The sequence below is a fragment of the Amblyomma mixtum genome, chromosome 3, assembly GCF_055824585.1.
Source record: "Amblyomma mixtum isolate Tamu chromosome 3, ASM5582458v1, whole genome shotgun sequence".
Classification (NCBI taxonomy): domain Eukaryota; kingdom Metazoa; phylum Arthropoda; class Arachnida; order Ixodida; family Ixodidae; genus Amblyomma; species Amblyomma mixtum.
Genome location: NC_143014.1, coordinates 145,275,434 through 145,419,612, shown reverse-complemented (window position 1 = coordinate 145,419,612; position 144,179 = coordinate 145,275,434). Strand labels below are relative to the sequence as shown.

The window sequence follows — 144,179 nt, the reverse complement described above, 5'->3', positions numbered from 1 at the left end:
GGAGTATAAATGGTGGCGGCCACCCTTTTTACTCCATTTGTGAAAACATTTACTCCATGAGTGTGGAGTAAAAAGGTGGACTGTCCTCCATTTTACTCCCATGAGGGAATAATCGAGTAAAAATAGGATTTACCTGCATTTACTCCAGTCTAGAAAGGGAGTTAATTGTGCCAAATACTCCACCAGTGCCGAAATGGAGTAAAAAAACACCATTTTGTGCAATCCGCCCGCCACCTAACGTCTCGTCTGCTTTTGGTCAGTCGTCTGATAATGGCGATGAGTGAAGTCCGCTTGGTTACCATCGTCGTTGGATCTCTGCTCACTTCTGCTCCTTCACGGGAGCCTGCCGCGGTACAAGATATCGGCTTGTCGCCGTTTTCCGCTACACTCTAACCATACATGACTTTCCTTTGTTAGTCTCGCCACCCCGTTACAGCCCCCGCTTAGGCCTAATTCTCACAGGCTTTTTTCAGTGTGTCTCTCGCACTGTGTTGCAGCAGATTATGTATTGCATGAACATGGAACTGTGATAGGACATAGTGTCAACGCTGAGCTCTTGGTTGAGCTCATGAGGCTACATTTTTTCTCAGTCATATTGAAAAGCTAAGCCTTCATGAAGTGAATATGAAAGCAAACACTGTCATTCCAAACTACCATCAGGGATGTTTTCAACTTTTCTGATCTGGTTTTTAGTCAAATATAACGTGGTGCATGACCGTGAAAACTACCCAGCGACTCATTTTCAGTTTTCAATTATAGATTATAATGTTACATGCCTTTATCTGCGATTACGGCCAACCAAACGAGCTCGTACAACAAAAGAAGACGACAAGCAAACGACATATGCCGCCTACACCACCGCTGGGCTTGCAGACGGCGAACAGAATGCGTGACGCGGAGTTACATTAGGGCAGCGCAGTTTCCCGAGTTGGGTCGCCGGCGGCCGGCAGAGCTACTGCCCGTTTCCGCCGCTGTCACTGCTGTAAGAATGAGCTTGAATCAGGATAAATAAACATGACGCCATTTTTAGCCTCCATTTCTGTGGGTAGTAAAAAATTTACTCTTATACTCCAAGATAACTCCCTTATATAAGGGAGTAAATAAAGAACACCATACATATGGAGTAAAAAAACCTCCTTTTGGGTGTGCGTTAGAGGACAAGCCATTTACTCCCTTTTGGGTGTTTTTTGTTTGCTAACAGTGTAGCACCCAGAAATGTGCACGATACGGCAGAGCGGCCCGCGAATACTACGTACCGTCTTTTCCAAAAGTAATGTGCAACATTCAAGGACAATTTTGAATATTGTAGTATGGTAAGCTACTATTATGGAAATATTAAAGGCAATGATCCAATGATCTTTTAAACTTTTTCCGTCGCTCGCACAAAGCAATTAAGACTGCCATAGAAATCCAATGTGGAGCGTTTTTGACGATAGAAAAAACGGTAATAGCAAAAAAAAATGCACTCCTGCTCATGGGAGATCTGCAGATATATTGATTCTTACCGTGAAATCTTACAGTGTATGAAAAAATTCCGTTCATAAACTTTTTCTTGTTGAAAAATGCTTTTGTCCAGAATTGTCGGGTATGAACAAGGCAGCGGAGTTTGCTTCACAGCCGTGTAGTGGAGCCCTTACTGCAGCCCTAAAGGCTAAAAGGTGTCGAAAGGTGAGGAAAAGCGTTCTCCATACTTTACACTGAATTAGAGTTAAGAGGAGTAATATGTGCTCCACTTCACGGCTGCGAAACAACCCCTGTTGTCTGGTTAGTTTTTGGCAAAGACGGTACCAAACGTTTTCAACAACCTCCCAGATGATGTTTTTCACTAGGATACTTAATCAGGTTTCTAAAGGGCTCTCAAAAGTTTAACTGTGCTTTAAATATAAATTCACTGTCCTTCCTGCTTCATGTCTGTATGTTTCGAATTGTGAAGCGTTCCCTTTTCAGTCTTGTGAGATTTATTCCTTTTTCCATGAACGATCACTTGTGTTCACAACAGTACCTTGCCCAAAAGACCTTGTGCGACTTCGGCAGATTCGGCCCTTACTTTGTACGTAAATTGATTGACTGACTGACTGACTGATTGATTGTTGATTGATTGATTGATTGATTGATTGATTGATTGATTGATTGATTGATTGATTGAGTGAGTGAGTGAGTGAGTGAGTGAGTGAGTGAGTGAGTGAGTGAGTGAGTGAGTGATTTGGGTGGTTTGGCTGTTTAATTTGGTGGTTGGTTTGGTTGATTTGGTCGGTCGGTCGGCCGGTTGGTCGGTTGACTGGCTGACTAACTGACTGGCTGACTGAAAGCAGTTTGTTAGTCTGGAAGATAAATTTTTTATTATTCTAGCAGCGTTGAAAAGAAGGCGATTGGCGAAGGGTAGCGCTGGTATAAACTTCAGCGACATCATTTACATCCCACTGGGGCTATCGCCTGCTTGGTTTTCTAGCCGTTGTTTTTGTTTCGTATAACCAAGGGTGGCTATTTCTCTGAACGCTGTCCGTTTTTTTTTCTGTCTCTCTTTTCTCGGCCAGCCCAAATCTGAAGCTGCGCTTGTAGTGAGGCACGCTTCGTGCGTCGGACTCGCCATTCTTGTTTCGTCGAAACGCTGTCCGCCGTTTCGTCCGCCTATTGCAAATTTTCCCCGCCAAGGGAAACCGTGGCCTCCGTTCCTTTTCATGCGGCGCCTTTCCCGTCCGAGGCTTTGCTCTTTTGTCGCCTACTTTCGACTGGGCTGCCCGCTGATACGGCATCACGATTCAACATCAACTCAAACGAGCCCTTTGCTCGAGGTTCCACCGCACACTGCGAAGATTAAAAATAAAATCGGGTGAAACTTTTTTACACTTCACCCGAGGTTTTCTCCTGGGCGCCAAACTTTTGCGCTTATAATCTTTCACCTTCACAGCACTCGGACGTGCCATTTTTTTCCTTCTTCTCTCTGGCTTCTCCCATTTCTCGCCGCTTCGTTCAGCTCGATAAAGGAAGAGGCTTAAAGGAAGCGCTCGCACAAAGCTCGGAGGGGAGCAGTCAAGAACGCGCCGTCGACACCGTCGGGTTCACGTCTAATCTCGGATTGTCACGTAAATTCACGCGCGAACGCGTCCCTGAACTCATGGCAGGCCGCATCACGCACAAGCGGACGTCAAACGGAGCTTGGACCCGCCGGAGCGGAAACGAAGAGCGCGCGCGCGCGCCCCAAAGGCCGGAATCGCTGCGACCGCCGCGCCACTGCCGCTGCGCCAGGCTGCACCCGAAGGAAAAGTAGAGGCAACAACAACAACACGAAAAAAACCCGCTCTTCTTGGAAAACGGGCGAAACGTGTGACGGCGTAATAAAATGTCGAAAGCCGTTTAAAAGCAAGGGTATACAAAGGTGCTCCTTCACAGATTCCTGGCTGGGCCCCGTGGGCGACCGGGCCACGCAGGAGATCTGTGCAGGCGAAAAGGACGTGGCTAATCAAGAGTCACTGCTGCAGAACTATAAAAGGGAAAAGGGAAACGAAGCAGGGAGCACAGAAGAGTTTTAAGGAAAGTACAGGAGGTGACGCCCACGATGAGAAGAAGCTATAGTCGAAGAGGCTAACTATGAACCTATACAGGAGGAAAGGCGAAAATCAGGAATGAATCGCTTTATGATAATTCAAAAGGCAGTGCCCTATTTACTGAAGCTAGCTCAGGGTCCCTTAGAAAGCGCTGATACAAGAAGAAATATATACAGGAGGATTATTGATCTAGAGTGTGCACGATAAGTATGAATAGACAATTGCACGTATTTCGCTGGAATGTCGTAGTATTCAACCCGGTGTCGATGCCCGCCAGATCAGTACCTCTGAGGCACTAGGGTCTAGAGATAACGCCACGTGAAAAAAAAAAAAAAAAAACATGCCGTGGGGGCAGGTCGCACGCAAGCACATTGGTGGCCAATTATGAATAAGAACACGCAGAAAAGATTCTTATATACAGTACACTAATCATGCGAAATTATGAAGAAACTGCTACGAAACACATTAGGGTCGAACAAAATACATTTTACGTGTCACGTAAAATAACGGGAACAGCAAATGAATGAGCATACCGACTGCAATAGTTAGAGGTTATAAAAACTTGTTTACAAATTACAATTTGAAATCATGTCCCGGGAGGTTACACACGCTAAGTCGGCTGGAGTCCTACCTGTTAAAAACATCAGATATAAAGAAATAACGTGAACGTTTACGTTTACCGTGATTTGTTCTAGTGCGTGGAAGTGGCCATTTCTCAGTGGATCGGTTTGTCACGCTTTTCCTTCGGCTTTAACAGTGCAATATTACGCAAGAAATTACGAATCAGTGGCGAAGGAAATGTTTGGTAGTATACAGAGAAGCACGGTAATGGACAAGGGGGTCAGGAGTGTGGACGGGGGTGAGGATTGGGGTCTGGGCCGACTGAGGCATCAACGCGTAGGCTGCCCGGTTGATGCATTCGCGGGCAAACTGATGTGCCTGCTGGTTGCCGGTCACCAGATCGTGTCCCAGTGCTCTTGGTACTCGCTCCTCTCCGTCCTCTGGGTTTGCTTCTCTGCGATTGGATTGGATTGGAGAAACTTTATTGATCTAAAAGACCAATGGGGTGGTATGAATGGCCCCCTAACGGAGGGCGACCTTTCCCACCCAATCCGCAAGCTTGGCTTGCGTGTTCTTGTCAGGCTCCCTCAGGAGCCTAAGTTAGGCCTCCCGGGAAGGAGCCGGTAGAAGGTCTTTTTGAGGTGGATTTTCCTTACAGTCCCATAGGATGTGTTCGTCTGTTGCTATGTTACCGCAATGTAAGCAGTGGGGATCGATGGGTTGTGTGGTGATTTTAGACAGAAGAATGGGGGTCATGACTGTCCCAGTTTGGGCCCTACGTAGGTTTCTGGCCTGTTGTCTGGTAAGGTCCGGGTGAGGTGCAGGGTAAAGTTTCCGCGCCTCAAGGAACTGATTGGTCATTTCTCGGTGAGTGAAAGTTTCGTTGATGTGAGGCTCCGAGACACTCCCCGATCCCTCCCGGTTTGCTAGAGCTCGGGCATATCGGTTCGCCTTCTCGTTCCCGCATTTCCCTCGTGTGCAGGGACCCAAATAATTTCTACGCGGCTTATTCTTTGGCTGTGTTTGATTAGTCCTGCGCCTGCAGAGCAAATCAGGCATTTGTTGTAATTTTGGATTGCTATCTTAGAGTAGCTAATTATTGTGCCTACGCTCTCGTCCCTGAGAACTAAGGCAATGGCTACTTCTTCGGCCTCTGTTGCTGAAGTTACTGTCGCTGCAGCAAATAACCTGGGCTGGTCTTCTGTCGCTCGCACCATGGTGGCGAAGTATTTGTCTTCCGTTGCTCGAACCGCGTCCACACAGACTGCAGCTGGGTCGCTACTGTATTGGTCTTCGATTCCTTGAGCACGGTTCCCTCTCCTAGCTGCATGCCTTTCCATTTTAGTGTGCTGTCTGATTTTGATCGGCAGCATGTCCCTGCAGCTACAGTCGTACACCGGCTCTATCCCTAGCTTGTATAGTACCATACGGCCTGCAGTAGAGGCTGAGAGCCTCAATATTTGTGCTTCCTTATGCGCCTTTATCAGCTCTTCCAGTGTGTTGTATATGCCTAGTTCGAGTAGCTTTTCAGTCTTGGTGCATCCGGGAAGCCCTAGAACTGCTTTGTAGACCGTTCGAATGGTCGCATTAACCGATTCTACCTCTCTTGTCTTCAGATTGCAGTAGGGTAGAGAGTATGTAATGCGGCTGATCATGAAGGCTTGCACTATGCGGAAGAGATCTTGCTCCTTCATCCCTCTGTTTATTAGCTCTCTTATGAGCAGTCCTAGTACTTGTTTACTTGTGGCCCGAATGGCCTTTAGGGAATCTTGACCTCCCCCATCTTTGTGGAAGGTGAGGCCAAGGATCCTGAGGCTATCCACTTCGGCGATATTGTTTCCTGCCAATTTGATGATCAAGAGGTTCCTCGCATTAAGGTTTTTGCAGTGATCGCATCCAGCGCATTATCTGATCTCCACTGCAAGCACTTTGGACTTTGTTGGGGAGTACTTTAGCCCGATGTCGGTGGCATACGAGCTGACTGTGTCTGCCGCTTTCTGTAGTGCCTCTTCTACCTGTTGCTTGGTACCGGTATTGGACCAAATAGTAATATCATCGGCATACAGCGCGTGTTTGACGTGTGGTATTTTGCGCAGGAGCTTCGGGAGGGATCTCATGGCTACGTTAAAGAGGAAGGGGGAGAGGACTGCCCCTTGTGGCGTGTCATTAGTACCCATTTGAATCACCGACCCTTGGAGCTCCCCAAATTTAATTGAGGCTGTTCTGTTACTAAGGAAATTTCTGGTGTAATTATATGTCCAGGCCCCTACGTTCATCTCGGAGAGATCCTTAAGAATCGATTCGTGGGATAAGTTATCGAAAGCCTTGCATAGGTCTAAGCTGAGGCAGTCGTTTCTCCCTTATTGTCTGAGGATAAACATCGTTCTAAATCATCCAGGGTATGTCCTGAATCGAGAGGCCAGGCCTGAAGCCAATTTGGTTACTAGAAAAGAGTTTTTCCCTCTCTGCATAAGCGTTGAGTCTGTTGAGAACAACGTGCTCTATAGGACCTTGCTTAGGCAGGAAGTTAGTGAGATAAGTCTAAGATTCTGAAGATCTAGTTTCTTGCCCGCTTTGGGAATGAATATGATCTTAGCATGTTTCCAGGAGGCTGGGATAGAACCGTTGTTCCATCACTCATTGAAGTATTTGGTAATGGCTGTGATTGACGCATCATCCAGGTTACGGGGGGTCTTATTAGTGATCCTGTCTTCTCCCGCCGCCAAGGCGGTTTTGATGGTACTTAGCACAAGCCGGACCTCCTGTTCTGTGATTTTCTCGTCTAGGCCTGGGTTATCCGCTCCGAGATAGTCCTCAGAGGGGGAAGCGCTTTTCTCCGAGTTAATGTATGTGCATTGGAGCTCTTGTAGAAGCTCATCATTGCTGCCTGGGTAGGCTTGGGCTATGTGGAGGAGATTTTTCTGCGCCGCTGATTTGGTAATAATTGGATCTATAAGGTGTCTGAATAAATGCCAGATGTTTTTGCTTCCTAACTGCCCATTCCAGAGGTCGCACGTGTTATTCCATTGTTTTCTGCTTAGTTGAGCTGAATATTTCTCTGTTTCGCGGTTAATTTTCGCAATTTTAAATTTTAATTGCCTGTTGTGCTTCTGCTTAAGCCATCTCTTGAGGATACCTTTATGCACTCCCCAGAAGTCTAACAGGTGGGAGTCCGGCTTGGACTTGTCCTCCTCTTGCTCCACCTCCTTCGTAGCGCGGTTTGAGGCCGCGCATAGCTCCTTGGACAATTCCTCAATGTTTGCAATTTCGCTAACTTTTTCCTGTTCCGTATATATCTGAAGGCTTCCCAGTTGGTAATCTGGAACTTGCGGTATCCAGCTTTGTGTTTGCCACTGATAAATGTTGGAGCAAGAACATAGTGGTCGCTGCCAAAGCAGATCTCTGTGTTCTCCCACTGCGGATTTGTTACCCCTTTAACGAACTTGAGGTCTGGTGACGTGTTTCTGCAGACGCTGTTGCCGATTCGGCTGGGTCTGTCCGGATCGAGCATTAGGGTCAGTCCTAGCGACTGGGCTGCTTCCCAGATTTGTGCCCCTTTCCTATTATGTGGCCTGTTGACACAGCCCCATGCCTCATGGGGTGCGTTGAAGACACCCACTATAGCTAGGGGTTGTTTTCCTGCCTGTTTTGCTGCTGCTTTAATAATTTTGACTGTGTCAGTAGTAGTATCCCTAGACGGGCTGCAAACGTTTAGGATGTAAGTGCATTTATCGCCGTGAGTGCGCGGTAATATTTGGATTAGGGTACATGAGATATTGATGTCGCCAATTGTCAATTCAATTTTGGTTTGCTGTCATATTTCTCTGTACCATGATGGCGTTGAGCGGTTTGCCTTTTGTGAATTCATTGAAAGTTGTGTAGCCTGATAATTTGTACTCAGCTTGTGTCTCCTGCAGACAGATTACGTCGGGTTTTGATTCCAGATCTAGTATTTTCATCTCCAAAGCCCTGCGCTTGGCGGTGAAACTTCTACAGTTCCAGTGCCAAAAAGTGATCTTCTCTTGGTCTTTGGACATTGTAAGGTGCAAGTCTTGAGGTACCAGTGATGGCCTGGGTTATCTTTTGGGCCCCTGCACTAAGGGTAGATGTGATAGGGGTTTGTAATGTAAGTACTAATGTGATCTGAGTGAAGACTGTAGTTATAATCTGGATTTGTGCCGCGAGGGTGTCAGTTTTGGCATTCATGCCAGCTATGCATATGCCGTGCTCTTCTAAAACTTGTTCCATCCTGGCAAATCTCTGGTTACAGTGCGTCAGTGCGAGTAGGCGCGGTTCTAATTTTTCAAGTATAGAATCAAGATTGCTCTCACTGTTATCGGCTTTTCGCTTTGCGCGAGGGGGTGTGTCGGTCTCCATTTGAACGGTGGATTAATCCGGTGTAGCAATTTGAGATTTTGTAGTTTCCTTTCCCGTGAGTTTGTGCTAGCCATTTTTCTCAGCCTCAAGTCGCTGGTTTTTAGTGTTAGCTGCAATTAGTTGTTCTCCGAGTGATTTGACTTGGGTCTGTAAGGACTTAATGACCGCAACCAGCTCCCTCATCTGAGGATCTTGTGTCGCCGTGTTCTCTTCCTTCCGCGCTGCGTAGTTATCCTAACTAACAAAGGAGGGCACCTGCGTTGCGGCGACACTAGCGCCAGCGACACTAGCACCAGTGACGGCGTGGCTACTGGAGCCGGGGGGGGGGGGGGGGGGGGGGCAGCCCTCTCCATCTTCGGCCTGGGAAACTCGACGAGCGAGGATGGTCCGGCGCGGAATCGGCTCTCCGCAATGGGGCGAAGCCTCGTGAAACATAAAGGGACACTGGGGACAACTCTATCAAATATTATTTGGTTGTTAGAAAAATCCGATAGTTAGACAATTCGTGGCTTTGCTGTCGCTTGTACGGTGGCGAACGATGCATTTCTTGCTAATAGATTTGGTTTCGAAGTTGAAAAAAGTGGGAGGGCTTTAACATAGTTAAACCGAGTACACTTGCCAAAGCATGTGTTTAGCCTGACTGGCTCATAGTTTTGCTTTGCTAGGTCGTCGGCACATCTGGCGACAGCTCGTGTAGATAGGCTCTGAACTGAGCTGATTTTATCTGTTTGCACCACAGATGGAAGTTTATGCAGACGATGATGTGTAATACACAGCGCGAGAGTGTGCTGCAGTTTAGCACGAGGCGTGATCGGCTGCGGCGAAAGCGCAGTGCTCTCGAGCAGTGGCCAGCGAAGCTGATCTGCTCGTGCCACCACTGGTTCGAATCCAGTCGCGGCAATATTTATTTATTTGTTCAAGGTCAAGGCTCCAGCGGTACATCGGCTCTTGCAGCTTTGTGCGTGAAGGAGAGCTTTCGATCTAACACTTTCTCCCGCGGCTCTGAATCATGCTCAGGACTCTGTGATGCCTAAATAGCCGAACAGTGACGTAAACTGACAAAACCGTGGACTCCGTGATTACTAGCAAAGCGGTGCAGCCTAGCAGCAGCCTAACTGTAAACTACCGCCGGCCAGACGTCGAAGGCCGCTATCAGCCCTGGCTACCGTCGCTTCGTTTGCGTTTTCACCAGCGTTACGATGGATCCTGTTCCTGATCCCGACAACGAAGTTCTCGCTAAGAACTGCGGCCGGTATTTCAGCGACCACAATCCCGCGCAGCGTGCGATTCTTTTAGGGCTGAGGCGACAAGTCTGGCAGGGTAGTCCGATCTCCGAGGGCTCGGCAGCGTCGGCAGCAAGCCAAGCTACTAATGCGGGCAGTTGCAACCGCCGAGCCGCCATCACGGCTGATGAGTAGAGATTGGTACCCACGGACATATTCAAATACTGTAATAAGTCCTCGTAGCGCTAATTATGCAGCCCAGCGTCTTGGTACGTTGACGAAGCGAACACGCCGAGCAGCGCGTTTGCTAACGTAGAGACTAGTGAAAAATTAGGCAGCCAAAGATGTTTTCCTCGTCGCAAGTGCGTGCAGCGGCATAAACTTCGTCCGAGGAGCACTTAAAGGGGCAGTTGGAGTTCATCTGCTGCTCCGCAATTGTAAAACGAGGCCCGTCAAAAACGAAACCACGCGGGCACGCAAAGCGCGTAACCGCGAAGCACCAAAAGTACCGAAACTCAGCTGGCCGCCGTTGAGCCGCCAAGTATAGGTACTCTTTGGCTTCCAACATTCAGCTTGTATTTTTTCCGTCTTCCTCGTGTGATAAAACTGCACTAGCGGTTTCAAAACAAAGCTTATACACTTCAGTATAGAAATGCGCAACCTTCATGCACGTCTGTCAGCCTCAGAGATACGTCTCCGCGCTTGTACTTGCGAGATTGGCCTGTGGGGGCGATACCTGTATTTTAGCTCCTGCTGTTTTCTATTTTGCAGCAGCTTTGCTTTCAGTGAGGGTGATGTTTTTGTGGTTATGAGCTGGTATTCTATCGATACAAGACAACTTCAGTCGACGTGCGCTATAGTTATAGCTCACGATCACGAGGTGCGGTTGGCGGTTTGGACGGTCAGCCGCGGTTACGCGGGAAAAACGAATTTATCTCCGTATTTTAGACCCCACACTGCCTACAGAAGGTCCACTTGGGTATTGGGGCTTAGGTGACGGTGGAGAATATGGAGGATGCGCTTTCCGACGCGACCCTTCTGGAAGCGGCGAAGGGCTGTTTGAAAGTCCGTGATTTTGATTCCAATGACTGGATTATCACTAGATTCTAAGAGTAGGCAAGCATAGTGAGGGGAAGCAGAAAGTTAGGTGGGCTGTTGAGCTTGTATACGGTCTGCTCGCGGGCAGGTCAAATCTCGCGCCGCTCACCGCGGGTAGCCTCGGACCCCTTCTTCCCGAGTGGTGGGGCGGGGGGAGCGAGGCTAGGAGAAAGCTCAACAAGGGGAAGCTTTGGGCCAGTTGGTCAGACATGTTGGGGAGGAGGAATAACCGCAAACTTGACAGGACTGAAGATCGAGAAGAGGACAGGACGAGCGGTAACTAACAACTGAAGTTTATTGAAAAAAGACATGTTGCAGCAAAGGTTGCATCTGCGCATAGCGTACGGGAACTAAGATAGTGACACGTGGAACACACAAGATAATTAATGATATACATCGAAACGAACAAGAAACGAACAAAAAACAACAAAGAAATGCCCGTCATAGGTTTAACAGAAACCGGGTCTCTTTATCTAAAAGCGCCACGGAAGGCTCACTCACACACATATCAAGCCCAAGTTTGCGCATGTGTGCCGCCTCTAAAATCTCTCTTTCGAGCCTCGACCTGCCCCTTCCGATGATGGTGGCTTTGTTGAACTGTGGGTAGCAGCCATCGCATTCCCTGCAGTGTCTCGGCAGATTTGCGCCATTATCAGGTTTCAAGGAGCGGAAGTGCTGTCGCAGCCTATCGTTTAGACATTGACCCGTCTGGCCAACGTATACTCTGCCGCATCGCAACGGGAACTGGTATACCACATCAGTGGCACAGTTGACATATCTGTGCTCATGCTTCGTCGTGCACATGCTTGCACATGCTTGTACAAGCATGAGCACATGCTGTGCTCATGCTTGTGTGTTCCACGTGTCACTATCTTAGTTCCCGTACGCTATGCGCAGATGCAACCTTTGCTGCAACATGTCTTTTTTCAATAAACTTCAGTTGTTAGTTACCGCTCGTCCTGTCCTCTTCTCGATCTTCAGTCCTGTCAAGTTTGCGGTTATTCCTCCTCCCCAACTAGGAGAAAGCCTTCATAAGGCACGACCGGGAAGGCCCGCGCCCTCTCGCTCTCTCGGACCAGCTCTCCCGACACCTGACCCCGCTGCCCCAACGACGACCGACCTGCCATGTGAGAATAAACCGTTTTGTACAAAGACCTGCCTCGAGTGACTGCCTGTGCGGCCCCGCGCAGAGGAATCGCCCACAAATAATGGCGCCCAGCGTGCGGCTTTAATTAACACCTTGTGGACGATTTCTCTGCCGATTTTGGGACGTGCAGCCAGACTCGTGGCAGGCCCTCTTTGTTCGGGGCCATGCTGGACCGATAGGGTTAAGGAGCGGGTCAGGCGGAATGTTCGCGGGGTAGCGACTTGTGTAGTGTTGTAAATTTGTTAGGGGTTTTGTGTTATTTATGTAGTTTTCGGGCGTTTTCTGTTGTGTACACGGACACACAATACACGGATACCTTTTCCGGGTACACGGACGCGAAATCAGTCCACGAGTTTTTACAACAACTCGAGGACTACCAGACGGCTATGGGCGCCCCAGATGACGTAATGCTAGGGCAGGTCCTGCCTGTAGCACTCGTCGAGAGCGCGGCGCGATGGAGGCGCTGCCAGCCGACTTTCCAGTCGATGGCGGACTTCAAAGACCGTTTCCGCGCCGAGTTCTTGCCGCCTGATTATGAGCGCCGGATGCTGGAGGAGCTCGCGTTGCGCACCCAACACCCAGAGGAAAGCCTCCTCGAGTACGTACGCGCAATGCAAGAGCTGTACAAGAGGGCAGATCCGACGGCAACCGACCGAGATCAGGTTGCGCGTGTGATCAGGCAGTGCCATCCACGCTTCGAGCCGTATCTGCGGGGCCGCAGTTTTACAAACCTCGAGGCCCTAGCACAGGAGGCCAAGACCGTGCAGGCGGATTTACTGGCCGAACTGCGCTACCAGCCGCCCCCCAGGCCGGCCGAATCGCTGGAACCGGGATGCGCATGGGATGGAGGCCGAGAATGCGCGATGAGGGCTCGGCGCGCTGAGGTAATGACCGTGGAAAGGCAGGCGGAACCCCCTGTTGTCCCTCGCGCGCTGGACCCGTACGCATTCGAGCAGCGGCGTCGTGCCGGCCTCACAGGCCGCGCGCCGAGCGAGCGTCAGGAAGGCGCGGAGAAAGGGGAGAGTCGTCCCCAACCGCTTCGTGGAACGAGGGGTCCTCCGTCCACGCGGCGGGTGAACGACCGGCTTTGCTGGAATTGCAACCAGCCCGGCCACATGGCACGCGAGTGCCAAGCTAAGCGTATGCAGGGAAACGCCAGGCGCTGGCGGTGATGTCTGGTGGCACCGGCCTTTCACCGTCAGCGGGAGAATTTCATGGTTGTCAAGGCGCTAGTCAGGAAAAGAACTCCCGCGCCGGCGACGGGGAGGCCTTTGTCCCGCTCACCTGTAGAGCTCAGGGAGTCGTTCCGCGCTCAAGCCCTTTTATGCTAGTGCAGTTAGCGGGTCGATGCTACTCTGCACTCGTAGACACGGGCTCAACGCTGTCACTGGTCGGTGACGAGGTGTACGAGGCCTGCCGGATAGGTAACATCCGTGTCAGACCGGCCGAAACCCCGTTAAGCTTAGCAGCTGGGGTGGCCAAGGCAAAGGGAGCAGTGCGTCTTACGATGCGCTTTGACGGCAGAAAGCGGAGACATCGCTTCGTCTATCTGCCTGGCTTGTCGATACCAGTAATTCTGGGAAGGGATTTTCTCTCGAGCGAAGGCATTGTGCTCGACATGGGGGAGAATGGCTATCGTTACAGCCAGCTCGCCCCCCTCATTCCCTTCGAAAGCGCATCCTTGCCCGGCTGTCCTGCACAAAAGGTGGGTGTCCACACCTGTGCGACAGAAAGGCAGGGGAGCTCCCTCGAGATGCTGAGAGACGGTGGCCCGTTAGAAGCGATTATTGCGTCTTTCTCAGGACCCAGTAGTCAGCGCCGAAGGCTCGCGGAAACTTTACTCCTGTTTTCGGATTGCTTCACGGAGAAACCGGGCAGAACCGACCTGCTTCAGCACGAGATTCAGACGGGTGATACGCGCCCTTTCAGGTGTAACCCGAGGCCGTTAAGTGCGCATAAGAGGCAGCTTCTCGACTGTGCCCTTGACGAGATGATTGACACCGGTGCGGTGAGACCCTCACAAAGTCCCTGGGCGTCACCAGTGGTTCTAGCGCCGAAGAAAGATGGATCGGTCAGGCTGTGCGTTGATTATCGTAAGCTCAACTCACTGACGCCTACGGTTGCGTACCCTTTTCAGTCGATCGAGGCTGTGATGTATGCGTTAGGGAACGCGAGGTTCTTCACAGTCCTAGATGCAAGCAGAGGGTACCTGCAGATTGAGGTGGCCGAAGGTGACATTGAGAAAACCGCATTCACCTGCCACCGCGGGCTCTTCGAATTTACTCGACTCCCGTTTGGTTTGTCTAACGCCCCGAGCACGTTCATGCGACTGATGGACATCGTGCTGGGCGATGCAAGGTTCAACTACGCCATGGCGTACCTCGACGACGTTGTGATATTCTCACAGTCGTTCGAGGAGCACCTCATTCACCTGAATTCCGTTCTCGATAGAATGAGACGTGCCGGTCTAACCATCAATCCAAAGAAAGTGCAGTTGGCATCGAAGAGAGTGAACCTCTTGGGCTTTGTCGTGGATGATGGCACACTGTGACCGAATGATGACAAACTGCAGGCAATTCTGAACTACCCCTGCCCCATGGATGTGAAAAGCTTGCAGAGGTTTTTGGGGATGGTTGCGTTCTACAGGCAATTCATCCCGCGCTGTTCGGAGCTTGCAAGGCCGCTGAACCTGCTGTTGCGTAAAGGCTCGAAGTGGGTCTGGGGCAAGGAACAGAGTGACGCATTTGTTGCCTTGGCTCGCGCGATAGCGAATACCGCTAGTCTGCGCCTCCCCGACCTGAACAAGCAGTTTGTCTTGCAGACAGACGCTAGTGACTACGGTGTTGGAGCTGTTTTGTTACAGGAACACGAGGGTAAACTGCGCCCTGTCGCGTTCGCTAGTCGCACGCTCACATCGGCGGAGCGGAATTACTCCGTGACCGAAAAGGAATGCCTGGCGATCATGTTCGCATTGTCGAAGTTCGACATGTACCTAGACGGAGCGGTCTTCACCGTGCAGACAGATCATCAGGCATTGTCTTGTTAAAGAGGCTCAAGAACCCCGCAGGCAGACTCGCGAGATGGGCGCTGACGTTGCAACGTTACGCGTACGCCATCGAGTACCGCCGGGGCAGCTTGAACAAGGTGGCCGATGCTTTATCGCGCGCACCGTGGAATGCTGGCGGAAGCGCTTCAGAGGCGCAGCCCAGCTTTGTAAAAAGCGGCGTCATCGCTGTTGGAGAGGAGGAGAGGGCGGACGGGAGTGTCGCGCCCGGTTTGGAGAGAGAGGAGACGGACAAAGGTCCCGCACGGTGCTGTGACGGAAGGGAAACACAGCAGCTCGTGGCAGCGACCGCTCGCCTGCCTAGGAGCGAGGCAGAAAGAAATCTGTCTTGGGGAGTAGCGGTCAGTAGAGAAGAGCTGATCGAGGCCCAGAAAGCAGACGGTCTTGGCCAGCGGGTGCTGAAGGAGCTTGCGAGCAGCGCAGCTTGCACCGGGAACGCTGAGGGCAAGTACGACGCGTATCTGCTGGGCGATGATGGCTTGCTGCTCCGCTATATTCCCCAACTTGACGAGGAAGAGGCGATAGCATCCCCTTTCCGAGTCGTGGTCCCGAGAAGGTTGCGGAAACGGTTCCTGCAGTACTTCCATGACTCAGCGCTGGCAGGCCATGGCAGCGGCAGTAAGACTTACGACATGTTATGCCGTGTCGCGACCTGGCCAGGCATGAGAAAGGATGTGCTGGGATACGCCCGTACCTGCCCGGTATGCCAGGTAGCCAAGCCTCGGGCGGGCAAGCCCGCTGGCATGATGAAGGCGGTAGTTAGCAACTACCCGTGGCAAGTGGTCGCGTGCGATATCATGGGACCCCTCCCTCGGTCCGCGCGCGGAAACCAATTCATCCTGGTAATAACGGACCACTATTCCAAGTGGGTTGAGGTTTTCCCCCTTAGGAAGCTTGTGTCGGAACGAATTTGGGAAAAACTATTGGAGACTTTCACTCGTTTCGGTTTCCCTTCCGACCTGATTACAGACAATGCTTCTTATTTCACAAGCAAAGTCTTTGTAGACTCTTGTCGGGCGCTTCAAATCCGCCACAGGAGAACGAGTCCCTACCACGCTCAGAGCAACATAACCGAGCGGGTGAATCGAAATCTGAAGAGCATGCTGGTCGCGACGACCGAGCAGCACAGAGATTGGGACGCGCGGCTGTCCGAACTGGCGTTCGCTACAAGGACAACCGTGAACAGGTCAGTGGGTATTACACCCGCTTACTTGAATTTTGGGAGAGAGATCGCTTTTCCGCTAGAGAATGCCCTACTCGACGCGGCGGGGCGCTTTCGCAGTACGCGGCAAGGCTCCGGGAGCGCCTGGAGGCAGCGCAGCGCGCAGCCCGCGAAAACCTCGATGTCGCGCGCATGGAGCAGGCGGATCAGTACAACAAAGGTCGCCGTCACGTCGTTTTCAACACGGGCGACTTAGTACTCAAGAGAACGCACCCACTTAGTAACGCAGCGCGCGGTTTCGCCGCGTCGCTAGCGCACAAGTGGGCTGGACCGTACGAAGTTACGGCACGGACTACGCCGCTCACCTACCAGCTGCGGTTGTTGACGAACGGCGAAACCGCCGGTCCGGTGCATGTCGCTGATTTGAAGGCTTTCTACCTTCGCAAGGACGATGACTGCGAAGAGGTGGAAAATCAGCGCGATGCGGCGATCTCACCCCCGGGAGGACGAGCAGGTAGCGGTGCGGTTCGCAACCGACGCTACAACCTGAGGACCAGGTAGCACCCGTGTCTCTCGATTAATAATCACTCGCCAAGCTCTCGCCCTCTCAGTATGTCTTCTAGGAAGCTCCAGTTGACCGACGCCCGTGGCTCGGACTCCAGAAGTCAAGGCAGACCACCGTCGAACGGTGGACGCCATCAAGGCGCGCCACCCGGCTGGCGGCAGGAGCCGCGCGAGTGGCGCAGGTTCCATGGCCGCGGTGGCCCCCACCGCCAGCCAAACCACGTGCCTAACCACTGGAGAGCACCTCCCAGTGGTGCAGGCCAACGCAAGGGCGCCAGGGATCATCAAGCGCAGGGCACCCCTCAGCACCCAGCCGGCGCTTCGGCCGCCGAGCAGCCGCAACCCAGGCGGTCCAGGAGCCATCGGCCGCTTGTACAAAGACGAGGAGCGGGCCGGCCTGTGTTCCCTCTGCGGCACACTTGTTGTGCACCGGCCCCGCCACGAGGCCGGTGCGCTGCATAGAGCGCGCAGGGAGGCGGCGGAAAAGCGCTTGGCGGCTGCAGCACCTTCCCCCGCTGCGCCACTGCAGAGGGGCAGCCCGGAGGAGGCGGCCCTCCGCATCCTCCAGTCCAGCCGCCCAGACCTGCTGTCCCCGGCGGCCGAGGAGCTTTGGAGGGCGCTGCCGGCAGGGCCCCCAGTGGAGCCAGGCGCCTCGCTCCCCCAGGCGGCTCGTGAGGAGCCCATCCAGCTAGCGGTGAGCGGCCCCCCGGCGAGCACCCCTCCCCCCTGCGACGACTCTATGGACCCGGACCCGGAGGTCATCGAACGCCTACTGGCGGACCCCGGGACGGACGTTTGAGGGGGGGGGGGGGGGAGATGTAGGGTCTGCTCGCGGGCAGGTCAAATCTCGCGCCGCTCACCGCGGGTAGCCTCGGACCCCTTCTTCCCGAGTGGTGGGGCGGGGGGAGCGAGGCTAGGAGAAAGCCTTCATAAGGCACGACCGGGAAGGCCCGCGCCCTCTCGCTCTGTCGGACCAGCTCTCCCGACACCTGACCCCGCTGCCCCAACGACGACCGACCTGCCATGTGAGAATAAACCGTTTTGTACAAAGACCTGCCTCGAGTGACTGCCTGTGCGGCCCCGCGCAGAGGAATCGCCCACAAGCTTAAGAATTTTGCGTGGATAGGGTGGCCGTAGCTGGCACAGGAGCGTGTTTCCGAACCGTCAGCGGTACAGCGCACCTACACAGCTACGCCACCTAGCGGAATATAGAATGTTTCAGAGAACGGGCTATTGCACAACTAATACCGCAGGTCACCGTTGCTTCTGTGGCGCAATATACTAGAGCACCTCTTTAGAACGCGTGAGACAGCAGTTGGGATCCCATTTTGCTTGAGTACCTTTAATGGTTTCTTCTTTATTTTTTCAGTAGTCACAATTCACAAACCATTCATCATTTTCCCCTTGGGGCGTGTTGCCTTGTCGCACTCTGAGATGCAAGTGAAAATCGCTCTTAGCCACTCAATACAAACCAATTTTACTCGTCTTTTTCTTTATTTGAACAAGCAGTTACCGCACCCCGCAAATAATTTACTATTTCCCGTCGCGGTGTGTGTTACCCTTGTATAGAGGTTGCATTATGAGGAACTTTCAGCGAGAATCGACGTTTAAAAGGATTTCAGACCAGCCAGGAGACAAGACCACGGCTTAATGCGCCGTATCGTTGACGGAACGGAAATACGCGGCACAGGACAGGGTTAATTGGAAAGATATGGGAGATGCATTTACCCTGTAGTGGGCGTAGTCAGGTCGATGATGATGATGGTGGAATTTTGAGCGCGGGAGAGGAGAGAGGAATGGCAGTGGTTATGGCGCTGTCCTCATCACCAGCGATGCCAGGAAAGCAGTAAAGACATGCAAGCCTGTGGGTGCATAACGGACACTGAAGTTATATGTCGATTTTGATATGAAGCAGCATTGCAGTGGCAGACTGAATCATTGTTTGCATCATGTTTCTGGATAACGAGCACGAGCTTCCCTACCTCCAGAATGGAGAGAAGGGTTCATATTGCAGCGAAAGGGATCAATTTGAATTTAGGGGCGGTATAGGAGACCTGCGTCACTTCCTCCACTGTGAACAGGGCATACAGGTCCAAGTTGGGGCGGCCATGTTAATCGATGTACGTCTCGATATGTGCCGGGCCAATGAAGCACCCTTGGAGATCGCGAAGAAGGTCCGCCTCAAATCCCGGATAGGTAGCCTGAAGGTGCGTGAGTGCCCGATTGGTGTGTGCTTTAGTGGTAGTGGGGTCCAGAAGAGCACGAAGAATATTCCAAGGAGGTGCCCAGAGTGCCCTGAAGTTGGTTACAGAAGGTGTGCCAGTTGGAGGAAGCCAAAGGTGTGGCATAGGTTTCGGCTTCACTTGTGAGCTTGGCTATGCGGCGTCTGAGCTTTCGATTATGCTTATGTCCCGCGTTTGATGAGGCCACGGTGCGCCTCCCATATCTGGAGAAGGTGAGAGTCAGCAGGTGTAATCGTGAGCTCCCGCGTGTGTTCCTCCAGGTCTTGCAGAAGTTGTAGCGAAGTCGAGTAATCATAATTTTTTAATCCTCTACCGAAAATTGGTATCGGTGCTTGCGGAAGGCTGTCCAATCCGTGAGTTGCTGCTTGTTAAAAGTGGGGGGAGGACGTGGTACACTTTCGTTTGGAGAATGCAGTGATTGCTGCCGATAGGGTCTCAGTCAAGTTGGTCCACGTGGCATGCGGATTGTGCTTCACCAGTGCCAGATGGGGGCGGGTGTCACAAGTAACGCTATTGTCGAGACGAGTGTGGGTCTTTTAGGATGGTACGCCCCACTCGTAGCAGTGTCTTCCACAACGATGGCCCTTAGATTTGACATAGATACCTGTTGGGCCGCAGGTAGCGTGGTCGGTCCGGAGAAGGGATGAGGAAGATCGGAGACGTTGATACGAGGAAGACATTGAAACCTTTATACGACTATTTACATTGTGTGCAGCCGCGAGTAAAAAAAAAAAATCATCACAATGACGTCACTGGAGGGACGAAAATCACACTGCGCGGCTGGCACGGCGCTGTGCTTTGCGAACACACCTGGCATATGTTGTTATCGACGTGTTCCTAACTGCAGCGCCGAGCGCTGCTATCTCCTGCTGCGGTGGCACGTCAGTAGTGCTCTTTTTTACTCGCGACTGTACACGTAAGGAGCAACTGAGAGTGTCTCTCAGCAAAAGGGAACGTCTTAGCAGAAGATTTATGGTTTATGGGGGTTTATTTTCCCAAAGCAACTCGGGCTATGAGGGACGCCGTAATGAAGAGCTCCGGCAATTTCGACCACCTGGGGTTCTTTAGCGTGCACTGACATCGCACAGCACACGGGCTTTTATAATTTCGCCTCCATCGAAATTCGACCGCGGCACTGAACTGTGCAACACTTAGGTTACGTAAAAAGCAAGCGTCTCCAAGCTGCATAATTACGGCCAGAAAATAAGGAATACAACAATGAAGGCGCTAAGGCATAAAAGCTCAAAACTTTGTTTGCCTTTTTCTGCAGGATTAAATGAAAAAAAAAATACTAAACGCAAACAGTAAACACAAGAAGCACTTGGAATCCGCCTCGAAACTACGTTGCGATTCAAGAATATACTGGTTCCTATTCTTCAGCCGCGCTCTGCGCGGTCTTGCGGCCTCTCTGCCATTCATTCATTCATTCATTCATTCATTCATTCATTCATTCATTCATTCATTCATTCATATTTTATTTTCCACAAAGAAGTGACAGGCGTTCAAAAACAAAAGAAGAAAAAAGGCAATATATGTGCATCAGACAATACACTGAGTGCAAATAACAAGATCAACAAAACTGTTTTGAAATGTATATAAATTATTCTTTTAACCGCTTGCAAGAAAAAAAAACCAAAGATGACGTACTCCACAGCTTGTATTTGAAATTGAGCAGGAAGAGAAATGTTTATGATTATTCACAGAGGGGAGATTACGCATATAGATCAATATACGAATATATCAATGCTTTCCTTTTCTAGCGCATGCAATAATCGTGGAACAGTATTACGGAGCGTGTGTTGTTCATAGGTTGTGCGGCATTTGGGGACTTTCCACCGTTCTCGAATTTGAGTGCTGTAAATAAGATTATTGAACGGCACTGCCGGCATAATTCGTACTCGTATAAATTATTTTCAGCACATTAAGCGACGAAAAAACATGAGAAGTAGGTGCTGTGCGTTCTACATTTTCAGTTACCGCTAATATTTCTTTCTGTAGGTTTTGGATTTTGAGTCTATAGGCTTCCCTTTGGTGTAGTTCCCCCGGACTAAATGGGAGTAGGTAGGAGGCAAACAGACCACTGTACACCATCAGTTTAACTCTTTTCGGGAAAGCATAGCGGTTGCGATTTAAAATTCCGTTATGGTTTGGTTTATTTGGTTTATGGGGTTTAACGTCCCAAAACGACTGAGGCTATGAGAGACGCCGTAGTGAAGGGCTCCGGAAATTTCGACCACCTGGGGTTCTTTAACCTGCACTGACATCGCACAGTACACGGGCCTCTAGAATTTCTCCTCCAAAGAAATTCCAGCCGCCGCGGCCGGGATCGAATCCGCGTCTTTCGGGTCAGCAGCCGAGCGCCGTAACCACTGAGCCACCGCGGCGGTCAAATTTCCGTTATGGAACTCAATTTATTTATTAGACTGTTTATATGATCATACTATTGAAACGTTGAAGTAAATTGTACCTCTGGTATCTTAACACTGTCCACCACATAAATCGGTGCAGATATAAATATTATTTTCGCCTGTAATGAAAGTTGTTTTTTCCTTTTGGTCGAAAAACAACCACTTTTGTTTTCTTCATATACATTTTTAGTCGATTGTTGCAAGTCCACGAGTATGATTTAAGCAAAAAACTGTTTGCTTTAAGAATTCCTTCAGCTTCAGAACATGATGACACCAGGGCATTCGTATCATTGACTTAGTAATTAACTTGGTGTCCGAAAAAATGTGTACAATAACATTAATACATAAATTAAATAAGACAGGACCTAAAATCCTACCCTGTGGAACCCCTGAGACTATTTGTTTTCAGCGAGAAGTGAATCCATTGATTTCAACGTATTGAAACCTATTTGGTAGGTAGCTCTTCAACAGGGACACATGTCCCCATATGCATAATAATTCAGTTTTGTCAAATAAGATGGTATGACTAATGTAATCGAAAGCCAGAGTGAAATCAATAAAAATAGCAATAACAATGTATTTGTCTTCAAAAATTTTGCATAATATATTCCTTCCGGTCCAACAGCGAAAACTCTGCAAACTTGTCCTTTCTAAACCCGTACTATGAGGTATTCTTAATATGATGTTTGCTGCAAATGAGCAATATTCTGTTTAAGATCATTTTATCGAGACCTTTAGAAAAAGCGCGAAGAATTGACAAAGGCCTGTAGGTAGAAACGACTCTCTTATCAGCTTTTTTTAATAAAGCCGTCACGCGGGCATCTTGCATTTTTGACGGAAAAACAGCTGTAGAAATACAAAGATTAAAGATGTATGCCAAAATAGGGCTGATTATACGTACGACATACTTCACAGGTATTATCTGTATACTGTCAGCATCAACGCTATGAGAATTCTTTTAACTGAGGAAAACAGGACACACCTCATTGCATCTGCTGGCTCGAAAAAGAGTGTGCTAGAATTTTCGTGCCATAAAGACTGATATGATGCTGCCTGGATTGTACTAAAGTCACTGTAAACAAAATAATCATTGAAAATGTTAACTATTCCTTCCCCATTTAGCTTCTTTCCTTCGTGAAGAATTTCTTCAAATATCTCCTTTTCTTCTCACCTCGACCCATGAGCGCATTCAAGTTATTCCACATTAGGTCGGTACGCGTTGCTCTAGTACTGAACATATTTTGATAGTACAAGTCCCTTGCTTTTTTAACTGCTTATTTAAATCATTGAGAAATCTCTTGAATGCGGCGAGATGAGTTTTTGCACGAGATCGGATGAATTTTTAAAAAAAGACATTCGTTCTTTGTAATCTCCTTCAATTGGTCTTTAGTCACCCAAGATTTTCGACACTTCTTGTCTCCCGTACGGCGTTTAAATACAAAATGAGGTTGGTACACTGAAAGAAATGAACTCAAAAAAGTATCGTAGGCTACGTTCACGTCTGTTGCCTAAAGGACGTTGTCCCAACAATCTGCTCCTAACTCCTTGCGGAAAACATCTAAGAATGTTGGTGTAACAGGTTGATAAATAGTAGACACTTCGTGGTGGATGTTTGCCTGAGTACTGGTTCTTATGCTGCAAAATACAGGCAAGTGGTCACTGATTGCATAATTAAGAACACCAGTGGTAACACGCTTCGGATTGTAATTGGTTATTACCAAATCCAGAATTGTTTGCATTGACGATGTTATTCGCGTGGGGTTGGCTATGTGATTCATACAGCCATTAGACAGCAACACATTTTCAAAATCTGTTTTCTTCGTACTATCGTTGCTCATATCAAGGTTAAAATCTCCGTCAAATATCGCGTTATACCTATTTTGGTTGAAAAGTGACAAAAGTTTCCCTATAAACACATGGAATTCGGAGACAGAATCATCCGGAGGGCGGTAGCAAGTGGCAACAACAGCGTCTTTCATTTGCAGGCAAACAACCTCTTAAGCGTCAGTAACACAAGAAAATTTTGATAGCAAAACAGACTGCAGAAGACAGCTTTCTAGCACAGACACACCACCACCCCTACGAGTTGTTCTATTAACAGAAAAAGTTGTCATATTAGGTAAGTCAAATGTATCGCAACTGCTTGTCTGCCATTTAGAAAACGGGAAGCTGGGCTAGTAGCGCCTGTCTTGTCCTCGTCTCTGTTGTCTTCGATGTTTCGGTTATCATCAGCACATCAACACATTTTTCAAGTCTATTAAACAATAATGAAATAAAACAGCGCAAGGGACGGGACGAAACACGAAGGAGCAAAACACAGACACGGGCGCTGACTAACAACTGAAATTTTATTTCGATGCAGGACACATATGTAAGGTACAAAGAGGGGGGGGGGGGGGGGGGGTCCAAGGCGATCCTGCACTTGGCGGCTTGTCTTGCACGCGACGCCTTTAAGATTTTCTGTGCCGCGGCGAAGATGTCGGGCCATTACACTGCTGATTAGCTATCACACTTACATTGTCTTTGGCCCACCTTCGGGAAACTGCGCTTGTTGACTTCCCTGTCCGTCAAAAGTTATCACGGTGCCGTCACGGGTTAAGCTGCCGGCCTTCGCCTAAGCATCAAAAGCTTACCCAGTGATTCTCAGAGGCTCGTCGCGTGCGGAATTTTTCTCGACTAGCAAATACCACATGCGCTTTAGTTTCCGCGCAAGGCGATGGCTTATACCTGACGAATCGTCCGCTCCTGTGGTTTCCTCTGAGCACCAAAGCTCATTTTCCTGCGCTCTGTCTATCGCAGCAGCTTCATCCGCATTTCGGGTTGCAGTACCATTCTGTGTGGCATCACAGTTTTCCGCTAACGCTGCGATCTGGCCTGGCGTTTCAGCGTTGCTATCAGGTGACGCACAGTCACGCTCTGTGCCACATAGTATCGCCTCAACTTCCTGACTGCTAGTGTTCGCCAGCTGCACCAGCCGATGACCTTCTCTGGTTCTGCCATTGCGTTGATGCCAAACCTCACTGTAGTCTTTCTGGTGCTGGACCTCTGCCTTATCTGCCAACGCGCCATCTGTCTCAGGGCTAAAATCAGCCTTTTCCCTCCTTTCCTCATTGCCCCCACTTCCTACCAAACTATCCCTGGTGTCTTTGTTAAGATTGGCGGTGCTGCAACCCTTTTCCTTCGCCTTTAAATTGACAAATTCTGTCCTTGCTCCTACCGAACTGGCAGTTCTTTCTGAGCTTAAACCTGTCCTGTCTCTGCTCTCCTGAGCAACACGTGTGTCCCTAGCTGACCAAGCGGGGTTCCTGGGCTAGTCGCTGAAATTCTGATGGGAGCGCTGTCCGCTGCCATCAGTTCTTCCTTTGGAGTTAGTCTTTACGCGAATGCCGAAGACGTGGAAGAGGGCACTTTTCTTTTATCGTAGTTGTCTGCATCCTCGTAGGACAGCCGCGCTAATACGCCGCTGTCACCTGGGAGGATAGCCACCAACATCATTGACCATTCGCCCTGGTCTAGGCTCCTCTTCCATACAGATGTGCTCAAACATTTTGAGGAAAGTTCTGAAGTTCTCACTTCTGCGGAAACCTCTTAAACGATATTGGGCTCTTCGCGACTGAACTTTACGCGTGAACACTTCTAGCTCTCGTCTGCGTTGTTCCTCTATCTGGGCCTCCAGCAGCGCCCGTCGCTCGCACCTCCTCCCATTTTCTTTCTTTCTCCTCAAGAGCCTCCTCCTTTCCTGCTTCTCAGGAAGTTTTGTCTTCCCTTTCTCCTCACGGAGTATTTGTCCTTCCTGGTCCTCCAGAATTTCTTGCTAATCTTTTTTCCTTACGCTTTCTCTGCTCCAAAATCGTCTCCCACGTCTCCTTTGCCTCCTCGATTGTCACCTCCTCCGCCCGCATAACATCCAAAATCGCCTCTCTCCTTTTAGTGGGTTCTACTGATAGGCCCAGTTCTTCCAAAATTTAAAGGAGGTTCTCTACGTCGAAATTCTCTATCGCGGGTCACACCTTGTGCCGCTGACCCCCGCTAAACACAAGCCTCAGCTGGAAGCGAACAGAACACAAAATTGTCGAAATTTCATTTCCTAGATAAAAGACCCCCACCTAACATCTGCCTGTGCAAGTGCGGTCTGGCGAAATGAGCGGCAAACAATAGGCACTCACCATAACGAAGTACAACTGACGGTGTCAGTCCCGTAGCTGTTGAGATCCGTTGGAGCCGGTGACCTGACATGTCCAACCTTCGGTCTTCAGAAGCGTAACTAATGCCGTCAGTCCCTTAGCTGCCGGGGTACGTTGGAGTCGGTGACTTGACGTGGAAATCCCACAGCTGCCATCCAGTTGTTGGTATTGCGCTTCTATCCCACCGCTGCCACCAGTTAGGATGCAGGGTAGCATGGTCGGGCCGGAGAAGGGACAAGGAAGCTCGGAGACGTGGTTACGAGAACACATCACGAGCTAGTTGGTTTTCCATCACAACGAAAACAGCGCAAACTTCACGAAGGACGCAGAGAGGGGAGGCGAGACACAGGCGCTGTGTCTCGTCTCCCCTCTCTGCGTCCTTCGTGAAGTTTGAGCTGTTTTCATTGTGGTTACGAGGAAGACACTGAAAACTTTATACAACTATTAACATTATGCACACGCGCGTAAGTAGTAACTAAGAGTGTCTCTCAACAAAATGGAACGTCTTAGCAGAAGGGAATCTCGGTGAGAGAGAGCTCCTCGGCCGTACTCGATGCCGAGTTTTATAGGGTCCTTCCCTGAAATCCCTAGATGGAGGCCGGGACTGCCGCGGAAGGGATTTCCTGAAAAGTTCACTTTGGCACTCATCACACACTCTCTCATTAGAGAACACGCCCTCACGAGTTGAGCTTGAGGGTCAGGAGGATGCCATCTATGTCGCGCATATACCAGAAGGTCCGCGAGAGGCGTTCCCACGCCCTGCAGGTGGTCGCACGAGTGTCCTACACTTGTTCTTCAGTGCAAGGCCACAAGGCCCAGAGCCACGCGCAAGGCCACGCGGTGAAGGGAAAATGTTCGCCGGACTGACACCCGGGTACTCTCTTGAAGGTTCATTACGGCTGGCCTTGGCAACTATCTTCATCATGTAGGCGAGGGTGCCCTTGCAGAGCTGCGCTGGCTGCTTTCAGGGGAGGCTTGCTATCGCCGCTTCCGTGGTGACGCCGGGAGTCCGCGTTTTAATCCGTTTAAGCTGGAGGGCATCCCGGACATAGCAAACCCCGTGCGATATGATGGGCGTTAAATTCTCCTAATACAATGAGACATTGCTGAGAGATGCGGAGACCAAGAGAGGACCAAAATCAGAACCAGAACACGGGTCCGTGTTTGGTGAGAGGACAAAGAGACTTGTTCGGTTGCGAGCACCTAAGAAAATTTCCGTGATGAAATGAGGAACAAACTGTTCTGGGGTAACATGATGCAAGGCTGCAAGATAATTAGCTACAAAGGTGCCTAACGCCGGAAAGTGAGGGTCAGCGAGAAGCGTACACGCCGAAAGCGGTCCAGGATAACTTAATTCTTGTATTGCAGTGACTTCGGAAGGGGTGGGTTTGGTGGCAAGGCATTGCTGAAGACCAGCTTGCTTGCACTTAAAGCTTCGAAAGATGCATTGCCATAGGGTGACGGGAGAAGATGATGAGCGTCTGGCCTTGCTAGCCATGATGGACGGTTTGGCAAAGGTGGAGCTGCGGGGTGGGGTGGTGTGGAGGGCAGGTGGGGACGGAACGCGTGTTCCTTCTGTCGAGGGGGAAGGGTGGCTATATGGAGGCTTATTGTGGGAGGCGGTGCGCGAGCGTCGCTGGGACCGTGAGGCCGCGGAGCCCCACAGCGGGTGTGCACCAGGAGAGGAAGGGGCAGTTTGGACGGTGGACGGGAGGGAGGTGGCCTGACGGAACTCTAGTGCGGTCCAACGGGCGTCGATATAGGAGAATTGCGGAGCAAGCCGTTCCATCAGCCTTCTCATGAGGGGCTCGTGAGTGGTCTTCAAGACCCGATGTTCCGCTCGGCTGGTCAAGCTCCTCCGGGAGGGCTTCGTAGTCGTGAAGAGGGAAATGATGAGCGGTGGAGGGACCGTGGGGTGAGGGTCGAGGGTTAGCAGAAGGCTCAGGTTGGGACGGGGTGACGGTGCGGTGGCAAGAAGGAGGAGTGGCAGGAGGTTTCCATGGGGGGCGGTGGAGGGAAGGGGGTACTTGGGACGCGGGGGGCGGCGAGTTGTTTCAGTGAGGGGTCAATCGTTTTGGAAACGCCTTTTCTCGGGCGCTTGCATCTACTGCTCGAGGTCTGATGAGAAGTGTCGGCGGGTCGAGAGGGGCGAGACGATGATCGGGAGTGTGAGCCACTGGACCAGCCTGAAGAGGCGAGAAATGGCTGATAGTCCTGGGGCGCAGCAGCCGTGCTCGCGGCTGACTGGAGCAGGAGGCCGAGCAAGGGCTCTGGTTCAGGATTTTGGAACTGGGTTGGGCCGCTTCGGTTTCCGGTTTGCAGGACTAAAACAGCGGGGGCATGCAGTAAAGGGCTCAGATGTGGGAGATTGGCGAGTTTGTGAAACCGTATTTGGCAGAAACGCGAGTATTGAGGTTGGACAAACATCGATAGCCCACGCACAGGCACGAGGCGCAGATTTGTCGGAGGGCTAAAACGGTCGGCATTTCTGCGTTGTGCATTGATCATGCATGTAACGGGGCAGTTCGTTCCCGTCCTTCAAAGGTCAGGACAGGAGCGCGGAGCCTTACTCCGCCATGAGCCGGGCGTGCAGAATGACGTAGCTGGGCGCACTGATTTTGGCGGATATCTGATCTGGTGTAGAGCCAAGGAAGACGTTTTTGATGACGCCAGGGATTGAGTCATCCGTCTTGGCTGCGTTGGTGGAAGTGTGGTAAACATCTTAGTCCACTGCAAGCGAACGTACCTTTGCTAAGGTGGCAGCTAGGGAGTCTAGGATGTACTTATGACCATTATAATACGACTGAGGTGAAGTTGTAGCGCGATTTCCTTCGGAAAGGTAGCCCGGGAAAGGCCAGTGCTGTGCCTTATTGAGGCTAAAAGTTCGTGCGGCTTGCATACGGACCGATTCAGAACGTTGAGGATCAGCATGAACGGAAGCCGGGGTTCGGAAAGATTCCTGCTGTTGCGCGGAGGCGTGCTGGCTGGCTGTGGCTTGTTCTTTGCGGCGGTGGAACTCCCGGATCCCTCCGCCATCATCTGGGTCTTTCACAGGGGTGGTGCACCTGGGTCGGAGAATCCCTGTCCACCACCATTGAGTCGGAATCGGAACCCGAATCAGAATTCGTCGTCGTCGCCATAGCAGCGCGCGGCACGGCGCGGTTGAGGCTTGGGCGAGGGAATGGGGGCACAAGCGCCGCAGACGTTGCGGGCCGTCGGGCGGCGGGAGCACCCGCGGCAGCGCGTGAATGGCCATACAGACCGTTTTCCAAGAAAACGTGGGGCGGCGGGTCGAGGTGCGGTGCGAGCGGTTTCAGAGCCGGCGAAAACACGACCGCTCAGAGGGGTCTCCCCTCTCTGGGATAACGTATCAGTCACGTTAGAGTCAAGAGGCGTCGGCGCGGCGTCGATTCCCGGCGTAGCACGGCGGCGGCGGCGACGGCGGCGACGGCGGGAAACAAGGGCTCCCCTCTTTTCTGGTGGTGGGAGCCATGCTTTTCCCACGGGTAGCTGCTCATCTTTGAAGGTAGCGAAGTTTCTAGAAATGGAGTTCCAAGTTGAGCCTGGTCAAAGCCCGGCTTTAGGAGGGTCTGCTTGACCACATAGAGAATCTCCGTGACTACCAGAAGTGCTGCGTAACTGTGGCATCATCGCCATCGCTACCGAAAAAGTTGCGAGAACACAGGGCATGCCTCCTGCTGAGGGTGGCTCCGCAAGACTCCACGAGTGACCCTCTGATTGGACAGTCCTTAATGAACAGCATTTCCCCATCAAGCAGCTGTAAGCATTTGTACGGAGTACTTACTTCTTGCCTTTTCTCACGTGCTCTCACTGGCGGATCTTGACTGCATTGTAAGTAAAATGAACAGTACAGTTTTCATCGGCACCCACCGCCTCTCACTCTCAAGCCCCAACTCCAAACTCTCGCTCCGAAGACTTGATGGGGAAAGGAGGGCCGCCCACGCAACGAGGCGGGCGCCTCTTCCTGGCTTCCTCCGCTACCGCTCAGAGGGCGCCGAGAGAGGAAGGGCTGCGGTAGGCCACGAACGAGGGACAAAGTGGATCTCCACACTATAAAGGACTAAAAAGCCGCGGTCGAACAGATAGGACGTCTATTTTTAAAATTTTTATTGAAACACACCACAAATGCAGTACAAAAATCTCTCTAAAGAACACTTCGAAGTAGAACTCTAAAAAAAAACGGAAAAAAGAGAAAAAGAAGAAGAGAAAAATGAAAAGTTTGCAATAATATTACAAGGTGAAGAGGTTACAGAACCACGAAGACGCGGTTATTACAAAAAAGAAAAAATGCAATGAGCGAAGCCGCTCATTATAGGCGGCGCCTCATCTTTTCGTTGGGTGCAGGTTCATCCTGACAGCCCGTGCTGCTATGTTTTCCACCATACCGCCACCCTTCGGCAAAATTTACTCTCTCCTATCTTCTGGTGCTGCTGCTGCTGCCGCTCTGCTGCTGCTGCATGTCACTACCTTCTTGAACTCTCTCTGTTCCAGTCTCTCCACAAAACTTTACACTTCAACCTGTAAGCAGAAAGCGTTGCCACAACGCTCTACAGGCAAAAAAAAAAAAAAAGAACGCTGCTCAGTTCACACATCTCCTTGACCTCGTCCGCCGAGGCGCTCAATGCCGCTCACTTGAGGCCCACATCCGGGGGAGATGGTAGGAGAAGGTGCTGAGCGCAGATGCTCATAATGAATGGCGTCGCATGTTCTGGTTCATGGGCGCAGGTTCATCCTGGCAACCCTTGTTGATGTCCATGTCCAGGTAAACGTCCCCACTTCTGCAACAGTGTGCCCCCTTATCCCTCTCCTCCGCTTCGTCTTGCTGCTTGCAAATGTGTGCCTTGTCATCGGCTGTTCTGATGTCGTATGTCTCTCTCTGCATCCTGTCCCAGTGACGTACAAGGCAAAAAAAAAAAAAAGAATTACATGCGGACAATGTCAGCACAAAATAAGGCGAAGAAGCACCTCACTTTTCGGTCCGTGCCGCTGTCCGAACCACACACACGTACACACACACGTACACACTCGCACCACAAGGCAACTGTCTGTTGTGATAACTATAGTCAGAAAGTTCAGCCGTCACACGCAGTCGCCACAAAAGAAAAAAAAAATGCTGCTCTGATACTTGCATGTGTTGAGAGCGTCCGCCGGGGTGTTTATATAAAGACGCCCTAGCGGTGCCGTGGAAGAGGCCGCAGCTGCCGCCGTGGCAGCAGCAGAACGGCGGAGATGTGTCCTCGCCGCCTTGAAATCGCTTGTTGGACGCGAGTCTGCAGTCCTACCGCAGAGAAGTTGTCGTTCTCGGTTTCCTCACACAGACGTCGCTTGTTCACGGAGCTCCATGTATCGTATCCGGTGGCACAGGGCTTTCAGAGTGGACAAAAGGGCTCTGGAGGCATACCCAAAAACGTCGTCTGGGCACTGCATGTCCACCGCCTTGCCCGATACGCGGAGAATTCGAAGTAGCGTACTTGCTTGGCTTTGCACTTGGGCTGCGAAGCTGGCGGGGATGCTCAGGCATGGCGGAATGAAGTCGACCAGCACTACGATGGTCCTGGACAGATCCTCGCAGCCCTGTGTCGCCGCGTCTGGCTCTGCGACGCCTCTGCTTGCGACGCCGGCGAGCCCAGACGTACGGCTCCGCCATGACGCCGCACCGAACGACGCCTACAGCAGCAGATGAGTACAGACGCTCTACCACCCCGGCTTGGAGTGCCGCGTCAGCTTCCGGGGCTGCGATGGTTCGGCGCCGCGCGTGGCACCCTTCTTCTTCTTCTTCACCATAAGAAAATGGCACATACCCACGCGGGGGGATTGGCCAAGGTGCGGTGGTGAATGCCAAGGAGGTATGAGTGCGGGAAAAAAGCTAAGTAAAATAGTAGAATGTTTGAAATCAGAAAATATGTATGAATTGTTAGAAATGTTAATAATAAGCAAATTAGATACATCAGGAAACAAACTAAAATACGCTTTTGGACATTCAGTGGAATTTTATATGGATTTAACAGGGTAAGCGCCCAGTTGCAATGATGTAATCATGAAGGTAGCCGCAAATAGTGCTTAACGAAAATCCCGTGGCGCTCGCACCAAACGAGAGCAGAACTGGTAAAGACAAAGGGAGTCCTAACCTCGAAAGAGGGTCTTCCAAATACTGTTTTCTCTGAAAAGCGAACCGCCGGCAAGAGAGGAGATAATGGTCAATTGATTCAACTTCTCCGCATGTGTTACAAAGGTTACTCGTAGCGAACCCGCATCTGCATAAGTACAAGTTGAGGTGGGGGATTCTGCATCGCAGAAGCGTCATGGACACCTCACACCGCCTTGTCTTACATGATCGAACATTCCATGGGAACTTTAAATGTTGAAAGTCCACGGTATTCAGCAACGGATCACCCAAGCTGGCTGAGATATGTTGTTCAGCAACTTCGTCGTTTCTTCGCTGCCTCTGACGACGAAAATTGAAAACGGCTCTCATGGGCCTTCTGCGGCACACCTCGTCGATGAGCGCTTTATTATCTATCCTTTTAGCAGATGCTGAAGTTTTTGGGGGAACAGCAGTATTCTGGTGGAGCAGCTAAAATGCCCTTTTTTGAATATATCGTTTCTTCTTCGCATTTTGGAGATAACAGCGCCGCGCAGCGATAAAAATTAGAGCCACACATGTATGCGGTCTGGACTCGTTTGATCTTAATTTTTCGCATGCGGTTTTTGCCTGTGGTCGGTTTCCACGTCTGCGGCACGACGAGTGACATATATGGGCACTCTTAATGCATAGCAATTAACAGTAAGGGTGTCCGAATAGTACTTTTGGTAAACCGAATTGAATACGAATAGTGTAGCTTTGCTATCGAATCGAACACGAATACTTTAGCTGAAAACGGAATCGAATACGGATCTAATATTTTTACAAATATTCGCTGGCTGTGCAAATATTCGATGTACAGTCGTGTGCAAAAAATATTAGCACAGATCTCTGACGATCAGAATTTGGATATCTCACCACGCGGCGCTGCGGTTCGCAGACCTGCCAATCGGGCTGTTTCCATGTTTGCAGCCAAGGGGGGACGGCAGGAAGTAAGCTTTATCAAGCGTGCACCGCCCGAGCGCCGAAGTGCCGACGCTACGTGACTGCGCATGTGGCATTTATTTTGGCTCGGTTATCATGAGCAAAGATGACTTCTTTTATGCGAAGCATACTAGCCGCACAACCGAGCTCTTCCTTGCTGCGCCGCGCGCGGCCGCGTACCACTTGACCTACATCGGCGCACCACGTGATATGACGTCACAACAGCTGTGAAAGCTGGGACTCAGCTCGTGCGCTCGCTTGCGGACGCGCAGCCTCCACCGGCGGCCTAACTCCCGCTCCTTCCGCTAGGGGCGCTGACGTCACAACAGCTGTGAAAGCTGGGCTCACCTCGTGCGCTCGCTTGCGGACGCGCAGCCTCCGCCGGCGGTATGCTTCGCATCCTAGGCTTAACCATAAGCTATTTATTACTGTTTTTTTATGTCCGCGATAATTTGTCAAAAGGAACTCGCGGGAACAATAGATGATAGCGCTGCTTTTAGCCAGTAATTTTGCTGGTCCGTGACAGTCCGCTCAACCCCCCTAATACTGTAGAATGGGAACGGCCCGGCACTCTCGTTATCAGCCTCTTCGCCACCCGCAGCGCCACGCGTTCCCATTCCTGCGCTCCAATGTTCCGTCATGTGTGGTAATCTTTTTTACTCGCGACTGTACAGTCGTGAGAAACAGCGAAGCGCTGCTTTCGTTGTTCTAGCTGTAACGGTTAAAAGACGCAACACTGCTTTCCATTTGGGGGGACGCAATACAAAGTGAGACTGTTAAGTTCATCATTGCCATGTTATCTGCATATGAAGTGTACCTTTTGCTGTTGATAATGGAAGATGATAAACTAGCTCCATATCTCATTGCATGAGACGGCCGAGAGCTATACGTATAAGGCATGCCCTCCAAGGTCAAGCATGAAGGCGGGGTTTGCTTAAACTACCTGGGCGTTGCAGCGTCGTCCAATCTCTGGGGCCGTGTATGAGGATTATGAACACCGCCAATAGAATGGGCGGCACCGCAGCGCTGAACAAATGTTCACTTAAGCTGAATCCTCCAGCCCGGCATACCGATCGCGGCAGCATGATACGCAGCGTGGATATACAGGGTGTGAAAGGGATGTCTAAGTAGTTTTAATAAATACGCTCTCGGAGGTAAAATTGTTTTTCTTGCGCGAAGGGATCAGGGGCCGTAGCGGGCGCTATAAAACTGGTTCCAAGTGCTATTTAGAGGAATAGTTTTATTGTTTATGGGGGTTTAACGTCTCAAAGCGACTGGGGCTTTGAGGAACGTCGTAGTGAAGGGCTCCGGAAATTTCTACCACCTGGGGTTCTTAACAAGCGCTGACATCATTAACTAAAATGTGTTCATTAACTATTTTTTATGCGTTTGTTTGTAATTAGGAAATTGTGGAGGATCATCAGTCAACCCGATATCCGTCGTTACATTTACGAAAATGCCATTGCGTGCAGAGCTATAGCGCGCTGAATCCCCGCTCTCCAGACGCGCGCAACGGACTCCGTGCGGCCTCTGAGCGCCGCAAAGTCACGCCCACGTGTTGACGTCACTCAAAGCTGGAGACGTCACATACACGCCGTGCTTTATCTGCAGCTCGAACGGAAAGTGGCTCGCCGTGGCCGCCGTCTGCGTGCAGCCTTCTCGTCCGCCAAATATGACTTGTCATTACTCGAGCCCAGCGCGCGCCGCCGTGACTTCCGGAAAAGCATTTGTTGGGCGAGTTGGTGTTTTCGATGATCCATAACTACAGCGCAAACGACAGGACAGAGATGAAGAAGGGACTCCACAAAGCGCTGTGTGGTGTCCCTTCTTCATCTCAGTCCTGTCGTTTGCGCTGTAGTTATGGGTGACTTCCGGAAAAATAAAAGTGATAAATGCGTTGTCTAGAAACCGCAATATCAAATTCTTCTGGAGCGTATTAGCATCGCCTGTTTTATCCTTTCCGCTCTCAACGTGGTTGCAGCCGCGTATGGCCAGTTTTCCATGTCTGAGAGAGTCGACGTGGCTATTGCGTATACGTGAACGCGGATGGAAACGACACTTTAGCCGCACGACTGTATGTAGTACACTGCACGACAGCCCGGTCGTCGGGCACCATCACTTCCTTTGTTCAAAACGGTGATCAACAGTTTTCGCACCACCGGAGCAGTGCATCTTCAAAGTGGTAGACGGCACCATGTCCTGAGCGAAGATTTTGATATTGGCGTCTTTGCCTACGTTAACCGGAAGCCAGAGGCGAGCCTGAGAGAAGTCGCTGATGGATGTCAAAGCAATGTCGGTCCAGTTTGGAGAGTGTTGTCTAAACATCAGTGATACCCGTATCACCTACCTCTACATCAGGAACTCTCGGACAGCGACTTCCAGCGGAGCCTGGCCTTCTGCAACTGGTGCATCATCCAGTGTGACCAAGATGAAACTTTTTCTAAATATTGTGCTTTGGACCGACGAGGAGCACTTCGAAAGAGATGCGGGAGTTAACACACACTACTGCATGGTCAGTAGGAAACCCACACTGGCTGCGAGAACACAGGCACCAGTGGCAGTTTTCAATAAATGTGTGGTAGGAAATTTTTCACGGCCGCATCTTTGGGCCATACTTTGTTAAAGGAAATATGACAGGCAAGCGTTACACAGACTGCATTCTAAAGGATGTGATTGCGGACTTCGTATCGGAACTTCCTCTCAGCTTTGTGCGTTCGATGTGGAACGAACACGATGGAGCGCCACCACATGCGTATGCTGTGCGTTTTCTTGACGTGAACTTCCCTTCGCAATGGATTGGCCGTGGCGCACCCATTCCATAGACACCGAGGTCACCAGATTAGACCCCACTGGACTTTTTTCTCTGGGGCCATGTAAAAAGCGAAGTGTATCAAACAGCTCCAACAAGCCTCCAGGATCTCAAGGGTAGGATCACCGCAGCGCTGGCTAACGTCCCAGAGGACATGATTGTGCGTCCTGTGCGTTCAGTAAAAGACCGCGCGCAGTTATGTTTTGCCATGCAAGGCCACCATTTTGAGCATTTGCTCTGAGCCCCTCAGCGTTCCTGCAGAAATAAATGTTTCATTACTGCGGCCGAAGTGTATGTTTGGCTGTGTTTTGCGAAATCGATACCTAAATTCCGGAGCGCAGAAACTGTAAAAATCTTTCCAAAAGCGACCTCGGCGGTATCACAAAGCAAAATTATTTCGCAACGGGCAATGCGTATACGGGATCCCAGGTCGCGGCCGCACTCAGTGCTCGTGATGACAAGTCACATTTGGGAGGGTGAGGAGGCTCCAGCGGATGATGAACACCACGCCGCCAGCCGCTGTTCGGGCCGAAGATCAAGCGTGGCGTGCGTGTGACGTATCCAGCTGTGAGTGACGTCATCATGGGGGCGTGACCTTGCGGCGCTCAGCTGCCGCACGGAGCCTGTTGCACGCGCCTGCACAGCGGAGATTCTGAGCGCTGTAGTTCCGCACCAAATACATTTCCATAAATCTAACGACGGATGATCGTCTACAATTTCCTAATCACAGACACCTAACTCCAATCACTAAAAAGTTAATGAACAATTTTTATGCTATAATTATTCCCCGAAATAGCATTTGGAACCCGTCCCGACAGATTCGGCGCGAACACGGTGATTACCATGGCCGACACTTCCTCCTGGCTATAAAAATCTAATCCACAAAATTTTCCCTGTGGTTATGCCAACTATTTTCGATCACCATAGAAAATCAATGGCATGTACCGAACATTCGAAATTCCCGCGATAGTTTTGAGTGTTTTGGTTTGGTTTTGTGGGGTTTAACGTCCCAAAGCGACTAAGGCTATGAGAGACGCCGTAGTGAAGGGCTCCGGAAATTTCGACCACCTGGAGTTCTTTAACGTGCACTGACATCGCACAGTACACGGGCCTCTAGAATTTCTCCTCCAAAGAAATTCTAGCCGCCGCGGCTGGGATCGAACCCGCGTCTTTTGGGTCAGCAGCCGAGCACCATAGCCACTGAGCCATCGCGGCGGCGGTCATAGTTTTGAGTGTTTAGTTCCCCGCAGCAGGTCGAGGCAGCCGCGCAAACTAGAAGCATTTGTCCTGATTTCCTGGACTTGATTCTAGTTTGCGTATCCACGATACCCCTCCACCGCACACACACGCACGCGCTGGCCGATGTGCGAAGTTTGCGGCCCGATCTGAGCCATCAAGTAGCCAGCGGGTGTAAAGTCAAACAAAAGAGCAAAAACGCGTAAATACTTAGAGCGTTTTCTTGGCGTTATCAAAAACGTTTCCTCCTTCCATAGAAGAGCGACCCCAAAGCGGTGCAGAGCTTGGGGCCGCGCGCACCGCTGCACGCCCGTGTCGAGTGGTCGACGCTGCAGAGGCGGCGAGAGCCCCGCAGTGACAGAACCGCCGCGGGCTGCGAGTAGGCCGCGCTGTCTGATCGCCGTCGCACGCGCCGATCCTTCGATAACAGCCTCTTGATCACGAATGCTTAATTGCGGGCCGACCTCTCCGAGCACGCGCGGGCTGCTTCCACACATGGCCGCCCGTAATAAGTCTCGCTGATCACCAACACTAACACTGTGCTATTAATTTTAAAAGCTATCTACTCTTCCAACTTGGAGCAGTGCGGTTCTGCAGGGCCGCTTGCGTGGGCCTACCGAGCCGAAATTGAATGTACGGCTACAAAGTGACGACGGATGAAAACGATACCGCGGCAGCGCCACGGGTATTCCGCGAACATCGTATTTATTTGCCCCGCGTGCCGCCGCAGTGGCTCAGCGGTTATGGTGCTCGGCTGCTGACCCGAAAGACGCGGGTTCGATCCCGGCCGCGGCGGCTGGAATTTCTTTGGAGGAGAAATTCTAGAGGCCCGTGTACTGTGCGATGTCAGTGCGCGTTAAAGAACCCCAGGTGGTCGAAATTTCCGGAGCCCTTCACTACGGCGTCTCTCATAGCCTCAGTCACTTTGGGACGTTGAACCCCATAAACCAAACCTATTTGTCCCGCGACGCAGCCTCAGCCTGCAAGCATCCCGGCGCCGTCGAGGCGATTCTCCGCGGCTTGCAAGACGTGGCCACTTTCGAAACTTTTAAATGCTGACACAATCGGAGCGTGCCCGCTCCCGTCGTTATGCGGTCTGCACTGATATCTGCAGCGTTGTAGTTATTGCAAGGAATGACATGATTACTTACTTAAGGCAACAGCGGTGACGCGTTTGATTTGTCTAAATGAAGCCCTGTCCCAAGGAAAGGAAGATAAAGTCGGGAGAAGTGTTACGTGGAAAAAAATAGGAGGAAAACATGAAAATAAATGAAATGCATGCTTTGTGACAAGCTTGGACGTCATACGCTAGCAGATCGCTCGTCTGATATACATGGTGTTACAGGGAAGGCTAAGTAATTTTTAAAAATAGGCTTTCGGAAGGAAAATTGTTGTTCTTGCGAGGAGTGATCAGGGGACATAGCGGGCGCTACAAAACAGATTCCAAATGCTATTTGGAGAAAAATTAACTAAAATTTCTAACTTTTTAGTGATTGCAGTTAGGTGTCTGTTTGTAATTAGGAGAATGTAGACGATCATGAGACAACCCGATATCCGTCGTTAGATTTATGAAAATATAATTCCGCGCGGAACTACAGCGCTCAGAATCTCCACTCTCAAGGCGCGCGCCACGGGCTCCGTGCGGCAGCTGAGCGCCGCAGTGTCACGCCCCCGTGTTGACGTCACTCACAGTAGAACACATAGCAGGCACGCCGCGCTTTAAGCCCAGACAGCGGCTAGCGGCGTCGTGTTCATCATCCGCTGGAGCCTCCTCGCCCTCCCAAATGTGACTTGCAATCACGAGCGCCGAGTGCGGCCGCGACCTGGGATCCCGCGAATTCATCCCGCGCGTGCTACCTGTACTTACATATGCTAATAGGTAAATAGATTTATTACAGTGTTCCTCTCCCCCTGTCCTTTCTAACTGCCACCTCACCTCTTTCATTTCATTTCTACACCCTGCCTCCTATCCTTTATTTCCGCTGCCCCAGCTCAGGTGCTTCCCGTAGCGACGGCGGCTGCCGGGGCTAGCGAAAATCTCTTTCCTTCCATTTACCATGTTTATTGAACCACTTACTACTACTACTACTACTTGCCCGTTGCGAAGTAGTTTTTTTTTGTGTGTGTGATACCGCCGAGGTCGCTTTTGAAAAGCTTGTTACGGCTTCTGCGCTTCGGAATGCAGCCAAGCATACACAGCGGTCACAGTCATGAAACATTTATTTCTCTAGTAACCTTCAGGGGCTCAGAGCAAATGCTCAAAATGGTGTCCTTGCATGCCAGTAAATAACCACGTGCGGTCTTTTACTGAAAGAACAGAATGCACAATCATGTCCTGTGGGACGTTGCCCAGTGCTGCGGTGATCCTGCCCTTGAGATCCTGGAGGCTTGTTGGAGCTGTTTGATACACTTTGCTTTTTACATGCCCCCAAAGAAAAAAGTCCAATGGTGTCGTAAGTGGCCAAGGAATGGGCCCGCCGCACCTAATCCATTGCGAAGGAAAGTTCACGTCAAGAAAACGCACAGCACACGAACGTGGTGGCGCTCCATCGTGTTGGTACCACATCGAACGCACAACTCCGAGTGTAAGTTGCGATGCGAAGTCTGCAACCACATCCTCTAGAATGGAGTCTGTGTAATGCTTTGCTGTCATGTTTTCTTCAACAAAGTATGGCCCAAAGATGCGGCCGCGAAAAATTCCACACCAAACATTTACTGAAAACTGCCACTGATGCCTGTGTTCTCGCAGCCAGTGTGGGTTTCCTATTGACCACGCAGTAGTGTGTGTTAACTCCCTCATCTCTTTCGAAGTGCTCCTCTTCGGTCCAAAGCACAATGTTTAGAAAAATTTCATCTTTGTCACACTGGATGATGCACCAGTTGCAGAAGGCCAGGCTCCGCTGGAAGTCGCTGTCCGAGAGTTCCTGATGTAGAGGTAGGTGATACGGGTATCACTGATGTTTAGACAACACTCTCCAAACTGGACCGACATTGCTTTGACATGCATCAGCGACTTCTCTCACGCTCGCCTGTGGCTTCCGGTTAACGTAGGCAAAGACGCCAATATCAAAATCTTCGCTCAGGACATGGTGCCGTCTACCACTTTGAGGATGCACCGCTCCGGTGGTGCGAAAACGGTTGATCACCGTTTTGAACAAAGGAAGTGATGGTGCCCGACGACCGGGGTGTCGTGCAGTGTACTACATACAGTCGTGCGGCTAAAGTTTCGTTTCCATCCGCGTTCACGTATACGCAATAGCCACGTCGACTCTCTCAGACATGGAAAAATGGCCATATGCAGCTGAAACCACGTTGAATGCCGGACAGGATAAAACAGGCGATGCTAATGCGCTCCAGAAGAATTTGATATTGCGGTTTCTAGAATATATGCATTTCTATTTCTCACTTTTATTTTTGTGGAAGTCACGGCCGCGTGCGCTGGGCTGGGTAATGACAAGTCACATTTGGCGGGCGAGAAGGCTGCACGCAGACGGCGGCCACGGGAAGCCACTTTCCGTTCGAGCCGTAGAGAAAGCGTGTCGTTTGCGTGACGTGTCCAGCTGTGAGTGACGTCAATACGGGGGCGTGACTCTGCGGCGCACAGCGGCCGCACAGAGGCCGTTGCGCGCGCGTGGAGAGCGGAGATTCTGAACGCTGTTGTTCCGCGCAATTGCATATTCGTAAATCTAACGACGGATATCGGGTTGACATGATCCAGTACAGTTTCCTAATTACAAACAGCCACCTAACTGCAATAACTGAAGAGTATATAATTAACAAATGTTAGTTAATTATTCCCCTAAATAGCACTTGGAACCCGTTTTATAGCGCCCGCTACGGCCCCTGATCCCTTCACGCAAGAGAAACAATTTTACCATCGAGAGCCCATTTTTTAAAAATTACTTGGCCTTCCCTGTAACACCCCGTATAACCTCGCTGCGTATCACGCTGCCGCGATCGGTATACCGGGCTGTATGATACAGCTAAAGAGGACTTTAGTTCAGCGCCGTGGCGCGGCCCATTCGAGTGGCGGTGTTCATAATCCTCATTCATGGCCCCAGAGATTGGACGACCCGGCAGGGCCAAGACAGGTTCAGCAAACCCCGTCTTTATGCTTGATCTTGGAGGGCATGCCTCATACGTTTAGCTCTCGCCCGTCTCATGCAATGAGATATGGAGCTAGTTTATCATCTTCGATTATCTACAGCAAAATGTACTTTTCATATGTGCGCATAACATGGCAATGATAAACTTAATAGTCTCACTTTGTACTGCGTCGATCCCCCCAAATGGAAATCAGTATTGCGTCTTTTAACCGTTACATCTAGAACAACGAAAGCAGCGCTTCGCTGTTTCTCACGACTGTTCATCGAATATTTGCACAGGCAGCGAATATTTGTAAAATTATTAGATCCGTATTCGATTCGGTTTTGAGCTATAGTATTCGTGTTCGATGCGATGGCAAAGCTACAGTATTCGTATTCGATTCGGTATACAAAAAGTACTATTCGCACACCCTTACTGTTAATTGTTATGTAGCAAGAATGCCCATATATGTCATTCGTCCTGCCACTGCCGTGGAAACCGATTACAGGCGAAAACCGCATGCGAAAAATAAGATTAAACGAGTACAGAGTGTACACATGTTGGCTCCAATTTTTATCGTTGCGCGGCGCTGTTATCTCCCAAATGCGAAGAAGAAATTATATTTTCAGAAAAGGACGTTTTAGGCGCTCCAACAGAATAATGTTGCGCCCGCAAAACTTCAGCACCTACTAAAAGGATAAGAAAGCGCTCATCGACGAGGTGTACCACAGAAGGCCCATCAGAGCCGTTTTCAGGTCTTCTTCGTCAGAGGCAGCGAAGCGACGACGAGGATGCTGAACTAGGATGCCACGCGCGGCGCCGAACCATCGCAGCCCCGGAAGCTGACGCGGCACTCCAAGCCGGGGTGGTACAGCGTCTGCTCTCGTCTGCTGCTGCAGCCGTCGTTCGGTGCGGTGCAATGGCGGAGCCATACGTCTGGGCTCGCCGGCGCCGCAAGCAGAGGCACAGCCAGACGCGGAGACACAGGGCTGTGAGGATCGGTCCAGGACCATCGCGGTGCCGGGCGTCTTCATTCTGGCATGCGTGAGCGTCCCCGCCAGCTTCACAGCCCAAGTGGAACGCCGAGCAAGTACGCTACTTGGAATTCTCCGCGTATTGGGCAAGGCGGCGTACCTGCAGTGCACCGACGACGTTTTCGGGTATGCCTCCAGAGCCCTTTTGTCCACTCTGAAAGCCCTGTGTTACCTGATACGAGGCTAGGATTGATACATGGAGCTCCGTCCACAAGCGACGTCTGTATGGAGAAAACCGAGAACGATGACTTCTCTGCGGTAAGACAGCAGACTCGCGTCCAACAAGCGAATTCAAGGCGACGAGGACACGTCTCCGCCGTTGTGCTGCTGCCACTGCGGCAGTTGCGGCTTCATCCACGGCGCCGCTAGCGCGTCTTTATGTAAACGCCCCGGCGGACGCTTTCAACGCATGCTGGGACCGGAGCAGCATTTTTTTTTCTTTTGTAGCGACTGCGTGTGACGGCGGAACTTTCTGCCTATAGTTATCTCAACAGACAGTTGCCTTGTGGTGTGTGTGTGCGTGTGCGTGTGTGTGTGTGTGTGGTTCGGACTGCGGCATGGACCGAAAACTGAGGTGCTTCCTCGCCTTATTTTGTACTGACATTGTCGGTATTTCTTTTTTTTTTGCCTTGCACGTCACTGGGACAGGATGCAGAGAGAGACATACGACATCAAAAACAGCCGATGACAAGGCACACATTTGCAAGCAGCAAGACGAAGCGGAGGAGAGGGATAAGGGGGCACACTGTTGCACAAGTGGGGACGTTTACCTGGAGATGGACATCAACAAGGGTTGCCAGGATGAACCTGCGCCCATGAACCAGAACAAGCGGTGCCATTCAATATGAGTGTCGGCGCTCAGTACCTTCTCCTATACCATCTCCCCCGCATATGGGCCTCAAGAGAGCGGCATTAAGCGCCTCGGCGGATGAGGTCAAGGAGATGTGTGAACTGAGCAGCGTTTTTCTTTCCTGGAGAGCGTTGTGGCAGCTCTTTCTACCAACAGGTTGAAGAGGAAAGATTTGTGGAGAGAGTGGAACAGAGAGAGTTGAAGAAGGTAGAGACAGGCAGCAGCAGAGCAGCAGCGGCAGCAGCAGCAGAAGATACGAGAGAGCAGATTTTGCCGAAGGGTGGGGGTATGGAGGGAGACATAACACGGGCTGTCAGGATGAACCTGCACCCAACGTAAAGATGAGGCGCCACTTATAACGAGCGTCTTCGCTCATTGCCTTTTTTTTCTTTTTGTGTTAACCGCGTCTTCGTGGTTTTGTAACCTATTTACTTTGTAACATTATTGCAAACTTTTCACTTTTTTCTCTTTTTCTTTTTTTTACTTTTTTACTTTTGTTCTTAGAGTTTCACTTGGATGTGTTCTTTTGAGAGACCTTTGTACTGCATTTGTGTTGTGCTTCATTAAAAATTAAAAAAAAAAACACCCTGCCTCTTCGACCGGAACGGACCCACTTTGCTCCTCTCTCGCCCGAGGCTTCTCACCCTCTCTCGCTCGTGGCCCACCGCGGCCCTTCCCCTCTCGGCGCCCTCTGAGCTGCATCGGAGGAAGCCAGGAAGAGGCGCCTAGCCTCGTCGCGTGGGCGACCCTCCTTTACCCGTCGAATGTTCGGCGTCCGCGCGGGGTCTGCACAGAGAGAGAGCTTGGGGTTTGGTCTTGGGACAGCGATGATGGGCGGAGAGGAAGCGACAACTCCTGCCCCACAGGTGACACTAGCCTACCTCGTGCCCACTGCTGTGGCCTGCTACCTACACACGACCGAGGAAGGCCGTCATATACACAATTGGGATTTACTAATAAACGGTACCCAATAAACCTGCGTTCTATTGCTAGGTGTGTCGTTCTTTGCGGCCACAGCTGTAGTTTAGCTAGCGAAGTGGTGTTGGCTGTGAATACAAGGTCCCAGCCATGCTAGAAACCCCACAGTAGCTACGTCCATTAATGTACGGATGTTTGCGTTTCCCTCTTGAAAGATGTTAGGTCCCTAGCCTGAGAGATACGTCACAGGGGGTAGTTAGAGAATAAGAAACCTCTGTCCGCTCGCTCTCTCTGCATGCGGCACCTAGAGAACAACAGCTGTCTTGCAGCAGAATGTGTTGAGTCCGATGTGACCGCACAAAAGGTGATGTCAAATGGTTCTTTGACATCACTTTATGTAGACCAAAATACATTGCATCGTGGTGGCCTTTGGTCAAGTTGCTTATACGCCATTAAAAATTGATAACCACCAAGCTGCAGTGCAATTTCCTGCGCATTCGCTGTGCAGGAGCACATTCACTGCGGCGTGTTAGCTTCCACTATGCTTAGGTGCATCACAGGCATAGCGCCACGCTGTCGTTTTTTTTTTTTTTATTGACATGGACATGAAACCAGATATGTTTTCTGCGGTGATGTCCAAGATTTTTCTTTTATTTCTGCACCTTCTATGTGCACCGTGCGCTATGCCAGCAGCATTGCAGTCGAGCTCGGATATATCGAACTCGAAGGGGATTCCGAAATAGTTTAGTATATCGACGATTCGGTATATGGAAAGTGAAAATACGTAAGCTTGTCTGCAATCTAGCGTGGCTTTGTGGCAGAGCATCCGCCTCGCATTCGAGAGGATCTAGATTTGATCTCCAGCGCCGCCGGGTTCCCACCGGTTTTCCAATGGGTACAAGATTTCCCCAAGCCTAGTTCTCGGCTTTTTTGGGGTGAGATGATTGGGAAATGGGTCTTCGACCAAACCGTTGCGTTGACGGGCCAGTCAATATATACACGACAGCACTCGCAGCACGAGAACCGCCGAAAGCCAAGTGCGTAACTGGAAAAAAGCACTGTTGTTGTAGTTAGTCATAAGAACAACTGAATGAAACATTTTTAAATAAAACTGAAATGACTTTCCTGGCGTATGTGCCTTTGAGTTCGAACCTGTGATAGACGCTGTTCCTGTCTAGGTATTCTGCAGCGAGAATTTTCACGTAAACCCGAAATGAAACTTATTTTACGAAAAACGAAACCATGGAAAGCAGCTCGTATTTATGTCAACTCATTTGCAGCTAAGTCGTCCCTTTTATCTGATTTACTTCAAGTGTCATCAGAAAAGATGAAAACAGAGAAGTCATTTTCTTCAGATGCTGTTTCGCTTGCCGTCTCACGTGACAATGACCTGTTTCATACCACTCCGTTCTACACGCTCTTCGCGGACTGCTAACGAAATCGTCGAAAATTTTTCTCCATACTTCTTGACGCATTTGAGACGGCTGACAGCCGCGTACGGCGCTCCTGAGTAGATTCGGGTCTAAATTTGCAGGTACATAGCGGTCCACTTGTTCAGGCGACTTTGCATGCAGATGTCGAAAGGCAACTGCTGCATCGAGAGTTCCCTGTACATCTCTGAATCAGCAACGAGAGAAACGCGGTACATCCATGCGCAATCATTTGAAAGAAAGTTATTTGAACACTGGGTGTTCCAGGTGCTCGTTTTTCCGATAGCACTTATAGAGTGGAATAGCTTGCCCACATAGTTTAGCATTAGACAACTTCTTGCCAATATATGACACGACCGGAATGCAAAGCGATGGTATTAAACCATTATTTCTACCCGACTAGCGCTCACTTTTATCTCCGTGCAGGGGTGTAATAATCAGGTGTAGGTTGTTCCTGTTATGCACTATTGTTACTCCACTGACGCACCCTTGATCTCATTTTATACAGCAACCAGAGAACACTGCATGCTCATACATCTGCACTTCCCTAAACACCACCACTTTATTTGCATTGTCGTATTCTGAGACTATATGTGCCATTGCAGCAACAATCCGTATTCTGATTGGCAGTATATTTAAATCAATAAACAACATGAGTAACATGGTCGTTTGAAACTCATTAAGATCTATGGCGGTATGCTGCTGGCCGCCAGTTTAATATCTGGCCGCTGCGATCCCACTTTGATCAGCAAGATAAGAGAGATCTAGGCGAAGTTAAGAACTCAGGGAGGTCGAAATCAGCCCGCAGCCTTCTACTACGGCGTCCCCCATAACCTGCGGTGCTTACTCGGAAAATGAAAGCTATACTTGAAGCAAAGATGAAAGCGGAAAGGCTAGGTAAACAATTTCAGTGGGCTAGCATTTACCGTGGCCGTTCCCCGCCCTTAGCCGTTGTGTGCTTTTCTGCCGTTGTGTGCTTGTCCAACTTGGCGCCTAACTCTACTAGTTTCAAAGTTAATTATTAAAAATTAGTTTAACAGCTTACTACTTAAGACCTCGCCGGTAGAGATACCTGCCCCGGTATCTGTACCGGGGCAGGTTGTGATTACGTCACAAGGTTACGCGACCTTTTCCGCTCACAACACCGCCGAGGACGACAGCGACAACGCTAACGACGCCGGATTTTTAGCAGAACGGGAGTCGTGACTGATATACATGCATGGAACGACGTAATAAACATTGTTTTATGTAACTGCTCACTTAATATATCCCGTGCAAACATACACAACAGCCGTCGCGGTGGCTCAGTTTTTATGGTGCTGGACTACTGACCCGAAAGACGTGAATTTGATCCCGGCAGCGGGAGCTGCATTTTGTTGGAGGAGAAATGCTATAGAGGCCCGTGTACTGTGCGATGTCAGTGCAAGTCAAAGAACCCCAGGTGGCCAAAATAATCCGGAGCCCTCCACTACGGCGTCTCTCATAGCCTTAGTCGCTTTGGGAAGTTAAACCCCATAAAACCAAAACCAAACCAAACACGCACAACATGCAGAATGCTCTTGATGTACCACTTTAATCACACAGCAATTTTATGAATAACGCAACATAGCCACGACAAGCAATGCAGAACAATGGCCACACAGCGTTAGCGCACTTAATTCGCATTTGGCCTAACTACGCAATGACCATAACACAGACGGGGTAGGAGTCTTATAATTCTTATTAAGACATTTTTGCATACTAAGCCCTTATTTCCACTGTCTTTATAAGTAGTTGATTTGGGTGTCACCATTTGCCATCTCTTAATCCAGTGCACAAAAAAGTAACAAAAGGTCGCAGTAATCAGTCACTCCCATTATCCAGCGCACGACGAGCACAAAGCATCCAAGAATTGTATACATCTGTCGAGACAGCTCATTCTATTGCAAATCTGTTACCCCTCGCAATGCATAGTCAGTCAAAGTAATTCAAATTCCGTCTGTAGTGGTGTCTCTTTAAAAGGTCAAGGCGAATACACTTTACTTTCCCCAACTTAGGACTGCAACAGCGTGCCTACTCCGGGCCTGATTAGAGACTTCATCACCATCATCATCATCAGCCTGACTACGCCCACTGCAGGGCAAAGGCCTCTCCCATGTCTCTCCAATTAACCCTGTCATTTGCCAGTTGCCGCCACTGTATCCCCGCAAACTTCTTAATCTCATCCGCCCAGCTAACTTTCTGCCGCCCCCTGCTGCGCTTGCCTTGTCCTGGAATCCACTCCGTTGCCCTTAAGGACCAGCGATAATCTTGCCTTCGCATTAATGCCCTGCCCAAGCCCATTTCTCCCTCTTGATTTCGATTAGGATGTCATTAACTCACGTTTGTCACACCTACGGTGAAGCAAACTAAGGGGAAGCCGCACTCGCTCGAAAAGAACCGTTGTACGACAAGCTGCTCCAGAGATTAAAAAAAGAGAGGATATGTTCTCCCTGCACCCCAAAGCGCGAGGCAAATCCACTGCCATGGGCAGTGGCGAAGCCTCAGTCTGGCTGTCTAGTTGTTCGCTATGCAACAAGGTTGTGCAGGTGAGAGGGAAAGACCAGGCTTTTGCGAAATGCAATAAAAAAATACACTTAAGCCACGGAGCGTTGGCCAAAATAAAGATAACCTAATATAGCACTAAGCACTCAGTTTTTAAAAGTATTTTAGTAAAATACTGAATAAAATGACACTTTACTTTGCAAGGTAATCTACAGGTACAATCCGTTTTCCTGATCAATGAAGAAAGCCTAAAACGAGATTGCAACAAATCAACAGAAGACAAGGAACGTCCGTAGATGTCGCAGTTCACTTTAATGGGCATGCGTATGCGGCATACCAGCGGCCCTATATATGAATCAGCTTGTGCGTAAAGTCAGCTTCCGATTGGCAGGCTTTCATGTGCAATCCAGACATGAATAACATAAAGGTAGGCAAGGCGCCGACCAGTCACGAACCGAGCTCAAGTACGAGTACGACCAACGTAAAAGGGAACGCTTTGTTCGCATTCAAGAACGAAACTTATTTTTACTTCGACATGAATTCGAAAAAGGCGATTAGGGGAGCGTGCTACAGAGGAAAACTACTTTTGCCAAAAAAAGGATAAACTATGCTTCACGCTCCCAATTTTGTTCATACTGCTTCGGTGTTCATGCTACTTCGACCAGTATTTGGCCTAGATTACAGCACGCCTTCATCCCAGTCGCGGTGTGGAATCCGGCAGCGCGACCTAAACGAAGTGTGGTAACGTTGCGCGCAGCATGAATCTCGGAGGCAGCCCTGCGCATGCGCAGTGGTTCCGAGAACACAGTCTGCTCCCTGCCACGACCACTCATTCCCGGTCCGCTAAACCCTCACCAGTTTCCTTTTCGCTGCACTTGTCACTGCAGCTAGCGAAAACACCGCGAAAAAATTGACAGTGATTTAACTCTTCTAAACCTGTTAGACAGAGCGGACGCTCCATTACACTTGGCTACGCTTGGCTAGACGCTTGAAAAGCCTCGCAGGTGTTTCAGGCACACTGTCAGCCGCGTTCTCAACCATGGCGAAACTGCATGCAAGGGCCACGCCGAGTCACGTGCATATTCGCATGACCACATCTGGCGAAGCAGCGGTCAGTCCACCGCTGCGTGGCGTGGCGGCTGCAGCTGCGCGAGTCACGTGGTCTGACGTCACAGCCCCACCCCCGGCGCTCTTTTTTCTGAAGGTCCAACTGCAATACCCGATGACCTTGGCGAAACACGGCGTAGTGGAGCTCTCGCTCCAAAAGGTAACTTCATCCCCAAATACAGTAAAGGCGGATTCACATGATATATGAGGCCGCGGAGGAATCTGTGACGTACCGTCAAGTCAGCGGACCGTCCGCGAGCTGAAAGCTTTCACATAACGGATGAAAACAGCAGATCTCAAAGCTAAAAAGTGTCTGCTTTTTTCCGTCCACGTCGTCCGCAGACACTAGTTGCTCGGCCAGAACCCGTAACGTCATATGCCACGGGATGCGCAGTTCGTTCTTCTGCGATTTCGTCCGTTGTTTGAATCCACGTTAACGAACCCTTATAGGATCCATCTATCGGCGCTGTTCACACACTTGGCTTCAAATTGTGCTAACCTGCTTGCCGAGGTTTTAGTTTGCCGCGAGATATTTGAATTAGAGACACACACACCTTCTAATGTGAACAGATTTAAAACGCTGCCGTGAATGAGACGACAGGGAAATTATTTTTGGAAGGTATAACAAAAATATTCTTTCTTCTTGTTTGTGTGTTTTTCCGCCGTATGCCCAAATGAATGCATACCAATTAGATCAGCATTACCAGTTAACTCTACGTCCACATGCAGGGCAAAGTCCTCTCCCAGAGACTTACTGTTTAATCCGTCAAAATAAGTGTTCGCGCTTAAATGTCACTCTTTAACAGTTTGCTCCTGCTAATACCAGATGCAGAGCACACTCACAAAAAAGGAAAAAGTAATTTTAATCAAATTCCTTTTTTTCTTCCGCGCGGGGGGGGGGGGGGGAGGGAGTTGAAAGAAGCGCTCCTCTCAAAGTCTCCTTGCCAGAAAACGGGAACTTAACGGAGCTTTCTCGTGTGACAGCCTTCGCTTGGGCGACGTGAGCACCTGCGCGTGCATTCTTGAGGAGCGTAGCGCCGCGCAGCCGCACAGTGACCGGCCGCTCTAGCATGCGCAGGCGATCCAGTCAACTGACGTATGTCGAGAAGGCGGGGCTCGATGGCGGTCTAGAACCAAGTGCCAGTGACATCAACTGGGGAGTAAATGTATCACCAAAACTATCGGTTAGGGCGACACAAATAAGAGAAGAAAAAGCGGTTTAGCGGCGGTTTAGCACTGCTAAGCATGAACTATTTTGCGAAAGCACAGTTTGTTGCAGGTGGACAGCACCGCGATGTACCTGAAAGCACGATTGAGGTGTCCACTCACTCAGGGAGCCAGTTATGGGCGTCTTGGACTCTTTCATCGTCAACGCCAATTTATCCAATGTACGCTGGCGGCCTATGCTCCAGTGCCGCGTTTCTGCAGCATTGCTGTCAACGCCAGCGCGTGTTGTTCTATAGTGCCGTTTTCCTGCCACAACGTTGTCAGCGCACATCTCTCTGTCACTACCTCCACATAGCTCAAAGCGCGAATACTAGTTTTATAGTAGCATTAGGTGATGAAGGAGACGATGATCAATGCCCAGCGCGAAGGTGTGTTGCAGTTTAACATGTTCAGCTGCATCGATAGCATAGTGCTCTCTGTTCAGCGAAACTGATCTGTTCGCGCCGCCGCTCTTCGAATCCCAGTTCCGGATATTCATTTGATTTATTTTGATTTATTTCTTTCACTTGGCACTAACCCATAAGCATCGCAAGGTCTTGTGCGGTGTTCACCCATCGGGATATTGCTTTCGCACTAAATAATTTTTTGCATATTTGTGGTCTTTTTACCATTTAAATGGTTACTGGGCTTCAAAATGTTTTAGTTGTGTGCATTTGGTTGGAAAGTACAACGCTTTTTTATTTTAAAAAAAAACAGTACGTTCGCATTCCCTCACAGCAGCGGGTAGTGGTCCTCACCTTGACTGTTCTGCAGCTTGATTGCCGCTAGCTGCCGGCTATTGTCGGCCTTGGCCGGCGTATCTCGTCATCTCGTGACTTCATTGCGCGCGGCTTCTCGCGTTTTATCAGCGTTAATTTCAAGAGCTTGGTTACTTTTTGTCCTCGTGCTACGTTCGAGTATGATACGTGTGCGCTCTTGTTTTTAACGCGCCAGCGTTAAGGAGCTCGTGTCGCAAAAAAAAAAAAAAACAAACGGCGTCGCCGATGTCGTTGGCTGTGAGAGAAAAATCCACGAAAAATCCCCAGAGAAGCCCCCTAGGTCACGTGATCTTGTGACGTCATCACAGTCTGCCCCCCCTGATCCTGAGCAAACTGCCCACCGTGGCAGGCGGCAGTTAAATTAATGATTGATCGCTCGGGAAGGGCAACCTGGGTCGCAAAAGACCCACCGGTGGCAGCACCTGCCATACCAGGGATCTGTTAATATAAATATAGGGAATGACCATTTCTGCGTATGTTGTAAGATAAGATAGTAAGATAAGATAAGAATTTATTGTGTACAAATCGGTTACATAAGTTCAGTATACAGGCAAGGGTCCCAAAGTCAAGCGACTGTCACGGGACCCCCGGTAGATTAATACTAACTTGATTAAAAAAACAAGCAGCATCACAGACAGGTACAATTAGCAGTAATGACAATGGTATTTTAAATAAGTAACATTTATATAATGAGAATGAAATAGATTAGCAGTGCAAAAACAAACAGAGAAGCAAAACAAGAATAACAACCCACTATAATAACATTGTACAAAATACAGCGTTGTGAAAAGACATATAAAGAAACAATTGAGAATACAAGGATACAGTTCTCAAGAAACAAAAAACAAAGTAGAAATTTCTAGCAAATAATTAAGGACAAGACTTTTCTAAAGGGAATACAGTAATCAACACATTACGCTAACGCGCCATGCCGTTAGGGCGGATCTCAAGTGTCCCCTCCGATTTATTGCCATATCAGCCGCAGTTGTAGTCGTAAGGCTTTGACGCTGCTGCCTTCTGAAAGACCGCGTGCTTCGAGACGAATAGCGCACAGCACGCGAAGAACTGGTGCTACGTAGGAAAGCGTCAAAGTGAGAACCGCCCCGCTTGCATCACACTGCAACGGTAGGGTGTCACAATCGCTTTGGTACTGCGTGCCGTTGCCGCTGAGAGTTTATACCAGCCAGAAGGCTGTCTTATAATCTCTGTGTGGGAGATGTCAGATGTGACTTTCGGATGATCGCTTAGTAGTTTGTACGAAAGTTCATTTTCCGTAGTGAATTCTGTTAATTTCCTGGCACCTGCAAAGGGTCTGAATGATTGTGGTTTGTGCTGATTGTTCTGAGTAAAAAAGTGCATGAGAATTATTTTTGTTCGTGGGGAAGAAACGCTACTATCAACGTGCACTTGGCAGTGATTTGAAGGATATATACCTGTATAAATATTTTGGAACGCTTTGACAATGGATAAATCTATCGCCGTATCCTTTTCAAACAGTGAACCACTGCCTTGAATGTTTGTGCTACACACACGTTAGTGCGCACTGAAAATTGCAATTGGTAAGGATTTGTACACACTGAGTTTTGTAGATGTTATGTTGCTGGGACACTGCTCTTTTATATTGCTTTATTATTATAAATTAGAGAATATAGTGTTATATGTAACATATCATGCCCCTTAACAAAACCTCTCGTGTGCTCTTTCTTTCTGAGGGTTAGGTAGAGAGCAGTCTGTAATGAGGTCACTTGTTTTAATTAAATCTTTCTACTCAACGTGTGGTTGCTTGAACATTTCCTGCGACTGCAAGGTCACTATTCGCGTTTGCTTAATTTCCTGTGCCCCCCCCCCCCTTCCTCTCCCATTGTGTGAGCGCTTGTCTCTGCGTTTGACCAGGTCTGCCTGGGTTTTTATAGTATTAATGAAAATTTTTATCCTCCGTATGTTCTAAAAGGCAGCCGTAATTTCACTGGGAAAATGCAGACCTATTTACAGCGCTCTTATGCCATTTATGCACAGCAGGCAGCTAACTTGTTCTCTGCATATGCAACTTGTCTCGTGGGTTACGTCAGCCACTTCTGATTGCGTCACTACTTAGAGTCTGGGTTTGCGTTGTGGCTGTGAACGAATAAACGGACTTTTATTTTTAAAAATGCACTATTGTCTTTTTATATGAGTGAAACTCCATTAACACAATTCTGTCGCAAAGCATTGCCGGCAAACTTGGGCACAGAAGAACAGCTCCCAAACAAGAAGCTATAAATGTACCTAACTGTACCTCTCGGGCATGAAGACAAATAGTTGGCCCTGTTGGTACGTTAAAACGCTGCAATTCAGCGTGACATGCGAGTCGAGGGCGAAGGAGAAAGATAGGAGTCCTGAATACTGGAAAAATGTCCTTTGATGTGACACTTGTCGTGTCTTCTTTCTTCATCCCTGACTCGTGCGTCGCAAAGAACCTCGAGGCGTTCGAAGATTTATGTTTACCGCCAAAAAACACGTGATTATGACGTCACGGAAGTTTTTGTTTTTTAGTTATGACGTCATTGTTCAGTGCGCGCCTCACCCTTCGAAGACGGCGCTGGCTCCACACCATAAGCCGCCATGTTTTGAACGCATGGGCTATATGCAAGCAGCGCTGCCACTTTACATCGATCTTAGGCGATCGCGGTACATGGCTTCGGATCCCCTTATCGCGATGACATTTGAGAGAACTGTAACCGGACAAGGAGCTGAAATGCGGCAGTTGTCTGTGTGTCTCTATGCTCCACCGCACTGCACGTCTTCTTATGATTTGTTTTCACTCTTCCGCTTCTCACAGAGGCTATCCGAAGACGCGTGTCGAAGATTCACCCGTTCATGCAACTTGCGAAACAGAAGCTCGACAGGTTGGTGCCCCCAAAGGGCGATCAACGGCAGTTTATTCCGCCTATTCATGCGGGATAAAACTCGGCGCGTTCAAAAGTTGTGCCGTAAAAGAAGCGTTAACACCTCAAAGAAATAAATGTTACAGTAAAATATCAGAATAAGGCAGATGCGTGCTCAGAACTGAAGGGGAAAAAAAAATGGCGGAACCACTGCGCGAATGTTGGGGCTGCGATAGCGGTGTAAGGTAGTCTCTACGCCTCTACACCTTTTTTTTCTCCCCTGCTTCTGTCTATCCATTTATTCCTCTTTTTTTCCTGCATTCATAGGTTAAGAAAAAGATGGAAGAGGAATGTCGCGCTTAAGAGGCAGTCGCCGAGAAGAGGCCGGATAACAGGGCTCAATACCGGACCGCTCGGCGGGCTTTTCTTCGCTGATACACCTACAGGAAGCAAAAGCGGCCCGCGCACGTAGTACCACACGCTGCACGCTCAAGAACAACCGGGCCTTCTTCGCGATTCCTCGGGGCTCCCACGCGCGTAAAAACTCCGCGAGAAGCGTAAAACACGCACACACCTATATTCTCGGAAAGGACAAATAGGCGCACGGAGCGGGGCCGCACTTTTCAAAGGAGGCGCGTGGGTTTAAGGTGCGCGGTAACCGTGCGTGCCGAGAGAAGAGCACACCGGCGTGCGCGCACGATAAGCCGGGCCGCCGCCGCCGCCACGCACGGCGAGTCACCGCCGTCGGCTCATCATCCATCCGGCGGGGCCGCGGCGGCGTGCTGTCCATCACCGCGCGGCATTCCTCCTCCTCAGCGCGCTGCACATCTCCGACGCGCACTCGACCAGATTGCGGCACTTTGGAGAGGGGCTCTTTTCGCTCCGTCTGCTGTACCGTTGCGAGCCGCCGATGGGCGAGCAGCTCGCCGATCCTTTCCTTTGCGAGGCCGACTGCTGCGATCGACTTCTGCAGGAAGCGACGAATGGAAGTCGCAGATAGCGAGAAAAAAATGCGCGTGTTCCGCCTCCTCCTGCCGCAGCTCAGCTACTGGGCTCCCTACTTTTTTCTTTCTTTCTTTCTTTTCATCCCGCACTGCGGCGCGGGCCGCCTTTCTTTCACGAAGGGGTTTGCGCGGCGCATGCGAGAGCAGATCACCGTCGGGTGATTTGTCTCCGCTGCCGCGGGACCGACCCGTGGCGAGCTTCGCGCCGCGCATTCCGGAACATCAGCCAGGAGGAGAGTAAGGTCGCCGATCGGTTTGTCGATCGTTGGGCCTGCGGCTTCTTGAAGTGGTTCCCCAATCAGAGTGCTCGAGGGCTGATTCGCTGTCGCCTTGTAATGAGCCTCGCTGATCTTGAAACCGAATGCCTCGAAGTGCAGCTCCCCGCCCATTGTGCATGCTGTTAGCACGCCAGTGGTCGCCAAAATACGCGCAGCTCACGTCGTTCTTTTTGCCTCCGGCCGCCACGCGTAGGTATAGGTCTTTAGCAGCTGAGTAGACGCACTTTTCTGTCCGAAGAAACACGTGGCTGGATTTTTGCCTGCATTTCTGGAGGTGGATTTCAGTCCTAAAAAATTTATGGAGAACTTTTCGTCCACAAAACTGCATGCATGGATTTGTCATCGCAAAATATTGTGGATGGATTTTGTGCGGGAGAATTCCTATGGGCTTTTTTACCTGCAAACTTCCGTGCACAGATTTCTATCCGTAGCCTGCTGCGAGGGACAAGTACTTCAAAGCAGCCGCAGCGCCCTGGTGGGTGTTCCGTCCGTGGTCGTGCAGTAATGCATAGCGGCTCTTGAGACAATAGGTGCAATCGAGGCACAGGATGTTGGCACGTCGAAACAGTCGCACATATCCCGCCGTTAAAGGCTGTTGTGGCCAGAGGCTTTTCAACAAAAGCTCGTTGCGCTGGTATACTGTTGAAGCCAGGCGTCGAGCTGATCGGCGCAGTGCAAGCTCACCTAGATGCCCGCGCCTGCCGGCAATTCGTCCGAAGAAGCTCGGACGTGCCCGGGGTCACGGCTCGAACTACCGCGAGGCGGTCTGATAAGCCACCCTTGCGGCGGTACGGCTGATGCAAACATCGGTCATCGTTGTATCAGAGGCCCTGGCCAGAGCCAGGACATGCTGGAATACCACGACGGAGGTCGTGGTATTCTGAACCCGGAGGTCCACGAACCCACGAACCCGGAGGTCGGAGGGAGAGCGAAGAGAGAGACGCGGTGACCCTGTCTTCGTCAGTGTCACTGAGCGAGCCCCGTCTCGAGGAGCGGTAATGCTGTCGACCCCCGTGCTATCTTTCTACAGTTATGTTGTAAATATTATATAAAGGCATTTTCGTCTGCTCTATAGTCACCTTTCTTCGGCCGGATTGCCCCTGCGTGGAAGTAGCACCGTCTGGCAGATACCTCGGCCGCGCTACCGTGATGACCCCTACATCACAACAATGATCACAACGATGGGAAGTGCAGTCACAGCAGTGGTGACAGCGGTGGGATAGCAGCAGACGGTACACTGCCGCTTGCTTCTTACAATGGAGGGGTTAAGAGTGCCGTGCGCACTGTTTGAAGCGAGGCGCAGCTCGGGTCAGCCTTAATTAGTCGCACGGGATACCGTAAGCGGCGTAATTAGATTATTCGTCGAAACCGATATCACAAGCGACATCAAAAACGATCCAACAAGTTCGTGCATCCACTGTATGCTTGAAAGTTAGTGCATTGATCTTGAAAGGTGAAAAAAAAATTCATAACTCCTCTCTTATTCACGCCGTATTGATAAGCTTTTTCCTCTTCTCAAGTTTTTCAGCAGCTCGATGCACGATGCTCCTTGCGTGTATACACCGCAAACGTATCTCTCAACGCACCGATAATCCGCGTTAAGTTTCAAGGCCTAGCTCCCGCACCGCTATTTTTCTCCCCCTTGTGTTATTCCTAACCGAGCATCATCAGCTGTCGCTGTCACGTCCTCGCCGTAAAAGGGAGAGAACATCTGGGATTATATTCTTGGTTGCCTGCGTGTTCCGGAGTGTCTACGGGCAGCTCTACATGTTCGCAGTAATGGGCAAATTTTCTCGCATCAGCGGATTCCACCCTGACAAATACGCGCCACTCGGTGTGTACCCAAGACATGCCCAGAAATTCTGGACAAGCGCATTTTTCAACGTGAAATTGTTTGTCACTATAACAATCAATATAACCGCAGATCTCACCTCGGCAGGCTTGCATTTTTTTGTTATGCATAAGAAGAATGGACCATTACCTTAAATATTTCCATGACAGTACCGTACAATGTTCCACACTTGGCCCAAGTTTAATATTGATGTCCGAGAATCCTGGACTTGCGTCACACGAGGGCTGCTACTGCCTCGTGCGACGCGTTCACCTACAGCGCGTCCGATACCCCGAACACCAGGCAAGAAAAAGAAGAAAGCTTGTTGCAAAATTTCAGTCTTCAAACGTTGTTTTCAAAAGTGCCCGTTGTTGAGGCCCATGAACGACGCGGCTGGAAACGGAGTAACGAGAGCTGGAAGGTGCTGAAGAATACTGTAAAATTTATTAACATGTTTTGCAGTGGTGAAGTTCCGCGCGTTAGAGCACGTGAGAAAAGACGAGGAGTAAGCTCGTACGCTCACTCAGTCCGGCTGCTTAAATACAGTCCAAGATCCCGAGATCCGTAGCCGGGGAACCTCTGCACTTGATCAGTGTCCAGTGAAGGGTAGCTCTTGATGACTTGGGGAGACGCCACTGCAGGAGGCGCTAGCCCTGTCTCAGCTATTCCGGCGGCGGCTTCCGGTGGCGATGTCGATCCTGTCTCCGTCTCCCAGATTTGCCTGTGGTGGCGGAGAGAAATGCAGTGTCATGGATAATCGGCCGTGGGTGCATCGGTTGTTGAACAGGGTTAACTGGAAGTCCCGCGTCCCGCAAGGCCACCAACTTCGAACCTCGGCGCTTCGTGGAGATTGGAGGATAGAGTACTGAGGTTCTTGTAAAATAAATGGGGGAAGGGTGGGAAACATGGGGGGCGGAGTGTTACGCGACCCTACAACTTCCACCGACTTGATGCCGTCGTTAGACACATCAGGGAAGAGGGAGGGTAAGATTCCACCATCTTGCCCGTGGGGCAAGGTCACCGTTCCCCGTGGGGCAGAAGGCTTCTTCCCCCAACGTTAGTTCCGAGTGCTAACGTGACGCAGCGTCCACATCGCCAAGGCTGCTGGTCGGCGAACCCTTTCTTCCGCGGTATTCCCTTGTTTATGCAGCCGCAGTGGCGACGCTGAGGATGTTGGCTCCACGCTGGCGCCTCTTTGAAGCGCATCTGCTGACGGCTCACGGGAGATAGAGCTTGAAAATTTCCCTCCGGCGTGAGGTCGGTGCCCGATTATAACACCTCTGGGGGCTGGATGGAACCACATCCGTCGAAAAACATCATCTTGTAAAGTCCAGACGTGATCGCTCTCGTTTTACGCCCAAAGGCAGTTTCACTTGCGATTATTCACGCGATAAAATACGGCCCAGTTGCATAGTTTTCGCAGCGCCAATCGCAGCAGCTGTTTGGAGCGGCTAGCGATGGCAATCGGTGCGGTGCGAGCAATCTTTCACATGGAAAATAATTTGCCGAATATATATGTATTATGATTACATTTTATTTGTATGACTTTTTAAAATAAAATATCAAACATTTGTGTTTTGGGAAAACAAAACTTTCTGCTCGTTGTCTCCTTCACATGGAACGCGGTCGGAATGCTACTTGTTGACGAATAGGGCGGTTAGCAACGATCGCATCGGCTGTGCGGCAATGCGACAAACTCTGCGTCGCACGCTGCAGGGGTCAATCCACTTCCCCGGCAACTTTCTAAAATAGCCCACCTCCATCATACCTTCTATGCAGATGATCTTACCCTTTGGTGCACCCACGTGGCGCCCGAGAAAGCAAAGGAAATACTTCAGTCAGGCGCAAACACGGTGAACGAATGCCTTGAACGAGCAGGTCTTGAACGAGCACCAAAAAGTCAGAAATCCTCCTCCTCCATCGTACAAAATACCAGAAAGACCACAATCGCCTTATGCACATTGCCGTGGCGGGTGACCCGATTCCTCAAGTCCATTCATGTGAGGTTCTTGGTCAGCACTTGCATGAATCCTCTGCACACGCTAATGTTGGCTCCACAATCCGCACATGCCAAAATGCTCACATACATGTTCGGCTGCATCGTCAAACGCCATGCAGGACTGAGAGCTTACCAAGCAAGACAACTCATACACGCCTGACCTCTGAGAAAAATACTACACACTGTGCACTACGTAATTCTCAACTATAAACAATGGTCGCAGATAGAATCGGCACTTCACACACTATACAAGGCAGTCATAAATCTCCCAATTTTTACATCTAACGCCAGACTGTGCGCCAGCGGCCTCTACCTGACCCTTTCCATCCTCCTTCAGCAGCATTGTGAGCGCCACATGGCTCAACAATCTGTTACCAGACAAGGACACTGGCTCCAGTCCTCAGTCTGGCAGGGCTCGCCCCGATCGATCTCCCCACTTTCTCGGATAACCCACTCCTCGCCTCCAACCTACGCTTTGCCCCCTTCCCTGTATGTAGACGCGACCCGCAATGTGAACCGTCGTCATGCTCAATCATTCCATTACAACCATCTCTCGACACAGACCATTACATACACAGATGCCGCCCGCTCCACCACAGGGGCAACGGCATACGCGATTATCCCCTCCAGTAATACGGGCGCCGGCATTGCACGAACTCTTGGATCTTTCTCTTCTCCTCCTCCAGCATCCACTCTCGAACTCCTTCCTATTCTGGCTAGCATAAAGACCTCGCAGCCATGTCTCTAAACCCTTATTTTTACACACTGTACACAAATTCCGTAGCGGCCATAAGGGCGCTCCAGGATGAGCACAAACTCCTCCGCCCTTAGAGACGACCTGCACACTGCGCTAGAATACCTACGACTTCGCACTGTCATGCTCCGGTGGGTCCCTGCGCCGTGCTGAAATTGCAGGAAACGAGCTGGTCCCTCCGCTCGCGCGCGACATCGCGCACCGGGTACGTGCAGTACCCTGGTATTTCCCACCGATATGGGAAGACAGATGATGACCTTGAGTACAAAACGCAACATAAATTTCGAAGACGACAACGTCAGAGAGGCGCTTCAGACACCGATGTCCCCCTAATCATCGCTACCAACACCATCACTCCGCGTACTACATCGTCTTCGCGCTACCCCAGGCTGCCCTATCTGCCCTGAACCTTACGCAAACCTATAGCATCGTCTCCACGCATACCAATCGCCATACAATCCCCCCACTTTCCTTACCCCCCCACCCTCCTGGAGTGCCCGGCTGTCCTCGGACCAGACTGAGGATCAAGGAAATTGCCGAATAAAGGGCCGTTTCTTTTTCTCTCTGGTGGAAGCCAGTCGCAGTGGGCCTGCGACAAGAGCGATGCACATTTCTATCGCAAACGTCTGAATTTGTAGTCCGCTGCGACAACAATTGCATGATGTGAATCGACTCGTGCAGTACAACGGTCCAGTAAAGCCATGGGTGCCGTGTGGTTTTCGGGGACAGAGGACGCTGCTTCGACAAAGTGGCCGGACTCTCGAAGACTTTGTGGAGGTGGAAGACAGCGTGCACAGCTATTTACGCCGGCCAGTCGGAGGCCGTTCTTAAGCGAGAACGGTTTGGAGCATGCGGTCCCTGATGCGCTATAGCGCCAGGCGTGCACTTCCAGCCGAAGTATATACTTACAAATAAACAGTGTGATGGAAGGCTGACGGTTGGAGCTGAATGAAATGGTATGAACACAGCCGTCTAAAGCAATATGCTTCCGAAGCGCTCCGACCGCTAAAGCGTAATTTATTCGCGCCGCCGCGGTGGCTCAGTGGCTATGGTGCTCGGCTGCTGGCCCGAAAGACGCGAGTTCGATCCCGGCCGCGGCGGCTGAATTTCTTTGGAGGAGAAATTCGAGGCCCGTGTACTGTGCGATGTCAGTGCACGTTAAAGAACCCCAGGTGGTCGAAATTTCCGGAGCCCTCCAGTACGGCGTCTCTCATAGCCTTAGTCTCTTTGGGACGTTAAACCCCATAAAACAAACAAACAAACAAACAATTTATTCGCCAGCCGTGGGTGCGGCAACGGAGAACCGTTACACATTGCGCTGACAGCGACATCTGTGCAAAGATCACTCACGCATGCATAGCAAAGAGACGAAGGGAGTGCAGTCACAGTAGCACGTAGCTGTCATGCAAGATATATTATGTAGATAATGAGGTCGCAGTTCTACGCGGTGAGTAAATCCGGTGAACTATAGCTGTTGTGGTTCACACATACAACAGAGCTCCACAATTGGGGTGGGCACGGTGTAACCTCGACGGGTCAGTCATATTTGGTTAGAAAGGAATCTTCTCAGCACTGAATGGTAAAAAAAAATCACTTCGGTAAGCATCCGTAGTCGAGTGCTACGCCCTCTTCGATCATATCAGCTAAATCATCCATTAGAACGCCCTTCGAGGCAGCACGGCTCTTGGCAATGTGGGTAGGGTGCGCACAGCATTCTGTTTGCGCCATTTCTTTAACGATCGTTATTACTCCGGGCGAAAACGAATCAGTAACCAGCCAAGCGTTGCGCTTAGAAGAAACGTGAAACTAAAAGAATCCGATGCCTAACCTGAATTCTTATCAAGATACGGACCCAGCAGAAGAAAACGAGGCTCAGCGTATACAGCCAAAGCAACAACAACAACACTCACACCTTCCTACTCCAAATCATTATCGGTAGCATCTTTACCATGCTGCGGCCTTGCACAGCTGAGATAATTATTAATTGACTTTGATTCAGGAGGATTTTGCGAGTTTGTGGAAGAGCCATCAGGAAAACTTTCCGTCATGCGAAGGAACAACCGCTAAAAGCCTCTTTCTAGTGGTCCTTGAATCCAGTCTTCCCTAGCTTTGATTCCTATAGCTTCGTGGCCGTCGTTACCAGGAATCCGCGAAAGCGATCTAGCTCACTTGTTTCGCCACCAGGGAAGGGGGGACATTAGAAGAAATTAACAGTTGTATTTTTTTCTTCAACAAAAAAGCGGTAGGGTTTTAGACTATAGTAAAACCAAGTAGACGTGCGAAAGCATGTGTTTAGCCTGGTTGGCTCGTAGTTTTGCCTGGTTGGCTCGTAGTTTTGCCTTCCTGGGTCGTCGGCACGTCTGGCGACGATATTAGACTCAGGCTAAGCTCTGATCGAGGTTAGGCTGATCCGATCTGATCTGTTCGCGCCGCAGATGGAAGTTGATAAAGACGACGATGTGCAATGCACAACGCGAGAGTGAGTTGCAGTTTCAGTCGCCGCCTGTGTCTTGGCCAATCCCCCGCAGTGGGTGCGCGCCATTATTTAGAAGACAACAACAACAACAACAACAACACACAAGAATGTTAGTTAAGTTTGACCACGTGAAGTAGTGGTTTCGCACTAAAACACTCGGCGGCAGCGATGGTTAGATCTCAGAGCTGCTTTATCTGCGTTCAGCCACTCGGCGACGGCGCATGCGTGTGTGAACGCAATAGCCGCTTACAGCCCTGTAACGTAATATGGAGCAATCCGTGTCGTGCAAAGGTCAATTTTGGACAATTTTGCTCTTTGTATAAGCAAACACAGCATTGGACAGTCCTTGTTCTGTTTGAAGCCGCTGAAAAAAAAAAACAGTTAGAGGCGCAGATTCTTCAAAAAGGTGTTTTTGTCTTCCGAGGAGCTCTAAATATTCGTCGTTTCCGTAGGTGCCCACTGTTTAAACTTTGGATAGTTTCGGAACAAATGTTAGGCGAAGAATCGAGACGTCGCTGTCTTTGACGTGCGTCAGAAATCACCAAGGACCGAAATTCTGTGGAAAAACCCAGTCCGTTATCGGTACGATTAGTTATACCATAGTCCTTCAATGCTTGGTGGGACTATGGTTATACTGAAAAACGCGACTTCGCCCATTGAAGCGCCATAGGCTGCGAGGCTTAGCGGCGCCAGCTATAGGAGCTGTCTCAGATTCCAGGCAACGGAGTCTTTTTGTGCCACAGCAAGGCCCGTGGCTATGAGGGACGCGGAGGGCTCCGGATTCATTTAGATCACCCGGGGTTCTTGTACGAGCGCTCAAATCTCCGTACAGGGAAATGGTAGCTAGGTTTTACCGACAACGTGTTACGTTTTCAAAGAGACCATTAAAACTGCATGCACACTGGCCTAATTTCTGCATCAAGTCCAGCTTTCTTGGACATCACTTCTAACTGTGAGTCAGTTGTGCAATATTGTAATATTCTGTTATGAATATATTGATGGGAATGACCTAAATTTGCAATTCGTAGCAAAATGTTTACTTTAAAGTTTGTTCTGTGGTTGCACTGAGTAGCTGTAACACTGCCATAAAAACCAATTTGCTGCGTAGTTGATAACAAATTTGAGGTAGCTGTAGAATATTGCAAGATGGTGTCATAAACATATTGATGGGAATGGTCTAATCTTTGGATGCTTACTATAAGTTTTCTTAAAACAAAAAAAACTCGTCATGCGCTCGCGCCGAGACTGCCGTAGGAAAGTAATGGGGTGCATTTTTGAGAATACGTACCCAACAATTCAGGACAAAAGCATTTTTGAGCGGGAAACTGTTTATGAACGCAATTTTTCTATATAATGTGTAAGATTTCACTATAGCAATCAATATATCTGCAGATCACCCGACGGTGGTTTTGCTTTTTTTATTATTAACGTTTTTGATATCGTCAAAACGGTTTCTCTTCGTTTTCTAAGGCAGTCGTAACTGTTCGATGCGATCGATTGTAAATAAATGGATAATAATAATAACAATAATAATAATAATAATAATAATAATAATAAATGTTTTATTGCACATAATGATACATAGTTCTAGGAGCGGGCCTGTCAAAGCCAGCAGTGGCTTGAGGGACTAGGCCCGGCTAAGTCAGCGGACGAGGGTGCAATAACTCAAATCGGCACACACAAAAAAGTGATGAATGATGGGTAACAGTTGGGACGATTAATATCAACATGTGGTGAACCGCACACATATATACAAAAAAACAACATCAAAACAGATAACGCATATACAGATTACAGAAATGATAACATACATTTTACTTTACAAAGAACCAAGCATGCTTTTTAGTGCATTTTTTGATGTTGCCGAAAATACCTCATCTGGCAAATCATTCAAAATTTTCGGCACATAAGCAAAACCCCTAGCTTCACCGAACCTTGTTGAAGATCGCGGAACAACAAAACGAACACTATTACGAAGGCTTCGGGGGGCAGTGTAACATATTTTAAATTCACTAAACCAGGGATGCCGTAAAACCACAGTTTGTACGAACAGATTCCAGAAGCATGGAAGACCAAGTGCAGAAAAGATGTTAGGATTCGCGATTGTTGGCGAGGCTTACATTCTACAAACTGTGTGCTGAGTCGGTTGCACCCTACTTAAAGATAATTTTTGAAAAATCGCTTGAAGAATCCTGCCTTCCAGATGACTGGAAAATTGCAAGTGTTGTGCCAATCTACAAATCTGGCCCTCGCAACACTGTATCAAATTATAGACCGGTATCTCTAACTTCAGTTGCGTGCAAGACACTCGAACATATTTTGTTCACCAGTATAGCAGCACATATGGACGCCCATTCATTGTTTAATCCTCGTCAGCATGGTTTTCGAAGGGGCCTATCGTGTACTACGCAGCTGACTGAATTTGCGCACGATTTGGCTGAGGCACTGGACAGGCGACTTAGCGTGGACTGCGTGTTTTTGGACTTTAAAAAGGCCTTTGATACCGTGACGCATTCTTTACTAATTCAAAAAATGTCTTTTTACAATATTAGCCCTCAAGTGATATCATGGGTAAAAGATTACCTATGTTTACGGCAGCAGTTTGTGGTTATGAATGGCGCCGAGTCTCAAAGAGTGCAGGTTGTGTCTGGTGTTCCCCAGGGCTCCGTGTTAGGACCACTATTGTTCCTGCTCTACGTGAATGACATTGGTGACGGAATAGTATCTCAAATGCGGTTATTTGCGGATGACTGCGTTCTTTATAGTGTTGTCACTAGTGATCGAGATGCGGAAATGTTCCAAGAAGATTTGAACAGAATCTCAGAGTGGTGCGTTAAATGCAATATGAATTTGAATTTGTCCAAGACTGTCCATATGAAGTTTACAAGAAAGAAAAACCCTGATGTGTATTCATATGTTATTAGGAACACAATGTTAGAACAGGTATTCGAATTTAAATATCTAGGCGTTTATTTTACTCCTGATTTGAGCTGGCGCCGTCACGTCGATTATATCTCTGCTAAAGCATGCAGAAACTTGGGATTTCTTCGCCGAAATGCAAGCACTTTTCCACTGTCATGTCGTGACATTTTATTCAAGACTTATGTCAGGTCGGTTCTGGACTACGCGTGCACTGTCTGGGACCCGCCTACTGCTAGAGATAAAGATAAGTTGGAGAGGGTGCAGAACATTGCCTCTCGTTTCGTGTCTGGCACACGTGGGGCTCGTTACAGTGCATCGCGTACGAAGGATGCACTCAACTGGGAATTGCTTGACACGCGCCGAAAGAAGTTGCGTCTGAAGCTGTTTCATGCTGTTTATTATTCAACTGTTCGGGTTGAACGCGAAAGGTATGTGCAGGAGCCTTTTTATAGATCCAACCGTGTTGACCATGTTTTTAAAGTCCGCGAATTCGCGGCAAAAACTGAATTGTTTAAAATGTCTTTCTTTCCGAAAACCATTAGAGAATGGAACAGACTACCGAGCGATGTTGTGAGTGTGACATCAAATGATGCGTTCTTTCGTTCTTTAATGATGTGATGTGATTGTGATGTGTTATTTTGAAGTGAGATGTACATGGTGAAAGTTTTATGCTTGTAACTCTGCCTGCGAGCGGAGGTGTCATGTGTGCTTCTTTGTTGTACATTGCCCCCCCCCCCCCCCCCCCCCCCACTGTAATGCCACGGCGCTGTGGGTTCCTTACTAAATAAATAAATATATTGTAGGCTATATTTCTTAATATGGTCTTTAACAAAGAATCAACACGGTTTTGCCATCGAGTGGAGCAAAAAGCAAAAACAGTGATCCCATATCTGAGAGTGCTGTAGACTAGAGCATGCGGAATAGTTTTTTTTTATTTGAAACGGAACGATAGATTTAATGTGGAAAAATAACCAAGCAGCGCTCCTAAGCTTATTGCAAATATGTGATAGGTGATTGTGCCGTGACATATCACTATCGAAGAATACTCCCAGGTATTTCACCGAGTTCGTATAGGCGAGCGGCGTGCATCGACAGGGATGACAATTGTGGCTATGTAGAAAAAAACTGGTGCGTTTATTACTGTTAATTTTAAAGGGGATCTGAAGCAAACAAGTTGGGTTTTTGAGGCGTTAACCTTTAAACAGTTATCAGTGAACCAGGTCATTGCCTTGTGGACACTATTCTGCAGATTAAGGATGGGGCCATGTCGTAGGAAAATTTTTTTAGAGCAAAACCGTAATAATAATAATAATAATAATAATAATAATAATAATAATAATAATAATAATAATAATAATAAATAACAACACTTTAAAAGCAAGAACTTCCTACATATATGAATAGACCAGTAACTTCAATATTTCCATAATGGTATTTTACAATTTTCCAATTTTCAGAATTTTTTCCGAGAACGTTGGACATGAAACGGCAGAAATATACAGGCGTCCTGAGGAGGGTTCTGCAAATATATTGATTGTTATGATGCAATCCTACGATGTGCAAAAAAAATTGCGTTCATAAACAACTTCCGCTGAAAAAATGCGCTTGTCCAGAATTGCGTGCTACAAGACAAGGCCTTGAAGTCTCTGGCCCGGTGAAAAGTGAAGGTTTGTTTTGGTGTATAAAGGTTTAACGTCCCGTAGCAACTCAGGCTATGAGGGACGCCGTAGTGAAGGTCTCCGGAAATTTCGACTACCTGGGGTTCTTTAACGTGCACTGACAACGCACAGCACACGGACTTCTAGAATTTCGCCTCCATCGAACCCGCGTCTTTCGGGTCAACAGCCGAGCATCATAACCACTGATCCACCGCGGCGGCTCGTGAAGGAGGAAACAAACGGAAAGCCAAGGTGAAGATAGGTCTACATGTATAAAAAGTCGGCAGAGACTCTTAAGACTGCTTACGTATGAGAAGGCGTAAGTCAGCCCGCTCACTTTGGGAACGCAGTCGCCGCGCACTGCGACGTCCTGTAACCCTATGCCAGGAAGCCGGTAATTCTACCTCTGCATGGCTTTGCGTAGCCGCCGCCGCAACGCCGCCTCACCTCTTCTGGCCTGCGCGCGAATTTCGTGAAGGCAGTCGCCGCCCTACCGCGTCCGTGTCCCACGCTCCGCCTCAAGGGCATGACGCGATAGCTAATGGGTTAATGCCCATATATAGAGAATTTGTCTTTCTCAGCCTAACATTCATATATCCCTGGGAGTCTCCATATCCCTCCTGGCGCAGTGGTGCAGTGGTGCAGCAGTTAAGCGGTAAGCTACTGGCCTGCGATGGCAGCTGGTGTTTCCACCGCACGGACTTGTGCGATCCAGGTGGCGCTGAGAAACCTCGTGGGAGCAATCAATAATTTCACCACCGCCTGCCAGGTTGCATGAGGACGCCATCTTTTATGGGTACGATCGAGTGTTATCCCCCCCCCCCCCCCCCCACACACACACACACTCTGAAACGGGTTTTCGCTCAATGGGACAAGTAAGGCTTACGCCTTATTATAAAAATGAACATCACAGCAGTCCAAAAATTTCTCAGAAAGGCAGTACGACAGAAAACAAGACCTGCTATCACATTTTTCCGCATTTCAGAGAGCTCTACGTCAATGCCGACCATTTCGGTGTCCGAAATCCTACTTTTTCGACATTTTTCCGCTGCCGAACCGACATAGCTTTTGCCTCAAAGCCTTCATCAGCGTATACGTTATTTCGAAGTGCCGAGAATCAGAGCGAACACGTAGCTCTTAAGACCTACATGTTGGTGCTGGTTCGACTGTGCCACCGGTCTCGCTTTTTGCCGCGAGCAGTTTGACGTGGCACTACGTTAAGCAGCTTCTCGGAAGCACGCGTCTTGGTCTGCCCCTTTTTAAGCTTTCTGCACAGTATACGCATACGCGCTGCGCGGAGTCCGTCAGTCCCTCCCAGCGGTCAACCGTCATCTCAAAGCATCTCGCTAAGGTGTTCCAAGTGCTGTGGCCTTCGTTAAGCCACGCTTCCAACAACAAACACGCGCCCCTCTTTGGTGTTTCGCTTCGGAAAAGTGCCGGCGATCGGTCAGCGAGCAGCAGGACCGAGGCGCGCGACACGCTCCCGCAAGCTAGCGCGAACAGACGCCGGTCGGCACGGAGCAGGGCGCCAAGGCGGGCGGCTGCCGACGACGCCGCTGCAAAGCCGCGCATGAAACCTGGCGATAGCCGCCCGCGTGCCTACCGCCGACAACACCGGCCGAGAAAATCCGATCATCAGCTCTTCTACACATACATGCTACGAGGCGTCCTCTCTGAGATGTTTATTCGAACGCAGCGAAAACATCGGACGCGCCTGCCTTTTCGGCGATCCCAAGAAAGATCACCGTGGCAAGCTTCACTGCACTAAGAAAGAAAGCGAACCACCCCCTCCCCACAAACGCGGTGAAGAGGGGGGGGGGGGGGGGGGGGTGTACTCTAGCTCTGGTCGGTTCAGGCCTGGGCGTTTCAACTTATCAAGCTTTCCAGATTTCTGCCGCATTCGGCCGCCGACTTTCTTTGCTCTCGATTCGCCGCTCTCTTCCGTAGGCTCTAAAGGAGCACGCGAGACGCACACTATCGCTGTTTTGCAGTCTCCTGAAGAAACTTGAGCAAACGCGGCTGCAAAGCGCTCGCCCCTTGGACGCGGGCGCGATCGCTGCGTTGGTGATGTTGTTGATCAGCAGAGACTGCGGTGGAGGCCCGAGAGACGCCAGAACTCGGGCAACACGCACGTATTTCAAAGCTGCTCGACTGAAGAAATGCGGGCACGATGCCTGCTTTCAGTTCGTCTCGGGCCAACGGAAACCATATGACCAGTCCTTTCAAAACCTCTCTGCGCGGGTCAACCATTTGTGAGCGAGCGCCTGTTTGATCGCGTGCTTCGCACCGTGCATTGCGAGATACCGGCCTTGTGAAAGAAAAAGATAGAAAAAGGAAAGGCCTGTGGTGATTCGGCCCGATGCGTGCCTACTGCTCCATAGACGAGAATTCGAACTAATGATATCGTATATAAATGGTATGGGGGGTTTAACACCCCAGAGCGACGCGTAGGCTACGAGAGACGCTGTAGTGGCGGACTCCGGGTTAATTTCGACCACCTAGTGTTCTTTGATGTACACAGACGTAGCACAGCACACGGGCGTTTTTAATTTCGCCTTCATCGAAATGCGGCCACCACGTCCTTGGGGTCAGGAGCCATAATTAAAACGAAGGTTGACAGCAAGGGCTATAATGAAATCGTGACCCTTCGTAGCATATCTGTGATAGCGTGAGCGCCTAGCGAGCCGCTGACGTGTCATCCCGTGCTGCTGATAAGCTGCGCACGGCACGCTATCGGCGCACCATAAGAACACCATGCTCTTGGTAATAAACGCTTTTTTCTGCTGGACCTTCGTCGATGCTGGTCGTAGTTATTTCACTGGCGACGAGGATGGGATCCGTCGGGACTGGCCTGCCAAGCGTGTCTGGGCAAGATAGGACGACGCACATCGGAAGCCACTAACGCGGACTGCAAGTGGCTGGCGGCCAGGGGCAAGCAGCTGACAATGGATCCTACGCACCAAGCAAGGCATCTACACGATAAGTAACTGCACCGAAGCGTTGTTACGTTTACGTTTACGTTGTTACGTTTGTGCACCACAGCGTCGTCGTTCCTACCCTTTGCGTTGCGAGAAGCGGTAGAAAAAGAACTGTCTGACCTTGAAAAGAAGGGTGTAATCGAGCGAGTAACGCAGAGTGATTGGACAACTCCCCTCGTAGTGGTTCCAAAGAAGGAAGGTGACAAACTAAGGTTGTGTGGCGACTTCAAAATCACGCTCAATCCGGTCCTAAAAACGGATCACTATCCGTTGCCCCTACCTGAAGATTTGTTCACAGCCGTTTGTGAGGGAAAAGTGTTTTGTGTACTTGACTTATCATCGGCATACCAGCAGGTGATGCTAAGCCCGGAATCCAAAGCAATTGTTACAGTAAGCACGCACCGGGGGCTCTATCAGTACAACAGACTCCCCTATGGTATAGCGAGTGCCCCGGCTTTGTTCCAATCCTTAATGGATAAAGTCTTGATGGGCATTAAGAATGTAGGTTGCTACATTGACGATGTAATTGTAGCTGGCTAGGACATAGATGACTGCGAAAAAACACTTGAGCTAGTTTTGCAGCGATTGAACGAATACAACATTACTGTCAAGGCAGAGAAATGCAAGTTCTTTCTAAGCTCAGTGTGTTACCTCGGGCACAAGATAAGCTCTGAGGGGATACATCCCACCGAAGGCAAAGTGAAAGCAACCGCCCATGCTCCTGAGCCTGCGAATGTCACTGAGCTGAAAGCTTATCTAGGGCTACTGAACTACTATGGCTAATTTTTAAACAACCAAGCGTCTGTAGCAGAGCCACTGTACACGCTACTTCGAAAGGGAGAGCGTTGGGTTTGGACGAAGAAATGTAGCGATGCGTTTGAGGCCACGAAACAGCTCCTTACCAGCAGCCGAGCGCTCACGTACTACGATGCACGCAAACCGCTGGGGTTGCAATGTGAAGCATCAGCGTATAGTGTTGGAGCGGTCATTTTTCATGCGTTTCCCAACGGCGAAGAGCGTCCAATTGCATTTGCTTCGCGTACCTTGACACCTGCAGAAAAGAACTATGCGCAGTGTGAAAGAGAGGCTCAAGCTCTTATTTTTGGTTTGCAGAAATTCCACACGTTCTTGTATGGCAGGAAATTTGACTCGTACACGGACCATCAGCCACTATTGGGAATTTTGGGTCGCAACAAAGCCACGCCATCATTAGCAGCTGCCAGACTACAAAGGTGGTCTTTAATTATGTCTGCTTACCAGTTCACTCTGAAATAGCGCAAGGGAACTGAAATTGAGGTGGCTGATGCTCTGTCAAGATTACCTACTTGTGGTTCTGCTAAAGCAGAAACTGCTGAATGTCTGTCTGTTTTCGAATGCACCCCGCTCACAGCGCGAGACGTGTCAAAGGAGGCTGCACGAGACGGCACCCTTAGCAAAGTACTCGAGTATGTTCGATCGAGTTGACCAGCAAATGTCGTGGACGAATTGCAACCTTATTACGTCCGTCGCCTGGAACTCTCCGTCGAAAAAACTTGTCTCGCATGGGGGATGAGAGTAGTTATACCTGAGAATCTGAGGCCCGCAGTGCTGTCCTTGCTTCATGAAGACCACCCTGGCTCTAGTCGAATGAAAATGTTAGCAAGAAGTTTTGTGTGGTGGCCCAACATGGACAAGGCTATTGAGGAGTACGTAAGGAAGTGCAGAGTGTGTCAACTCGTACTACCGGCAGCTCAGCCTATACCTCTCCAGCTGTGGCCGTACCCATCAAGGTGTTGGCAAAGAGTACATGTTGACTATGCGCAACAAGGTAACCACAACTTTCTTGTCTTGGTGGACGCATACTCCAAATGGGTTGAAGTTTGGTCTACGACGTCAACTACCACCTCTCAGACTATTAGTAAGCTTCGCAGCCTCTTCGCAGCGTATGGTTTTCCAGAGGAGATTGTCAGTGATAACGGCCCACAGTTTGTGTCGCAGGAGTTCGCAGCATTCTTGTCTCGTAACAGTATCAGACATATTAAGACTCCGCGATATCACACAATCTCCAACGGAGCAGCCGAGCGCCTAGCCCAGACAACCAAGAAGCCGCTTTTAAAGCAAGTGTTGTCCCTGGCTGAACATGGAAAGCAACAATCCTTGCAGGAAGAATTACTTTTTTGATGTCGTACAGGAATACCCCTCATTCTCTAACTGGGAAGACTCCAGCCGAGCTGTTTCTGAGGCGACAGCCGCGAGTTAAATTGTCGTTTCTCAAACCGAGTTTTGTGCAAGACATGATTGATAAGCAACGGTGCATTAAGCAGCAAAGAGACAAGGACAGGGGCTGTGAACGTGCTTTCGCCGTGGGGGAAAGGGTGTTTTTGAAGTGCGTGCGTGGTGAGGACACCTCTTGGGACGATGGCACAGTGGTGCAAGTTGAGCCCAGTGACTTATCTCGTGCGCGTGTCGGGTCAAGTTCGATTTGTGCACGCCGATCACCTCCGCCCTTCCTTTGCACGACCAGCCTCGCTATCGCAGCAGGCATACCTACCAAGTGAGCAGCCTCGGGAGTCGTCGGCAGGGCCCACAGTTGAGACCACGTGCCCCGAGCAGACATCGTCGGCCGGCACCAATGCGCCCGCCTCGCCACCTTCTTGGGCAGCCGACTCGACTGTGCCACCCGACGCTTCAGGTGATTCGCGAGAGTCTTCGCTGCCAGCCAACGACGACGCTGTGGTGCCTCCACGCCGTAGCCAGCGTATGCGCCGGCCTCCGGATTGGTTCAGACCATCAGACTTCAAGAAATGACTTAGTGTTGTCTAAGGCGGGAGGAGATGTGATAGCGTGAGCGCCTAGCGAGCCGCTGACGTGTCATCCCGTGCTGCTGATAAGCTGCGCACGGCACGCTATCGGCGCACTATAAGAACACCATGCTCTTGGCAATAAACGCTTTTTTCTGCTGGACCTTCGTCGATGCTGGTCGTAGTTATTTATATATCATCGTTCAGTTTCAAACTGGTAAGTGAAAAAAAAAAGTATACAATTTACCTCTTTTGTGACACGTCCATAGAAGAATTCTGAGGGTACTTAGGTCTGCTTACGTGGAGGATTACGAAAGCAGGTGTTTTGAGGAAGATAAATATTTTTGAGGAAAGGAAAGGGCGCAGTAGCTCTCGGATCTCGACACCTCGGTGGACACTTCAACCGCTCTTTAAAGGGATACGAGGAGAAATTGAAATTTGGCTTGTATCGATAGAATGCCAGCTCCTAAGCACAAAAACACCACTCTTTCTGAAAACAAAGCTCTTGTAAGGTAGACAGAGCAAGAACTAAAATGCAGGTATTGCCGTCACAGGCCAATTTCGCAAGTATAAAAAGCGTGATGATGAAATCGGAGAACAGATACCACGGATCTCTGAGGCTATCAAACGTGCATGAAGGTTACATGTTTGATCGATATTGAAGTATGTAAGTTTTGTTTTGAAACCACCAGTGCACTTTTATCGCACGAGGAAGCCGGAGAAAAGACAACCTGAATGTTGGAAGTCAAAGAAAACCTGCAATTGGCGGCGCAACAGGCGGTCAGCTGAGTTGTATGTTTAGGGGTGCTTCGCCTCTATGCGTTCTGCGTGTCCGCATGGTTTCGTTATGCACCTCGATTTACATAGGCGGAGCATCAGATGATCTCCAAGTGCCTCTCTTAAGTGCACCTCCGACGGAGTTCGTGCAACGGCACGCAGCTGCGACAAGGATATAGAGCTGTGTATAGCCAGAGTTCAACGCGCCTCCACGCTAGCAAACGCACCGCTCGGCGTGTTCTTCGTCAACGTACCAATAACCAGCCCTACGAGGACTATTATGCGAAGCATATTAAAGTAGCTTTCGGGCCTTCGCGCGACGCCCGGCGGTGGCCACCATTGACCTTGAAGTGAGATCACATGATGTGACGTCACGTGATGACGTCACACCGGCTGCAGATGGGGCCTCATATCGCGCCGTCGGACGTCGCCCGGCGGAGGCCTCCACGCTTCGGTTCGCGCGCGCGACGGCGGCGCCACCATCGCTGCATCACGTGATATGTGACGTCACGCCAGGGATGAAGCGGCGCGCGCCCGCCGTCGCGTCAGTCTCTGTGCCCGCAACCGCGCCAGCGTCTCTGCGCCGGGCGTGTATGCGGTCAAAATGCCTCCAACCGCTAAGGACGTTAATAATAGGAATGCAAAACGAATCAGTGGGGAAACAGTTTAGACTTGGTGTTGTGTAGAAATGCTCAAAGACAATACAGAATAAGTGACGTGCAAACCAAGAGTCATGCATTTACGGACCATAAGAGAGTGTTTGTCGGGCTGCAAAGAATAAAGTACGACGATTAACCTAAAACCACGTCTCCGTTACTTAGCCCCATCCACACTGAGGCAGCTGCTTAACATGATTCGCATCCACTGGGCTTAACCTTGATAAGCCTCCAATTTTTGTTACGGAATTCAAGTATGCCCGCAGGTACCAGTCGCTACACATCAGTCGTGACGGCGGCTCGGCGGTGACAGCGACGCTGCCGACTCCTCGGCGGTAGGACTTTCTTGCCAGACCCGCCGCCTCACCCCTCAAAAGCATCGTGCTCTGTGTGGAATTGAAGTCGCTGAATGCAGGCCGCAGTTTTTTGCAAGAACTTCGTTGTCGGAATCGGGAACGGTATCCAACGTAACGTTGGTGCAAACTTAAACGAAGTGACGACGACTGGTAGAGGCCTTCAACGTCCGGCCGGCAGTAGTTTTCATTTCGGCTGCTGCTAGGCGGGAGAGCAGCGCTCGGGGCCAGCAATCACGGAGTCCTTGTTTCGGTTTCCGCCGCTTTACGTCACTGTTCTCCTATTAGGTCATCAGAGAGTACCGAGTTTGAATCGGAGCGGCAGGAAAAAAGTTTTTCAACTTCGAATCCAAATCTCTTAGCAATAAATGTACCTTTCCATGCCGGACAAGCGGCAACAAAGCCACGAAATGCCGAACTATCGGATTTTACTATAACAACAAAAATTTGATAGCGTCGTCCTCACAGAACCCCTGTCTCAAGTTAGCCTCCAACTTGACTAAAACATGTAAGCTATATGCAAAGAGAAATGCTATGACACCACCCGGAATGCTGCACGACGAACAGTTGCTCAAAATTTTGTATGCGAGAATACTGCCGACACATTTAGGTTGACCAGTGATGACATCGCTGGGATTTCCTCCTCATCTGCGATAACTGTTGCTCAAACCAGCGTCGGCGCTTCGGCGGACGCGATTTTGCGCCGCGCGTCTCTTTCCATTATTTCTAGTGTCTGCACGCGGCAGCGATTTTTTAATTTTTTTACTATATACTGCAGATCCTTGTCAGGGTCAAAGCAGGACAGGCATGTATTGATAACAGTATTTCAGAAAGAGGCTGAACACAGTCAAGAGAAATATGCATAAGAAAAAAGTCACAAGAGTTACGAATCTAAAATAACGCCACAACAAGTATGATTCCAATCGGTATTGCCCGCGGAAAAAAAATAATACTTAACGCAGTTAGTTTTCGCGAAATACGGTGTTAGTGAATGAATGTGATGATACCGACTATGTCGGGTGGATAAAGGGAATGAGTACTGAGCAGGGTCCAAAGCTAACTTCTGGTTAAGCAAAGAATAAAGAAAGTCAAGACGGTGTTTTTTTCGCGTTTCAAGTGATTCAATATTATAAGCCGCCATAAGCTGAGTGGCGGAGTCTGTGATTTTAAACTTTGAATAAATAAACCGAACAGCTTTTCTCTGAACCCCCTCTATTTGATAATGTTAAGTTTAGTAAATGAATTCCATACTATAGAAGCATATTCGAGCTTTGGCCTGATGTATGCGTTATATGTCAATAGTTTTACGTTGAGAAAATTTCTAAGTTTATGCCTCAGGAAACATATTTTTCTAACCACGGAAGAACATATGTTATCTATGTGCGAATTCCAGGTAAGATAGTTAGTTATCGTTACATCCTAAATATTTGTAGCTATTGACCTGCTTTAGTGGCGATCCAAGAGTATACACGTGGTTTATAGTGCATTCTTTTTATGTGTTATTTGTAGCGAAACTGTTTTTTTAAGTGTTAACAACCATGGCCAACTCACTGCACCAATTAAGCACATTTGTTATACAAAGATCAAGTTCAGTTTGATCCCCAGTACGCCAATCAAGCAGATTTGTTATACAAAGATTAAGTTCAGTTTGATCCGCAGTACGCGCAATCTGACGAAATACCACACAATCATCAGCATACAAGCGTATATGTTTTCCTGGGGTAACCCCATTAACAATATCATTTGTGTAAAGCTTAAAAAGCGAAGGCCCCAAGGCACTTCCTTGGGGCACACCAGAGCTGACTGGGAGACAACTAGAGCTGCACCCATCGATTGAAACAAACTGCACTCAATTAGTAAGATAGTATACAAACCATGATATTAAAATGTGTGGTAGATTAATGTTTTTTTTTATTCTTTAATGAGTTTTCCGTAATGAACTTTATCAAACGATTTGCTAAAGTAAAAAAAATAACGTCTGTCTGACGATTGATGTCTAAGGCTTTAGCAAAAGTATGTACTGTTGTAACTGACTGAGTCACTGTCGAATAGCCCTTTCTAACTCCATGCTGAAAATCGCGTAATACAGAGGGTTTCTTAAGAAAATTATTAATATGTCTTGGAGTAATGTGTTCCAACATCTTACAGAATGCAGAAGTGAAAGAAATCGGACGGTAATTTTGTATTAGAGAGCAGTCGCCTTTCTTAAAGATGAGAACTCGAACGGTCTTGCACTCGATCGGAAGTTTTGATGACAGCAGTGATTTTCTAAACAACACAAAAAGGAACTTCGAAATGATTTTGGCATAGCACTGCAAAAACACATTCGGTAAATTATCAGGACCAGGAGATGTTTTACGTTTCAATTCTGAAGGGAAAGAAAATAAACCAGGGAGGCTAATAAAGTCTACTTCTGATACTGGAAAGTATGGCGCGCTACGCACACATCGTAAACCTGTTTTGGAGAACACGCTGTGAAAATAAGCATTAAAATTCCGCGCAGTGTCAGTCGGATCCGTAATTTTATCTCCATTCACTGTTATTTTTTCAATATTCTTTCTTCGACCACTGAGCTAATTCCAAAATTTACTCGGGTCATTTTTTAACAAAACTAGGTAACGTAATGGTAGAGTACAGATCCTTTGGTGATCTCCAGCTCGATTGTTTCAACTAGAGCACTGCACGGGCCTCAATTTGAGGCCCAAGCCCGGCCCGGGCCCGAGACATGAAGCCCGAGCCCGGCCCAGGCCCGCGGCTTCAAGCCCGGGCCCGGCCCAGGCCCGCTAAATTATCGCTCTAGCGAGCCCGGCCCGGCCCGTGAATCCCGGAGTGAAGCCCAGCCCGGGCCCGGCCCGGCCCGTTTCACAGTAATGCTTGAGGTATACTGCTCACTCTGAGCAAGTAGACTGTTACTATACCGATAAGGAACTGGCCGGAAAAGGATCTGAAACCACAGTTCGGCTTGCAGAAAGTTGGTTCTTTTTAACCCAGAAGAAAGTGATTAAGAGTAGTGCTCGCCAGGCCCATCTTTTGGACAGTGATCTCGTGTAGGTGCGCAAAAATAAACTCGGAAGTTCCGAGAGCCAAATAAAAAGGGCTGCATACGAGCGTAATAGACTACTTTGCATTCCCCCATGATTTTAATCAGTTATATTTTGGCGCCCGCGAAGTATAAACATTAAAGCTGCCTAGCAAGCAGTAGGATGACATTTTTTTTTAGTGAACGAGATCTCTCAGGTTGAACTCATAGCCGAAACGGTCGCCTTTCAGCAGAAACGAAAAGCTAAAAGACTTGAGTATTTCACGGTGTGTGTTTGAAGACTATAAGCGTCCTAAACTTATATGTTCTCCCCGAATGGATTTCTAATAGTGTATAGGTATGTTTTGGGATGACGAACGATCAATGGCCAATTAAGGCCGGTTGAATTTTACTCTTACTGGTGGAGCAGAAGATAACGCGCTCGAACCATGTGATAACTTACAGGGTAAAACACTTGTCATGACAACCAGGCTGAATAAGCGAGGAGGGATAGATGTGGTTATGAGACGAGATTTACAAACTCTCGCGAGCTTTTGTAGCTATTTCATTTACGAGATGTTCCGGTCAGCTGATCAAAAAGAAAACCTAACGCGCTTTAGTTTGTGAATTTTCTCTCATGGGAAAAATATAGCTATTAAATAAAAGCTATGTTTTTGGGGCTTAAGGGCCCCAGGGGAGTCAGGCTGTGAGAGACACCAAAGCAAAGGATCATTTCGACCGCCTGGGTTTCTTCAATGAGCAATGATACTACAAAGTACATGGCTGTCATGCTTGCCGCCTAAAGAGAAATGCGGCCGCCGAGGCTAGGAGCAAACCCTGGTTCCCCGGCTCAGTAGTCAAGAAACTTTACCACTAAGCCACCGCGGCATGGAAATAGGGCAAATAAATAAGTAATGAAGCTTAGTTTTTTTCTCAGCGCGTACTATAACCCATAGCTCAACCGCGTTGCTGCTCCAATAACGCAGTTGTGTACTTCACTCAGCAATAGCGAATGAATAGTCGGACACCAGCTGTTTCTGTACGGACCCAAGGCCGGCTCGGGTCCGCAGCTTTAAGCCCGAGCCCGGCCCGGGCCCGCAACTTCAGGCCCGGCCCAGGCCCGGCAGAACAAATCATGTCCCGGCCCGGCCCGCGGGCCGGGCCGGGCCCGGGCTTTCGCCGAGCCCGTGCAGTGCACTAGTTTCAACTCGGGTGTTTGGTGTGACGTCATCACTCTAAATTTTGGAAGTCCTCATGTCAAGTGACTTTGGTGTGACGTCATTTGGTGTGACGTGACTCATTTTTTACCAATCATCTTTTCACGTTACCCACTTATTATTTCGCTTAATTAATTGCACTAATCAGCGATGCCGTCATCAGTATTCATTTCGTAGTTTTCAACTTTACCAAATAACCCATTTTTCTGAACTACACTAATTAATTTCTCAACTACACTGATTAATTTCTTAACTACACTGATTAATTTCTTAATTCACTAATTAATTTCTTAATTGATTTGACTAATTAACGTTATGACGCCATCACGCTTCATCACGGCATATTAAACCATTCATTAATTTATTCCTCATTATCATTAAACTTTTACACGTTCATCTTCTAGAGTGACATGCGGACACATTTTGCGGACAATTTTTGCGGACAATTTTTGCGGACAATTTTTGCGGACAAGTTTTGCGGACAAGTTCTGGTTTGGTTTGGTTTATGGGGTTTAATGTCCCAAAGCGACTAAGGCTATGAGAGACGCCGTAGTGGAGGGCTCCGGAAATTTCGACCACCTGGGGTTCTTTAACGTGCACTGACATCGCACAGTACACGGGCCTCTAGAATTTCTCCTCCAAAGAAATTCTAGCCGCCGCGGCCGGGATCGAACCCGCGTCTTTCGGGTCAGCAGCCGAGCACCATAACCGCTGAGCCACCGCGGCGGCGCGGACAAGTTCTGCGGTCAAGATCGAACAATATAATGCTTTCGCATTAATAAATCTCATCAGTTCAACACAGTTGCGCCGCGGATGAAACGCAGTAATCCGGTCATATACAGCCTTTGATGAAAGTAAGGCGCCTGAGGAGTTGGCTTCTAAGTCGCGCAGTAGGACCCTTGTAGCATGCCCGCAACTTCCTAACTTTCTGAGTGTCGAGGAATAGTGTTCCTCTCTCGTTCAATAGATTTAGCACGCTGACGGTGCTTAGAGAACCATGCAGCAGGACCCGGAGGGCAACCTCTTGGGCTCTAAACTTTTGGCAAGAGATGTACGCCTCCCTCGGTGCATTTTCCACCATGGTGAAATATGCAGTTAAACGAAATGGAACGCACGTTATGAAAGGTGGCGCTTCCATCCCATTATATAAATGTACCTGAGTATGGACACCGTGATAGAGTTAAAGGCTTAATGCTCATTCCCTGCTTTACATTCGTAGATAGCTGGGAGTCCTGATATACCCCTCCTGGCGCAGTGGTGCAGCGGTTAAGCGACGTCCCACTGCCCCGGCAGAGGCTGTTTCAAACACAGCCACGGGTGGGGCTTGTGAGACCCAGGCTGCTCTCCCTGAGCAACCTTTCACGACCAGTCATTAACTGCCACCTGCCACGGTGGGCAATTTGTTCACAATCCGGTGGGCAGGTTGTGATGACGTCACAAGGTCACGTGACCTATAGGTGGCCCACCTAGGTTGCTCCTCTAGAGATTTTTCGCTCACGCTGCCGCCGCCGCTGACGCCGGGTTTTCCGCTGATTGGGACACTAAACGCTACAGTGTTAAAACCCATATGTTCATGCGTCACTGCAGAGAGAGAGACAGTTTAATGATTACAGGAGAGGTGTGACTGGCAGTTAACCTGGCATGGTATACTACAGATGAGGTGAAGGAAGAGGGTGGAAAAGACGGAAAAGGAAAGGAAAAGTAGTAGTAGAAGAACGAAGTAGTGGAAAGAAGTAGTGGAAGTGCGGTGACCGAGTGCCGCCGAGATTGTGGTGCGCGTTGAATGTATCCAGACGCCAACTGCTGATGAGGCTGGCGTGACATAGCCAGTACTGTAGAGGTGGCAGTGTACAGAGTAGCATACAGAAATGTGCTCAGGGGCAAAGTATTTAAGTGCTGTTCCGGGGGTGTCGGTTCTGCTGTTAATGCCAAGTATAGTCGTCCTGATTTGCCACGCATCAAGCATTTAGGGTGGTGGGGATAACGTGACAGTGCGCTGGTACTGAGACGGGAGAAGATCGGAGACTTCGGTTATGCAGAACGCTGCACATGGATGGCTAGGTTCACGCGCCACAAACCGCACCTGGGCACAAAGCAGCTCCTAGGTCAGCAGCACGGATAGAGACGTCTGCTCTCTGCTAGAGTAGCCACTGTGGAGGCGTTATTGGGAAGACTTCGGCAGACTCTCAAGGGTTTATCTTGCATGGCTTCGAGGCTTCGAGTATCCGCCTCGCATTCGGGGGGTGCTTGGTTCGATTCCCTGTGCCGCCGTGTGCCCATCGGTTTTATAATCGGTACAAGATTTCTCCTGGCCGGATGCTCAACTCTTCTGGGGCGAAATACTTGGACAAGAACCTTTGGCCACTTCACCCTTCCTCGATGAAAAATCTGTCTAGAAGGGACCGAAATTCGCTATGCGCGATAAAGCCCATTGTGCCCCCCCCCCCTTTTTTGTGGCTCGCTCGTTCGGCATCTGAAGTCGTATTGATTGGTGTGGTTAGAAATGGAATATAATTCCCGTCACTCGATTTAAACTCGGAATGTTGACGGTGACGTCGAGTGCTTCGGAGACCACGTGATCACCATTGGGAGTGAATGCCGACATGGTCTAGCCAATGAGATGCGCAAGTTAAGCAAGAATGTTCGGACGTCATAGCAGTCTCCTCGTGAAAACGACCTGAGTTTTTTTTTTTCTTTTTTTTTTTCTAGCTTATGGAAGGCCTGTTTTCAACCGAAGTAACCTCTTTTCCATTAGAACTAGGTATAGTCGACCGATGTAGGCCAGCTTTTATTGCCCTCATTGCCCCTTTAACTTGCAAAGAAAATTTAGATAAGCTAAATCTTTCCCTGGGCAGACTGGACAGCTGGTAATCTTGCTGCGATAAGCACGCAGCGCATTCCAAGATAACAGTCGTGTGGCAGCCCCGATCTGTGCGGTCCAAGGTACAAAAACACGTGAACACCCCGCAGAAGGCATTGGCAAGCGCTCTGCAGGGCAGACATCAATAAACCTTGACAGGGTTCGGTAGGCGAAGACGGCTGTGTGTAACTATCGATAATCTCACTGGGACACCACACTAAAGGATCGCTGCGGGCGCAGTATGTGCCGTTATCTGATCTCATTTTTACATCAACCTGATCTTACTTACCCTCGTAGGCAGATGTAGATGGGTGCGGCACTGATAATGCTTTAAAGCTGCGTGCTCACCGTAAGGATAGGATGGAAAGATATTCGACCGACCGCACTGCACGTATAGTCATCGTTGCGTAGAGCGCTCGAACAGTGTACATCATGCAGTCAAAATTGAGATTAGAAAGCAGCAAGTTATTTTCGGAAAAAGTGCTCGTGCCCACCTTGCTTGCACGTTTGTGTGGCTTTACGTTAGCGCAAGCGTTGTCTCTAAAAGCTAGAAGCTGCGACGACGTGTCGATTTTTATGCAGGGAAGTGCGCTGTTCCAGAGCTCTATCCTATACAGGGTGTCCAGGCTAACTTTAGCCAAGGTTTAAAAAATGAGATATTTGAGGTAGGCCAGGGAAACCCCTTACATACAGCTACCAGCCCGCTTGCGCAACTAGGCAGTTTTTTGTATTGCTATTAATTAAGTAGTAATTAAGAATTTTTTGAAATGCGTAAATATTGACTTTAGACAGCAGATGTGAATAGCAAAGTTGGAGAGCACCTTCAGAAACCCCCATTCCATTTATTTGCGATAAAGAAAGCCTCACGTGTATCTTTTTTCCGAGCTCCAAAGCAAGCCCGCAAAATACAAAAAAAAAAATCACGTGACTAGCGCAGTCGCGCGCCACGATTGTGCTGCTCTCAATCCTGGCTTGAGTGAACGAAATCGGATGCTAGTATGGCGCGACGACCCCAGTGCTCCGGCAGTCCGATATGTCGACGGTGGTGGTTTCTGGGCCCAGCCTTCGCCACCATTCTACATCCACCTTGACCGAGCTCCAGCAAAATCACGTCTACGTCCAGGTTCCTGACCTCGGATCGCCACCAACCGGTCTACAGGAGCGCTACTTCATCGCCTGTACGCCTGGTCATCAAAATTCCAAGCGTTCTGCGCCGTTTTTTGGCACATCAGCATCTGGCTGGCCGCCCACGCCGGGCGCGCTAAGCCAAGCCTACATCTGCACCGCCGGGGCAACGCCCCCCGCGCTCGCCAGCATGCTCGCAGCCGGAACGGCGGGGAGCTCGCCTAGCCAGTCAGCAGCCCAGGCGCTGAATCACAAGCACTGTGCTCCCGCGGCGCCCCGGCAAGCCACCGCAGCCACGATCGTCATGAAATTTGCGAACCACCTCAACCTCGGCAACACTTTATTCCCTGTGCTCTGTCGGTCCGTCATGGATTCCGCCCGCCTAACCAAGACTGAACGTGACAATACCTACATCAAACTCCGCACCTCGCAAAACATCCTGGCCATCGATACCCACCGCCCAGCCGCTGCTGACAAGCTGCTCCAACTCAAGCAAGTTTCACTGAACAACACACAGTACGAAGTCACCTCGTACGTAGCTAACGACCCCCTTAACGCCCGTGGTGTTATACACGGCATCACCATGGACTTTACCGAAGACGACTTTGCCGCTAACCTTCGTGTTGACGGCACCCGACTCCTAAGCGTCCGCCGTCTCGGACGTACCAACACACTTCTGCTCACCGTCGAAGGGCCCCGTCTACCACGCTACGCCGTCTTCTACAGCGGAGTGTACCGCGTCTACCCGCAAAAGCCGCACAGCAAACAATGCACGCATTGTCACGCCATAGGACACCGTGCCGACGTCTGTCCTAACAAGCCTAGCCTTGTTCGGTGCTCGATTTGCAGCCAACCGTTTCCTCCTGACCAAGACCCAACGACTACCCCACACGAATGTGAACCACACTGCTGGAACTGCAAGGGCGACCACACACCGTCTCATCCTGAATGCCCCGCAAGGAAAGACGCTGACGCTGCAGTCCTAAAGTGGCACCGCGCCCAACGACGCCATCGCGCCCGCGCCGCCCCTCCACCCCCTAAAGCCGACGCGACCAACTGGCCGCCCCTGCCTACCTCGAACCGCTACGAGGTCCTTCAGCTCTCCTGCAGCAGCAGCAGCAACAGCCCGGGGCACGAGACCGCGCAAAGAAGTCAATCTCGAACCAAGCCCTCTGCCAAGCGGCCACCGTCCACCACTTCTGGTGCGGCAACCAGCACCTCCACCTCCTCTACTAAACCGCAAGCTTCCGTGATGCAGTCACAGACTCCACCAAGTCACCAGGTGAGCGGTCCATCTCCCACATCCATCGCACCCCCTCCCCCGTCCTTCCAAAACCGGTTTTACTCACGTCCCTCCACACCTACTCCACTTTCACCCCTCCCTACCGACAACGCTATTGCTCTCATACAGCAATCCCTTGCTCCCGTCCTATTGGCCTTACAACAACTGACGGCTCGCGTCGAGCAACTAGAGCACCATCTCCTCTCCCTCGCGTCCTCTGCCCCACCCTCTCCCGACGCAGACTCCAATGCTCCCCCTCGAAAGCGCGCAAGCGCCCCTCCAGTGCCTAACCTCGACACAATGGAGGAAGACCGGCATGATGAGTGATATCATGCGACACACATCCCCACCCCAAAACCCTCTAATTATTTGGCAGTGGAACTGCCGCGGTTTTCGTCGCAAGAAAAATGCCCTCTTGCAACACATGCGGATTACTGGCGTTAACCCAGACGTCATCACACTGCAGGAAACGCACGGTGCCTTTTCTCTGCCAGGTTACGACCATTTTACTCAGCCAAGTATAGTCATGAAGAGAAAAGGACATCAAACGCCCCCTCCTCCGCCGATTTTGACGGTTACATACATACGGCGCACGATACCCACCATTCAGGAAGATACATCCCACCTCAACTCCGGGACGAAAGAGCATGTCCTGACACACTCCACCTATCAGGGTCACCGTATCACGATTTTAAACTGCTACTGGACTCCCTCCGACTCCAAAACCAGCATCCCACCTTTGCATACGGCCCTTCCTGCCTCTAATGTCCCTACTACTTTCGTCCTTCTTGGTGACTTCAACTGCCCACACCCTGCATGGGGATACGACCGTACTTCAGCCTCCGGACGAAAACTCGACCGCTTCGCTAGTATTCATCACCTCACCCTCCTGAATGACACGTTCATGCCTACACGTCTAGGATGTGGAGCACAATCCGACACAAACCCCGACCTCGCATGGATTCGCAGCGATCTCCGCGCTTCTTGGAGTAATACGGGTGACACGATGGGGAGTGATCACTGTATTCTTCAGATAACGCTCACGTCCCAGCGACCCTCCAGACCACCCGGAACACATCTACCTCCCACTATGCTCGTAGACTGGCCAAAGGCTCGGCCGGCCCTCGACTCCTTATCAGTCTCACTCGAGGACCCCGAAAAATGGTGTAGCGCCATTATGGAGACCGTCTCCCAACACACCAAACATATCCACCGATCTCCCGACTATCCATACATTGACACACACCTACTTGGGCTATGGAAACAACGTCGCCGGGCCATAAAAGCTTGGCGCAACTGTAGATCTAGCCACGCATTGAAAAGAAAAGTTGCTGAACTAACGCAAGCAGCCCAAGAATACGCTGACCAACTAGCCACGAACAACTGGCTTCAGCTCTGTGATGATATGGTCGAGAGACTCCACACTCCAAAAGTCTGGCACATTATGCGCACCCTACTTGGACAGGGTAAACCTCGTAACACACTTCAAAAGCTACAGTTGGCCCTCTCCGTCTCACAAGAAGAGCTGGTTGAGCAAATCCGAAATCAATTTTACCCATCCTCTACTTCTCCTGCCAGCTCCCCGTCATACCCTTACACCGAAGAAGAAGCAGACGAACAAGGAATGAATTCCGACTTTACATTCGCCGAACTTCAGGCTGCTCTACGCTCCCTTAAGCGAAACACAGCACCCGGCCCAGATAAAATTACCTATGGTATACTCCGTAATTTCCCCGATTCAAAACTAGACGAACTTATTCAGATTATTAATACTGTTTGGCGCTCCGGGAAAATTCCCGCTGCATGGAAAGAGGCACACGTAATTATGATTCCGAAACCAGGAAAATCCTCTGCGCTCATCACTAACCTCCGACCTATATCCATGACTTCTTGCCTAGGGAAGCTGATGGAGAAGATGGCCCTTACCCGCCTCGAATGGCACCTGCATACCAATCGCTGTCTTGCTCCCACTATGGTCGGATTCCGCGCCCACGTATGCACACAAGACATTGGACGGCAAATCTATGAGGATTTGTACGCCTTCCCAAGCAGCGCACAGCTTCGAGTTTTGACCGGCGTGGATATCAAAAAGGCTTTTGATAATGTCGCCCACTCCGCAATTCTCACCAACCTGGCAGACACTCGCCCTGGGGTCCGCATGTTCAACTACATCAAAGACTTTCTTACAGACAGGACCCTCCGAATCATTGGCCCCGACGGCACACCTTCCGCCCCCTTTCCCCTCACCGCAGGTACACCACAAGGATCCATTCTTTCACCTATGCTTTTCAACTTGGCAATGAAAGAACTGCCCCGAAAACTCGCTGAAATTCCTGGCCTACGCCACGCTATATATGCGGATGATATCTCTCTCTGGTCTACCACAGGAAACGCCGGGGAACTAGAATCCACTTTGCAGCAAGGCCTCGACGTCGTTCAGGAGCATGCACGCCGCATAGGTGTGAGTTGTTCCGCCGAAAAGTCGGAATACATCGTGGTTTCTAACGCTCCTCAAAAAACCGCTTCTTCCTACCGCGAACTCATTCAACTGTCTATCGCGCAAACCCCTATTCCCCGACGGAGCCACATCAAGATCCTTGGCTTCACTTTTCAACAAGATGGCAAGTGCAACGTGTGGCTTAGCCAACTCCTGCAACAGCTGAACCAAATTCGCCACATGCTGTCCCGTATATCTCGTCAAAAGCATGGACTCAGAGAACACGAACTCCGTCGAGTTATAGAAGCACTCGTTTATTCGAGGGTCATGTACGCCTACCCCTATCAACGCCTCACATCCTCTCAAGTAAGCAAACTGGAAGCCTCTCTGCGTCGCTTCACTCGATTAGCCATGGGAGTTCCCATCTACGCCGCAAATGCTCTGATCGCAGACGCCGCCATTTTCAACTCCCTCGAAGAACGCGCAGCAGCACACCACCGAGCCCAGATACACCGTCTCTCTACCTCCGAGCAAGGCAGAGACCTCCTCAGCCTTTTCGGACACACCATTTCCCAACTACCCCCGCTTCAACCATCTGCTCCCCCGTGGAAAAGCCTCCCGCGTCTTACTGTAAAACCCATTCCACGCCACATGTCTCCAACGATAAATCCCGGGCGGCGTGAAGCACTGGCGAACCATTTACCCGTACTGGGCCACGACACTTACTATACCGATGCCCATATCCTCGAGCACCAAGTAGTTACTGCAGTAGTCGGCCCTCGAAGCACCTCCACACATCTCCACACAGGAGTGCCCTCCTCAACCGACGCAGAAACTCTGGCCATAGCAGAGGCGATTACGCTTCACGACCACCTGTCCTCCACCATCACCATACGTGCAGACTCTCAGGCTGCCATACGCTCATTCGAATCTCAAAAACTCCCTCCCCATATCCTAGACACTTTGCTGCAATACCTAACAGCCCACCCTACGCTCCATGTCCGTCTTGAATGGATTCCTGGTCATCAAGGTATACCGGAGAATGAGCTTGCTCATGCTCTGGCCCGTGAAAAAATACCACCGGGCCCTCCGACTGCCTGGCCAGCCCATTATAATCCCAAGGCAGACCGCGCTACACACCGACAGGACCGCCGCGAACACCTTCGCAATTTGCGGCACATGCGACGAACCCTTCCGTCACCCTCCCATTTCCTTTGCCGTGCTGACGCCACTCTAATTCGACAGGCACAGACTAACTCCCTTCCCTGCGAACTGTATTCCCACTATATCCTTCATAAACCGGGCAAACCCGCCTGTCTCGTGTGCGGAGAGCATCCCTCCAACATTCATACATATTGGTTATGCCCCCGCGCAACTAACTCCCCCACCATACCTTCCTCGCATACCTTGCCTCCCCACTTTCACCTCACGTGGGCCCGATGGACCGCTCCACCAACCTCTCTGCAGCCCACCCTCTGGCCGCTCCTCGCCGCCCACATCCGACGCATCCAAGGGACACGTGGCCCTACTCTGCCACCGCCGATAAATAGCGCCCACCAAACGGGCAACTAAGAAGGCTCGGACTTGAGCTGAAAAATAAAAGTTATCTCTCTCTCTCAACGGTGGTTGCGGCGCAACTTCCGCCGTCACGCTTGCAGACTGGCTCCTGCGGGCGTCGCAACAACCGTCGACATATCGGCCTGACGGAGCAGTGGGGTCGTCGCGCCATACTAGCATCCGATTTCGTTCACTCAAGCCAGGATTGAGAGCAGCACAATCGTGGCGCGCAAATGCGTTATAGTCACGGGATTTTTTTTTTGTATTTCGCGGGCTTTCTTTGGAGTTCGGAAAAAAGATACACGTAAAGCTTTCTTTAACGCAAATAAATACAATGGGGGTTTCTGAAGGTGCTCTCCAACTTTGCTATTCACATTTGCTCTCTAAAGTCAATATTTACACATTTAGAAATATTATCTTCATTGCTAATTAATTAATTCCAAAACAAAATTGCCTATGATGCGCAAGCCGGTGGTAGGTGTATGTAAGTGGTTTCCCTGGCCTACCTGAAATATTTGATCTCTTAACCCTTGGCTAAAGTTAGCCTGGGTACCCTGTATACAATGATGACGCAGGCTGATGCAGCTTCAGGAACGTCGATGAATTGACTGCGTGGCTGGAGGTTCGAGTGGCGAAGCGTCGTAGTCGCGATATCTGGGTGGATGGTTTATTGTTTATGGCTTATTGTGGTTTAACGTCCCAAAGCGACTCAGGCTATGTGGGAGGCCGCAGTGAAAGGCTCCGGCAATTTCGACCACCTGGGGTTCTTTAACGTGCACTGACATCGCACACTACACAGGCCTGCCTCCAGAATTTCGCATCCATCGAAATTCGGCCGCCGCGGCCAGGATCGTACCCGCGTCTTCCGGGTCAGCAGCCGAACACCATAACCACTGAGCCACCGCGGCGGCAAGTGGATTGTCAATAGGGATTTTAGTATTTGAATCACTCCTTCATGGAGCGCCGTTTGAAAGGTTAATACTTGCTTTTCATCGAGGTTCATGCAGGCCAAAGTGCAGGAATTCGCTAGATACTACTCGCTGCCTGTGTTTGCACTTTCTTTTCCGTGGTCCACTGCGTATTTCAAGCAGGGGTGATCCGTTCGGAATACGGGCCGCAGTCAACGTCAAAGTCTACGTATTACAAGAAAAATTTTTCCCGAGTCCGGTTTTTATTAAATCAAAATTTTGTTCTTCAATGGAAGCTAAAGAAACAGGTACGCTAAAATACTAGAATGACTAGTTGTAAACGACTTTTAAAACTCAGGCTAGTGTAAGCTCAACGTGGCTTCCGTATTCTAACTTAAATAACTGAAAAAAAAATGAAATTGAGATGTCAATGTCGTATAGGTCGCACAACGCAAGCTTTGAGCCGCCAACATGCGATTAAAGTGAATGGCGTGGTACATCGTTCATCGCTGTTGCAGCGGCGCCGTGAGAAACACGAGCTAACAGTCTGCAGCGCGCGAAACGTATACGACGCGCCGCGCTGGCTCAAAGGCCCCTGAAGCGAGAATTTTCGCCCCGTAAAGAGACGTTTTTCTAGTTGTATGTCAACAGGGAGCCCGTACAAAACAAGAGATGGCTTCCGTCTGGAATCACTCGAAAAATTCGTCGTTTCTCAAATTTAAACTCGCAAAAGGGCATCCATTATCAAGTGCCGTAAATGACAAAAACATACCACCACTCGCTCAAAGGAGAAGCAGCTCGGCCCCGTATAGTGGTGCGGTTTAGGAGGCTGACTGCTTCCCGTAGAAACCACAGCCAGCGGGCACGCGTTCCAAGCGTGCACTGTGAAGGACGCGGACGCCGATCGCAAGAATTCGCAGCCCCGCGAACGAACGCACGCGAGCGGAGACTTCCCATTTGTTTTAGGTCGTCTGCTTTCACCCTTCTGTCACCGATGAGCGATATCACTGCTGGTAAGAGTTTTGCGAAAACCCTCTTTTTCGACCCTAATCGCGACAGACGATGCGGACTTTTGGATGCATTTCAACCAATCCACGCAAGGACCTCACCAGAACGCCACGTGGAAGAAAAGAGATAGTTTATGCCGCTGAACGTTCACTGTTTGCCCTACTTCGGAAACGCATGCGGCGTGAGCACCCGTGCGAGTCGTGTGCTTTCGTGCCCGCGATATCTGCACAGTGCTTTGGCAAGGTAATCGTGCCTAAAGTTTCAGAACACTTTCGCACAACACCACAATAGGAAAAAGGGGGGGGGGGGGGGGTGCTGTCAAAGACTGCCAAGGGGACTTCTTTCGTATGTATAACGACGAGCCCCTCATTTCCCTTCCTTTGTCTGCTTAAGTGCTTAACCAGGGCCTCGGTTCTGGCAGCCTTGATATGTTATAGGAAGCATATGAGCGTTCTCACACAGCTTCCGCCCTCGCCAAAGCTCAGTTGGTAAAACGTCGGACATGTAATTCGGAGGTCGTGGGTTCGAATCCCACCGGCAGCATGTGGTTGTTTTTCTTCTGCTTTCTAATCAATTATTTCCAAGCAAGAAAATATTCACTAATAATCTCCATTGATCAACACCACACATTAATAAAAAAATTAAAAAATCCCCTATGCTCCTTGGTTTCTGCGGCCGTTGGCTCCTTTCATATGTATAACCAGCCCCTCATTTCCCTTCCCTTTTCTCCAATTAAAGGTGCACTGAAGAGGATTCTGAACTTGTCTTTTTGCCGCGGGAACTCGATCTACACGTTCCTAGCATTCTTAGAAACTGCAACTTATTGCCCTGTATGGCCGATTTCCCTAATTAAATCGAATTAACGTCCGGCTCCCGCCCTTTTTTTTTTAATTCTGCCTCGTACGATGGGCGGAGTCGACCAACGCGTGAAGTTCCTTTCAGCCAGCTCCGTGGAGGCTTTGCTTTCGCTTTATTTTGTTTTTTAGGTTTCCATGAATAAATAGTTTCATTCGCAGATAATGTAGCCGCAAAATAAGCCCGCAGAAATAAAAATACGCGCGGACTATTTGCTACTACGGACTACTACGTATTACTCCGCCGATGGCAGAGCGGCAAGCCGCCACGGGACTGGGTGAAAGGCACTCCACGCGTTGGTCGACTCCGCCCACCGTACGAAGCAGAATTCAAAAAAAAGGGCGGGAGCCGGCCGTTAATTCGATTTAATTTGGGAAATCGGCCATACAGGGCAATAAGTCGCAGTTTCTAAGAATGCTGGGAACGTGTAGATCGAGTTCCCGCGGCAAAAAGACAAGTTCAGATTCCTCTTCAGTGCACCTTTAAGATATCAAGAGGCATTCTAGCCGAAATAAAATTTCGTTCCTGTTGGCCTCCCGGCCACCCGGACGCAGCGGCCCATCTCGAGAGAGGCGAAACGAAAACGCGTCCGTGTGGTGTGCGATGTCAGTGCGTTTTAAAGAGCCCCAGGTGAAAGAAATTAATCCGGAGCCCTCCACTACGGCGTCTCTCAGAGCTCATTTTCACCTTTGGGTCGTTCAACCCCATATACCACATACCAATCCTAAACGTACGCAGACAAGAGAAACGTACGCAGCATTACCGATGTCCTGCATTAACGGCAGGAATTTATCGAGCCAGTTTGTAGTATACTCAGCCGAAAAAGGTTTTTTCTTCAAATTCTTAGATTCTGGGGAAGCTCGTAAAGATTCCCTTCAAACCCAATTTTAGTCCGAAAATTCCATGAAAAAGGGAAAATTTCTCGAATGGAACCTGACTGGTTAATGCTGAGAATTGATTGTTTTGGTACATACTTAAAGATAATGATAGCATGGCCTCCATCACCCTCTCAGACAGTGAGCTGGCATATATGCGCATGCGCAGACGATAGCCCGAATCGTTCACAATAAAAGCTGTTGGAAGTTCAGCGATCACCCTTGTCTACTATCCGTCCATTGTAGCCCCCCCCCCCCCCTTTTTTTTTTGCGCTGCTGTCATGCGGCAATGCCATCTGAACTTCTATGTGAACATGCGGCGATCAACAGCTGTCCGAAATTCACTTCTTTTCGACAGACACTTGAAGAGCCCTTCCTGAATAAAAGCTCCTTGTCTTTATGTAGCCAGTGTCACTAGATGTGCGTTCCGTGCTCGACAGCTTTAGAACCGAACTCCTCCCATACCTGCAATCAGTAAATGTCAGCTGATTGATATTTGTTTGTAGCTGACGGATTTTTACGTGCCGAAACGACACTGCACTGCAGACTGACTATGACGCATGGCGTAGCGGAGGGATCCGGATTAATTTCGACTGCCTGGAGTTCTTTAGTGTTCGTTGCTACAGCGCAGCTCACGGGCGTTTTAACGTTTCACGTCTCTATTGAAAATCAGCCACCTCGGTCGGGATTCGATCCCGTGTCCTTGTCTCAGCAGCCAAACGCCATGACCACCGAGACATTGGAGTAGCATATTTTTTAAAGGGGCACTGAAGACAACGCCATCCAATTTCAGTTCGTAGAAACAGATTCTGCGGCTCTTTCTGACTCCGATGATGTTTGTCCGGCAACAAAAGACTCATTTGTTAGAGAGAAAATTGTACTTAATCATTTTTCCGTCACTCTATTCAAACCCGTGACGTTTACGCCGGTAAAAAAAAGAAATAAGAATCCGTGACCACCATTTTGAAGTGAATGACACTGTAGCCTAGCCTCTGGGATCCGCACCCAAAAACTGTGCCCATGCACCGAAGTTTACTTGCGAAATGGGCCGGTGATGGCAACACATGTATATCAATTTTGGGGCTTTTCAGCTGATGAAAGCACCGTTCTCAGTGAAAGCAGCGTTTTTTCCCTCAGAACGCGGTAATCTATCAGTGCAGGCCGAGTTAAAACTGTCCTCAGAACTCCTTTACGGGACTAACTGCTTGAGTGTCACATGAAGGATACTCTAACGTTTCCCTACAGCTTCATGCCGGCAATACTCGCCCGTTTATAAAAGCTCGCCCTGACTTTGAAGGAAAGACGGCATGCACTGTACAGTGACACTTCCGACATAAAAGCCATTACTCACTCTTTCAGAACCGAGCGTGCAGCCAGCGCGAACACCACTGAGGAACCTAAAAAAGCTCTTATACGTCAGAGGTGCTTTTAAACACGCCGAACCCTTTCCTTTTTGTCGTTACTTCTTGTTCGTTTCTTTGCATTGAAATCGGGAAGATTAAGTGTCCCCTGTGCACCAGAGTCATGCAGTGCAAGTTCTCTGCAAAGGAATATAGTTGCGACTAGCTGGATTTGTAACTGCATCTTAATGCGATATCACTTAGGCTGTCGTCTCACAGAAAATTTCCGGCTTCTCCGTAACGAAATTCTCTGATTGGCCAATGTCTCTGACAACGTCGTCATGGTCACATGACCCCATTGACCAATATCAGAGAACCATGAAATTCCCCACGAAATTCCCTGATTGGTCGAGATAGGTCACTTGACCTTGTGACCTCATCACAACCTGCCCCCCCCCCCCCCCCCCCTAACTATAAGCGAACTTCCCGCCGTTGCTTAATTCAATCCAGTTTCCACTTGCCCATCATGGCGCTGCGCATGAGCCTTACGGAAGCTCGGGAAGAACGACTTGTGTCTCACAAGACCCACCGGCGGCTGTGTTTAAAACCGCCACCTGCTGGGGCAGTACCGCACCGCTTGCCGCTGCACCACTGCGCCAGTAGGGTTATGAGGGCTCCCTGCGATCTATGAATTCGATTGGGAGGGTCGTGACGTCATCAACACCACATGACCACCAATGGACCAATCATAGGGCACCGCCAAAGTTGAAAATGTGAGGACCCCCAAAATTTGGAAGTAGGTCGTCCACGACATGGATTAAGATGGATTAGTGGTTCGGATCAGTATGATCCCATACGATAATCCAGTGCAAGGTGATGACTCGTGTATACCATATAAAAGCAATAGAACCGGTTCTAACCGGATTTTTGGCGCGAAAATAGCAAGAAAAACATTACGCACTCCTCACACACTCAGCAATTACATTAGAAGAACATTAGACACTCATACTAAATGCAATCACATTTTCTTCTTTAAGAATGTGGTTAAGAATGCCCCCAAGTTTGTGCTTCTATCTGTCAAGTATTGTGCTGTGCATAATCCATGCATATATATTTGAGGTCTCCGTCAATTCGTTTTCTGTGAATTTATAACAAGCTTGGAGAAAACGAAAATTATCAGGCAGTGAGTTCTTCGCCGGCTTGATTAATCTCCGCAAAATTCGGCAAACGTAAAAAAAAATAATTGTAGCTCATCTGTTTATTAGCAATCGCGCTTGTAAGTTAATGCGATTCCGGTCGTAATGTACGTTTTATATTTTTGTGAGAACGAAACTCAACAAGAACTGCTGGCGGTCTTGTACACGAAAGTGTAATTTTTTTAGTAACCCATCAATTAATTGAAATTAGGGAAGCTTTTAAGTCGCCAGACTAATTAAAATTTAAATGAGAAAACTGCAACGTGTTACGATGTACGGAAGTTTGAATCTTGCTCCAGTAGGAAAAATGTCCCTGGACGAAATGTCTCCGGAAGATACGTCCCCTGAAAACACGTCCCGCAAAAAAAAAAAAGACCCTTGAGGAAGCACTCCTTAGGAAAAAAATGTTCCCAAGTGAAAAATTACCCAAAGAACGAATTATTTGGAAACCCACTTTGCAAAAAACTGCCCTCCTCTATTGGACTCTTTCTTGACTATGAGAACAGATCTGAGCATGAAGTATGTTATAGTATCAGATAACACTACAGTCATGCAGTGCAGGTCATGCCAAGAAAAGTCACACCACAAAGCCCTTCCTCCAGTGACTTCGTTGAAGCGCCGAACTATCAGGAGACCTACTTGCCCTCGGCCACTCCCTTTCCGCCACTATCATTCTTATGTTTTTTTAATGGACGCCCTGCATGTGTTCGTGGCTTAGTCGCATCCATGCCGATGGGTGGAATCGCTGTATACAATGTTACATGATTGTTAGTCGTGTGTCGTCCATCATGAGTAGCTGAGCGGACTCTGGGAGCAGGGGGAGTTTGGTTTATTGGTTTATTGCGGTTTAAAGTCCCAAAACAACTCAGGCTATGAGGGACGCCGTAGTGGAGGGCTCCGGAAATTTCGACCACCTGGGGTTCTTTAACGTGCACTGACATCGCACAGTATATGGGCCTCTAGAATTTCGCCTCCACCGAAATTCGGCCGCCGCGGCCGGGATCGAACCCGCGTCTTTCGGGTCAGCAGCCGAGCACCATAGCCACTGAGCCACCACGGCGGGTGGGAGCAGGGGGAGTGGAGCAGGACGACAAGTGGGAGGAGTTCACCGGAAAGTTACTCTGTTTTTAGCTCCGTTTACACTCCTGTAGGTGCAGGAAACATGTCATGTATCAGAACAGTGTGTAGTATTACTCTGACAGCTTCTCTCCTCTTCAGGAACTCTCTGCAGGCAGCAGAGCACCAAGCTGGAAGTACCTCTGCAGTCATTACGTTCAGCACAGGACCAGCAGGTGCCAGAGGCAATATCTTGTTGTCTCGATTGCTTTGGCGGTTATGTGCTCGAGCATATATAACCGCAAAGGCACAGTTTTATGCCTCCTTTATTCGACTTAATGGTCTCGGATGCTCAAATCACTGGGGGCTACGGGACGTTTGGTGGCACCCGTTTGCGGACATTTTTTCCTACTTCAAAAATAGGGACGTTTTTTCCGGAACCCGAAAAACTTGGGGGGACGCTGAAGTATCGCCTTTAAGAGTAGAACACGACAGCGTTATCGGGTCCCATTCGCATCACCTACTCAGGTACCTGATTCCCAGTCAGCATAATCATAGTTACTCATGTCTGCATCAGTAGATGTCTGTACGGCAGTTCACAAAGTAAAAGACCACAACTTATCCGCTATACCTAACTTTATTCAGCTTGAACCAAGGAGCTGTCGTGGCCTACGGGTAGCTGCCCGTCTCGCAATACGAAGGTCCTTGGTTTGATTTCCATCTAAATCTATATTAACCCAATTTTCTTTTCAGCTCAATTACTTTATTATGGTTACAGAAACGTTGTTGTCAATATTGGCGTCGATCTGAACATCATATGACATATTCCTGAATTTTATTGGTTTGGTTTATGAGGGTTTAACGTCCAGTAACTACTCCGGCTATGAGTGACGCTCCGAAAATTTCGTCCACCTGAGGTTTCTTTAACGTGCACTGTCATCACAGAGTACACGGGCGTCTAGAATTTCGCCTTCATCGAAATCCAGTCGCCGCGGCCGGGATCGTACCCGCGTCTTTCGAGTCAGCAGCCGAGCGCCATGACCACTGAGCCACCGCGGCGGCTGAATTTTGTTAATTCTTTGCTTCCATCGGGACTTTTCGCTGACGGCCAACGACGCCGCCGGCGACGAATCCGGCTTTTCTGCGACACGGGGCCCTTAACACAGTCAAGTTAAAACATCTGACCATTTCCTGTGCCTTTGGACACACACACACGCACAGTTAGGACACCGATTCCACAACCATCGCATTACGGCAAATAAACGAACGTTGTTAGCCGGATCGTCTCCTTGAGCGTACCTAAGACCTGGTGGCAAAGGAAGCGCGGTGGGCCAAACAAGCAGCAATAATCTCGTGAGTGGCAAGCCTAATCCGGCAGTAGTAAGATTACGTGAGCGAGAAAATAAAATATGTATTATAAGCGTCATCGGGCGGAGCATCGCGACCACCTCGCCGAGTCTACAACGATGTGCAACCTCACCGCGTTAGCAATGTAGAGAGGAGAGGGTAGCGTTGGAAGCGCTGAGGGACAATTTTAAGGCGTCAGCCTTACTTCCCCCATTAAGCAAAAATCCATGTGGGTGTGTGCGTGCGTGCGCGCGCGCGGTGACTCTCGATTGTACCTAAAAAGATGGCGTCCGCATGCAGCCTGGCAGGTGGTGCTTAAATTAATGATTGGTCGCGCGAGGTTGCTCGGGAAGAGCAACCTGGATCGTACAAATTCCACCGGTGGCAGCACCTGGCATCCCAGGGCAGTGACACATATCGCTTAACAGCTGCACCAATGCGCCAAGAGTGGTATGGGAACTCCCAGGGATGCATGAATGGTAAGTCGAGAAATACCAATTCTGCATATATGGGCATTAACCGAATGCCTATCGCATAATAAACTTAAGGCGGAGCGCGGGTCCCGCTAGAGCGGCGACTGCCTTGACGAAGTTAGCGATCAAAACAGGATGCGGGGGCGTAGCGACGGTGGTTAGCCATGCAGAGGTAGAATCGCCAGCTGCGTGGTATCAGGTTACATGACGCCGCAGCGTTTGGCGACTGCGTTCACAAAGTGAGCAGGCAGGCTTGCGCCTTTTCAAGCGTAGAGCCTTAAGTGTCTCTGCCGACTTTTCTGATCAGTAATAACTTTATTTGATGCGGGTCGCCTTCTCAAAATTCCAGCGGTACATGGTTCCACCAGCGGCGGAATCATCTTCATACTCGGCATATTTTGCAGCTTTCGTAATTGGGCTTCAGGGCCCTTTTAACAGAGTGCACGACACCTCGCAGCGTACGAGATTCAGGCTGGTAGCACGGACGCCATCCCAACTCGTAAGGGGCGACGCCAAACACTACATAGTGTATATGGTACGGTATGGTATGGTATGGTATGGTATGGTATGGTATGGTATGGTATGGTATGGTATGGTATGGTATGGTATGGTATGGTATGGTATGGTATGGTATGGTATGGTATGGTATGGTATGGTTGGTCCGTGATTATTATGGTCCGAAGTTGCATCGGGGCCATCACAGACGACGTAATGAAGGGATTCAGATAAATTTCGTTCTCCTGTGTGCGTGTGCGTGTGCGTGCGCGCGTGTGTGTGTGTGTGTGTGTGTGTGTGTGTGTGTGTGTGTGTGTGTGTGTGTGTGTGTGTGTGTGTGTGTGTGTGTGTGTGTGTGTGTGTGTGTGTGTGTGTGTGTGTGTGTGTGTGTGTGTGTGTGTGTGTGTGTGTGTGTGTGTGTGTGTGTGTGTGTGTGTGTGTGTGTGTGTGTGTGTGTGTGTGTGTGTTTTGGTCCGGGACGTTGGCGGCCGTTGATACGAGCGGCACACAGCTGGGTGCAATTTGCTGGCGACGAAGGCTAGCAGACAACTAGGCCTGCTCTCGACCATTCGTTTTGGACGTAGCTAGCACCAAGCTGCACTTGAACTGCCGTAACTGCCATTTCATGCTCGCGGCACTGCCGCAGAACTTTACAGATCTGGTGCAGCGAGTGCAGGCGAATCTAACGCAGCTGTAATCCTGCAGTTTTACGTCGTGGCTGACCCCGGAGAGCGAGCTCAGTGTGGTCCTATGGTGTCACGTGTGGCCTCTCGGGAAGGATTCGTGGTTCAGAACTTCTAGGAATGCTCCTAGGCCTTGGGACGCCCCGGTGTAGGCCAGAAAAAGCTCGGTCTTTGTGAGGTGTGCGGTAAGCGAGCGTACCAGTGTTTTGCATGTGGAAGGAAACAGCATTGCTGCACAGTGGCTGAGGCCCCTAAATTTTGTTAGTACAATAAAATTATGAGAAATAAACGCACATATATCTCGTGGTCTGACCCGCGTTTTCATATTGCAAAATATCCAATAATTCCTTTCGCAATACATGCTATTGCAGTCTGGCGAGTTGGCGCTAACCATGACGGTCACAGAGGTTTATGTGTACTATTATGTAAACGACGCTTATGCAGACCTGAGCAGAATATTTATTTTTGTTTTACACTTGAATTCAGTAATAAACTATTCAACGTGTCGCCTTTGGACTTCGCGATCAAACGAACTGCGTCCTTACACAGTGGCTTTATTCACTGCGGGTCCAAAGCCTGTTCTGCCACGATGTACTTTTCTAGCTGTCGAGCTGATAGCGCAAAACGCCTCCGCGCGTTTGAAAAAAGAACCAAACAGGCGGCCAGGGAAAAGCAGATCGCCGTGGGTTGCGCCAATACGTGGCCCATGAAGAGAGGCGTGAAACGCGCCCGAGTGCGAAGCGTGTTTGCGTTGGCGCGCGAACGCGGGGACATTTTTATCGCGCTACCGCACGCGCCTTCTGCGCCGCAGTAGACGCGAGATCGGACTCGCTGCCTCCATTCACCCCGGCTGATTCTGTCGAAAAACTCGCTCTCGCCGGGCTTCGGTGGCTTTGCCTTGTGAGGCCCAACGCGTTGCTTTTATCTTCTTTATTTTTGTTTCAAGCGCTGTTCGTCGATCTCCGTTCTCCTCTCTTCTTTTCGCGTTGGTGCAAGTCGCGTTAGGCGACCTCGGTAGGCGTCAAGCAGCGAAAACTTTTCTTTTTTTTGTTGTTGTTGGCCAGCCCTATGGTTCAGTAATGTGGTACGAAAAATACTTTCTTTTTCCAGTCATTCGCCGGGGATATATGGAACGTGTTCGTACGAATAATGCATAAAACTAATGTATACGCTCGACTTTTAAGTATCATCCTATCCGTTTCAGCGAATTAAGAAAAAAATGGCTGGGTCTTGGCTCAGATAACCCTGGTTATGCAATTGAAAGTCACGCTTGCATAACCAGCGTGAAGTCACACTGCGGCTTATTGCTGCAGTGCCACGTGCCTGCCACAATGTTGTCAGCGCTAACCCATGCTGCCCACATCTCTCTCTCACCACCGCCACGCACCTCACAGCGCGATTGGGGAGTCAACTGATCCAGGGAGCCAGTTACGCGCCCTTCCTTTCCTCAAAATTATCGGAGCCTAGAACGTTGTCAACGCTGACACCAATGAACACAATGAACGCCGACGGCGTATACAGCTTCAGTGCCGCGTTTCTGCCACAACTTTGTCGATGCCAACGCAAGCAGCGCACATCTGTCACTACAGCCACGTAGCTTAAAGCGCGACTGAGGTGTCCACTGTCCCAGGGGGCCAGTTATGCGCCTTTGCTCTCGAAGCTCCCGCTCTTCATCGGTTTCGCCTGCCCGTTTAGCGCGCTTGCGCTCCCTATCGACTGATAAATCCCTCGCACGGTTCGCAACGTCGACCAGCTGATCATACTCGGCCCGACGTCTGTGAGTACCCACTCTCGAGGACGTCGGCTCCGACTGACTTGCTTCGTCCATATAAACGAAGCATGCCTCTCTAGCGAGACACTGGATAGGCAGCGCGCAGCGGCGTCGGCGGATCGCGCGGCTGCAGCTGCTGCGAGTCACGAGGTACGTCACGTGGTTACTTACGCAGCTCCACTCCTCCTTTTTCCGTTATCCGCACAGACACCACGAATTCGGCGCCGCTATTCGCTTTAAAATAGCTCACGGAAGCTATTGCGCTCCATTCCCACCTTTCCAGCTATAAGCAAGTAGTTATAGAGTACAATGTAAATACTGTTACGACCCAACTTGAGACCCGCGATGATAACGGTGGCGGATTCAACAGCGGAAATTTCGAAAGGTCGTTTGACCCCCAAGATGACCCCACCAAAAAGAATGACTAGCAGGGAAGTGGTCGATGGAGCTCTTCCCACGCTCGGCTCGGTGCCAACGACCTTCCCTTCTAGAAGCGACCGACGATACGACAAGGGAAGAAAGGATTCACCTCGTCTGAGAGGACCCGGAACGATTCCGAGGAAGCCAGCGCAGCTGCGGCCGCGGCGCCATCATGCCACACCTGTGTTCGAAAGGCACGTGCTGTTCGCGGTAGTGTTGCATCGCAGTGCGAAAGAGCTGCAGACTTACGTTTCCTCCTCGCCAGTTCCCACGGGTGGGCCTGCAACAGGTGTCTTCGTTTGCTGTGTTGTGCAGTGCCGATCTTTGTGTCGCGATGAATTGCCCCCTGGTGAAAGGGCGGAGCCTTGGGCTATTTAACCAGCGCCCTAAGGGAGAACGAACGCTCTGGGCCTTGGGTAACAGTCGCTCGACGCATTGAACTCTTAATTTTTGTTTCTTTGTTTTTCTGCCTTTCTTTATGTAAATAAGTGTCTTAAAAAAAGTGCCATTAAACCTGCTTGTTTTCGTATCCCCAACCTTCGAAGCTTCAGACTTTCCTCAGCCCGACGACGCAACACGCTACCAAATGGAGCCCGGGTTCGAGCTTTCCTGGGCGCCACAACAATACCCTTTTGGGCAATGGTGTCCTTGTGTTTCTCTTAGTGAAAGCACGCAAATTGCTCAGCATCTCTGACTTGCGGCAGAGCGAGCGCCGGAACTAAACTCCGGCCGATGACAACAATAAAGAAATCAAGATATTCCCAATAGTATCGCACTTTAGTAAATTCTCAAAAGTAAACGATCCTGATACAAGGTCCCCGCTCCTCATTTTCCTTCTTTCCTCTGCGTTTTTATTTTCGATGAATGCATCTCTCATTGCTTGACCGCACACTATACGTATATAACGAGTCTACCCACTATCTTGTCATGATCTCGTCGACCTGTCAACACCGCGACGAGATCATGACTGCATTATAAACATTGGTGGTTTCGATACGATTCGCGCATGTCAGCGGTTTCACAGCATTATTCCCAGCGCATTTTGTGTGTGGGAGCGCTAGATTTGTCTCGTTCGAACAAAATATCCGGAGTGTTTCATTTTTTTTTTTATTAACGCACTTGACGCGTGAACGATAAAACGCTTCATCTGCACTGGTGGTTTTGCTTCTCATCACTTTCAAATGTACCGGTAGTTGTGTGTGGAAAATTGAGTAAAAAAGAGGTTTGTCATGGGCATTCTGCTGTGAAAAACAGTACGTGTAACCGAACAAAGTGATACGCGCCGACTGCGAGCCAGCGCTCAAACAGATGGATCGGCTTTTGTCTAATATAACAGCGGCAGGGTGACATATTGGCATTCTTCCTTTCCGGCCTTACACGTCATCCTCCGATTCAAGCTGTTTTATATAATAATGTCCTTGGTTGCTTTAAAAAGAAAACGATTTATGCAGTGTGATTTATTCGCTGGGGTATATATTATCTTTCTCGGCTTGTTCTGTGTTCGGCGGTAAAAAGTCAAAGTGTTTATTTAAACAACGCATTTGCAGTTGTATAGGCGGCAGACCAAAAGGCAGATAAATGCCTGAAGAAGAATCTTCCCCCTCATGCTCCCACTCAGGAGCACAAGACATTCAGCGCATAAAAAAAACTAAATGGAAATACAGACTGAGTGGTTTGCATTGTAAAATAGCGTTATATATTGAATATCTATACGCTGTTAACCAAGCACACACACAAAAAATGAACAGAATAATTACGCCTGGAGTGACAACAGGTACATAGCGATGTTCCTTTCGAAAGCTTTCAATTACTTGTTTTCTTGAATGATGTTCGCAGCAGAATGATGATCACTTAAAAAGCTGGAAATTCTGTAAATTAGTTTCTGGGTGCCGTTGTTTGTGCGTATTTTTTATTTTATTTTGTGTGTTGTGTCTTGCAGTTGCGTACCTTCGCAATGTACTAGTGGCAAATTGCGGCAGGATCGCATTGCGTTTTTAGGTAGGTGGCTATCTTTTTGTTTATAACAGTCCACACAGTAAGCAAATGGGGTTTTCTAAACATTGGGTCATTGTATGTTATGTAGGGTGCAGCCTCTATTATTAAGAGTGTAATATCGTTGTTTCTTTAGCCACGTAGGCAAAGGTTCTTTAGTTTCAATACATGGCACGATAGACCAAGAGATATTGGCACGAACTTTATCAGTGTGAGGTGACCAATCTAAACGCTTGTCAAGTAAGACGCGAAGAAATTTACATATGACACGTTCAGATTGCTTCACCACACAGTGTTTCTTGTTTGATGCACTTGTTACGCGCGCGAAATATAATGTAATTAGTTTTTTAGTGTTTAATTCCACTTCATTAATATGAAGCCATGCAGATAAATTTTCCAGCCTTATATTGGCGTCTACTTGGAGTGCATCTGGATCTTGTCTGGAGAGGAACGCATTGGTGTCGTCAGTGTACTATATTATTTCTGGTGTAGATGGCACGTTAATGATATCGTGTGTATAAAACAGAAATAACAGTGGCCTAAGAATAGATCCTTGCGGCCCTCCATATTGTATTTGACCTACACATGACTTCCCTTGGCTAATATCCGTGTACTGGTGAAGATTTGCGAGGTAACTTTTTATTAATGCGACAGACTCCTCTGATAACATATTTATATAAATTATGAAATAAAATGGATGCTTGTTGAAACCTATGGCTTGTTTTAAGTCTAGAAAATCTCTATTGTATACATTTTCTGATCAAACTTTTCTATTATCGTATCCTTGATTTCTATGGCTGCCATTTCTGTAGATTTCTCCCTCTGAAATCAATATTGTTCCAGGCTATGATATTGTTTTGCTGACATAAATGTAGTAGTTCGACGTTTATAACTTGTTCAATTAATTTGGAGAAGACCGGTAGCACCGAAATAGGTCTATAGTTGTTTGGGTCATTTCTGTCGCCTCCCTTGTGTATAACGGATACTTTTGTAATTATCTGGAAACACTACGTTATTCAAGATCAGGGTGTATATGTGTATAAGTGGCGGACTAATCTGATGACTGATCGATTTTATAGGTTGAACTTTAATGTCATCAGCACTACAGGCATTGTTACTTTTTTTTTTTTTTGTTATGGTATTGATTTCCAACTCGACAAAGATGAACACTGAGCTTTCGATGCTGGGTGAAGCATATGTTTTATAATCACATCTACTTGTCTGACATGTACAGTCTTTGTCAAAAGTAACCAGGCTCCATTGTTTGCTTCTCATTCATATAACAGAGCCCTCACGGCTTCCCTAAAGATCAAAAAGTTATTTGAAGGTGAGAACAGGGGTTCTTCTTACCATACATAGATTTAGACCTTGAGGCCTGGCATAACAGCTTCAATATTCGACTGAGAAGAAAAACGTGCAGCCTGGTTACTTTTGACAAAGACTGTACTTGGAGCCCCTGATATGAGAAAGTGCTCATTAAGTTTGTCAGCAAGCAACGTTCCTGTGTAAGGCACATTAATAGTTCAGAGATGCCGTCTCTTTTGTTTTCTTGCATTAGGTTATTTACAGTGTTAGTTACTTTTTAGGGTTGGTGCAAATATCCTCATCAACCCTAACCCTAATATCAGAGCCTAACTTGATACGAATTCGTTTGAATTCAGCTAGTCTATATTTCTCGTTCTGATAAAAGAGGCGAATATTCTGTCAAGTTTTTTTTGTATTATTCTTTTTAGAAGGTCGACACTGATCTATGCCTTTCTGGCTTTTTTATTCTTTTCAAATTCAACTCCAGGGACTGCTTGGTTGTAGAGATCGGTAACTGTTTTTATAAAGAGGTCATGTGCTGCAACGGGGTCAGAAAGTTGGTGAACATCTGTCCAGGTTGTTTCTGCTACTGAGCTTTTAAACATTGCGATCTTGTCTTCATTAATGATTCCGTACTTAATGGGAGCACATGCCATAGAAAGACTGCGTAGTGTGAAGTAGGGTGTAAACAACATGAAATTTGGTAAATGGTCACTAATATCAGCTGCTAGGGCCCCTGCTCGCAAATCGTCCTTTGCCTAATTTGTAAAGCACAAGTCTAGCAAAGCCTGGCACATGTTTGCCACTCTAGTCGGCACCTGTATTGCATTTTCCCAACCGAACGAGAGAAAAATATCAAGCATTCTCTGTCTACTAGTATCAACCAATAATATAGCGATACTAAAATAACAGCAGGCGACTTAAACTGCGTAGAATACTCTAACATACAGAACGCAGACAATGGGAGAGAAACCAAATAGTTATTTGTCGCAAAAATCCCTGCCTTGCTGACAGAGGCGATGAAAGCGACTGCACATCTAGGAAGTACGCGTCGCAGTTTCGAACAACAAACAAATCGCCATCCCTAAACCGCCTCCTTGGAGAAAGAGAAAGTTCATTCGAGTGGCGTAATCCTGGTATGGTGGCCCTTTGCAAGGCCGGATTTATAAGGGAGAAGGGGGAGGGGAGGGGGGTCGGATTCTTCCCCCTCCCCTAAGCGAGAGCATTTTCACATCAAAACCATGTTCAACCTCAATTTTTCTCAGAAAAAAAAAAGCCAAGAACTACATGGTGCAAGTGGGACCGCGCCCTCCAAGAGTGGCCCATAAATCCGCCCCCAAACCTCTGCGGTCCAGCCCAGATCATAAACGACATCTTGTTTTTCGTTCTTTCTTATTCGCCCGAGAGGTCGGGAAATACGATTCATCCTCCTCCCTGTGTGTAGATTCATCCCGTCAATAACGTGTGACCTTGTGAGGTGCCCCTCATGGACCACGTAGACTGCGTACCTTATCTGCATTGCCGGAGAACATCCTTGATGTGGCGTTAAAAAAAAATAAAAAAAGTATCCATGTAGAGATAAAAAGACAGCGGTTTTGATCGGGCGAAATTTCGGCCGGTAACACTTTTGCTCCGCTCGAGGTCGCAGTTCTATTTTCACAGTGCATGGTACTCACGCCGAGCAAGCGCGCAGTTCGAGGCTCTCTCGCATTCAAAGAACAGCGATGCAATGCGCGTTGCGCAGGACAGCAGTGTCCGATGTGGACCACACTAGAAAGCAGGGAATGGGGATAGAAATGCAACGAGTATATCATTGTGCGTTTCCTCCTTGTGTTCACACCCCGCTACGCGCCTCTTCAGTGGTTTCCGGTGCTTCCTCTTTTATCCCTTTTGTTAACACCCCAGCATGCGTTGTCCGTTTCATTGCACACGCCGCTCTGGAAAAGCTGTTTGGGATAGCCGACCAGAACGTGCACCCCTGCATACTTTTCTCGGGAAGCAGTTGACACAATTGCGAACGGCGATATATAAGCGCATGCTGCAAGAGCACCACCGGTTAATTGGTTCATTCACTGAACATGCTGTTGCTGTCGCACTGTGGAAAGCACTGTCAAACAGCCTCCCTTTATCTCTTCGCGGTGCCTTCGCTCTCAGTACAAGGTCAAACAACTTTTTTTCCCACGGGCACGCGACGCCTTGCGTGCGCAGCGTGTCGCTGGTTCCATTCATTGTATCAAGCCCTCAGTTTCGTCGCACATGGGGAAGACTACTGCAGGCGGAAGGCATACCGAGAAAACGTAACGGACGGGAAGCAGGCCCGCGGCGGCGGTCTGCGCCAGCGGGGCGGTTGCGAAAAGAAGCCAGGCTCACCGGTCTCGGCCAGCGGGTCCAAGGGCGTCCGACTGGGTCCTCCGTACGGACCATGGTGCCGCGGCCACCAACTGCGGAAACGGCGCCGCACCGCCGACTGCTGCTGCAGCGCGACCCATCGATGGTCGCGGTGAAAGTGGAGCACCGACGAAGGGGGGATCGCGGAGTAGCGCTCACCTCGAAGGAACGAGGCGGAGGGCGAAAGGCCGTTGGGCAACGATTAGGCTCGTCTCACCTCCAACGCGTCTCCTGTGAAAAGACCAGCCGATGCGTACGCGGTCATACCCGCACGTCGCTCGGACAGAGCTGTATTACAAAATGCGACTAAGCCACGTAGGATCGCCGTGAGAGTGTGTGGTAGGCACAGCGTAACCTGCGCGCCCACCCCCGCATCTTTTAGTGTGCCTAGGGCACAGTGCGAGGTTCTGGAGCCCCAAGAAATTCCTGAACACGCACACGAGCATGCAGTTCCTCATATCAAGGGTGCATTTTTGGCACGTAAAAAGCATCGTGCTGTGGCTCCTATGCAGATATCTCCACGCAGGTCCTTGGTGCCCAACATTACAAAAACAAAATAAAAAATGAAAACATCTGAGCGTCATGCACAGAAACATGCCAAGCGCTTGTTCGTTAACCATACCCGTCCCACGGACAAGCCTGAACCATCGCGAATTTTTGTAAAACCACTGCCATTTTCGCTCTAAGGATGCCGAACGGCCTCTTGAATATAATGTCCATAACTAAAGAAAGAACACGTAAACGTGTGCTTTACACGAGCGAGAAGAAAAAAACATAGTTTTCGTCATCCCTCAGGAAGACAGAATGACAGCCCATCTGGATCACATCGATGGCGCATTCTCGATCCTGACGCGTCAGATGGTCGGCACTGGAGCTTTCAGTTAGCCTAACGACAGCGAAGGTGATGTCGTGCATCTCCCAGAAGAGTCCCGAATACAGCAATTGCTGTGAAAAGCAGAAAAGTTTGGGGGTGCAGGGAGGGGGGGGGGGGGAATATTCGGCATTAAAAGGGTTAACATTTCAAGTTCAGTGACTTCAACAGCGGTAACAATAATAGTAATACTGGCGGCTGTTTTGTGCACACTGAAATAAATGCTTCTAAGTTAGATTCTATTTTGCGATAGGCAAAGTTAGGTGGCACAGTCCGACAACCAGCTAAGCCGCAGAGTTTTCTTGGCAGCTACTGCAGCTGGGAAAAAGAAAATGCGATCAAAGGCATCGGGCACAAAGCCCGAGAAGGATAGGGTGCTGTTAAAAAGTAAGTGCACTGGTCCGAGCTTTACACATACGCAAGAATACGAACGTTCTGTTCATTAAACCTAAATACCGCGGCGCACTTAAATTCTCCTATAAATCAGACAGTAATGAAGAATAGGCGACATGGAAGAGCCCAGCATTAAAACTACAAGTACAACCTCGTATGCAGTAGTGATAAATCAGTAAAGGAGATAAGAGCAAACCCTAAGAACTGCAATAATAGATTCAAAAACTGGCTGAGGCTCAACCCGGCTGAACCTAGTAAACGAGCGAAAGCGAAGCTGGCGGCATTTATAGCGCAGAATGGTGTGACGTCATTGCTACGTCATCGCATGACGTCACATCAGGTGATGCGAATCTCGGTACTAAAGGTCAAGGTGAAAGTTCAAAGGTCAAGTAACTACTGATCATCAGTCACGTGGTTGCTAATCATTAGCTATGACCATTCCATACAGGCATATCATGGTTATGCGCAGCAAGACACACAGTCATACACTGTTGGCCTTGGTGGTGTGTGCTTGGTTTGACCTTGGTCGGGCTTCAGGTCAAACGCGCAAAGTCAGGCGAAACTCCGAGCTGTACCTGGAGTAGTGGAGCTTTCGCTCTAAAATAGAACTAGGCGTGCATCAAGTGCCTAGGACATGCTGCAAGCAGAGGAATGGTGTGACTTAAAGGAAAGAACATGACGCAGTGGTTATATATACACGGCTACTAGTTAGTAAAACTTAAAAATGTACACCGACTAAAAGGAAAAACAACAAACAAAAAACGACGTTCCGGCTGCCGTATACGGCAGGCTTGTCCTCCAAGAGATGACACAGGCAGTGGATCAGAATTAAATACGCTTGGCAAGAGGGCCCACGGGGCGTGCGTAGTCACTGAATAATTTAGCGTATACGGGGGTTGGATTTTCCGCGTTGCGATTGAGGATGTGACTAGTGGTTCGAATGTATAATTATTCGAGGTGAAGGCGACGGAAGAAATTCTTTTCAGTTGCCAGCACGTGCTCCCTATACCCCAGACGATGTCGTGGCCGATTGGTAGTGTTCGGCGACAGCGCTGGAGTCCACTTTTTAATGCGAAAGCATTTCTTGTCTCATGAGTGGCGTGTGCAGGACCCGTCGGCAGAGCGTGTCGGCAGAGTGGGTCATCGGAGCGTGTTCGCACGATAACGACCATTCGAAACAAGAAATTCGACGACAGCGCGGCTCGAACCCAGGCTCTCTGTGCCAGGCGGGCACGCAACGCATACGCCACGAAGGTTTTTTTTTTTAGTCGTGGTATTTATTACACGCGTTTATATGCAGGAAAGAGCTGTATATACATTATTTGCAAAGTGATTAGCCAGTAGCCGAGCAAGTCCTTGGTTCCAGCGTGTTAGAGGGGCACGAAGTGAACGCGTTATGGTGTGTACGACGGTAAAGTTTGTTGGGGGATATGTAATGACGTTAGACAACGATGATTCGGAAAAAAAAGTTGCTGCCGTCATCCAAGGGTCACGTGATAAACTTACGTGACAACGACGACTTGCAAAAAAAAAATTTCCTGACGTTCAAACGCAAATGCTCTCGCATTTCTCCAATGCAGCAGACTGCAGTGCTCTACAATTTTTGGTTTTTACCCTCGTTACAATGTTCTTTTAGGCGCCTTTTAAAATCACCAGCCTCGTCGATGTAGACACTGCAGTGTCACAGCCGGAACACGGGACGCTGTAAACAGCGCCAGGGTACTTTCCATTGGGAAGAACGTCTTTGACGTTAACCAGCGCATGTAGCAGTTTCCTTGTCGGGACATGGGTGACGTGGACTTTTGAATGTGCACAGAATGCGTGCCATGGCCTCGCTTATTCGGCGGGTGTACGCAACAGCGGCACGTTTCAGAGGGGGCGACAGGGGCATTGGGCAAAGATAGCTGCTTTTTTACACATGCCACAAAAGGGTAGCTGTTACGTGAGAGTTCTTGCCGCACAGTATCGAAGTCAGCTGCGAGAGCTTCAGGAGAGCTGTCAATGCGTTTTGCTCGTTTGAATAAGGTTGAGGCAACTGTTTTCTTTTGTGCGGCCGGGTGAACATTTTAAGCTAAGGTATCTTCCGCAGTGGGCAGATTTCCTATAAACGCTGTATGATAGATTTCCACTATCGCGTTTTACCAATACGTTCAGGAAGGGCAACGCACCATTGGCTTATTCTTCAATTGTGAAATGAATCACTCCTTCTATGGAATTCAAATGGGACGGAAAGGCTAGCACAGCATCTTTACGTATGAGGCGAAAGCAGTCGCGTACATATTGTTGGAGACGGATGGGGTCCTGGAGATGACTGACTCGTTCAGCACCGCAGGTCCTGGCTCCGAATGACCGTGTCGGACTGCGTTATCGAGGAAACTGTACAGAGGGTCTATTTTACATATTTACAGACGAGAAGGGAATGCCGCGATCACAAAACAAATCCCGTTAAATAGGGTTCGTGTTCCCCAGATCCCTGACTGGGGAATGCAGTTCGGAGTACGATGACCAATCGAATGGGCAGTTGATGGCGCTGGCGGTACCACCCACGGCAGGGGGCAGTGCTGATGCTCTCTCGCTCTCTCACAGCTCGGGGGATGGGAAGGGGTAGATCAACAAACACTGATGCGTCGCCTTGTCCACTGCGGCAAGTCTTCTGTGCGTTGCCTCCGCGGGAAAGGAGTATCCTGCAGTCTCCCCGCAGTTGAATGAACGTCCTCGAACTTCCCCGCCGGATGTCCGAAGCATGAGACCTCTGTCGAGGACACAGCGTCTTTCAATTAGCAGCCTCGCTCAGCGTGACCTTGCGTAGCATCACCCCGTCCGGTGACCCGAATACCGACTCGGCCAACGTATACCGCTGCTTCCGCCGTGCTTCCTATGCATCTGTGCTTCCGCCGTTGCTGCTGCTGTCACAAGCTCTCGCCACATCTTTGCTTAACGACGACACACGTCTGGTGGTAATTTCTCCCAGGCCCGTGGGACACAGCGTCTTTCGATTAGCAGCCTCAGCTTGACCTGGAGTGGAATCACACCGTCCGTCGTCGGCTATGCTTCTGTCGCCGGCGCCAGGCCTCGTCGTATCCCTTGCTTCGCGATGAGTCACATCCGGCTCCCAGGACCGCGTTCCCCAATCTTGACAATATCTATAGAAAATTCTTGGCGGTGAGGGAAAGGTTTCAAGGGCACGACGTTCGACTGATTATAAAGTATGGTTTGCGACAGCCGCCTTTTTGGTGCTTTTTTTTTACGCCCCGCATCAAGAGGCTAACTTTCTTGTCCTCTGCCATATCGGGGTCTGCACAATGTAAGAGGCGTCTCATTTCTTCGACGTACGCGGTAACTATCTCGTTTGGATGCTGGGCCTGAGCTTGAAGCATAGCTGATCCCCCACGAGGTGCTCGCAAAAATGCCGCAAGACGTTCAAGTAATGGGCATTAGCTGTTCGGTAGCGCCATCTATCGTCCATGTGATTTATTGCCACGTGATTAGGCTACTTTTCCATACCTTACGGCGAGCAGGCGCCTGCAGCCGTGAGGTCGGATATTTTTGATCAATTTTGGCCGAAAAAGTTTTTCGAGTCTTTGGAGGGCAATTTTTTCTTATCTAAAGGCGGTAGGTGCCCGATCCCCATGAGGTATGAAATTGTGACCTGCCGAGTGCTGACGACATGACCGCCATGTTAAGCCTAACCGCAAGTAAATATTAACCTAATTACACAATATTGGTGACTAACACGTCCTACTCATCGAGCCCGTTACGAATATCCATTAATTAGATTATGACATTATCGATTAGATAATTATAGGCAATTAAATATAAGCATAACCATAACTAAATATTAACGTCATCAGTCTACTGTTCTACTAATATAGAGAATTCCAAATCTAATTCGTTTTATGATGCCTAATAAATTGTTCAGTTAGAAGCGATTAAACAGTCATGTGACTAGTTAATTATGACGTCATAAAATCAGTGACGTAACCAATCAATTACCAATTGGGTTGATATATCGATTTACTATGGGGGCCGCCATCTTGAATTAGAAAATTTCACGCTGAAGGGAGGTGGCAGCAGACCCCAAGAAATCGAGAAACGTGATGAATAAGAGCCAACGCTCTTAAAAGTTTTAGGAAGCTCCTTAAATGTGTCCCATTCCCTCAGGGTAGTATCGTGGCCCTCGTATCACGTACGAGCAGCTCCAACTAATGCAAAGATGTTCTGAAGCTTCATAACAATTAGTCTCAGTTGCTGAATGCTCCTACTTGCCCGTACTGACCCGACCTTTCTGCCTCTTTGCCTGGGGTGCTTCAAAATGCAGGATGTATTCTGGGCTAATGTGGGATCACCAGAGATATCGTAGCAACCGAGGCCATTTTTGATGTTGTAGGTCCCTTTTGGAGTCGGCTTATGGTCCGAAAGGAGTCCAAATTCAGGCGCCAGCCCTTACTGGAGGTAGCTCCTTCTAACCGCTCCCTCGCTCTCAGCAGGCTGGGCAGCTTTCTCTTTGTTGAGTGCTGGAAAACGGCTTCTGCTGACGCGGCGACTTGGACGGGGAATCCTTTGCACTCCCCGCACTTCCACCAGATGCCACGTGGCGGTGACCACGCCGAGGACAATAGAACGTGGCGCCGAAACGAACTCTTTATTGGGTTCCCTTGCGCCCACAAAGCAGCTCAGCGGCAGCGATAGCACAAGCTTATGCTCGGTGGTCGTCGACTCGTCGAATAACAGTCACCGTCGAAGGCGGCGGTGAGCTTGACAAAAAAAAAGATTTCCGGGAAAAGACGCGAAAAGCAACCACGTTAATATCGAACAACGTTGAAGCGCTTACTCGTGTGCTCTGACCATTTGAGACAAAGCTGGTCTGGAGCTGTATTCTGTTACGATTCATCATTCCACTTTCCATTTCATCTGATCAAGACGGTAATGTGACGAAAGCAACAGCAGATGGGAAGGCGAATGACTGACAGACGCAGCCGGTCTAGTCGCGGCACCGCGCTAGCCATTAGAGAGTTTTAGTATCGGGTCACCCTATCGCTTTGGGGATAGGGGAATAGCGGGACGCTACTGCGCATGCCCAGAGCGCTAACGCCCATTGGGTGTTTGGGTGAGCGGGCGACGCTAACGCTAAATCAGCATACGTCGGCACCATGAGAGGTGGCTCAATCACACTCACACTCACGGCCACTCGCACTCACATCCACTCACACTCAAGGTCACTCGCGCTCACAACCATTCACTCACGCTCACACTCATGACCACTCGCACTCACAACCACTCACTCATACTCATGTCCATTCGTTCTCACAGAGACTCGCTCGCGTTCGCAACCATTCACTCACCGTCATGTCCACTCACTCTCATTCACGTTCACGCATTCTTTCCTTGTTTACTGACAACGGAGGGGATGAGCGACTGCCCTCGTGGCTCTCCTAGCGTAGCCTGAGTCGCAAAGATGTGGTGGTGAGCCGCCCAGCCTCTGTCGGGTTAGTTGCAAATTTTCGCAGTTTCGAAGAAAGTGGTCTCTCATCCCGCATATTCCATGCACCGAATGCTACACACCTGTGCCCCCGCGCTTGCTGCTGAGACGATGAGTGCCTGTTCCGCGTCAGCTAAGATGCCTAGGCACGTTTTTGAACGGTGTCCATAGGCGTGTGCAGGGTTCTCCATGAGAATGAGCCAAGTTTCAGCGCAGTGCCCCCCCCCCCCCAACCTCCTCTCACTTAGGCCCCTACGGCCAAAACGGAGCGCAAAAATGAGGAATCATTAGAAAACATTTATTTCCATGTGATGGAATTGCAAAATATACAAGATATTATTCAGCAGTAGTTCTTATTTTAATCTGTAACATCGGCAGAGGAATATATGGTATAGAGAGGATGAGCACCTGGTTTTTTGACACTCAAAATGTGAACTAGGGAGGGGAAAGCTTCAGGGGGCTTGCCAGCGTTTCCCCAAGAGGTCTCGGTGAAACGTTCGCAAGCACCCTGAGGCTTTTCCCTCCCTAGTTCACCACGTGAGTGCCGGCAGAGGAAGGCAGACTCTGCGTCGCTGAAGCGTTCATGTAGCATCGCGCTTCCATCGTGATTTCCATTCTCTCTAGACCCCAGGAAATGTGACAAATTTTTTTTTTGGCTACTGTCACTGGAAAAAGAACTTGGAAAGATTGCCTCAAAATGACCCGGCAAGTAAGCAGTTCTTGGAACCCAACATCATGGGTCTTCGGCTGTTCAAAAACCTGCTTGACCACAGCATTGCACTGAAACAATGGCGGAACAGGCCCGACAGAGTAAATGTATGGGGCAGATTTATTTGACGATTCGGGGGCTAAGACAATTTTGGAGGGGGTCGAAGCCTACTCCCTTGTGCGCACTCCTATGACGGTGTCTAAGTAACAATAATGAGTTTGCCTTGACAGTAGTCTAGGATGGGGTCTAAATTAACAATATTTGGTCTTCTTTGACAACGACGTTCGGTGACTGCATGAACACATTGGAGTCAAGTGGCGACTGCGAATACTTTTCTCGGAATGGAAAGTGGAGCATGTTTTTCAAACGATCGAGTGATTTCCTCACGGAAAGAGAAATGGCTGGAATGGGCCGCAAGTAGAAGATTTCCCCGCGTAATAACGATGCTAGGGGCAGTTGCCATTATCAATCCATTTACAAAACCTCCTAAGCTTACTATGTGTGACCGATCTGTGGACATGTATGCGGTGCAGTACATTTTCTGCATTGCACATAATCCCTATCTGAAGGTGGCTTTACAAACCAGCCAGGTACTTTTTAATCCAGTGCGTGTGGAGACCATGCGCGCATCCGCGTGGTAATCAGGGGTGTTTACGTTGCACCAGATTATTCTCCAACGTCCTTCGAGGAAGAATGCGCATGCAGCTAATTTGTGATCCATTTTGTAGCACGTGTCCTTCTGAAACGATAGGACTTTACTGGGAAAAAGCGCTATCCAGAAGTTCTTAGATGAAATTGTAGTATCCGGTTCAAAGGATACCTCCTGCTGTCGAGATATCAGTGCGGGTAGGATTGCTGAAATCGGTGCGTGCAAACAGAAGTTAATCCACTTACTGTACTGAAAACACGAAAAATAAACAAAATCGCACTTCAAAAGCTCACTTCGATTTCACTCGCCCAGTGCCAAATATTAGGCTCCATAAATCAGAACCACGCCTTGCATACATACAGTGGAAGCTTGTATGCAGTTGTTGACTTGCCATAGGGCAGCCCCCAGACACTCAAATTGCCGGCGACAGAGTTCCGCTTACATGACGCTGACAGGAGCCTTTTCATGACCACAAAAAAAAAAATTTTTTTTTTGGACTCCGGGGAGAGCGCGGGGGAACTTAATTTTCAACTCTTTCCAGTTCTACGAGCACAGTCCAGTGTCTAACATGGCGGCACCCTTCGACCTTTTACGAAAAGCTCCTGGCCCCCCTTCCGTCCACCGCAAACAATTTTTTTCTTCTCTTCTGGTCACAATTTTGGCTCTGGCGCCCGTCGGACGTTTTTTTTTCTTCACTTCCTACCCGGTATTGGCAGTTTGAACAGCAGCACTCGCTTGCACGATAATTTTAGGCGAAACGAAAACTGTCGCCCTAACTTGATTCTTATTAGCTTTCATTTTCTTGTATTGTTTTTCTTTTGTAATTTTTTTTCTTGCGCGAAACGGTGACAATACTGAGACATTCTATTTTCTATCCCTTTCCCGAGTACATGAAAATTAAGCTCGAACTATACGTTCCCCCAATCAAAAAGGGTGCGGCCCGTTTGGTTGCCACCTCATATCCACTGCCGAAAATCGCCGCAACGTTTCATCACAGTTGAGTTTTCCTCTCAATCTTTTAGAGGGAAATTGCATTGGTGATGATTATTGAAGGATGCTTGACATCTTGCAGATTCGATATTGCTCAATCACCTTGCTAGAGGACACTTATGTAGAGGTTAACTTTTTATTAAGAGTTAATAAAAGAAAGATACAAGCAAGGAGAAAACTTATTTACATTTGACTGACTCGTAGTTTTACGTGACGAAACCAGCCCTCGGTCCCGCCGAAACAGCTGGCTTTAAACCCTATGCCCCCGCCCTCGGTGGGGACAGTAACCAATCAGGTAACTCTACAAGCATCCATCCAATAAATTATTGGGGAAACGAAAACATCACCAATCAACGATTGGGGAAGGACAACACAGCCAATCAATGATTTTGAAAAGAAGATAGCTAATCTCGACAAACACTGTACAAACTTTCCACCATCAAGATTTCGGAGGATTCTCCCTTCCTCCCGCGAGCTTCGCGAACATTCTCGCTTTCCCACGGTGCAGGTTGTTTCAACCTCTGGTAAACTCAGGTTCCAGAAAAGCCACCTCAAAGCCCATCTGTTCAGTACTGTCACTTCCAAACTGTCTTCATGCCTGGAGCTAGCGTGGCAATATCCTGTTGACCACGCCTCAAGCTGTCAACGCGCGCCGCCACAGACATGAGACAAAAACTACGTGACGCGACGCGGATCCGCCTTGCCGCAAGAACGTGCACAGTTGGATGCGACCTGACGTAAACGTTCCCGGAGGAGGTTTGACCTCTCCCATATTCTCGGAATCCTGCGCTGTCCGGCGCCCTTTATCTCACATTGGGCAGCAAGCCTGACTCATCCCTTTCTCTGCAGTTGTGGGGAGGGCAAAAAAAAAAAAAAACTCAGTGGACATCCCTTTATCGCGAACCCGGATGCAGCGTTTGTACTGTGTTCTACCAGACCTTCACGCGCGTGCGACCTGTATATATTTATATTTATCGTGTTTATATGTAAATAGATTTATTGCCTGTGTACCCTCCCCCTGTCCTTTCTACTATCCCCTCACCTCTTTCTTCTCACTCCTACACGCTGCGTGCTATCCTTTATTTCCGCTGCCCCAGCTCAGGTGCTTCCAGTAGCGGTAGCAGATGCCGGGGTAGCAAAAATTCTTTTTCCTTCCACATTCAGTGCTTAATAAAAAAAAACCTACTACTACAGTGCACAGCACCGTGAACTTCACTATCACTATCGGCACGAAACAATCATTTCTGGCGCAAATTAAAACATAAAATATTGCCATATTGCTACCTCGGGCCCGAGGTAGCAAGGTCTGTTACGGTTCTCCCATCCCGTGAACAAAACCTCATTGTGATTCACACCCCGAACCCGGCGGCGGCTGACCGGCTCCTCGGGGACATCTCCATTAACACCGAGCATGTGGAGATTCCACTTCACGGATACCTTCGACAAGACGGAGGCGATGTCTGCCACGGCGTCACCACCGTCAGCAACTCGGACACAACTGAATCGCTTCGGCAGCAGGTGCAGTGGAGGGCAGGCACCGTCGCCGAGGTTCGGAAATTCGGCTCCTCTAACAAAGCTCGGATCACCTTCGCCGGGAGGGAGAAACCGCGTTTTGTGCACTATGAGAACATGCTTACCCTGTGCAAAACTACTACCGACTATCCCGGCCGGCGGCCTGTGGGGCCGTTGGCCACCGAGTGGACGCTTGTCCCCAACAGGCAGCCGAACACGTGCGGTCTCTGAGCAACAAGCCCCGCTACAGGAGGGGATGCGGGCCCCTCACGAGTGTGTGCCGCTGTGCTCGGATTGTGGCGGTGCACACGCCACAAACTCGCGGGAGTGTGCGGCGAAATTCCGCAAGCACAAGATGGCCGCCCAGAAGGGCGAAAAAAAGAAATTAGCTGCCAAGATGAAGAGCCGTCATCTTGGCCGCCCCGGATAATTATCAAGCCAGGACAACAACACTGAGAAGCCGGCGACACCCAACGGAGGAGCCGGCAAGCCCTGAATGCTGCGAGCAGGGACCCCCTGGTGATTGTGGGCGACTTAAACGCTCATATAGCACACTCTGGGGGTACGTGCGTGAAGAGAAGCGCGGACGCAAGCTAGCGGAACTTGCCTCCACGCTGGGCCTGACCCTTCACACCGACCCTGCACATCCAACGCGGGTGGGTAACTCCGTGACTCGGGACACGTGTCCGGACCTTGCCTTCGCCAAAAACATAAGACACGCAGAATGGACCAACACCGAGGAAACCCTCGGCAGTGACCACTGTATACTCAACACCAGCGTCTGAACCAAACCACTGGCAAGATCCCACGCACAAGCCCGCCTGCCTGACTGACTGGACAAAGTTCCGGCACACCTACACTAATTCAGCCCCTATTCACGAACAAGGCTACCACGCGTGGTCACAAGAATTAGTTACACATCTTCGTTCGGTAGAAACTCAAGTTCAGAGGCCACGCCGGAGGTGGACAACCACCTCCTGCACCTCTGGGAGGCGCGGCATAGCCTCGTCCTCAGATGGCGCCGCCAAAAACATAATCGGAAGCTCAAAATTCGCATCGCCGAGCTCACCCAGCGAGCGGCTGAGTATGCGGCCCAGCTCGCCGACTCGAATTGGGTGGACCGCTGCAACACGGCCGCTAGACAGATGTCTAGCCGGAGCACTTGGCGTCTCTTTCGCGCCTTGACCGATCCGACTAAAACCAGAGACGAGACACAAAAACATCTACAACGGGCTATCCATAACTTCAGCGGAAATACCTCAAGATTAGCATGCAAACTACGCGATCAATACTTCTGCATCCATCAGGGCCGCCGAGGGCCAGCGTACTCGTATGCAGGTTCCGAGAACGCGGAACTGGATCAACCGTTCCGGCTCCACGACCTGAAGGCGGTCTTGAGTAAATTGAAACGAGGAACGGCGCCGGGAAGAGACAAAATAACTGTGAAATTACTTGCCAACCTTCCCGACCCGGCCTACGAGGCGCTCCTCGCATACGTAAAACTCAATCTGGCTACGTGAGGCCCCTCCCAATCGAATGGAAGACCGCCCTGGTCACATTCATTCCTAAAGCCAGCAAAGCCATAAACACGGACAACCTCCGCCCCATCTCCGTCACGTCTTGTGCGGGAAAGCTGATGGAGACAATGGTGCGAGACAGGCTGTCCGAGTTTTTGGAAAACCAGAATGTATTCGCAGATACCGTGTTCGGGTTCCGCCCGCACCGGTCCTCGCAAGATGTCCTGCTTCAATTAGACCGTGAAATTGTGCATCCCGTCGAATACCCCCTTAATGACAAGGTTGTACTCGCCCTTGATTTGAAGGGGGCTTTCGACAATGTAACACACGATATCATTTTGACGCACCTCTCCCAAACCAACTGTGTACTCAACACGTTTCAGTACATTATACATTTTCTCTCCGCCCGGCAATCGTATATCCGGATACAAGATGAAGAACACGGCACCTACCTATTAGGTACGAGAGGTACCCTGCAGGGCGCGGTCCTCTCACCCCTACTATTCAATTTGGCAATGATGAAACTTCCAGCTCAGCTGGAAAGTGTCGAAGGCATACAGCACGCGCTCTGTGCCGACGACATCACCATCTGGGCTAAGCACTGATCGGTAGGAGACATTGAAGCCAACCTGCAGCAAGCGGGGGAGATTGTGGACGCTTACACCCGCCGCTGCTGCCTTGGATGCTCCCCGGCCAAATCGGAATTTGGGCACATTCGACCCTCGCCGAAGTGCACTACCAAACTCGAACTGTGCCCAGAGAGCGACTTTTTCTCCAGCCTGGTCCGAAGTGCGCTCGCAGCAACACGGGGCGCTGAGGTTCGGGCAGGCCAACCCACGCCCGATAACAAGCTTCTCGACCTGCGCGCCAAGCGAGACCAAGCTGAACGACGCGCACGACGGACCGACAGACCAGAAGACTGGACAGTATACAACCGGCTGGATGCGGCGGCACGCTAACAAACTACCGCCGGCAGTGGGCCTCGCTCTGTCAGAGGTTGGAGGAAGACAGCAGCTCGCGGCGGCTTTTTTCCACCTTGCGGCGCATCACACAACAAACCCTCAGCCGCTGGCCGCTCTCGCTATATCGAGCGGCCTCAGCTGCGAACAACTGGCTGAGCGGTTTGCTGACCGGTTCGCGCCGCAACGCCCCGCGAGCGCGGCCAGCGCGGCTGCACTTTCGAGCCGCGGAAGCGATGACAGCGTCCCCCCATACACCTCGGAAGGTCCATGCGATGCACCTTTCACCGCAGCAGAACTCAACCACGCGCTGCAGCGGTGCAAGCGTCGCTCCACCCCTGGACCGGATGGGGTGACCTACCAGTTGCTGCGCAACTTGGACGCGGAGCAACGCCAGGTCCTCCTGCAGCAGGTGAACTTGGTGTAGGAACGCGGAGCCCTCCCTGAGGATTGGCGCACGGCCGTCGTTTGTCCCATCCCAAAGTCAGGTCGCTCACCCACGGAGCTGAGCGGATACCGTCCAGTGGCACTAACATCTTCGGCGGGAAAGCTCATGGAGCATATGGCGTTGCAGCGTCTGAATGAGCGGGCCGCTTAGGCGGATTGGTTTGACAAACGGCAGACGGGTTTCCGTGGGATGCGGTGCACGTCCGACTCCATCTCTGACGTTGTTGCCGCGCTCGAGCACGCCGTCGCGGCGAGGCAGGTAGCTCTGCTGCTGCTGCTCGACGTGCAAGGCGCGTTTGACAAAGTCAGCCGCGCACCCATCCTTGCGACGCTTGAAGGGGCCGGAGTGAGCGGGCGCACTGTGCGTGTGCGAGTAGGGGACGCGCTCTCTGAGCCTCTGTCTTGTCGACAGACGCGTCGGCAGCGATGTCGACAGACGCTGTCGGCAGCCGTGTCCACAGACGCTGTCGGCAGCCGTGTCCACAGACGCGTCGGCAGATTTGTCCGCCTTTCGGCGTCACTGCTTAAAAAGAAACTGCGCCGAGGCTGGGAATCGAACCAGAGCCTTTGGCTCAAGGTTCGAGCATGAATAAAGGCGCATCTAGTGAATGCATAGGTTTCATCAATAAAATAAAAGGAATGAAGTGAAGGAAAGGAAAAATAAAAAATAAAAATAAAAAATAAACAAAAATAAAAACAAAATAAAAAGAAGATATGAAAATAACAGAACAACAAATATCAACAAATAACAAATAAAAAACAACAAAAGTAAGGAAAAGAGCAAGAATAAAAAATAATAAAAAATAAGGAGAATAAAAAAATAAATAAAAACAAACAGTGCGCCAGGAAACGCTTTCGCCTTGCAGCACTTTAGAGAGCCAAAGTGCCCCGTGAATTTTTATATTCAATGTGGCCATGTCGGTGCCGCCGGGCTGCCTTCCCACGGTCGTCCGGCACCGTGTGTAGATGTCCATTTACGCAGATGACATTGCCCTGTGGTGCCTGGGGCCGCCGGGTGAGGCGCTCCGCGTGCGCGGGTGCTAGAGTTAGTGTATATGCTACCTTTGGTAGCATATACAGTAACTCTAGCGGGTGCTAAAGTCACTGGAACTCTGAAAGTACCGCAGCTGTTTTCTCTTCGACGCCGTGCCGCCTATTGGCCAGTTGCAATCACGTGATTGGGCGCCGCCATAGATGGTCCACTCGCTCTAGGAGCCGACGGAGCCACTGATCTCCACTAGGGGAGCTGGATGCCGCATCGGGCACCCAAAAGTGAAGCCACCGAAAGTAAGTGGCCTTGTCCCGGAAGTCAGCCTTTGGCAGTGCATGAAATCGAACCTCAGCACGGTTTTTCAGTTCCAGTTTTGTTTTCCCACTTAGCATTTCGTCTTTTCGTCGTTCTCGTCTTTTTACATGACAATGCCTACCTGTTGCGCCGTCAACTGAGCGAGGAGACCAGCGAAGTCTTCGGAAAAGACGTTTCAAAAATAAGGGCCCATTGCATTGCAATGGGACGACACTAGGAGACGACAGGACGTCGCTACACGCAGCAAGTATGGAGCCTCGTCTACTCGGCTCGGTGTCGTCTCGTTTGCCTAGCTTCGCCAACTCTGCTCTTTACTGTGATGCTTGTTCCCACGCTCAAGCCCAAGTTATGCTACCAATGGGGGATAAATATAAGAAAGAATAGGTTGAAACATTCACCAGGCAGCTTACTTTGCAGCGACCATTTTACCGAATTATGTTTGGACCGAACCAGAGCGAGGGCTAGGCTACTATCTTATGAGGTGTCGACGGTGTTCGGTTGGTTCACATTAGCACCTCCAAAAGGTATGGTACTGCTCTTTCGACGGAGCGTGTCATGTACTGTTTCGTATTGTAGCAAGTTAAGCTTGAATGGGCTTTTATTCGTGGTGCTTGGTGCAGTTGACTTCTAACAGCGCTTCTAACGCGCACTGCAGCATTCGTCTTTCTTGTCAGTCGTTCCTCTCGCGCTGTGCCTTTTCTTTCCTGCACGAAAATTCGGTTTTCAGATGGCCAAGCCTCATCGTCATTCCACTACTTCTCCTTCACGCTCGGAAGGCAAGAACCAGACAAGAACATAGTGTTTAATGCACGTACTCCTTTGCCGCGGCAGGGTGAGACATGCATGACTGTTTTCTTCGGTTTCTCTGAAATTACAGGGTTCTGCACACAATGCTCACATTTCTTGCGTTCAGCTTGCTTGTTCCTTTCATATAACAGCAGACATTACACGAGAACAGCGCAAAAAACTGAGAACTAAAGGGCGAAAGATGCGACTTTTTGCATTGAAATACACAGCAGACACCCGACTTCCGGGACAAGCCGTCCAACTTCCGGTGGCTTCACTCGCGCTCGTCTTGGAAAGCGGGAATGCGGAATCCAGCCACCTAATGGAGATCAGTGGACGGGGCGCAGTGCTTCCGAGGTGGTTGGACGGCGTGTTTTACGAAATAGCACGTTCAGTATCGCGTCTGTGTGTGTGCGTGTGTCTGTGTGCGTGTGCGCGCGCGTGTCTGCACCTCTATCTGAGCGTATGTCTGCGTGCGTGTGCTTGTCTTTGTGCGCGCACGTGTGTGTCTGTGCGCGCATGTGTGTTGTGCGCGTGTGTTTCTGTGTGCGTGCGTGTGTCTGTGTGTATCTGTCAGTGCGTGTGTGTGCGCGCATGTCTGTGCGTGTGCGTGTCTCTATGCGTCGCGTGTCTGTGTTTGTGTGAGTGTGACAACTATAAATGTCTTCGGAGACGTTGCTTTACGAGATTTTTTTTTCCCTGATGGTCATCAATATTGGCTGATGAGGCTCAAATAAACTCCGCGATTTATTACTTTTTAACGTCCGAAGTGACACGTTAGCTATGACGGGTGCCGAAGTGGAGCGCAGTGGGGGGAATTTATGCCACCTGTAGTTATTTAACGCGTACTAACACCGCACTGCGCACGGGAGTTTTTGTATTTCGCCTCCATCGAAATACAGCCACAGCGCGTCCGCATGCTATCTGGCTATTTGGCCGCACAGTTAGAGCGTTGGCCCCCTCGTCGACCTTGGGGTCGCCCAACTACCTCCCACAAGCCTCTGACCAGCGACTGACCACACGGAGGGAAGAACAGGTGGCAGGAAACAGTAAGCGTATAAAAGGAAACGTTGTATACGCATCAGACTTCCAAGTGAACCGATTTAGTAAACGTTTTGCTATATTCCGCTGGTATGTGCGCAGCCTGCCGGCATAATTCTAGCAAAAAGAAACGAAACAGCGCCTTCCAGCCAACAAAACCACACCCAGACAGAGCACCGCTATCTGTACTAAATGTCAACGCTAGAAGCGTCGTGAACAAAATCGATGAACTCGAAAGCCTTCTTGGTTGCGGCCCTGACGTCACGCTTCTCACGGAAACATGGCTCCATGACAGTATCCCTGATACTGATGTTATACCTATCTCGCATGATATAATTCGACAAGACCGTGGCTCAAGGGGAGGTGGCGTCGCGGCCATAATTAGGAAGGGCATTAACTACACATTAATTCCTCACAACACAACTGTCGAGATGGTTTGGATTCACGTACAACTGCACCAAGGCAGCCTTCTTATGGGTGTAGTGTACAGGCCTCCAAATGCTGACATTTCGATTTTAGAATCGTTGTACAACTTTCTTCATGAGCACAGAAAACGTTACCCTTATGTTATCTTATGCGGCGACTTTAATCTACCCATGATAAACTGGGACGAACTATGCGCAAGGCCTTCATGTCTGCACTCTGAACTGCTGCTTGATATTGCTTTTTCTTTTAATCTTAAACAGATAGTGGAAATACCAACACGTGTCACTACGACTTCGAAATCAATTCTCGATCTTGTTTTTATTTCTGCAGAAGTAAGTGATTTAGGATTTACTGTTGAAGTCTTGCCAGGCATATCCGATCACGAATCAGTTCTTTTTAAAAGCAATTTAACAAGAAAGGTGACACGAAGCATCCCCAAGAAATTCTTGGATTTTAGAAATGCTGCCGACGAAAGCGTGATTGACTACTTAGAACAGGATTTTGACTCCTTTCTTGAAAAACACAAGCTGGGAATCTTTAGCGTCAACGATTTATGGAAGCATTTTAAACATTCAGTACAAGAATGCACTAAGAAATTCGTTCCCATGAAGTGTAAGAAAGCACCTCGCCACAGTCCATGGATTACTCGGGACATATACTGCACCTAAAGCGTCGACTAAAACGCTGTTCACGCCTCAATTCTTGCACCACTCGCCCAAGGCTTCAGTCATTGCGCACTGAACTTAAAAATAAAATAAAATGATCTAAATACCACTTTTTTAACATTAAGATGCACCATTTTCTTACAAACGCGCCAAGAAAGTTTTGGATGCATTTAACAAACAAAAAAACTCCGGTGACCAAAGTCAGACTGAACGGTACCGAGACCAGTGATACTCAGTGTATTGCCGAGGCTTTCAACGCGTATTTTTCTTCTGTATTTTTACAAGCTGACAATCTTAGTCCTGAATATGTATGCCCAAAATATGAGCTGCCGAACCTCTTTATTACGGAACAGGGCATTTTTTCGTCACTGTTAAACTTAGACAAAAAAATCTGCCGGACCAGATGAAATATCCAACAACTTTCTATTTAGGTACGCAGAATGGTGCTCGAAATACCTGCTCATAATAGTCAACGAGAGTTTGAATCAAGCTACCATTCCCGATGATTGGAAAATCGCTAAGGTCATCCCTATTCACAAATCTGCAGATAAGGCTACTGTTAATAATTACAGGCCTGTTTCGCTCCTGTGCACCGTTAGCAAGGTAATGGAGCACTTTATTTTTAAGCATATAAGCAGTTTTCTGGAAAATAATTTCTTTTCTGAGGGACAGCACGGTTTTCGACGTGGCCTATCCACGGTTACGCAACTACTACACACTACTAATGATCTCATGGTAGCTTTGGATCGGGGTGGGCAAAATTGATATACTGTTCCTCGACTTCGAAAAGGCGTTTGACCGAGTCTGTCACAAAATGTTATTACTCAAGCTAAAAAGTGTATTGCAAAATGAACAAATTTTGAATTGGCTTGATTGTTACTTATCCAATCGACAACAGTATGTCTGCATTGAAAACTCACTTTCTTCATCTGCCCCTGTATTATCCGGTGTACCACAAGGTTCTGTCCTTGGACCTCCTCTTTTTCTGATCTATTTAAATGACCTGTCTTTGGATTCTTCTGTACAATGCCGGTTCTTCGGCGATGACTGCATCGTGTACCAGGTCATCGAATCTGTGCAAGATCAAATTGTGCTACGTGATTACCTCTCTGCAATTTACCGTTGGTGTCAATCCTGGCGTATGAACCTAAATGTCTCTGAATGTGCCCACATGATGGTCACAAGAAAGAAAAAACCGTTAATATATACTTATAAAATTAACAATGCTGATGTCAAGCGGGTTGACAACTTAAAATATCTTGGTGTTATAATTGACTCCAAATTAACGTGGAACGCACATGTTGAATATGTTGTGTCGGCGTCACTAAAAAAGCTGTGGTTATTAAAGCACCGCATGAGGCACTGCACTAGTGCGACGAAACTTGCAGCATTCACGACACTCGTTAGGCCAATTCTTGATTACGCTGACACTGTTTGGGACCCTCATACTAAGAAAAACATCAATCACATTGAAGGGGTACAAAAGAAAGCACTTTGATTCATTTTAACGCTTACCATAGAAGTATCTCTGTTTCAGACCTGAGAACACGAGCTGGGCTCCCGTCGCTAGAAATGCGCCGTAAACTACACCGCCTACAAATGATGTACAGTATTGTCAACCACCATGTCAAAATAAATTTTCATACTTACATGCACTTCAACGAATCCAGAAAAACGAGAGGCAAGCACAGCAAAACAATTGTAATGCCGCAGGTTAAAACTAACGCCTACCGTTCATCATTCTTTCCTCGAACCACAGCCGAGTGGAACGCCTTACCCTATGAAGTAGCTGACATGCCCTCAGTTGAATCTTTTGTTACGGCCGTGTCATCTTATCTATGATGCAGCAAGTATTTATTTACAACACTTCTTGCTTTGGCGTCCGCCTTTCAAAGTGTATTCCTTCTTTCTTTTTTGTGTGTTTTTTGATTGGCACATTCCTTCGTGGCTGATTGTCAATAGCATGTTTTCTTTCTTTGTCGCTGTTAAACTCACCTTAGCAATTGTTCAAGAACAATGTATCCACTCCTGCTTTGACTGCCAAGAGGCAGTTGGCAGTATTTGATAAATAAATAAATAAATAAAATATGCATTTGCGAGCCTCTCACGGAAGCGATAGGACAAGCCTGCTTCTTGCGTTGTTAGCGCACGCCAGGAGACTCACGAATACGAGAGGCTGCGCAGCTGTCGTGCGACGCTTTCAAGGTTTTCGTAAACCCTCACGTCATCTAAGCTCTTAAGCATGAATACGTCCATTGATTAACTTTTGCGCAAAACCGATGAGCAAGGCGGCCGCAAGGGAGGCTTTCTTCGCCTAGCGACGACGCGCTCGCCGCGCTGTACCACCTCTGGCAACAACACCCCAATGTTGCCATTACCAAAGCCAGGGCGGTCGAAACAACAAAGCGCCGCCTTGAAAATCGGAGTGGACTGAAGCGTTAGGTGGTGGTGACGACACGGCGGCACAGACTTCGCCGTAGCGTCACAAAGTTGGCTAGGACGTTCGTGTAATGTCCGCCCGTTACAAAGGAATAAGCCCCAAATCCAATCCAATCCAAAAAATCCAATGCCCGCGCGCCGCCCGCTGGTTGCCAAGTTGTCCTCGGTGCAGCTTGCCCTCAATGTTGACCCTCGCCGGGGCGCCACCGCCGCGGTGCGCAAGGAACCGCGCTGGTTTCAGGGCGCACCCGGTGCGAGGTGATCGAGGATGCTAAAAGCTTTTCCCTGTCCGCTCTTTCTCGCTCTACTTTTTCTTTTTTCCCCCGATTGCTTTTATTTTATTTTTTTTTCTATATTGTTATTGCATTTTCGCTTTTTTATTACTGTTTTTTTTTTTAATTTGTGCCCTATATTTCAGTTTTTTGCCAAGAAAGGACTGTAGATAAATTAATTGGTAAATTGGTTTTTGAGGAAAGGAAATGGCGCAGTATCTGTCTCACTTACTTGCATTCGCTATCTGTTAGCTGAGGAGAAGTTCTGTTTTGTACTAACGCGGAAATTCAGCAGTGACCCGATTGAAGCGCTGTTTGGAACCCTGAGGCGGTCACTGGGATGCAACGACCAACTTGACGTGCGGTCAGTACTGTCAGGACTAGAAAGTCTTGAAGACGGGAATTGTCGCGACATCTGAACACAGCAACGTGCTATATCATGAGAGTCACCACAGCACTGGACTTAGGACTGCAGGGCTATGTGCACTTGGGAGCAGCGATGAGCTTCCAGAGGCTGCTTTGGAAGTCTTGGGACGCTTAGACGTGCAGCATGTCCCTGCTTCTCTACCTACATTGCAGCTGTCGGCCACGTTCTTGTAGGTGGCTACATCGCTCGTGTGATAAGTGAACATATGGAATGTGAGCAGTGCTGTTTACTCACAGCAAAGCCACCTCATAGTAACCCACTCGAGCAGTTCACGCGAGAACAGGACCGTGGTGGTCTGCTTTACCCATCTGACGAATTACTCTGTCTTAGGCTGTGGCTGTTTGTGGAGACAAGCTTGAAAGAAAACCCACGACTTCAAAATCCATTGAAAAACCTGACCGATGCAGCTGTTCCAGCCATCTGTAAATCAAGCGGTAACCGCATGAGGCGATATTCCTTCGCGATGCGTCGCGCGATGACGACGCCGTCACCCACCGCTGTCGCTGGCGCAAACCGCACGAAGCGACGGGACTCAGCGTTGGAGCGGCGCGTTTTCACTGTTGCTCTACTGCTGCCACTTCAGCGTTCAGTCATTTTGCGTTAATTAACGCATCGAAAAACGTTTTTTAGGCTCCATACAAGATAAAACACAATAAAAACATTGACAAAAATATGTGTAGGCAATAATTTTATTTTTGTCTAATACGCAAAGTCACGTGACATAGAAAAGTGCGCACATTTTTTCCTTCCGCCATGAACGCGCGCATTGTTCAGAACCTGCCTTGGCCATAGCCTTGGCCATAGCAAATACTGACGCTGACATCATTCTCGGTGATTCCAAGACTGCCATACGCAACTTCTCGCGCGGTAGAATATCCCTAACTGCTAGAAACATCCTCACAAATATTACACTGCAACGAGAAATAGAACTGGTATGGACTCCTGCCCATTCAGGGAACCCAGGGAACGAAGCAGCCCACCAACACGCTCGAGGTTTTGTCGGCCGAGCGGTGGGCTCTCGTCCAGGGGGATCCGAGATGGAGGCGGTGATTTCGTACCACGAAATTACCCAATTCTACAAATTCTCTCGAAGAATCTATCCTCCCCTGCACAAGTCACTCTCCAAGCACCAAGAGGTGGCTTGGAGAAGACTTCAAACCCATTCTTACCCGAACCCGTACATTTACGCCCACATCTACCCCGGCCGCCGCGGTGGCTCAGCGGTTATGGTGCTCGGCTGCTGACCCGAAAGACGCGGGTTCGATCCCGGCCGCGGCGGCTAGAATTTCTTTGGAGGAGAAATTCTAGAGACCCGTGTACTGTGCGATGTCAGTGCACGTTAAAGAACCCCAGGTGGTCGAAATTTCCGGAGCCCTCCACTACGGCGTCTCTCATAGCCTTAGTCGCTTTGGGACGTTAAACCCCATAAACCAACCAAACCAACCAACATCTACCCCGATCTCATAGACCCCACCTGCAAACACTGCGGTAACACTGCCACCTTTGATCATATGCTATGGGACTGCCCGGAGGATCCTCCTCCGGAAGCTCTTTTTTTACCCTCGCACGCATGCAGGCTGCGGGCGCGCCATAGGTCGGCACACTCACTCATGAGTGCACTCATATCGCCTCACTCACACTCACACTCACGTCTGTGAGTGTGAGTGTGAGTGAGTGGTCGTGAGTGCGAGTGGTCGTGAGTGCGAGTGGACGTGAGTGCGAGTGAGTGGATATGAGTGTCGGTAACCAAGAGTGTGAGTGCGAGTGAGGGGATGTGAGTGTGGGTGGTCTGAGTGTGAGTGCGAGTGAGTGGTCGTGAGTGCGAGTGGACGTGAGTGTGAGTGCGAGTGAGTGGATATGAGTGTGGGTTGTCATGAGTGTGAGTGTAAGTGAATGGTCGTGAGTGTGAGTGGACGTGAGTGTGAGTGCGAGTGAGTGAATGTGAGTGGGGGTGGTCATAAGTGTGAGTGTGAGTGGACGTGAGTGTGAGTGGACATGAGTGCGAATGCGATTGAGTGGATGTGAGCGTGAGTAGAGGTGAGTGGGTATGATTGATGAGTGGATGTGAGTGGGCGTGAGTGGCAATGAGTGGTTGTGAGTGGATATGAGTGGATATGAGTGACAATGAGTGGTTGTGAGTGGCAATGAGTGGATGTGAGTGGTGGGTGGAAGCGACAGCGAAGTCGGTCGCCCATGTTTCGTGACGCTGATACCCGCTTAGCTATTTTCATGTTGTTGACAGCTGCGGGGAAGAAAATATTCACTACTGAAGGCGCTCGAGGCAGCATAAGGCATCATGCCGGTGTCTTTGGACAACCGAAGGAATGGATTCCGCTGGCACGGGAACGGCAATCTTTCGTTGCTTTTGTAGTTCACCGTTGGCACGGGCGCAGGCCCTTCGCGGATGCAATGAGCCGCTACAAGTTTTTTGAGACCCTTTATCGAATTTCGCGTTGCTAGTCCTGAAAATATAGATATATGTCTCTTGCCACGCTCCCCGCATGGCTCGATCTCGTATACATATGAGTTAAAATGCTTACTGCTGAAACAACGACTGTCCGCTGCTCGGCAATAACTACCGTAAGTTGGGACCTCGGGTGCTGCAGTGGACTTCAGTTTTTTTTTCTTTGCCCAGGTGTGCGCATTGCAGAGCTCTCGTCTGGCCGTAATTTGTTCATAGGCTCTAACCCATGCGGTAACCCGACCTCCTTTATCCCAGGTCTTGAACTGCACAAACCCGGCTCAAGCCCGGAAACGACGCGAAAACCAAGTGCGCTTTTCGGTAACGCCAGAGGATTCTTGTTTCTATCATGTACTTAAAGAGCCCAGCGTCGGAAATCAAGCATGTGGCTTTTATAATTTATTTTTTTTGTGTGTGCATAGCATCAGGCATGGTAATATCTTTGACGCCCAAGGAGATATCCAAAACGGCAATATTTTATGTTTTAATTTGCGCCAGAAATTATTGTTTCGTGCTGATAGTGGTAGTGAAGTTCGCGGTCCTGTGCATTGTTTGTCGCGTCCGGGTTCGCGATAAAGGAATGTCCACTGAGTTTTTTTTTTCTGCCCTCCGCACAACTGCAGGGAGGGGGATGAGTCACATTGGCTGCCCAGCGGTATAAGGGGAGCGGGATAGCGACGGATTCCGATAATAAGGGAATGGTCAAACATCCTCCGGGAACATATACGTCAGGTCGCATCCCACTGTGCACGTTCTTGCGGAAAGGCGGATCCTCGTCGTGTAGCTTTTGTCCCATGTCTATGGCAGCACGCGTTGACAACTTGAGGCGCGGTCAACAGGACATTGCCACGCTAGCTACAGGCTTGAAGACAGTTTGTAAGTGACGGTACTCAACAGATGGGCCTTGAGGTGACTTTCCCCGAACCTGAGTTTACCAGAGGTTGAAACAACCTGCACCGTGGGAAATCGAGAATGCTTGCGGAGCTCGCGGGACGAAGGGAGAAACCTCCGAAATCTTGATGGTGGAAAATGTACATATTTGGGCAGTGTTTGTGGAGGTGAGTTATCTTTTTTCCAAAATAACTGATTGACTGTGTTGTCCTTTTACAGTTGTTGATTGGCGACGTTTTCCTTTCCCCAATGATTTATTGGGTTGATGTTTGTGGAGTTACCTGATTGGTTACTGTCTCCACCGACGGCAGGGTCATAGGGTTTAAAATCAAGTGTTTGGGCGGGACCGAGGGCTGGTTTCGTCACGTAAAGCTACTGGTCAGTCAAATGTAAACAAGTTTTCTCCTTGCTTGTATCTTTCTTTGTTTTATTAATTGGTAATAAAAAGTTAATCTCTCCAGAAGTGTCCTCTGGCAACGTGATCGAGCAATATCGAATCTGCAAGACGTCAAGCACCCTTCAATAATCATCATCAACGTAATTTACCTCTACAAGATTGAGAGGGAAACTCAACTGTGATGAAACGTTGCGGCGATTTTCGGCAGTGGATATGAGGTGGCAACCAAATAGCCGGACCTTTTTTGATTGGTTGGACGTACAGGTCGAAATTAATTTTTATGTACTCGGGAAAGGGATAAAAAATAGAATGTGTCTGAGTATTGTCACCGTTTCACTAGAGAAAAAAAAATAAAGAAGAAAAGCAGTACACGCGACTGAAAGTTAATAAGAATCAAGCTAGGACGACAGTTTTCGTTTCGCTTAAAGGTATCGTGCAAGCGAGTGCTGCTAAGGCACTGAAGAAAAAAACATACGACGCCACAGCCGAAAATGTGACCAGAAGAGAACAGAAAACTGAGGGCGGCGGGCGGAAGGGGGGCCAGGAACTTTTCACAAACAGTTCGAAGGGTGCCGACATATGCGACTCTGGACTGTGCTCGCAGCACAGGAAAAAGTTCAATATTAAGCTCCTCCACGCTCTTCCCGTAGTCCAAAAAAACATGTTTTTTCTTTGGTCATGAATAGGCTCCCGTCAGCGTCATGTAAGCAGAACTACGCCGTTGGCAATATGAGCAGGTGGGGGCTGCCCTGGCAAGTCAACAACTCAAAAGAAAACATTCGACAGAAGTGTGTCTTGTTAGGGTGCTGGCAGAAGGGGTGCTGGCAACGCACAAACCGACCAGCTCTATTGGTCACCTTCTCCCCCGCCCTAAAAACCGGCAGCCCAGAGAAAAGGCCCAGGGCGTCGTGTACGAAATTCCGTGTTCCGTCTGCCCGGCGTCGTACATAGGGGAAACGAAGAACTTCGCGGAAAGGATGAGCCAACACAAAGCGGACGTCCGTCACATGAATCGTCAACGCAGCGCCGTGGCCGAACACTGCGAAGGGTGTGACCATCCAATTGACTTCGACAGCACCATTGTATTGGAAACGGAAGCTAACCCACGCAGGAGGCTTCTACTCGAGTCGTGGCACATTCAGCAAACACGAGAGAATGTTAATCGTTCCCTGGGGACTCTCCCCTCATCCTATGTCCATGGGCTGCGGCCATTGACCCGGAGGTCCTCCACGCAGGGGCTTAAAAAGCCAAGCTGCGCTCGCCCGTAGTCACACCGTGAAGAAGGGGCCGAGCCGGTCCCGAAACGTCGTGTTTTTTCTGTTTTTTCTGTATTTTACTTGGTTGGCGTCACTTACCTTCTCCTAACAAGTCAACAACTGCATACAAGCTTCCGCTGCATGTTGCGAGGCTTGGTTCTCATTTGTGCCGCCTAATCTTCGGCATTTGGCGAGTGAAACCGAAATGAGCTCGTGAAATGCGATTTTGTTCATTTTTCGTGTACAGCGAGGGGATTAACTTCTGTTGGCACGCACCGATTTCAGCAATCTTGCCCTAACTGATATCTGCATGGACAGCATGAGACATCATTTGACGCAGATACTATGATTTCCACCAAGAACTTCTGGATGGCGCTTTTTCCCAGTAAACTCATATCATTTCAGATTGGCTCAAATTGGCTAACAAGTTAGCTGCATATGCATTCTTCCGAGAACGACGTTGGAGAATAATCGGGTGCAGAGTAAGCACCCCCTATTACCACGCGGATGCGCATGTGGTCTCCGCATGCACTGGCCTCAAAAACACCGCGTTGGTTTGTAAAACTTCCTTCAGACAGGGATTATGGGCAATACAGAAAACGTACTGCCTGCAGATATGTACAGTACACATATCGGTCACACATAGTAAGCTTAGTAGGTTTTGTAAATGGATTGATAATGGCAACCTCCCCTAGCATCGTTATTACGCGGGGAAATCCTCTACTTGCGACCCATTCCAACCATTTTCCTTTGCGTGAGGAAATCACTCGATCTTTTGAAAAACACGCTCCATTTTCCATGCCGCGAAAAGTATTCATAATCGTCACTTGACTCCAATGAGTTGATGCAGAGTCACGGACACGTCATTGTCAAGGAAGACCAAATCTTGGTAATTAGACACCATCCAAGAATATTGTCAAGGCAAACTCATTATTATTACTTGCACACCGTCATAGGCACACGCACAAGGGAAGGAGGTGCGCCCCCCCCCCTCCCCTTCCCCCCAAATAGCCAAGTCTGCCCCATACATTTAACCTGTCGGACCTATTCGGTCATTGTTTACAGTGCAGTGCTACCGCCAAGCAGGTTTTTGAACGGCCAAAGACCTCTGATGTTGCGTTTTAAGAACTGTTTACTTGCCAGGTCATTTTGGAGGCAATCTTTTCAGTTTCTTTTTTGCTGTGACAGTAACCAAAAAACAAATCTGTCATAGTTTCTGTGGTCTAGAGAGAACGGAAATTACTCCGGAAGCGCGATGCTACATCAATGCTTCAGCGACGCAATGACTGCCTTCCTCTGCCGGTACTCACGTGGTGAACAAGGGAGGGAAAGCCTCAGGGTGTTTGCGAATGTTTCAACAAGAGGACTGTCTTCGTCTGGGTGGAGACAAGACCTCTTGTGGAGACGCTGGAAATATTGTGAATCTTGCCCCTCACTTGTTCACATTTTGAGCGTCAAAAAAATCAGCCGCGCTATATCCTCTCTATACCCTATATTCCTCTGCCGATGTTACAGATTAAAATAAAAAACTACACCTCTATAATATCCTGTATATTTAGCAATTCTATCACATGGAAATAAATGTTTTATAATCATTCCTCATATTTGCTCTCCGTTTTGGCGGCAGGGGCCTAGGTGAGAGGTGGTTGGGGTGGGGGGGGCGGGGAGGGGCACTGCGCTAAAACTTGGCTCATTCTCATGGAGAACCCTGCGCACGCCTATGGACACTGTTCAAAAACTTGTCTAAGCATCTCAGCTGCTGACGCTATACAGGCAATCATCGTCTCAGCAGCAAGCGCAGGAGCACAGGTGCATAGCATTCGGTGCATGGAATATGCGTGATGAGTGACTACTTTCTTCGAGCATCGAAACTGTGCAAATTGGCCAAATAGCCCGACAAAGCCTGGGCAGCTCACCACCACATCTTTGCGACTCAGGATAATGTTGGGGGAGCTACGAGGGCAGTCGCCGCGCCAGTAAATCTCTCATCCCCTCCGTTATCAGCAAACAAGGAAACAGTACACTGAACGTAAATGCGAGTGAGCGGACAAGAGTATGAGTGTGAGTGGAAATGAGTGTGAGTGAGTGGTTGTGAGTGCGAGTGGTCATGAGTGCGAGTGAGTGGTTGTGAGTGGACATGAGTGCGAGTGAGTGGTTGTGAGTGTGAGTGGTCATGAGTGCGAGTGTGAGTGAGTGGTTGCGAGTGTGAATGGACATGAGTGTGAGTGTGTGTGAGTAGTAGTGAGTGCGAGTGGTAGTGAGTGCGAGTGGTCATGAGTGTGAGTGTGAGTGAGCCACCGCTCATGGTGCCGAGGTATGGGGCGCGCTCCTACTCTCGACACCAGTCGCCATCTGTCGGCGCGCGCGGCCCGAGGGACTGCGGGTCGCGCCGGCGCCGCGCGTAGAACGCATGTTTCCGTGTTCGCTTCTGCCGTTGTTGTGCTTCATCAGCTAACGTATGAGGGTGTGTGCTGTGCGTCACTACTCACATTTTCCCTCTTCCAGACAGTACTGCGGTTATCTTGCGCGCAGTTACTCGTTAACGTGACATCCGAGGGTAGTCGACCAGGTAGTGTACGGACTGGAAACCGGCACTTCTAAGCAGATTTCTGCGCTGTCGTGTCGTTTGTTGTCGCCTTTTACATGCGATATCATCTATGATAATGTTATGCATCAGAATGTAGATCTACTGATTTGACTCAGTGGAGTATAGTAACTGGATAGGTGAGCTGCAGACTGAAGGTTGTCCCGACGGAGCGCGTGTTTTCGATCACCAGTACGTGTTCGGCATCCTTGCGCTGAGCTTGCTCTTGTTCCCATTAAACACATTTCATGACACGATTGTAAGCACGACCGCTCCCGATTTCAGCTGCTTTTTCCGCACGCATGTCAGAGGGATCTGGGGGGTAAAGGTTTATCTATAGCATCTTTCTGCTGTTGGTATCTACACTATAGTTTGGTTTGGTTTATTAAGGTTTTACGTCCCAAAGCGACTCAGGCTATGAGGGACGCCGTAGTGAAGGGCTCCGGAAATTTCGACCACCTGGGGTTCTTTAACGTGCACTGACATCGCACAGTACACGGGCCTCTAGAATTTCGCTTCCATCGAAATTCGGCCGCCGCGGCCGTGATCGAGCCCGCGTCTTTTGGGCCAGAGCCGAGGGCCGTAACCACTGAGCCACTGCAGCGGTGCGGTATCTACCTTATTCATAGGAAAATACTATGCGCGATTTCATTACATTTTCTACACTTAGCCAAACGGCTACGCAACGCTCTCACACGCGGCGAGAGCTCTTGAATAAAATAACGCTACTTCGAACCTCAGAATTAGTGAAAGCTGGATTAGCTGCTCATATCTATTCAAGCTTTGATAAATTAAGCGAAAGTACGTTTTTATGCACCAGGTTGAATAAACCATGACAAAATTTGTTTTCTGTTGGCACTGCGACTCAGTTGAGCTCACAGGGGTAATTTGTTGATAACTGGCGCGGCGACAAGAAGGCCCTGTTTGTGGAGGGGGGCTTTATGGCCGGCCGGCAGGAAGGAATAAGAGTGCATGGGAATTGGAACTGCATGCTAGCCGCACATCTAATGCTTGATATTGAACAAAAATTTTCTTTGCGGTGGAGCACCAAGACGGAATTCGATATAAGCACGAGCGCGTTCTAAGCGCCGGCACAATTAATCTGAATGTCAAACTAAATGTCATTAAAATACGTCAGTGTTATCGCTTTGTTAACGTAAATACTTCCTGCAACACAGCCACGCAGCGGAAGTATGCTCGACAATGTTTTTTTAGCGCCCGAAGCGCGGCTATATGCAGGCGCGGCCGCGGAACTGCCGCAGCCCCGCAGTCCCCAAAGAAACGCCCGCACCGCGGCGCGCCAGTCGGCGCAAAATGGCCGCGCCCGCGAGAGGCTCAACAGCGGCGTATCATGGGGGCTGCCATCTTTGATCACGTGATCACGCCGCCATTACTCGCCTCCTGACCGCTCGGCGCGCGCCTCGTCGCGACGGCTGCTGCGTCTGATGTTTCGGTTCCGACAGGCAGTGTTTCGGCTGATACGGTTGTAAAGGAGTGGGAAGACGACACTGTGGTTGGTTCGAAGCTTCGAAGGACATGTGAAAACCCTAATTTGTTCATTTTAGGCGTGAAAACGTGATCGAGCTTCATGTCGCGAAGAGCCGCTGAGCTCTCCGCCTGTTCGAGGCAACGGGTGGATCGCCCGAATGCCGCTGAAGGCTTTGCTTCATATTTTTTTATTGTTATCTAAAACAGCAAGGTTTAATGACCCTGCGGCTGCGCAGGTCGTTGTCGTATTGTGTACATGCATGCGGAGACTGCTCTAAAACGCTCACATGCACATCGCACTCATTTGTTTACAACTTGTTAAATGTTCTTAGGAAGCGTAAAATGTTTTCTGTTGGTTTGCTAAACAAAGGAAGCCGACAAAAATAACTAAACAAACAAATGTTGCCCAATCATGTAAGCAGTACCATGCATCAAGCAGCCTTCACAAGTTTGCATGAAATCGTTTACAAGGATTCCGCGATATAATTGTTATAACGCGCGCATGGCAGAGCGCTCACTACACGAAGTTCAAATTTATGTCGGCCTCACATAGTATAAAATTGTGGTACGCTCCATACTCGATATGCGGACATGAAAATGCTCGAGGTCTCGCTGGTTGTAAGTAATCAGCCGGAGTCACTTCTAGTGACTGTCTCGCACGGACCGCGACGAAGTGACAACCGCAGAGCACAGAAGCCGTAACACAAATGCTTTATTCCGATAGTGGTCCACAAAAACCGCGCTACTTGGAGCGAAGTTCAACAGTAGCACCGAGGCGGTGTGTAATACGCGAACTGACGGTAAGCGTTGTCCGCTCGCACGGCTATGCACTGCACAATATGCACTAGCGGTATAGAGCGTAAGTCGTTTTTTTTTTGTGACGTATCGGTGGCGGGACAGCTTATTCATGCGGCTATGTTGCGCACTTACCCTCGCAGATTTTTCAAGATCGAGACCTTTCCTTCTATACTCGCTGTCTAGCGCTGGCGAACGTGTGTGTTGCGTTCACCCGCTCGGAAAGGGTGGATGTCCAACGGGCGCGAACAGGGGCAGTACGTCCTTGTGCAGTTCGGTTCCGTGAAGCTCGCAAACGATCGCATCCTGCCCCTTTAACTGTTTGTCGCACTTCTAGCAACCCACAACAGAGCATGTATTTTCTCTTTTCACATTTCTACTGCTGCGTCGAGGCATACACGCCGGCGACTTACGAGGCAAGTAATGACGCCGTGTTCCGAGCGCACCCGTGGCGCCATCTGGTCTCAAACGGAAGAACTGAGCTCCCTCACCAGACGCCTGGGAAGAAGTGCTGCGCAGCTCGGACCCCGCCGTCCAGGCAGGAGCCATCGAGCGCGCCGAAGAGGTCGCCGCCAGCTATCAGCTAAAGGCCACCTGGCCCTTCTGCTAAGCGTCCAGGAACCCTTCTTTTCCGACAATAAAGTTTTCTCTATCTCTCTCTGCCACGGTGAGGGGTACGTCGGCTGCTGCTCTGCTAAAAAAAAACGACTCTCGCGCGTAAAACGGCTCGGAAGTTGCGCACCCGCAAGACCTGCCATCATTGACTAGTCTCGCGCGGCACTTCCGCGCGATGGGCGAAATTTTTTGCAAACCCAGAAACTGGGCGACGCGATGAGCGACAGTGGTTCGGCGGCCCTCAGCTTTCTCTACTTGTGGCAACTAGATTCATCAGACCGCTGCTGGTGAACTACGCGTCTTCGATAACAGACAAGAATGATTTGTATAAGCCGCTATTTCGGCAGAAGCCACTCTCACAAAAAGTAAGCCGCTGTTTCGGCAAAAGCCACTCTCACAAAAAGTCATGAAGCTGTAAAAGTAGTTACTCTTGTAGCACAGCTGCTGTTGTGAAATGTGTAAATAAATGCTGGTGCCTTTCTTCTTTTGACCCGAAAGACGCAGGTACGATCCCGGCCGCGGCGGCCGAATTTCGACGAAGGCGAAATTCTAGAAGTCCGTGTGCTGTTCGATGTCAGTGCACGTTAAAGAACCCCAGGTGGTGAAATGTGTAAATAAATGCTGGTGCCTTTCTTCTTTTGACCCGAAAGACGCAGGTACGATCCCGGCCGCGGCGGCCGAATTTCGACGAAGGCGAAATTCTAGAAGTCCGTGTGCTGTTCGATGTCAGTGCACGTTAAAGAACCCCAGGTGGTCGAAATTTCCGGAGCTCTTCACTACGGTGTCCCTCATAGCCTGAGTTGCTTCGGGGCGTTAAACCCCAATAAACCAAACCAACCAGCCTTTCTTCTTAAATTTTGTTTTAGTGCAGTGTAGACTAGCATTGTAACTGTTCTATTACCATTGACTCTAGTTATTCCGCGAGCGAATAACAGCGCTCCCACTCACGCGCCGGCATTCGCACTAGTGCGCCTCGGCTCCTACGTCAGTGGCGCCCTCAGCGGAGGGAGCGGCAGCGCCGCGCAATTTTACCCGACGGCACTACGTTTCATACATAGCATGCAACGCTGCGGATGTTGCTGAAATAGTGCGTCCGCGAAACTATATTACTCCGCCATGTATCATTCGTTCTTCTCGAAACTCCGGTCATTGTTTGGACGAATACAAAGAGTGGTACAAAACGATGTAGTAGCATTGAAAATGATGCTCGAAGCTATGAGGCGCTCAGTGTTCGGGCCCTCTGGCCATAATTTTCACGGAGTGTGAACTACTTTTTGGACGCGGATTTAGTAGAAGCGATTCGCCCCACCAACCAAGCATCATACCGCCACGTGTACTTTTTGCTTCTCGAAATCTCTACGAGTCTCAGGACGAAAATGTTCAAAGAGGTAAAATGAAGTCCGGCAAGTGCCAGTCATGACACTTAAGATTTGTCGCTACGAAATATGTTTGTGTTTGCTTTGGTTGTATGCCGAACTACTTTTTGCGTGTGGACTTAGCCTGCGCGAACAGGCGCGCTAGCTTTATAGCGAGGCTCGCAGCCGCTGCCATGTGACTCGTGCCGGGATTCGCGTGGCTGGACTAAAGGTGCCCTGTTGGCATCCCAACAGCGCCGTCCGTGCAAATCGCACCATGTTCTTCTTCTAGGGCGGGCCGGCTCACACTGACCTCTAAGAACAGAGTAGACGCCGTTGCCGAAGGCTCGCCGAACGAAGAAATTCTACAGGGTGAGTGCAGGGTGGATCAATCACTTGATGCCCCAGAAGTTCTTGGATGGCCATACGGCCGAAAAGGCTCCGAAGCGCAGCACGACGTTGACCACGGTGCTTTATTCGCCTCTCCTAGCATTATGGCGTCTCTCAAAGTAGCGGAAGCCCCCGCCAAGAAGAATCTAACCGGGACTGCTGTCAGCACTCCAGCAAAGGCTTCGTCGCTTGAGGCACCCGGGTGCAGCCAAAAGAGTACTGGAAAGTCGGTGCGCTCACCATGGACGGACGTCAGCCCTGTCGCCAAGGTAAAATAACTATTTTCGATTTGCACTGTTTCATATAAACCGGCGGCACGATAAGCCTCCGGGCATGGATCCGGCTAGCGTAACTTAAAGATGGCCGCCGCCAATTTAGTACCAATGTTGCCAGACTGCGTGCGTCCGAAAGTGCGGACGAGCGTCCACCCCCCCCCCCCCCACTTCCTCCTCTCCACTTTCCTCCTCGTATACCGTGTTGTTCGCTATGTAATGGGCGCGGCCGCTCTCTCCGTTCCCCTTCAGATACCCCGTCATGCCAGCTCGCTTCCTCTGTCCCCTTTGAGGTACCGTGTTGTTCGCAACGTAACGGGCGCGCCCAACTCACGGCCCCCTCTCAGATGCCGCGCCCTCCCTCTCTCCGTCCCCTTTGAGATATCGTGTTGTACGCTACGTAATGGGCGCGCCCAACTCACGGCCCCCTCTCAGATGCCGCGCCCTCCCTCTCTCCGTCCCCTTTGAGATATCGTGTTGTACGCTACGTAATGGGCGCGCCCGACTCACGGCCGTGTCCGGCTGGCGTTGCATAATTCTAGAACGCTTCCGACCGCCTTGGGAGCTCAGAATTTCGGCTCAACTGCTCTGCCACGACTGAAACATTGCCTTTTCGCGGCCAGTATAGTCGGCATGCATACGTGTCCGGCTGGCGTTGCATAATTCTAGAACGCTTCCGACCGCCTTGGGAGCTCAGAATTTCGGCTCAACTGCTCTGCCACGACTGAAACATTGCCTTTTCGCGGCCAGTATAGTCGGCATGCATACGTGTCCGACTGGCGTTGCATAATTCTACAACGCTTCCGACCGCCTTGGGAGCTCAGAATTTCGTCTCAACTGCTCTGCCACGACTGAAACATTGCCTTTTCGCGGCCAGTATAGTCGGCATGCATACGTGTCCGGCTGGCGTTGCATAATTCTACAACGCTTCCGACCGCCTTGGGAGCTCAGAATTTCGTCTCAACTGCTCTGCCACGACTGAAACATTGCCTTTTCGCGGCCAGTATAGTCGGCATGCATACGTGTCCGGATGGCGTTGCATAATTCTAGAACGCTTCCGACCGCCTTGGGAGCCAGTATAATGCATACGTGTCCGGCTGGCGTTGCATAATTCTACAACGCTTCCGACCGCCTTGGGAGCTCAGAATTTCGGCTCAACTGCTCTGCCACCACTGAAACATTGCCTTTTCGCGACCAGTATAGTCGGCATGCATACGTGTCCGGATGGCGTTGCATAATTCTAGAACGCTTCCGTCCGCCTTGGGAGCTCAGAATTTCGGCTCAACTGCTCTGCCACTATTGAAACATTGCCTATTCGCGGCCAGTATAGTTGGCATGCATATGTGGAATGAGCAACACAGACCACGCATGCAGGCGTGTTCAGAGCGCGCCATTGACAAAAAGAATGCGTTCTTCACTTTCGGCATGTATTTCAGGAAGCTCGCAAGGCGAAAGGGTAGCCGAGCTTCCTAGGTGCTGGGGGCGAGAACAAAGAGCAGAGAAGTTGAGCCGAAATTCTGAGCTCCCAAGGCGGTCGGAAGCGTTCTAGAAATATGCAACGCCAGCCGGACACGTATACATGCCGACTGTACTGGCCCCGTATGCCGTGTTTGTCGTGGCAGAGCAGTTGAGCTGAAATTCTGAGCTCCCAAGGCGGTCGGAAGCGTTCTAGAATTATGCAACGCCAGCTGGACACGTGTGCATGCTGACTGTACTGGCACCGAATAGGCCGTGTTTCAGTCGTGGCAGAGCAGTTGAGCCGAAATTCTGAGCTCCCAAGGCGGTCGGAAGCGTTCTAGAATTACGCAGCGCCAGCCGGAGTCCCGGACACGTATGCATGCGACTACACTGGCCGCGAAAAGGCAATGTTTCAGTCGTGGCAGAGCAGTTGAGCCGAAATTCAGAACTCCCAAGGCGGTCGGAAGCGTTCTAGAATTATGCAACGCCAGCTGGACACGGCCGTGAGTCGGGCGCGCCCATTACGTAGCGTACGCCGTACAACACGATATCTCAAAGGGGACGGAGAGAGGGAGGGCGCGGCATCTGAGAAGGGGCCGTGAGTTGGGCGCGCCCATTAAGTAGCGAACAACACGGTACCTAAAAGGGGATGGAGGGAGCGAGCGCGCCCGATGGGGTATCTGAAAAGGAACGGAGAGAGCGGCCGCGCCCATTACGTAGCGAACAACAGGGTATAGACCAGATTTTTGAGCCTCTCCTGGGCGCGGCCATTTTGCACCGACTGGCGCGCCGCGGTGCGGGCGTTTCTTTGGGGACTGCGGGGCTGCGGCAGTTCCGCGGCCGCGCCTGCATATAGCCGCGCTTCGGGCGCTAAAAAAACATTGTCGAGCATACTTCCGCTGCGTGGCTGTGTTGCAGGAAGTATTTACGTTATCAAAGCGATAACATTGACGCGTTTTAATGACATTTAGTTTGACATTCAGGTTAATTGTGCCGGCGCTTAGAACGCGCTCGTGCTTATATCGAATTCCGTCTTGGTGCTCCACCGCAAAGAAACTTTTTATTCAATATCAAGAATTAGGTGTGCGGCTAGTATGCAGTTCCAATTCCCATGCACTCTTATTCCTTCCTGCCGGCCATAAAGCCCCCCCCCCCCCCCCACTTCCACAAACGGCTTTCTTGTCGCCGCGCCAGTTTATCAACAAATTACCGCTGTGAGCTCAACTGAGTCGCAGCGCCAACAGAAAACAAATTTTGTCATGGTTTATGCAACCTTGTGCATAAAAAGGTACTTTCGCTTAATTTATAAAAGCTTGAATAGATATGAGCAGCTAATCCAGCTTTCACTAATTCTGAGGTCCGAAGTCGCGTTATGTTATTCAGGAGCTCTCGCCGCGTGTGAGAGCGTTGCGTAGGCGTTTGGCTAAGTGTGGAAAATGTAATGAAATCGCGCATATTTTCCTATGAATAATGTAGATACCGCACCGCTGCAGTGGCTCAGTGGTTACGGCTCTCTGCTCTGGCCCAAAAGACGCGGGTTCGATCCCGGCCGCGGCGGCCGAATTTCGAAGGAGGCGAAATTCTAGAGGCCCGTGTACTGTGCGATGTCAGTGCACGTTAAAGAACCCCAGGTGGTCGAAATTTCCGGAGCCCTTCACTACGGCGTCCCTCATAGCCTGAGTCGCTTTGGAACGTAAAACCTTAATAAACCAAACCAAACTAAGGTAGATACCAACAGCAGAAAGATAATATAGATAAACCTTTACCCCCCAGATACCTCTGACATGTGTGCGGAAAAAGCAGCTGGATTCGGTAGCGGTCGTGCTTACAATCCTGTGCATGAAATGTGTTTAATGGGAACAAGAGCAAGCTCAGCGCAAGGATGCCGAACACGTACTAGTGATCGAAAACACGCGCTCCGTCGGGACAACCTTCAGTCTGCAGCTCGCCTATCCAGTTACTATTCCACTGAGTCAAATCAATAGATCTATATTCTGATGCATAAAATTATCATAGATGATATCGCACATAAAAGGAGACAACAAACGACACGACAGCGCAGAAATCTGCTTCGAAGTGCCGGTTTCCAGTCGGTACACTACCTGGTCGACTACCCTCGGATGTCACGTTAACGAGTAACTGCGCACAAGATAACCGCAGCACTGTCTGGAAGAGGGCAAATGTGAGTAGTGACGCACAGCACACACCCTCATACGTTAGCTGATGGAGCACAAAACGGCAGAAGCGAACACGTAAACATGCGTTCTATGCGCGGCGCCGGCGCGACCCGCAGTCCCTCGGGCCGCGCGCGCCGACAGATGGCGACTGGCGTAGAGAGTAGGCGCGCGTCCGCAGCCTGCGTGCGAGGGTAAAAAAATCTGGTCTATATGAGGAGGAAAGTGGAGAGGAGGAAGTGGGGTGGGGGGTGGCCGCCGCGCGGTCGCTGAGAGCAACACTGTGGTCGTCAAACTCGTCCGCACTTTCGGACGCACGCAGTCTGGCAACATTGGTACTGAACTGGCGGCCATCTTTAAAGGGTCAGTCTACTCACCGAGATGAGTGTATAAATAATGGCATATTCTGGTAGTTGGCACCCTATAACATCAATAACGAGGGGTCTGCGCCCGGTTTAGGCAGGAATTTATATTTTATTTCGGCGTTAAAAGTCGCGTAAAAAAGCATGGTGGCGACCCCAAACGTTCATTTTGTTCAAGAAAGTGGTAGTCTTTTTTTGTAGAAGCATAAGTGAATATACTACGTACCATTTGAATGCCCCAATGTCAGAGAAACGCACGTTTTGTTCTAGTAAACTGTAGAAGGCGTACTGCTCGTTTTTTCTGTAAATCACATGAATATTTATAGTTACACGTACGCAAAACGCAGGCACACTCCCACTTTTAGTTCAGCGTATGCTAGCAGAGACGCAAAAATAAACTCAGCTATAGTGGCGCCATCTGGTCGTCAGGACGGGAACCATTGCTGTAAACAAACCGACTCTCCACTTAAGCCTAGGAGCGGCAGAATCGTCACTGTAATTATTAAAATAAAGGAAATTTATCTCTCATATGTTTTCTTATTGGCGAGATGAGACGAAGCGAAAGACAGGCGCCCAATTTATGGCCAGTGAACGCACTGAAAAAGGCAGCAACAACGAGAATTCAGTCCGAAGCGAGAGGTCCGGCTTCGACGGGCGCCGCCATGTTTGTCGCCGCGCGGCGGAAATCCAGATGGTTGCCAGATGAGACTACCATCTCATACAGATGTGTTCCCACATTAATAAATTCTATTTTAAAATGTTCTACCGCACTCCTTGGCACCACAGCTGGCTAAACGGTAATTTGAGTAAAGAGCTATCGGTTGCCGCAAAGAAAATATGGTCGATAAAATTCAGTAGACTGACCCTTTAAGTTACGCTAGCGATGTCCATGCCATTCTTTGTACTATGACACAACTGAATGCCGATCACAGAAAAATAAAAAAAATTGCAGGCAGCACTTAAGATAAGGTTATGCCACGGTAGCGTGATAGGTTAATTCCCATATATGCAGAAAGTTATTGTCTACTTTATCTTCATAGGTCCCTGGGCTGTCCTCATACCCCACCTGGCGCAGCGGTTAAAGCGATGCGCCACTGCCCTGTGATGGCAGTTGCTCCCAGCGGTGGGCCTTGTGCGGTCCAGGTTGCCCTTCCCGAGCGACCAATCATTAATTTAACTGCCACCTGCCACGGTGGGCAGGTTGTGATGACGC

The 144,179-nt window shown here is 49.6% G+C and overlaps 1 long non-coding RNA gene across 1 annotated transcript; it reads right to left on the bottom strand.

The window, feature by feature from the left end:
• Positions 1-57,147: 57,147 nt before the first annotated feature.
• Positions 57,148-139,025, bottom strand: LOC149352277 (uncharacterized). The gene is made up of 3 exons (XR_016290728.1): positions 138,941-139,025; positions 105,563-105,811; positions 57,148-57,339 (listed from the first exon to the last, which is right to left on the bottom strand). It is a non-coding gene; the product is annotated as an uncharacterized LOC149352277 (long non-coding RNA).
• Positions 139,026-144,179: the final 5,154 nt, after the last annotated feature.